General features: G+C 37.2%; 1 pseudogene across 1 annotated transcript; it reads left to right on the top strand.

Moving 5' to 3' along the window:
- The first annotated feature begins 50,216 nt into the window (after positions 1-50,216).
- Positions 50,217-110,943, top strand: LOC149840284 (ribonuclease TUDOR 1-like; annotated as a pseudogene). Its single transcript, XR_016431390.1, has 17 exons — positions 50,217-50,274; positions 50,342-50,505; positions 50,858-50,932; positions 51,063-51,176; positions 51,268-51,372; positions 51,501-51,707; positions 51,795-52,010; positions 52,097-52,204; positions 107,216-107,386; positions 107,481-107,681; positions 107,771-108,145; positions 108,232-108,459; positions 108,540-108,728; positions 108,808-108,885; positions 108,981-109,174; positions 109,409-109,786; positions 110,452-110,943. The product of XR_016431390.1 is annotated as a ribonuclease TUDOR 1-like (transcript).
- The last annotated feature ends 33,236 nt before the right edge of the window (positions 110,944-144,179 follow it).

Below are 144,179 nucleotides of genomic sequence, written 5' to 3'. Positions count from 1 at the left end.
AAAGTTCATAAAACCCTATAATCGTATGCCAAAATACTTGTATCTCTTTATATTTATGAAAACAAGGTCTCAGCATCTCGAAACCGGTGAAAAACTGAAAAGAACCGGTCAAAAACGGCTCCGAACCGGTTCTGGAAGGGGGCGGATCAGGTTCCTGATCTGATTCAGTCTTAATAGTGTCTGAATCCTGCTTAATCATGGATCCAACCCGATTCAAATGGAATTCGGGTCTCACCCGACCCATACTTGATACGGGTCGGACCCAGTTCGAACAGAACTCGGGTTAGACCCAGTCCAAAACGGACCCGGGTTAGACCCGGTCCAAAACGGACCCGGGTTAGACCCGGTCCAAAACAGACCCGGATCGGACCCGACTTATAATGGATTTGGGTCAGACCCTGTCCTAAATGGACCCGGGTCTAACCCGATCCGAGAGAGAGACCCAATTCTTTCCGGATCAGGCCCAGACCCGGAACCATCATGGGTCCGGGTCAGATCCAAGAATAAACCGCAGACCCGATCCACCCAAAATGGGTTTGGATCGGGTCTGTCATCGGATCACCACGTCGGACCCGATCCGGTCCACTGTTAAAATGAAATAGAAACCCGATTTCTGTTTTCATTTTAACAGGGAAACCGAAAGGGTTTCCACACTTTTCGGTTCCACGACGACCCACGTCGCCGAACGACGACCGACGTCGGTTGTCGGCGACCTGCGTCACCCCATGGTGACTCCAATCTGGCAGCATCCCCCCAGCTCCGATAGTTCCAGACGGTGACGGCTGCCATTTTTGGATGCCCTAAAATCCCTCGGCGACCCACGTCGCCTGCTCATCGGTGACCGACGCCGGTGTCCAGTCGGCGACGCTCATCACCTCAGGCGATGTATCTACGCCGACGACCATCGGCAAACGGCGTCGTCCCACAACGACATTCGATTCTCTGCAGTTGAAGGGGCAGAGGAAGAAGGGCACGGCACCAACAGCAGCGCCGGCAAGGTCGTCGACGACCGACGGTCGATCCAACCGGCACATCGCCCCACGGCGATCGTCCGATCTGGCGACAATCTCTCGGCACCGGCTGATCCTGATGTTGTTTACGGATGCCCAAAAATCCTCCAGCGACCCACATCACCCTCCCACCGGCGAACGATGTCGCCCCACGACAGTGCGCGATTGCCGGCACCGGCTATCGGCTGGAATCGCTCGCAGACGCCCTGGTGACGGCGACTCTACTGGCAGCCTGATGAAACCCCGGGCAGAGAAAATGGGGTTTTTAAACCCCAGACGCCGGCCATCCGACGTTCTCAACCCCGGCAAGACCTCTGGCATATGCCGACCACCCTACAACCCGATGGTGCAGGGGATCTCAGGCGACGGCTCCAACGACGATCCCGACAACGGCAGATCCTCCCTGCAGCCCGATGGCCACAGGTATACATCAATCGTTTTTTTTTTTAAATGGAGGTTTGGGTCGCCTGAGCTGACCGCTGTCGGGAAAAAGATGTCGCCCCTACGGTGATAGTTGTCGATGAAGGTTGTCGCCCCACGACGACAGTCTGCCAGAAAAAAAATTCATCCTATGTCGCAAATAGTGATGTTTGTGACAGTCTACCAGGATGTCACCCCACGGTGACATGCTATCGCAGAATTCAGAATTCAGACAACGGGGCAAAACGCCGAAAGGGCCTACACGGCCACGCGCAGCGGAAATGAGTGGAAGAGTGGGCCAATAACCCAATGTTGGTGAATCCTGTAAAACAAACAGTGACAGGAAGTGTACCTGAATTCGCCATAGTGTGCGTAGAAAATTCGGCGTTCTCATCAGTCGGTCGACGCCCACAATGAGCCCAGGCCTTAGGTCGACGGTGAGCAGGACCCTGTTCCGCTGTATCTGAATGCGGAACTAAATTTGGTAGGGTAAATGCTATGAATGTCTCATCATCCTCACAGCCCCTAACCCCTTACGTAATGAGAGATTAGGCAGTTACGTGAATGTGGTTTTCTTCACATTCACGTAACTCTCACCCACTATCCCCATTACGTGGCCACTAACATGACCCACTAATGGGTGTCAAATAGGGTCACACTTGTGGGTTGGACCCATAACCGATAATGTGCAAGACTGATCTGATTCCAAAAATCATAGGCTCAAGTTAAAATAAGCAATCATTGCTAAAGAATTGTCGGATACTTCTAAGGCTTGTTTGCGACTGTCCGTCTTTCTTTCTGAAAGAGTCCACTTCGTTCCATTGCATCAAATCCCACGTATCCAAGCACCCGAGCAGCGGAAATTGAGGAGTTTCCTTTCCGATCGCTCATGGTTGCGTCACTCTCACTCCTGCCGGCGTTTGGATATAATCCGAGGAGAGGATGTGGACGATCTTTCTTCAAGAACTATTCATCTTGAGGATCCTTTTTTCAATTGACATCTCTAAACTTACGGTTGGGTATCTTGAGAATGATGAAATGGAGGTGAAGATTATAGTCTCTGTTTGTAGATATTTAATTATCATTTTGTTTTGCTTCTTTAGCCACCATGATAATAGAAAACAATGTCTAAGTTAAAAGTATCGGTGCAAGGGGATCACAGAATCCACCAGTCAATATTATCCACTATTTTCATGCCCTCGCTTTCCAAAAAAATGAAAGGAATGGGTGAGAGATGGTTCTGTGACCAGATTTGGTGAACCTTGATGTTGGCAAGGACAAAGATTATCTCCGTCAAACTCGGGCATGCTGGAATATGCCTGCCTTTTGTTCCTTTTATTATTCGTAACAAAAATCTATTACCATAGAATGTATCTCTACGAGTTAACCTACCTGGGTGATGGTGCCAATCTGAACATTAATAAACCATTTGATGTTGCCAATTTGAAAATTATATCCAACCAAAGACCACAGACTTTTTTCCCGTTGTACGTCATACCGGCAAAGACCCCACCAATGGCTATTCTCCTCTAGTACCCGGTCCATCCAGCTCTCTGGGCCATGGATCTTCAAATGAGACATCCATTGTACTCAGACCTAGGACCTATGAAGGTCTAGGTCACGAGCATTCGACTGCTCTGCAATAATTACTGAAATACTAGCAGGTGAACTCTGTTGTTATGTGATTATTTTACACAATGCCTACCTTATATTTTCTACCAAGTGATTCTCCATTCATATTTTCTTCTCCACTCTTAAGTTGCTTCGATGTCTATATCTGCTGCTTTCATCTTAATGGCTTGTGCAAATGCATGTGGTTCATGCTCTTGCTTCAAAAGGTGTCACTGTAGTTCCTTTTAAGCTAAATTACGCGGTGGAGTCTGTGCAGTCCATCCTGAATATCACTAGATATGTTTAAGTCACTTTTTTTGTTTTAATCTTACAGGTTAGACATCTAGAGTGTTCACTGTTTAATTGAATAATGTGATATGTATACAGGCACAATGAGCACGTGGTCGGTTGATTCGGGAGGTTCAGAAGAGCTTTACAGTTTATGCATTCATAGGAAATGCTACAGACTGGGAGAAAGTTTGTCTGGGCAACCTTGTGGGACTGCCAGTGGTGGTTGTCCCAACTGGATTCAAGAATATTTCTGACCAGTGGTACTCGAAGCCGAACTACAATCACAACTGGCATCTATGCACCACCTAATCATGATTATGTCGTAAGCTTTCAATCCAAAGTCTAAACGATTGATTGGTTTTGCCATAAGCTCTGGTTGGTATGTTGGCATATTGGCAAAATCAAAACCTAAATGCAAATTCGTACAAGTAGATGTTATGGATGCAAAGTACGGGTGCTCGACATTCTTCTCAGCCTACCGATGCCCACTAGCCCATACCTTAGGTCAGTGGTGAGTAAGACCCTGAACCTTGTATATAAAAGAAGAGGACCTTATGATTGTTCTTATCATGCAACCAAACCCTTCTTATAGCCTTCTAAAGAAGCCTTTTTTTATATTTTCTTAATGACTTCTAGAGAGGAGGTGGCATCCCCTCTAAAGGTCTCCTGTTTGAGTAGAGTTTTACTAAATGTACTCTGCCTTCTTATCTTTTAAATTTTTAAATATTTATTTTAATTAATATTTCTAAACAATATTTCAGGGGAACGCCCCTTCTAGAAATTCCTCATGAGGTATAGTTCTACTCTTGGTAGAATTCTACCTCATCCTTAGTTTATTTTAAAGTTGTTTTTAAAACTTTAAATTCAAATAAATTTTAAAATTGTCATGGATGGATTTCGAATCCAGATTAGATCCAAAATCTAAATTCATATCCAAATCCAATTAGATTTCAACCTGGACCAGATCTTAATCATTATGGGTTCTAAACTGGGTCTAGATCCAACTAACTTTGATCAAACGGAGTGGATCCAGTTCGATCCAACCCAAAAAAAGTTCAAAAATAAAGGTCGGTCATTCTTTTAAAATGCATTTTTTAGGCCAATCGTAATCCGATTTCGAGAAAATAGATCCTCTACGAGATCTATATTCTGAGGCAGATCTAACGGTGGTCTTACCTAAATTTTGCTTCCCAATTTTACTTGAATTTAACATCAATTTTGCTTGACTTTAAAGGTTAAAAACTAAAAAATTCTCAAATTATAATTAACTCAATTAGCTCTAGCTCTTGTCAGTGGGCTTTAGGCTACGCCCAGACTTAGCTGATGTCACCTTTATTTAATTATATTTTTCATGTTTTATTAATTAAATATAAATATATAATTTAAAAATTATATTTTTGACTTTTAAAAATCATGAAAAATTATGAGATATTACAGTAAGCTACGATTGATAGGAGACTTGGGCCGGTCATGACCTCTTGCATGAACGTGTTCTGTAGAGAAGAAATATGACTCCCAATTTCAGGGTGGAGGTCATTAGCTCACCTGGGTGTGGCACTTAGAAATCTGTTGTGAGGCCGATATTCAGTGTGAGTGGCTGAGGGAGAGAGATGCTGCTTGTGGTGGGTTTTTGGTGACACCAGCTGGTATAAAAAAGAGAAGCGAGGTTCATCGTACCATGACAGCAGCAGAAAGAATCCAACCTGTGTCTGCCGTTTGGTGCGTAAGAAGAAGCTTTCGGTGTTTTGTTGTTTGATATTTCAACTTCTTGTTCGTATGGTTGATGTTGTCTGCTTTCAAATGCAGTTACATGAATGGTGTGTGCGGATAGAAAAGGAATTATTGGTTGAGCTGGCGAATTTTTGCTCTTTTTTTGTTTTTGGATAGCTAAATTTATATGCTTGTATGTACAAGAGTATGATAGGCTGCCTGTTGTAAAAAAGAAGTGAATGATAGGCAGCCGGAAAAAACTGATAAATATTTGTTAATTTTCTTTGTTTTGTGAGAACTGATGCATCAGAAGGGCTTTAAATTGTAGAAAACATTGTCATTAGAAATCTCCGCACTCTGCAGATATAGTTAGCCAAGGATGCCATGTAATTAGAGACAATGGTTGGCTTGTTTTGAAAGACTGGCAATATGATTAGGAAAAGAACTCGACAAACTAGAAGCGACATAAAGCGGGAAAAAAAAAACACCGATTGGAAACTGAGCATACATGTTGGGATTTAAGTTTGTCTACGTGGTAATTGTGAGGATGTGTGGTTCAAATTAATGATCCTGTGTGAGGTGACACATTGTGTGCGGTTCATGTGCCTGGTGAGATGGCCGGAGATGAGCAAACATTCTAACACGGTTTAAGGCTTGTGTTCTTGTGTATGCACTTCAGAGTATTGAGTGAGTCTTTAATTTTCACAGCTTGAATGATTGGAAAATGGTCGTGGGTATTGAGTAATAATACTTTTTTTTACCGAAGCAAAGGAAAACCCGGTGGGGCCCCACGACCAATGAGTAATAATACTTAAGAATGAGAATTATAAGATTGAAATTATGTAGTGCGCTTGAATATTAGGTGCTTGCAATACGTGTTTGATGGGTTTTTCAGGGGGGTTTTGTTTTATTTTTAAATTATGACCATACATATGTGATATATATGTTCTTGAACATTAGGTGCTTGCGATACTTATTTGATGGGTTTTCTAGGTCTTTTTTGTTTTATTTTTAAATTCTAACCATACAAATGTGATCTATGTACTTGATTTTATAGGGATCAGCTCATGGGTGAGTTTTTATAAGGTTATAAAAATCAATGGTCCAACATTTTTATAAAGTTTTGAGGCTCCAAATATCATTTTTTGCATTGAAAACACATGATTCAAGTATGGATTCTTCATAAATCAACCATGCCCAACATAATATGGGGTTGGAACTAGGAAAAAAACACTAAAAAGAGAAGAAAAAACCCATCAAGCACATATCACAAGGACCTAATGTTCAAGCACCTACTCTCTCTCTCTCTCTCTCTCTCTCTCTCTCTCTCTCTCTCTCTCTCTATATATATATATATATATATATATATATATATATATATATATATATATATATACTTGCATGCGTAGTTGTATGAAGAATTATATGATTTATTATGGTTAAGATGGACTCAGATCATGTTCATGCAATTAGGGATGGCAGTGGATCGGGGCAGGGGTGGGGAACAAGTGTTGGATTTTGAATCCACCAAAAAAACAAAAAGGATCAACAATCTTGTCTTCGCTAAATTATTCAAATAAAAAACAGAAATCAAATCTTAATGAAGAAGCATACCAGAATCTATTGGTGCTCCCGCAGATCTTTGACAGGTATGATCTTGTAGAACTTGTATATGTGTTTTTTTTTCTTTCTCTAAACCTTAAGAGAGGGATTGATTTCTCTTGATGTTGACGAAGAGCCTAAAAAGAGGGCTACTATATAAGGTTTGGGGACCATAACATAATTGTAACCACCTGAGAGTCTATTTCCAATTCAGCTCATCATGGAATTGAAAATTGACACAAAAGGGCATAAGATATTTCTTCACATAAAAATACCACACCATATGAGATACCAGATGGCCCAACCAAATTAGATCACATAAAGAGGGCCTAAACCTAAGACAACATATAACGTGTGACACATCATATGTAGGCCCACACGATTTTTCTCAACAATCTCCCGCTTGGGCCACATATATAACCTTATAATCACACATTATAACCTTGTGAGCTCAAAAACACTGTCTTATCAATTGATATATCTATCAATCTGGTCCATTGATCAATTCAACATAGAACCAAAGCAATTTTCATTACAAATAACGTAATTGGACCCATCAATGATCATGTATATTGACATAACCAAATAACAAGGATCAAGTATGGATGTAAAGTATGAAAATTACATGTAATGTGATGAAACATGCCTATTTTCAACTGGTCTTTTCTTAAACTTGAGTGAGATCACAACATATGAGTACAGAATGAAATTGAAACTTTAACTTTATTCTGAAGTGGTAAAAGGGACTTTATTATATCATAAAACATCCAAATACAAACTCCTACCAAACCTGCATATCATAAAATGATAAAACACACATTCGAGCAGTATGCTCGTGAAAGACCTTGGGTGGCAAACCTTTGGTAAGCGGATCCGCAATCATGGAGTTTGTGCCAATATGTTCTATCGATATCTGACTATCCTGCACTCTTTCTTTAACAACAAGGAACTTAATGTCAATATGCTTTTACTTTGATGAGCTCCTTTTCTTATTGGAATATAGCATTGTTGAATTATTGTCACAAAATAACTTAAATGGTCTCTCAAAATTATCCAAAATTCATAACCTTATGACAAAATTATGTAACTATATTTCATGATTTGATGCCTCATAACATGCTACGAATTCTGCTGCCAAGGTAAAAGAAGCAATGAGTGTATGCTTGGCAGTCCTCCAGAAAATAGCTCCTTCAGCCAACAGAAAAATATAACCTGACGTGGATCTGCGACTGTCTTTGCATCCAGCAAAGTCAGAATCAAAATACCCAATAATCTCCAACTGATCTGAATTTCTGTATGTGAGCATGTAACCTTTTGTTCTCTGCAAATATCACATAACCCTTTTGACTGCTTCCCAATTATCCATACCTAGGTTACTAAAATATATGCCTAACATCCCAACAATGTATGTCAAATCCAGACACGTACATACTTGAGCATACATAAGACTACCCACAAGAGACACATGGTTTTATACTATGTATCTGAATCCATGTTGGTGTGATTCGAGCTATAATTAAAAATCGAGAACATGCCCTGGCTTTACCTTTTCCTTGGACAAAGGACGGTAAGAGCTTGCAAACGGTGTCCCCACATCTTTTAAAAAAGACATTTGAAGGATTTCACAAAATTTGGGCAAGTCAATCTTTCTCTTCAAAAAATTTTATCAATAGGTGGTGAGCCCTCCAACCTCCCTTTTCAAACCCTAGGAGGAAGGGTTCCCTCTAGCCTCCCTTTTCGAACACCAAATAGTTGGTAGCCAGTAGGCCAGAGGCAACCTCCTCTCCTGCCTGAATATGATGAGAGATTACAGGGGGAGGACCGGTGATGCGTTCATCATTTCCTTCAATAACCTAAGTGGGGTAGGCAATGTCCTTCTCGTTTCTCTTCGATCATATGTGTTGGCAAGGAGTCGGTGACATTGAATTTGATGTGCAGTCTTGTCTAGGGTGACAATTATAGTTGAATGCTACCAAGGGTTGACCCTGTTGACTCACCCTCATTGATGGGATTCTTGACATGGATCTTTCAAACACAATCGATCTCACATTTTTTATTATTTGAGCGTTATATGAATGCCTCAAACATTTATTCTAGCTTTGAAAATCTTTGATCAGCTTCTTGTTATCGCTCTTTGCATTCTTGAACCATTTGGTTAAGCATCTTCACTATTGAATCGAGCTCCCGTGCTATGTTGTGCATATCCTTGTTTATGTCATGCAAAACAATTCTCACAAAACTCATGTTTGCTTTTTGGGCTTCCTTCAAGTTGCTCTATGAACTTTGTAGCATTGTAGGCAAGATTAAAATCTAGTTCTGATACCAATTTAACTCAATTTCAATATTGGATTTGCAAAGAAATAATTAAGTTAAGTTGCTCTTGCAAATTATGCTACTAAAGCAAGAATAATAAAAAATTGATAATTAGTTAAATCATAAAATTAAAAAAAATAACAAGTCGCAATCCAATCAACCTCCTAAAAAATGCCCATAATGAGTATTTGTAAGGAAACACGAGAAAACCTAATTCTAAATTAGTTATAAGATAGATCCATTACATAAAAAATATCCAAAACTAAATAAAAATTCAAATAACTTTAAACTAAATTGGATTTAAATGGATCTCTTACAAACTCAGATTGCACGCTGCCCTGCTCCTGTCTTATTTTTTAAAATAGTTTTTTCTCAAATTTGTCTACATTCTTCTTAGACTAGACATCTCTAATGCATAAGACTTGTTGTGATTGACCTTGCATTCTCACATGAACATTTGTTTGTTGGTCAATCAAGTACAGATCAATATGATCTCATTTTGAGAGATGGCAATTGAGTGAATTTTATGGAATTGATAATAAATGGATTTTAAAAGAATTAGAGGAATCCATCTTGTTCGACAACACCTTTAATTCTTTCAAAAAAGTTTTCTGTTGATAAAAAACTGAGAAGGCGTGAGGGAGCAAATGAAAAGTCAAAGAAGTTCTTTGTTGAAATGGTGTCATCCACACTGGATGGCCTAACAGTAGTTGAGCACCAAGTAGCTAAGTTCATAGAAGAAGACATGGGCTCGGCCATGCAGTACCAGCAGGGCAAGAGTCTCTGCCTAATGCCCATTTTGCTCACCTCGAACTATCTTTACTGCTACTTGCCATTTCAAGAACCATTTTCATAGCAATAACAACAATAACAACAACAATAAGAGCGATTCAAGCATGTAACCTTTTGTTCTCTGCAAATACTGCATAACCCGTTTGACTACTTTCCAATTATCTATACCTGGATTACTAAGATATCTGCCTAACATTCCAACAATATACGTCAAATCCTGATGCGTACACACCTGAGCATATATAAGACTACCCACAGCAAACGCATAGGAAATTTGTTCCATATCCTTAATTTTAGACTGGTGTTTGGGGCACTAAGCGAGACTAAACTTGTCTCCTTTAACAATAGGAGTATCACCTGGTTTGCAGAACTTCATGCTAAATCTATCTAAAATTCTTTCGATATAGTTTTTCTGCAATAATCCAAGAATACCTCGAGAACGGTCTCAATATATTTGGATCCCTAATACAAAATAGACATCACCAAGATCTTTCATTTCAAATTTCTTTGTCAGAAATCTTTTAGTTTCGTTTAGTATGCCTATATCAATATACGTCAAATCCTGATGCGTACACACCTGAGCATATATAAGACTACCCACAGCATACGCATAGGGAATTTGTTCCATATCCTTAATTTTAGACTGGTGTTTGGGGCACTAAGCGAGACTAAACTTGTCTCCTTTAACAATAGGAGTATCACCTGGTTTGCAGAACTTCATGCTAAATCTATCTAAAATTCTTTCGATATAGTTTTTCTGCAATAATCCAAGAATACCTCGAGAACGGTCTCAATATATTTGGATCCCTAATACAAAATAGACATCACCAAGATCTTTCATTTCAAATTTCTTTGTCAGAAATCTTTTAGTTTCGTTTAGTATGCCTATATCATTACTGGCAAGCAATATGTCATCAACATATAAAACCAGAAAATATATTTACTTCCACTTAACTTATGGTATATGCATTCATCAACCACATTAATCTTAAATCCAAATGAGATGTCAACTTGATGAAATTTATGATACCACTGACGGGAAGCATGCTTAAGTCTATAGATGGATTTCTTTAATTTGCAAATAATTTTATTTGCATCGCTTGAGACAAAATATTCTGGTTGAATCATGTATATTGTCTCATCAATGTTACCATTAAAGAATGTAGTCTTAACATTCATATGATGCAGCTCTAAATCATAATGAGCTACTAGTGCCATCATAATCTTAAAAGAGTCTTTTATAGAAACTAGAGAGAAAGTTTTTGTGTAATCAATGTCTTCCCTTTGAGTAAACCCTTTTGCAACAAGACAAGCCTTATATCTTTCCACATTATCCTTTGAATCTCTTTTAGTTTTAAATATCCATTTGCAACCAATGGGTTTCACTTCTTCAGGTAATGGGACACGGTCTTACACGTCATTGTCCCTCGTGGATTTAATCTCCTTATGCATTGTATCAATCCACTTTTGAGAGTTGGAACTTTGTGTGGTTTGATGGAAGTTGATTGGATCATCTTCTCTTAAGCCAATATCACCTTCATGTTCTTGTAGAAAGATAATATAATCATCTGAAATTGTCTTTCTTCTCTCTCTAGTGGATTTCCTTAATGACACTTGTTCTTAAGGTATTTCTTGAGGTTGTTGAGTTTATACTCTAAGAGTAAAAGCGTGATTTTGGACAGAGAGATTTAAAATATTGCCTTGATCTAAATTTATGAGAACAATGTCAGGAATAGAAATTTGATCTTTGTCAACCATGACTGTAGGAAAAGAAAGAATTTTTTTTTCAAAAGCAATGTCTTTTACCTTATCATTCCCCTCAAACTCAGCACCCTCAAAGAAACAAATATTTTTCATTTCAAAAAAGGACTTATTCACACGTTCATAAAACTTATAGCCCATGGACCTTTCAGAATACTCAACAAAATAGCAGCTAACCGTTCTTGAATCCAGTTTTTTTCATGTGGCCTGTAGGGCTTAGCCTCAGTTAGACATCCCCAAATATGAAAATGCTTTATACTAGGTTTTTTATCTGTCCATATTTCATATAGGGTCTTGGTTACTGCTTTAGATGGTACCATGTTCAATACATAAGTTGTAGTCTTTAATGCCTCTCTCTAGAAGAACTCTGGTAAGGTAGAATGAGAAATCATACTCCTTACCATATCTTTAAGGGTCTTGTTTCGTCTCTAAGCAACATCATTCATGCTAGAAGTGCTTGACATGTTATACGGAGGGACGATCCCACATTCCTCTAAGAATTTGGCAAAGGGCTCTGGACGTTGTTCACTTGATCCATCATATCTACCATAGTACTCACCACCAGAGTCAGATCTAGCGACCTTAATTTTTTTGTCAAGTTGGTTTTCTACTTCAGCCTTAAAAGATTTGAACACATCTAGGGACTGAGACTTTTTATGAATTAAATATAGGTACCCATAATGAGAATAGTCGTCTATGAACGTAATAAAATATTATTGACTGTTCCAAGAAGTCGTAGAGAAGGGCCCATAAATATCTGTATGAATTAGTTCTAAGATGTTTGTTCTCCTTTCGGCATCCAATTTTCTTATGTTTGTTCATTTTCCTTTTATGCACTCAACACAAACCTGAAAGTCGGTAAAATCAAGAGAATCAAGAATCTCACTCGATACAAGCCTTTTAATTTTTTGTTTAGAAATATGACCTAAGCGCTTATGCTATAATATAGCAAAATTCACATTTATTAATTTTTGTTTTGTACCACGAGAACTTAAATGCAAGGTTTCATTATATGAGGCAACAGTATTAAACAAATAAAGATTATCAACCGTAGATAAAAAACTTATCCCAATAAGATTTGAATCAAGAAACAATTTAAATTCATTATTTTTAAATAAACAAGAATAACCATATTTGTCTAAAGTGAAAATAGAAACCAAATTGCACCTAAATGATGGTATAATAAATGTTTCTTTCAAATCTAAATAATTCTCAGTCTTTAAAAGTAACCTAATGTTTCTATTGCCTCAACTTGAACTGGTTTGCCATCACCTATATAGATGAATCTTTCAACATTAATTAGCGGTCGACAACTTAGGCAAACCTGCATAGACACATTTATGTGAGTAGTATCAATAGAATCCATCCACCAAGTGTGTTTGGGCGCAAAAGTTAAATTAACCTCAAAATAAACCAAAGCAAGGAGCGTACCTTTCTTTTTACGCCAAGCATGATACTTGGTACAGTCCTTCATGTGACACTTTTCTTTGCAAAAGAAATAACTAGACTTTGGCTCTTGATGTCTTTTATGTTTCTTCTGTGATTGAGGGTCTATTGTAGCTTTCTTAGCCCTTTTCTTTTTCTTAAACTTGTCCTTAGAGGCTACTGTCAGATAAGCACTTTTTATCTTCTCTTTCTTCATCATATCATCTTCTTGCACATAGTGTGAAATGAGCTTATTAAGAATCTATTTGTCCCTCTGGTAGTTATAACCTACCTTAAACTAGTTGTATTGTGAAGGAAGGGATATAAAAACTAAGTGCATGAGTAAATCCTCAAATAACTCTAACTTTAGTACCTTTAGTTTCAAACCAAGATGAGACATTTTCATAATGTACTCCCTAATATTCCATTTACCTTTATACCTCATTGAAATAAGACTAGAAAGAAGAGTATTTGTTTCAATCTTTTCATTTTTAGCAAAACGCTTTTCTATTTCTTTAAGGAACCTCTTGGCATTTACCTCTTCGGACATAGTGCCCCTAAAAGATTCAGGAATTGCACGTTTTATGATCATGAGACTCATGCGATTGGATCGATCCCACTTCTCGAAGTTCCTTTTATCCTCGACAGAACTCGTATCCGTAAGAGCATGTGGTTGATCCTCTCGTAGTGCAAGATCCAAATCCACGCATCCGAGAATAATCATAATGTTCTCTTTCTAGTTTTTAAAATTAGAACCACTCAAAATAGTGATGGAATTAATGTTTGCAGATATCGAAGAAGCAAAAGTATTAACTAAATCAAGAACAAACAAATGCACAATTAACATATATTTTTGCATGCATTAATATAAAATGACATATTTAAACTATGGTGAACCCCATCACAAGATAGCTAGCACGACATTGACATTTAGTCTTTAAACATAAATGTCAATTTGTAAGTGAGATTCTCAAAACAGTAATCAAACATAAATAATTAGTCTTGTCAAACAACAAGTCTTTCTTTAGACCGACTCGTTGTTCATATGCGAAACCTGATAATCATCCCATATTTATTACTAAAAAAAGATATATGTTTGAGCTCGGCGAAATAGTAATCTTCATTTGGGTTGATCACTATTCGCATAAACATCAAACATATAAACATGACAATATTTCAAACGAGTTAATCTATACAATAGAAGTTACTTTAGCAACATATTGATTCAATCAACTCAATTTAGAATATTAGACTCTAAATCAAAAAAATACCAAGGTTCAAATACGTTGATCTATGCATATGAACATAAAGAGAATGCAATTATAATATGCATTGAGGCCCAAACAATAATCGAAAATAGCCTACCAAAATAACCCATAAAGCACACCAAATAGCCTTTGAAAATAATAAAATCCTCATATTTTTTTTTTTACTTCAAGGCTTATGCACGGGTCCGACCAGTTAGATCAGGCCGGATCCACTTGTGGGTCACATGAGGTCTGACTCAGCATGGGTCAGCACCAAAGCTGAGTACAGGCCTGCACCATTGGGTTGAGTCCAACCAGGCTTGACTCACACAATGGCGCAACCTGGCTCGGTTCCGCCCTCAAATCCAAATGGGGACTGAACCAGTCAATAGCCCCCATCTTCAAATGGGACATGAGTCAGTTCGGCCTCAACTGGTTCCCAAACTCAGTTCGGGTCACCTGAGAGGCTCATACCTAGCAATACACAGGACAGAACTGGTCCCATGTACATATGTCAAATCGCCTCTGGCTCGATTGAAGAGGGCGTCGAACCTCCCCGGCTTGGCTGAGCCGGTTAAAGAGGGTGTTGAACCGCCCTGGCCTAGGTGAGTCAGATGAAGAGGTGCCAAATCGGCCCTGGCCTAGCTGAGTCGGCTGAAGAGGGTGCCAAACATCCCTGGCCTAACTGAGTTGGCTGAAGAGGGCGACGAACCGCTCTGGTCCGACTGAGCCAAATGATGAGGTGCTGAATCGGCCCAACCGATAATCGAATCACCCGGCCTGTCTAAGTTGGCTAATAGGCGTTGTGAAAGTTGTTTCTCCAGACTCGACTCGTCTGACTCATCCCGGGTTGATTGAAGTGTGATCCGACTGAGTTGCTATAATGTATAAGGCTTGAACGAATTGCTAGAAACCCAAAATAGCCATCGAATCTTGCCGACGGAGGGCTGAATCTGACCGCAATAGTCGTTGACCTGTGAAGATCACTGGCGATGGCCGAATTTGGCCCGGATGCCGGCAGACCCAAAACTGGAATGGTGTATGTCCTCCATTGTCCAGTGAGCAGAAGAAAGAGGAACCTTCGTCGCCCATCGCCCGATGATCTGAAGGAAGAGGATGGCCCTCCTGTCCTTTGACGGTCATATCAGCAAGGGCACTCTACCGTCGGACATTCTGATGAGGGCAACCGTTTGCTACTAGATGAATCGAGCGGCCGACGACCCCTCCTGTTGTCTGGTGACCGTATCAGCAAGGGCACTCCACCGTCAAACATTCTGATGAGGGCAACCATCTGTTGCTCGATGAATCGAGCAACCGACGACCTCTCCTATCGTCCGATGACCAAAAGAAAAATGGGGGAAGGCCAAATGACCTTCCTGTATGCCCTCCTGAATGGAAAAGGGCCTATCAGCTCTTTCTGACTGGTCCTCTGAAGAGGGAAGGGCTTGTCAGTCCTTCCCATCTAGCTAACCGAAAGAGGAAGGGCTTGTTGGCCCTTCCTGCCTGTCAAACCAAATAGGGGTAAACCCTTATTCCGGTCGACAACAATCCGGTATCATGAAGAGAGAGGGTCGATCGGCCCTCCCTACATATGGGCACATCTGAACGATGAGAAAAAAGGTTGATCGACCCTTCTCCACCCATGCTCTCACACCGATCATAATGGACTGTCACCACCAACGAAACAATATGAAATACATATTAAAATTTAATAGTTCAAATATTCAACGGAAACAAGTTGCTCTGATACCAATTGTTGGATTTTGTATCTACCAAAAAAACTAAAAGGATCAGCAATCTTGTCCTCGCTAAATCGTTAAAATAAAAAACAGAAACCAAATCTTAATGCAGAAGTGTACCTGAATCCATTGGTGCTTCGCCAGATCTTTGATGAGTTTGATCTTACAAAACCTGTATATGCGGCCCTTTTCCATTCTCTAAATCTTATGAGAGAGTGACTGATTTCTCTTGATGTTGATGGGGAGCCTGAAGAGAGGGTCACTATGTAAAGTTTGAAGACCATAACCTAATTGTAACTACCTAAGAGTCTATTTTCAATTCAGCTCATCATAGAATTGAAAATTGATACAAAAGGGCATAAGAGGTCTCTTCACATAATAATACCACACCATATGAGATACCAGATGGCCCAACTGAATTAGATCACATAAAGAAGGCCTAAACCTAAAACAACCTATAACGTGTGACATATGTAGGCCCACATGATTTTGTCCAACAACAAGATCTCCACCCTCGTCCCATCTCAAAATTTGGACCTCTATCCCCACCTCCATCCTGCATGGGTTTTGATTTTAACGTCTATCCTTGTTTTATGATGTAACGACCCAAACTCATACCCTTTGAAAATGCAGATTTTTTTTTAACCATTGTAGAAATTTTTCGAGAGTGGGACCTTTACAGTTCCACTCACAGTTGGATAAACAAACAAACCACTAGGGATCTTACATTTATCATCCATACCATAACAAGAAAAATTTTATTAATTGAAAAATAATAGTCTCGAGACAATTGCATAAGAAAAATCATAGTGCATTAACAATTGAATGTAAAAGAAAATAAAAAGGAAAGCAAAGTCACGTTGTCCATCTGTGAAGTTATCTAGCAAATGTGTAGCACTCGTAGCTCTTTCAGAAGCGAGTCACTTCATAGATCTCCTGTGGCTGCAAAAACCATAAAAGTAACAGTGTCAGAAATCTGAAGAATTTTGTGTATGAATCCCTCCAATGAAACAAATAAGCATAAAGAATACAGATAAAAATTTATGCAATATTTTAGAGGAATACTATTATAATAAATTCATGATTCAATTAAGCATTTGTGCAATAGGAAATAATTATTAATCCTTAGAGAATATTTAATAAATAACAGAGATCACAAATTAAGCAATACAATCATTTAACATGTATCAGGGAACAACATCATGCATTCATCAACATGTAACAATTGAGGAAATAAATAATTATGCAAGATCTAATGCTTAGCAGGATTATGCATGTTTTTTATGCATATGCATGAATAACTTATTATGTTTTATTAGGGTATTCTTTCATACGCATGTTCCTATTAAATGCACACAATTTAAGTTTTACTTTTCAATTACCGTTGCCCGCGGATACAACAAACGAGTAAAATTTTCTTAGGTCAAGTAGGGTTTCCAGGATAACTTAGCACACAAGTTGTATTTTATTACTGTGTTCCAAATTTAGCCCTCGACTGAATCATCTTCAGAACATTAGACCTCCATATCTAATGTCATGATAATAAGGACCTCCACGTCTATAAGTGTCACTTTCTTGGTATACCATAATAACAGTTATATCTACACACTACCCTCAGGTAAAGTGATGAACTCTCCCCAAAATTGTGGCCAGGAAAAAGAACCTCAATATCGGGTTCAGAAGTAATCAATAAAGCACACTAAGTTTTTGTATCCTTGTGGTTTCTCAAAATCGAAACTCTAAGATTCTCATTCTAACGACTGGAGATCTCATAACATATATTAACTGTGTTTTTTTTTCTTTATCTTGTTATTAATGGATAATTATTAAATTTGTAATTCAGCATGCAAAAGCAAAGGCACAAGCTCGCCTATTCTCCTGCGAGAACCATCATGGGACCACCGCCCGCAGAAAAGTATAGAATAGTGTAATACAGTGCAACAACATTAATATGATTTTTGTGATGTATTTGAAATAAATAAAGAATGAGCAAATCAAAGCTTGAAGCTCACTAGACCTACGATGATTCATTCGATCATCGATGCACCATATGCAAAAATCATAACAATGTGCAATATATGCAATGATGTCAACATGCCTCCAAATGCACATTCATATATATCAATTTAACCAATTAACAATGTGCATGAAATATAACATTCATATACATGTGTTCACCATTTAAGTACATGTGCTTTTATGAAACCATTCCATAAACATGCTTTCCTTCATGAATCACCTAAATTTAGAAAAGTGAAGAATCATGCATTTGGGTACAATACGCAACACACATCAATTTCATGTATGCACATGCACTTGAAATAAATTTCATAAAGCATAATAACTAAGCATGTCACACCAGTTTAAGTATATAAAACTTTTCATTCATAATAACATCAACATATATGTACATAACCCAAATCTGAAAATTTAATTACATGGCTGCACATATTCATATCATGTAAATTTTCACTATACGCATGAAACAAGGATATTCACAAGCATGTTTTTATTCAATTCATATGCTAATGACAAGTGCATGCTTTCATTTAATGCACACATTCAAGTCAATTGCATGCTTTTCTTGGAGTGTTCATATTCATGTCAATGCATGTTTTCTTTGAGTGTACATATTTGTTGCATGCTTTTACTCAATACCCAAATTCATGTCAATGCATGATTCCATTTAATGCATGTATTCACGTCAAATGCATGCTTTGATTCATGAATCTACCTTACTTGGAACATATGAACATGCATGACATTATGTATGTGCAAAACCTGTCTATCTCACGTATGCATATATGCACATGAAAACCACCTTGCATTAATACTTTAATTCAGCACGATGCCTTAATGTGCAGGCATACTAAATTTCATTCTTTATCTCGCATAAAGCCTCACCCAAAGCTGAAATAAAAACCTAGAAATTAACATGTCGATTTAATATGCCATTTTCAGATTCCTTGAAGCATGTGAAATGAGCATCAAAAGAAATCACATATACCCATCTAAATCCCAAACATGCCAAGCAATAAAAAAATATATATATGATTCTTTTCCTTTGCAAGAAATAACCCAGTGTGCCCAGCCAACCCAGTCGGTTGGGGTTTGGTTCAGGCCCAGCTGAACTCAACCAGTTGCGTCTGACCCGGGGTAGACCTGGCACTGCCTGGTGCCAAGCCTGCATCGGTTCAGCCGCTGGCTGGACTGGGCCTGACCCGGCCTGGCATGCCCAGTTGAGCCACTCGGCTGGGCTGCTAGGTGCCCAGCCAGCATCATGCTGGGTCTGGTTCAGCCCAACCAGATCCCAGCCACACCTGGCAGGGCTTGGCATGTCAGGCCAGATTCGACTGACCTCACAGCCAGCCAGCCCACCAGGGAACTACAAGGTCCCTATACGTATATAAAAAAAAATTGTTTGTGTAACTTCGAGAACAAACAAGAGCATATACATAGTTTTTTTTTGAAACGGAAGATTAACATAATATATATATATATATGTATGTATGTATGTGTGTGTGACTTGCAAAAAAATCCACATGCTTGGATTCGATGAAACACGCATACACACATTCAACTTAGGTTGCAGGTATATAGAAATTTCATCACTCAAGCATGCTTATAAAGGCATAATCCCACTCAGTTTACATGCTTGCACAGATTCATAAATCGAGTATGCATGAACATGAATATATCTATTTGGTTATGCATGATTTACGATAGGTGAACACCCGATTTTACAAATTTTCAAATTTAGCATGCAGTTTCAACAAATTAAATTGCAAGGATACAAGAAACTACTTATTCTCGCACCCTGTTACAAAGAGTACACATGCATTAAACCTGAACTAGATTTGCCCATGTCATAAACATAGCAAATTTGTCCCATTTTGGGAATCCATAAATACAAGTACGTAAATATAAATTTTTTCCATAAATAAACTTAAAAAAAGATAGAAATCAAACTCTTATTGGAGTAAATCTCTTGATTTACTCTTTACCCATGTATTTTTACCAAAACATTGCATGGAATACAAATCCTTGCTCTTTTTCTCATTCGAAACAAGAGAAAAACTCAAACATTTACCATAGATCGAAAAAGGAATAAGATCAATGGTGGAAAACAATGAATAAATGAAGAAGAAAACCCTCTTCTTCTTCTTCTTCTTCTTCTTCTTCTTCTTCTTCTTCTTCTTCTTCTTCTTCTTCTTCTTCTTCTTCTTCTTCCTCTCATTTTCCCTTTTTTCTCTCTCTTCCTCTCTTTTCCTTTTTTCTTTCTTTTTCTTTCTTTTTCTCTTCCTTTTTTTTATCTATTTATAAGGCATTAGGTGAGCTGGAGAAGACAGTGTAGCCTCAGCTGGAACTCTCTTCTCTCATAGAGTTCTGAAAATTTCGAAACTCTCCAAGTGTTACTTTTTAATTTTGAGTATTTTTTTTAAAAAAAATCTTTCTTAAAGCTTCTAACGCATGAACAAGGGCTCTATAAAGAGTTCTAAACTCTCTAAAAATAAATCTCAGAATTAATTAAAATTAATTAATTAATATTATTAATAAATAAATACATAAAAACTTTCAAAAATTGTATTATTGAACTAGAGTACTTCTAAAATGATTTTATATGGGTTTAAGGGCTCTACTTAGAGTCCTAAACAATTGTCAAATTAAATTTTCAGAATTACATTAATTTAATTAATTAATTAATTAATTAATTAATACTAAATAATAAATAAGATTCTAGAAGCTTCCAAAAATTACCAAATTAACTTGGGAGGCTTCTTAACAATAATTAACTCTAATTTGAAGGTTTCTAATGAATTTAAAGTTAGAAAAAACCATTGGGCAAGGATTTGGATCTAGATCCAAGATCCAAATCTATCTCAAAAATCTAAATGGGTCTTGAGCTAGATCCAATCCAGATTAATATGGGTCTTGGATAAAGTCCAAATCCATATTAATTTGGATCAAATTCATTAGATCCGGTCTTATCCAAATCCAAATCTGAACCGACAAACTGCTCAATTTTTGAAAAAATGTGATTTTTGACCTAACCGTAGCCTAAATCAAAGAAAATAAAATATTGTTATGATCAAAATTTTGAGACGCATCCAACAATATATTACACAAATATCAAATTCCAAATTTCGCCTAAAAATAACCTAAATTTTGCTTGAATTTAAAGGTAAAAAATAAAACTCTTTCTTACGCTTTGATTGGCTCGCCTCGACCTAGTCGATAAGACCTGAGCCAAGCCCAAACTCAAAAATATTGGTCAAAAATTGAGTTTCAAACGATTTTTCTTCTAGACTTAGCTAAATTTTCGAAAATCTTAAATTTAACTAAGTGTGAAAATGCGCGACATTACATCCCTACCCCCTTAAAGGAATTTTGTCCTCAAAATTAGAATGTATCAAACAAATGTAGGTACTAACAAAATCAAATATCACACGAGCTTAATGATCGACAACTAAGATGATACCTTTGATTAGATCAGTCTGGTCTCCCTACGTGGTTGTTGTAACGGCATAAACTCTCTCATTGGTCCTTCGTTGACCCTGTTGCTTCTGATGTCTTTGTTGTTGTTGTTGTTGTTGTTGTTGTTGTTGTTGTTGTTGTTGTTGTTGTTGTTGTTGTTGTTGTTGTTGTTGTTGTTGTGGTTGTTGTTGTTGTCCTCCCTGAGCCACTGGCTTGTTCAGACAGTAGGGAGCAATATGGTGAGGCTGCTGGCACTGAAAGCAAACTCCCTTGAACATCGGACAAAAGCTCAGATGATGGCTCTTGTCCCACTTGCGACATACTGACTAGGCCTTTCCCCTGTTGTTGCTCCTCACAGGTCTGCTGCCTCTTGTCACCTTGCATCTTTTCACCTGCAGGTGGGATCTTCCTCGTTCTACCCAAAAAACCACCTTTGTTGTCGCCTTCCTTCTGTGATGCATTTCTAGACCTCTCCCAGTCCTCTGTCAGGACTGTAGCTGATTCAATCGCATCAACCAAGGTAGTAGGTCAGCTCATCAACACTTGAGTCTGCAGCTCGGCCTTTAGCCCACGCACAAACTTAGTCGCCCTCGCCTTATCGTCAGTGAAAAGGTTCAGACAGTATCGCTCCAGCTTTCTAAATTTGGTGGCATAGTCCACCAAACTCATGTTTTCGTGAGTAAGCTCAAGAAACCGTTGTTGCATTTGCTCCCGAGCGTAGGAAGGGGAGTAGGTGTCCAGAAACTTTTCCATAAACACCTCCTAGAAAATCACATCTAAATCAGCATATTTTACCCTTCGTAGGGTGTCACACCATTTTTTGGCATCGCCCTTCAGAGGGTATGTGCCAAACGGGGTCTTCCTGTCCTCGGAGACAGGTAGGACGTCGAACACCTTCTCAATCTCCTCAACCCAACTTTCGGCTGCCTCTGGGTCAACCTTCTCTGAAAAAATTGGTAGGTCCAACTTCAAGAACCTCTCGAAGGAAACATTGCCTGTGTTCAGAATGACCTCGGCGGGGTGGACACAGGTAACTGCCTACGCAGCCTGCTCCGCCTGAGCCTCTTGTGTCGTCCGCACCATCATTGTCTCGGTTAGAGTATTGAGAGCATTCATCATAAAATCCCTCTGCTCCTGCCAATCCGTGGGAGCACCAGTGAAAGTCGAAGCAGGCTCGCGGTGATATATCTAAAACATGAAAATTGTAAAGTTATACCCGATCGATCTTACCTCCTTAGGATTGATCCAGAATAATTATATTCATACAGTCACACCAAGATTTTAATTCACACCAGAAGACAATTAAACTATAAATGTCGTCAAGCATAAAAAATTTACATGCTTAAATAAAAGTATTAAATAGTCTTACCAGTGAAGGAGACTGCTCTGGAGCACGACGCATGACTTGCTAACACTTCAAGATAGGGCTCATTTCCCCAAAACAAAAAAAACTTAATGTTAAAAAGATGATAAAAGTATAATATTTTATTGTGGCTCTGATACTAAATCTGTAATGACCCCAACTCATACCCTTTGAAAATACAGATTTTTTTTTTAAACCATTATAACGTCTTTACGGTTCTACTAACAGTTGGATAACCAAACAAACCATAAGGGATTTTACATTTATCATCCACATCATAGCAAGCCAAATTTTATTAATTGAGAAATAATGGTCCCAAGACAATTGCATAAAAAAATCACACTGCATTAACAATTGAATGTAAAGGAAAATGAAAATGAAAGTAAAGTCACGTTATCCATCTGTGAAGCTGTCTAGCAAACATGTAGCACTCGTAGCTCTCTTAGAAGTGAGTCACTTCAATGAACTCCTACGGTTGCAAAAACCATAAAAGTAGGGGTATTAGAAATCTGAAAAATTTTGTGTATGAATCCCTCTAATAAAATAAATAAGCATAAATAATATAGATAAGAATTCATTCAATATTTTAGAGAAATACTATTATGACAAATTCATGATTCAATTAAGCATTCATGCAATAGAGAACAATTATTAAGCATGAAAAAATATTTAATAAATAACAGGGATCATAAATTAAGCAATACAATCAATTAATATGTATTAGGAAACAACATTATGCATTCACCAATATGTAACAATTAAGAGAATAAGTAATTATGCATGATCTAATGCTTAGCAGAATTATGCATGTTTTCTATGCATATGCATGAATAACTTATTATCTTTTATTAGGGTGTTTTTTCATATGCATGTTCCTATTAAATGCACACAATTTAAGTTCCTCTTTTTAATTACCATTACCCGCGAATACACTAAACATGTAAAAATTTTTGAGGTCAAGTAGGGTTTTCAGGATAACTTAGCACACAAGTTATATTTTATTACTGAGTTTCAAACTTAACCCTCAATCGAATCACCTTCAGAACATTAGACCTCCACATCTAATATCGGGACACAACGGATCTCCATGTTCATAAATGCTACTTTCTTGGTATATCAAAAGAACAGTTGTTTCTACACACCACCCTCAAGTAAAGTGGCAGACTCTCCCTAAAATCGTGATCAGGAAAAAGAACCTTGATGATGCATTAATCACTTATAATTATAATATATTTTTATTGCAAAAATACATTATTTATAGGTTTAGTACCCTCACTTAGATGCATTTAGAGGTCATTGAGCTACAATTCAAATTTCATTTGAATCAAACTTAAAATGAGAGAGATATCGCATTTTTAGTGTAGTGGGGCGGACCTCAGGGTGAAATGGGTCAAATTGGATCCAAACGGCCATTTGAGACTAGGATTTGGGCAAAAAGTACCCAATCCAACCCACATCATCCTAGCCACATTTTTTAAAATGTTTTGCTGAAAACCCTCCATCAAAGAGGCGCCTAGCCAATAAAATCATTTTAATCCTCTTTCTGGAATTTCCAGAAAAGAGGTTTTTAGCTATAAAAACATTAGAGAGACCCTAATGAACGGTTATTGCTTTGGGATTTGTGCCATCCATCAGCCGTGCCCTCTCTCCTTCATGCCTCACTCCTCTTCCCCTTCAACTCCTTCTTCTCTCCTTGTGTTTTGCTTGAGCTCCATCCCTTCTTCTCCCTATCGCCCCTCCTACTCCATCATCATTCCTCTTCTTCCTTCTCAACTTCCATTTCTTCTTCTTCATGATGAGTGCTAACCTTATTCATTGTGATTTGCAGATACAACAAGCCGTGGAGGGAGCTAGTCCTAGCCGGAGTGTCATCTGCTCCGCTAGGATTGACCGTCCTCTCTAGCCGGTCATTCTCCCCACTCGAGCTTGGCTCGATCCCCATTCCGCTGCTCGGTTCACCTCTTCCCTGTTTACTGCAGCAAAGAGCAGCAGAAGGGTGTGGCAGCACCTTAGGAGGTGTCTCTTCAAGCTGTGTGACGCCCACTCTGCTGGAAGGCCAGCCCTCTAACTGGCTTCTTTTCCACCCAAGCCAAACTTGGATCACATTCCATCATTCTGGCACACTTCGAGGCTACAACACCAGGTAGTGGCAGCATTCATGGCAGATTCTTGGTTGTAGCATCTCTCAAGCCTGGACCACCTCTCTTTGTGCCCCTTCACTCCTCGGACTGCCGAAATAGGCCACATTATGTCTCTCATCCCATCTCTTGTAGCGTAGAGCTGAATGTGTGTGATTGAAATTTTGGTTGTTTGCGTTGTTCTTTGTTTTTTTTTTCACCCTTAGGATTAGCTAGTTCGTGCATAAACCAGCATGATAGACTGAGTTTAGATTTGTATTTCTGTTACTTTTGGTGTTGTTTGCATTTTTATTATTTGAACTTGCAGATATTTCCCTCTTAACGTTTGAACCGACTAGATTTACTCTAGCCGGCTGAAGTGATACAGTTTAGGCGTTTATTTCTGTAGCTTAGTGTAATTTAGAATAGATATTAGCTACTTAGAATTTGTATATAATTGCTTCTTGTTTGGGTTTTTCCATGCAAAAAATTATCTCTGCCCAATCGCCAAAATCGGGTAGACTTCCTCCACCCAATTTAGGCATTTTCATTTATGAAGCTTGTAATCGGTGTTTTTCTATATTAACAGTAGGAGTAGCTGTTTTAATGGTTCTTTAGAAGAGTATTTTACTGTGTTTTATTAAGGTAATTAGTTTTGCTTGTTTTAGAACTAATTAGACTTAATTTCATATTAGTTGTTTATCGTTTTATGCACGTAGGATTTACGCAGCATTTCTTGTTATAGCAACAACGTGTGAGGATTTTGATTATTAATTAGTAGATGATGAAGTTTTATATGAGGTTAGTTACTGAGTTTTGTCATTAATTTAGCTAATGCTTAGGTTAGCATTGTTTTGATGCAAGTTTAGTTTAGTTAATCTTAGCATTATGTGGGTGTTAAGTTAGATATGTTAGTAGCAATTACATGAATGTTTTCAGCATGTGTTATCTAGTTAGTTAAGTAGGATGAACTGTAATTGATTAGTGCAGTTGATTGGAGATTAGTTATGTTATCATTTCAATGTGGCTTTGAGAGTCAATTAGCTTAAAGACCTAGAGCCGACTAGATTATGTCTACTCGGTTTAGGTGGGTTCATAGGAATAAGCAAGTAGTTAGTTGTTGTGTCAATTAGTATTTCTTTTTTGTTTTGCTGAGTTATATTAAGGTAGGTAGTATTAATTAGTCGTATATTAGATCTAGTAGCTATCTCATTAGTAGCATTGCTTAAAATAGTCCATTCTAATTAGTTTTTAAATTGTGTAGCAAATTAGAATAGAAAATAGTTGTGAATACATTTGTACTCGGCATGTCCTTCTTAGTTATCAGTAGTATTCGTTATGTTCATTAGTAGAGGTAACTCAAATTAGCTTGGATTAGTGATTACTTGTATTTTAAGAGTTAGGTTTGTTCAAACCCCTTAAATCGACTAGAATTAATCTAGTCGATTGAGGGTGCTTTCTAAATTTTTGTATAGTTATTAGATCAGTGTTTTCAGCTTGTTTCTACTTGTAATTAGGTAGCAAGTAGGTTGATATAGGTGGTAGTTAGCATAATTAAGATTTTCATTGCATTCTAGGACTTTGTCACAATGAATCTCGACTCCTCCATCAAAACCAGCTAGAATCGCATGTCTAGCCGAGTTCATCGGCTTGTGAGCTTAGAATTCGTTGTTGTAATTAGTAATTTCGATAGGATAATAGTTTACTTAGGTTTAGAATTAGTGAGTATACGTTTTAGTTTGATAATTAGTGTTTTAGAACTTATTTTTGCGTAGTTTTGCCCTTCGCATCATTTGATTTTCTAAATAGGCGTATCGCGTATTTTTATCTGAATTTGTGACACTTATATCCAGAGTTCCTGGAGTGATTTTCAGGATCTGAAAGCTTCGTTGAATTCCTGATTCTGTCAGAAACTCAACGCAATAAAAATCACTCCAATCAGACTTCATTTAGGCCATCTACAAATCATTTTCCGACCGCCTATCAGAAATCAGGGTTTCGCATAGTGCGGGGGCAAAATAGTTATTTTTTATTTTACGTAGTTTTTCTAATTTCATTTTTAAGTGTTTTATTAGATTTCTAATATTAATCCAGAGTTAACTGTAGTGTCAGGATAAATAGTTTAGGAAGTTAGCTCTGGTAATTTTTCATTTTACGTATGAATTAGATTAGCGATTAATTTTAGAATTAATTTAGAAATAGTCATTTTGATTTCTTTAAATAGTTTTACTAACTTCGTTTTTGCCGTGCAGATGATATTAAGTTATGGATAAAGAGCTTCTCGTCCAAGCGGTATCGTACTTCAGTAGTCAAATAACGAAAATGCCCTTGTGTTTGCGGGCTTAAGTCACTCCGTGGCTTCTTTTTGTTCTTGTTCAATTTACTTTTCATTGTAATACTTTCTATAATTGAATAAGTTCATTATCAATAAAGTGCAAATTTTTAGTTTTAATTTGAGTATATATATTGTTCCCTATGGATCGATCTGACTCACCACTTACGTGAAAAATCGATATTATTACTTGGTTGGCGATTTTTTAAACAATTTCAATGATAAAATAATGTTTTAAAAATATCATTGCTAAAAGAACCACCAAACCTCAATATGAGGTTCAAGGGTAATCAATAAAGCACATAAAGTTTTTGTATCCTCATGGTCCCCCAAAACCGAAACTCTAAGATTCTCATTCTAACGACGGGAGATCTAAGAACGTATATTACATTGTTCTTTTTTTTATCTTATTATTAATGGACAATTATTAAATTTGCAATTCAGCATGCAAAAGCAAAGGCACAATCTCACATATTTTCCTATGAAAACTGATGTATTCTTTTAAATCATTGTAATTTTGAAAAGATTTTTATATGAAAAACATGTGAAAACCAGACATCAAATAATAAAAACCGGTTCTCACTAGTGGATGAGACCGGGTCGAACTCAGGGAACGGGAATATTTTGTATTCAAGCACACAATTCTAAACTATTCTTTATTGCTGAATTATTGAAATGTAAAATGTTTTAAGAAAAGTAAAAACAACTAGCTATTACAATAAATGAATACCCTTCGCAGAGGGCGTAAAGTGCAATATTTACAAACCCAATTAAAATTCTAAGTCTAAACTGAAAAGTAAAAATCTTCTATCTTCGTACTTCGTGTCACGTAGTCTCTTCTGCTCTAATCTCGTGCAATCCTGCACAAGTCAAAAGGACACGAGCAGTACAAGAGAAATATAGAAACTAAAACTATACTAAAACTAGATAAATGCTAATTACAAAAACAATTATGCAAGAAGAACGAAATATCTACTAATTCTAACACTAATTAAATCTTCTAATTATAATGCACATCACCACTAACTAACTATTGAGCTAATATTTAACAGCTTATTTAACTAATAGCATTACTCCAATTTCAGTGTTACCAGGGTTGATTAAACTGTTACACAAATTTGGTAGACAATGAATCAATTTCAGACAGCATATTCAACAACATTGAAATCCTCTGGAGCTTCATCAAATCAATCTCTTGTATTAGGTAAATCAACACTTAACTTATCAGAAGATTTAATATCCAGCAACCGTGTAGCAATTCATTCAGAAAATTTTTACATTTCAACAGCAGATCACTGCTTAAACAGAAGAGCTTCAACAGAAAATTTCAACAGAAAATTTTTTATCAGAAAGCAGTAGATCAATGCTTTAACAGTCAATTGCTATCAATATTCATATTGAATTCAGACATCCGATCGACTATAAAAAAAAAATTCAAGAATACTTGCTGGAATTTCAAATAACCAAAAAAATTACACTGGAAACTTCCAACAGCCACCAGAGTTATTGGAACTAAAAAAAATCTAAAGAAACAATAAACCGTGAACCGAATTCACGGTGATTCAAAAAATGAAATTCCTGTTTCTTCTTTGTGTGTGCAGTGAATCAGAAGATTTCAATCGGCTGGACTGTATCCATCTCTCTGATTGCTACAGAAAATTACTCCAGTCGATGATTGCTGCAGAAAATTAATCCAGCCGATGAACTTTAGACAAAACAATCTCCGGATGTTCAATTGGTTCAAATCATTGCCGGAAAACATTAATCAACAGTGGATCAACATTCATATAGTTGATTATTGGAAATTAATCACTCTAAATTTTTTCCAGCAGATTCCGATCAAATTTTTAATCAAAAATTGATGCAAGCAGTTATCAAGAATTATTCATTAGAAATAATCTTCCGGTAGATCCCTGTCCATCGCCGGGATTTCCCTTCCGACATTGTTTTTTTTTTCTTTTTATGTTTTCTTGTTTTTTTTTTTATTCTCAACATCAAGATTCAAACCGTAGATTGAAGTTCAGAAAGAAGATGAAGAAGAAGAAGAAGAAGAACTTACCAGGAAATGAAGGAAGAGGTGGCTTCCACCTCGTGCGCTGCCATCGATTGAAGAAACTCCTTGCCACCGGATGAAGAATATCTGCTGCTGGAAGAAGAAGAAGAAGAAGAAGAAGAAGAATCCGGCAACTGGGAAAAGGGAACAAAGGGAGAAAATCAGAGGGGGAAGAGACAAATTTTTGGCGCACAAAAATGAAGCCCCGATCGATTCTGTTTTGGGGTTTTTAAAAGGGTTCAAACCGGTTGGAACCGGTTTGTAACAAAAATTATTCGGTTTCAACCGGTTTGGTTTTCAATTTTCTTCTTTTTAGAAATACAAACTGGTTCCAACCGGTTTGTATTATTATTTATATATATATTTTTTTTCTTTTTTTCAGTTTTCCATTAATTTCAAAAATTACAAACCACAAAATGGTTTGTTTTTATTATTATTATTTTTTATTTATTTTTTTCAAAAGTAAAGAAAACCGTATGAATCGGTTAATTATGAAAATTTTCAAAAACAAAATTATTTATAAAAGAAACTTCAAAACACTAATCTACTATATTTTTTTTCTTTTCTAAAAAAAACACAAACACTTAAAATGAATATAAAACTATTTTTCTCCAATTTTTTTATTTTTTTCTTTTAATAAAAACTAAAACCAACTACAAAAACTAAAATAGGCATAAGAATGTAAAATAAAACTATTTTCATGCATTTTCTAATTTTAAATCATTTAAGCACATTTACTCAAAAACTAACATAAAATTGGGTTTTTGAAACATTATTTTATAAAATCATGCATATTTAAATGTTAATAAACCCTGAATTATATGCATGATCAAAATACCCCCATGCTTATGTTTTGCTAGTCCTCGAGCAAACTAGAAAAATGCAAGAAATCAAACTATCACCTAACTCACTTTCGTAGGAATCACAGTTGCATTTAGCTCATGCAACAAGCCCTTTCAACCCCTGGGTTACGCCAGTGGACGAGTAAGGTCTCGTGAGGGTTTGCAGTGATGCTACCCACAAACATCTCTGTCATGTATGCATAATATTATACATCCTCATAAGCAGTAGGTAATTAAAGACTTTGTTTTCACAAATATTTCATATTATTTCAAAATCGAAATATAATTAGAGTCTTTTATGCACTACCACAGAAAAAGAATTTCTTTCACTTTTCTAAATATCACAATTATTTATGTTTTATTCTTAGAAAATCCAATAAAAACATATTATTATTTACTTATCCTCACTCATATGTTTTCTGCACAGGTTTTCTCAATCACACTTCTAAGCATTGAACTTTTCTTTCTTTTTAAGCTCTTTTCTCTCTTTTTTTTTTTCTTTTCATGCTTTTTCTTTTTGCGCACTTATTTTTCTCATATAGCTTGCGTGTGGTCTGCTTTTATGCCTTGTGCAATGTCAATATCTTCTATACTTTTTCAATGCATACCAAAAGATATCAACTAAGACATAAAAGTGACTTCCTTCATTCACCCTTATAACATGAGAGTCAAACATTTCAACTTGTATCTGTTCTCAGTTACTTAGGATCACAAAGTTTTCCACTCTCATTTTCGAAAATGGAATTAAAAGTTTCAACTTACATCTAAGTTCCATCTACTAAGGATTGTGAAATTATCCAAACAACCTAACGCATGCTTTTTCTCACTTTTTTGAGCTCATTTTTATGCTTTTGTTCATTTGCTTAGTTTTTCAAAAATACAACTGTGCATATTCATATTTATGATTCAAAATAAATTCTAACATGTATCTATCATCATTTCTTTGAAATTCGCATAAACAACCATAATTTTTAGATCTATGTCAGAAAAAATTTTCGTGGGGCTTAAAAATCCTCTAAAAACATTAGATTTGAAATAACATTCATATAAGTTCAAACTCTTTCTTTAAAAATCTACTTTTCATGAGAGATGTGTAAACATGTGCAAGAACGTAGACAAAAATATTCTGGTGAGCTACTACACTCCCCCATGCTTGAATTACACTGTCCCAGTGGCATTCTCCCATGCTTATGTGAAACTAAGTGAATGCAAATGAGATGAAATCAATGAGGGAAAGAAAGTAAACTCAATGAAATCTAAAATGTGAAAATATGCCTACCCTGATCATGGTCTATGAATTATGCACATGAACTATATGAAAGTACTCTTAAAAAATTTGTTTTTCTATGAATATTTACAAAATTTTAAAATATATACAAACATGTGTGAGTCCTAAACTTCTAAAAGATCAACATCCTCAATGTCTTGTCCTGTCACTATATCTGAGATATAAGGCTTCAGCCGTTGCCCATTTACTTTAAAAATAGCACCCGTACGAGGGTCAAAAAGATCTATCGCTCCATATGGAAACACCCTATGCACAACAAATGGACCATTCCATCTTGACTTCAACTTGCCTGGAAAAAGATGAAGACGCGAATGATAAAGCCATACCTTTTGCCCAAGCTCAAACTGTTTCCTAACAATATATCGATCATGAAAATGCTTAGTTCGAGCTTTGTAAATCTTTGCACTCTCATAGGCCTCATTACGCAATTCCTCTAACTCACTCAACTGTAATTTTCTCTCGACTCCAGCTTGGGTCATATTGAAATTGATTTTTTTATAGCCCAATATGCTCTATGTTCTAACTCAACAGGAAGATTGCAAGGTTTTCCGAAAACTAATCGAAATGGTGACATACCAATCGGGGTCTTAAAAGCAGTCCTATAAGCCCACAAAGCATCATCAAGGCGCTGAGACCAATCCTTGCGATCAGGTCTGACTGTCTTTTCAAGAATCCTCTTTATCTCCCTGTTAGAGACTTCAACTTGGCCACTGGTCTGCGGGTGGTAAGGTGTAGCAATCCGATGATGCACAGAATATTTCTTAAGTAAATAAGCTACCTGCACATTACGAAAATGCGTACCACCATCACTGATGATCGCTCTAGGAACTCCGAACCGACTAAAAATGTTGTGCTTGCTAAATCGAAGCACCTCTTTATGATCATTGGTCCGGGTGGCCACAGCCTCGACCCATTTTGAAACATAATCAACCGCCACTAAAATATATGTAAATCCAAATGATGGCGAAAAAGGACCCATGAAATCAATGCCCCAAACATCAAAAATCTCCACAATCAGAATAGGTAAAAGAGGCATCATGTCGCGCTTGGTAATGTGACCTGTTTGCTGACATCGCAAACACTTCCTACAGAATTTGTGAGCATCTCTATGAAGTGTGGGCCACCAAAATCCAGACTGAAGGACCTTTGCAGCGGTCTTCCGACTAGAAAAATGACCTCCACAAGCTAAAGAATGACAAAAGGATAAAATGGAATGATACTCTTCTTCGGGCACATATCTCCGAATCATCTGGTCCGGGCATGATCTAAATAATTCTGGTTCCTCCCAAAAATAATGTTTCACTTGCGCAAAAAATCTATCTTTCTCATTCCGGTTCCAGTGCGCAGGATACTCTCTAGTAACCAAAAAATTTACGATATCCGCGAACCAGGGTAAACGCTTGACATGAAATAACTGCTCATCCGGAAAAGAATCAACAATCTGTCCTTGATCAATAGATGAATCTATAGTCAGTCTAGACAGATGATCTGCTACAAGATTCTTACATTCACTCTTATCTCGAATCTCAATATCAAATTCTTGTAACAGAAGAATCCAACGAATGAGACGCGGTTTAGCATCCTTTTTACTCATCAAATATCTCAATGCAGCATGATCTGAGTAAATGATAACTTTGGAGCCTAACAAATAAGATCGAAACTTCTCAAGTGCAAATACAACGGCTAGTAACTCCTTTTTTGTGGTGGTATAATGCATTTGTGTGTCAGAAAGAGTCCTACTACCATAGTGAATAACATGAGATCGTTTCTCAATCTTCTGTCCTAAAATTGCTCCAACCGCATAATCTGAAGCGTCACACATAATCTCAAAGGGCATTGACCACTCAGGAGATCTGAGAATAGGAGCAGTGGTCAGTGCTTCCTTTAGGGCTAAGAATGCCTTCAAACAGGCATCATCAAACACAAACGACTGATCTTTCGACAACAGGTTACACAACGGTCTAGAAATCAGACTAAAATCCTTAATGAACCGTCTATAGAAACCTGCATGCCCTAAAAATGAGCGCACTTGCCTCACAGAAGTCGGTGGAGCTAATTTGACAATGGTCTCCACTTTGGCCTTATCGACCTCAATACCTTTCTCAGACACAATATGTCCAAGAACAATCCCCTGTTGTACCATGAAATGACTCTTTTCCTAACTCAACACTAGATTTGTCTCCCTACAGTGCTGAAGTACACGTGATAACTTTTGGAGACAATCGTCAAAAGAAGAGCCATAAACCGAGAAATCGTTCATGAAAATCTCAAGGACATCATCCATCATGTTAGAGAAAATCGCCATCATACATCTCTGAAATGTAGCCGGGGCATTACAAAGCCCAAACGGCATCCTCCTATACGCAAATGTACCATAGGGACAGGTAAATGTCATCTTATCCTAATCCTCGGGATGAACGACCACCTGGTTATATCCGGAATATCCATCTAAAAAGCAATAATATTGCTGGCCTGCAAGTCTTTCTAAAATCTGGTCGATGAACGGTAACGGGAAATGATCTTTCCTAGTTGCACTGTTCAACTTCCTATAGTCAATATATACTCGCCATCCCGTAGTAATCCTCATGGGAATGCTCTCTCCTTTCTCATTCTTCTCCACAGTGAGCCCAGACTTTTTAGGAACAACCTGGGTAGGACTCACCCACTGACTATCGGAGATGGGATAAATAATCCCAGCATCTAACAATTTAACTATTTCCTTCTTCACCACTTCTTTCATGTGAGGATTTAATCTCCTTTGTGATTCTCTTGAGGGTTTAGCTCCCTCATCCATAATGATCTGATGCATACAAAATGAGGGGTCAATCCCCTTTAAATCCGCAACAGACCATCCAATAGCTTCCTTGTGCTCATGCAAAACCTGTAACAACTGATGCTCCTGTGAATCTGTCAGGTTTGCAGAAATAATAACTGGGAGAGTCTGCTCTTTTCCTAAAAAGACATACTTGAGTGAAGCTGGTAAAGGCTTCAACTCCAACTCTGGGGGACTCTCTATCGATGGCTTTGTGGGCTTCTCAGCTAACTCTGGAAGTGGTTCGGAATGCCAAATCCCACTGACATTATCTGCCTCACTATCTATCATATCAAGGCGATTCTCTTTGAATGATTCATCAACCTCCTCTTGAGGTGGATCACTCAACAACCAATCATGTTCAGCTTCTATAATATCCTGAATGATATCAACCTCAAAAGAAGCTTCTTCAGTATCAGACTCCATCGATGCACAAAAAATGTTCATCCTCATTTTCCTATTTCCAAATGAAACATCCATCTCACCAGTGCGGCAATTAATACACGCATTTGCAGTAGCTAGGAAAGGGCGACCAAGAATAATAGGAGTTTGTCTGATGCTATCAACTCCCTCCATATCTAATATCACGAAGTCGACAGGGAAATAACAATCCTCCACCTTGACTAAAACATCTTCAAGTATCCCTCTCGGGACCTTAATCGATCTATCCGCTAATTGAAGCGTCATAGGTGTAGATTTCATCTCTTTCAATCCAAATTTGTCATAGAAGAAACCCTGCAAAATGTTAACACTTGCCCCAAGGTCAAGCAAAGCACGCTCAACAGTGATGTTTCCTATGACACATGAGATGATAGGGGTCTCTGGGTCCTTAAGTTTGGGTGGAGTCTGGTGTTGCAATACTGCACTTATCTGCTCAGTCAAATATATTTTCTTCTGCGCATGGGACCTCAACTTCCTTTTCTGCGTACAAAGCTCTTTGAGGAACTTTGCATATGCAGAGACTTGCTGGATGGCATCTAGTAAGGGACAGTTTATATGGACGTGCTTGAATATCTCAAGCATCTCTTGCATGTTTACTCCCGACTTACCTAATGCTCTCGGTTTCTCTAACGCCTCAGGAAAGGGGGCTTTAGGAATATGGGTTGTGGAAGGCTCAAATGGAAGAACCCTCTCGCTTTCCTGAGGTAAAACATTAGGGACAGGCTGCTTCTTACTTATCTTCTCTCTTTCTTCTGCAGCCTCCCTCGAATGGTACTGCTTCCCACTTCTAAGGGTTACTACTGCCTGAGCTTGCTCTTGATGTGTATCTGTCATATGCAAACTCTGCAGAGGTTCTTTACCCCTAAGGTTAACTATAGGCTGACTAGGCAATGCTCCCTCACTTCTCCTGCTAAGTGCTTCAGCGAGCTGCCCCATTTGAGTTTCTAATTTTGAAATCGACTGGGTATGTGAGCTCAAATTCGCCTTAATATCTGAAAATGCTTGTAGCATTTTGTCCTCGAAGGACTGACTATGCGAAGGCTTCTGAAAATGGGTTTGATTATAAGCAGGTTGGGTTGGAGGATCATTGGATCTGTGAAATCCAGGTGTATAACCACCTTGCCTGGATTGATTCTGGGAAGAGTTAGGGGCTTGGGCCTGTGAGTTACGCCATGAGAAATTTGGATGGTTTCGCCAGCCCGGGTTGTAAGTATTGGCAAATGGATTGGGTGCATGCCTAGCAAAGTTTTGAGCCATCTGAGCTTGCTCTTGGACAAACTCAAGATACTGTGACGCAGCTGGACACTGGAGAACATGGTGTGCAGGACTCGCACACAACGCACACACCTGCATGGCAGGAGAGGGACCCAACAACAATTGATCTAATTTCTGGGACAGTTGGTCTACCTTGTTGCTCAACTCAAGGTTCATCCCTATCTCGAAAATACCTGCCTTCTTAGCGCTATCCTATACAGGTGCAACTCTATCAGACCGTGAAGTTGTTGCATGGTGCATCGAATTCTCGCTTAATGTCTCAAAGAGCAACCACGCTTCATCCTCACTCTTGAGCATGAAAGTGCCCCCACATGCGGCATCAACCATTTGACGATTCTTCTCAGTAAGACCGTCATAGAAATATTGCACCAGTTGCCATCGAGGCACCTGGTGGTGGGGACACTTGCGGAGAAGATCCTTCATCCTCTCCCAAGTCTCATGGAACAGTTCCCCCTCTATTTGCGAAAAATTGGTGATGGCCTTTCGATACTGATTCGTCTTACCGATTGGGAAATATTTTTTTAAAAATTCTCTTTGCATATGTTCCCACGTGGTAATTCGAACTGTATCTAACGCCTTCAGCCAGTGTTTGGCTTTATCCTTCAGAGATAAGGGAAACAAGGTCAACCTCATAGCATCATCTCCAAAGTTGTTGATTCTCACTGTCGAACAAATCTCTAAGAATTCGTCGAGATGACGATATGGGTCTTCATTGCTAAGGCCATAAAATGAGGGTAGCATTTGGATTACACTGGCCTTAATCTCAAACTGATTCGCTTCTACATCAGGTCTTGTGATGCAGGAGGCGGGAGTATAGGTGTTAGGCATGAAGTACTCCCTAAGGGGACGAGTAATCTGCTGATTCTCAGCCATGGTTGCAGATCTTTGGGCTCTCCTAATAAGGGACTCGGGGTCCTCAATCGGCTCTACTAGCTCAGGGTCAAGTAGCGTCGCCCTTGCATACACCTCGTAGTAGACCGGTGTAGCTCACGTCCTAACTTTGGGTTTTCTACCTAACTAACACACTAAGCGGCCAAACCACGCAAACCACAAAGCGGGTAAACTAAAAACAACAAAAACTAAACAAACACCACGCAGTTACACATAACAGAGATTATGCAAAGAAATATAAAATCTATGTGTACGGTACCAATCGTACACAGTCACCTCTAAGGGGATCCTATTAGGTGGGCTGTGCAGAAAAGTAAGCTCGTCTCTAAGATATGCACATACGTGGTTCTAAACCTAAATGCACACAAACACTAGGCAATAAAGCGAATACTAATATTACGCCGTTCCCCGGCAACAGCGCCAAAAATTTGATGTCTTCTTTTAAATCGTTGTAATTTTGAAAAGATTTTTATATGAAAAACATGTGAAAACCAGACATCAAATAATAAAAACCGGTTCTCACTAGTGGATGAGACCGGGTCGAACTCAGGGAACGGGAATATTTTGTATTCAAGCACACAATTCTAAACTATTCTTTATTGCTGAATTATTGAAATGTAAAATGTTTTAAGAAAAGTAAAAACAACTAGCTATTACAACAAATGAATACCCTTCGCAGAGGGCGTAAAGTGCAATATTTACAAACCCAATTAAAATTCTAAGTCTAAACTGAAAAGTAAAAATCTTCTATCTTCGTACTTCGTGTCACGTAGTCTCTTCTGCTCCAATCTCGTGCAATCCTGCACAAGTCAAAAGGACACGAGCAGTACAAGAGAAATATAGAAACTAAAACTATACTAAAACTAGATAAATGCTAATTACAAAAACAATTATGCAAGAAGAACGAAATATCTACTAATGTAACACTAATTAAATCTTCTAATTATAATGCACATCACCACTAACTAACTATTGAGCTAATATTTAACAGCTTATTTAACTAATAGCATTACTCCAATTTCAGTGTTACCAGGGTTGATTAAACTGTTACACAAATTTGGTAGACAATGAATCAATTTCAGACAGCATATTCAACAACATTGAAATCCTCTAGAGCTTCATCAAATCAATCTCTTGTATTAGGTAAATCAACACTTAACTGATCAGAAGATTTAATATCCAGCAACCGTGTAGCAATTCATTCAGAAAATTTTTACATTTCAACAGCAGATCACTGCTTAAACAGAAGAGCTTCAACAGAAAATTTCAACAGAAATTTTTTTATCAGAAAGCAGTAGATCAATGCTTTAACAGTCAATTGCTATCAATATTCATATTGGATTCAGATATCCGATCGACTATAAAAAAAAAATTCAAGAATACTTGCTGGAATTTCAAATAACCAAAAAAATTACACTGGAAACTTCCAACAGCCACCAGAGTTATTGGAACTAAAAAAAATCTAAAGAAACAATAAACCGTGAACTGAATTCACGGTGATTCAAAAAATGAAATTCCTGTTTCTTCTTTGTGTGTGCAGTGAATCAGAAGATTTCAATCGGCTGGACTGTATCCATCTCTCTGATTGCTACAGAAAATTACTCCAGCCGATGATTGCTGCAGAAAATTAATCCAGCCGATGAACTTTAGACAAAACAATCTCTGGATGTTCAATTGGTTCAAATCATTGCCGGAAAACATTAATCAACAGTGGATCAACATTCATATAGTTGATTATTGGAAATTAATCACTCTAAAATTTTTCCAGCAGATTCTGATCAAATTTTTAATCAAAAATTGATGCAAGCAGTTATCAAGAATTATTCATTAGAAATAATCTTCCGGTAGATCCCTGTCCATCGCCGGGATTTCCCTTTCGACATTGTTTTTTTTTTCTTTTTATGTTTTCTTGTTTTTTTTTTATTCTCAACATCAAGATTCAAACCGTAGATTGAAGTTCAGAAAGAAGATGATGAAGAAGAAGAAGAAGAACTTACCAGGAAATGAAGGAAGAGGTGGCTTCCACCTCGTGCGCTGCCATCGATTGAAGAAACTCCTTGCCACCAGATGAAGAATATCTGCTGCTGGAAGAAGAAGAAGAAGAAGAATCCGGCAACTGGGAAAAGGGAACAAAGGGAGAAAATCAGAAGGGGAAGAGAAAAATTTTTGGCGCACAAAAATGAAGCCCCGATCGATTCTGTTTTTGGGTTTTTAAAAGGGTTCAAACCGGTTGGAACCGGTTTGTAACAAAAATTATTCGGTTTCAAAACTTCCAAACCGGTTCCAGCCGGTTTGGTTTTCAATTTTCTTCTTTTTAGAAATACAAACCGGCTCCAACCGGTTTGTATTATTATTTATATATATTTTTTTTCTTTTTTTCAGTTTTCCATTAATTTCAAAAATTACAAACCACAAAATGGTTTGTTTTTATTATTATTTTTTTTATTTTTTTTTTCAAAAGTAAAGAAAACCGTATGAATCGGTTAATTATGAAAATTTTCAAAAACAAAATTATTTATAAAAGAAAATTCAAAAAACTAATCTACTATATTTTTTTTCTTTTCTAAAAAAAACACAAACACTTAAAATGAATATAAAACTATTTTTCTCCAATTTTTTTTATTTTTTTCTTTTAATAAAAACTAAAACCAACTACAAAAACTAAAATAGGCATAAGAATGTAAAATAAAACTATTTTTCATGCATTTTCTAATTTTAAATCATTTAAGCACATTTACTCAAAAACTAACATAAAATTGGGTTTTTGAAACATTATTTTATAAAATCATGCATATTTAAATGTTAATAAACCCTGAATTATATGCATGATCAAAAACCATCACGGGACCACCGCTCGCGGAAAAGCATAGAGCAGTGCAATACAGTGTAACAACATTAATATGATTTTTGCGATACATTTAAAATAAATAAAAAATGAGCAAACCAAAGCTCGAGGCTCACCAAGCCTACGATGATTCATTCGATCATCGATGCACCATATACAAAAATCATAACAACGTGCAATATATGCAATCATGTCAACATGCCTCCAAATGCACATTCATATATATCAATTTAACCAATTAACAATGTGCATGAAATATAACATTCATCTACATGTGTTCACCATTTAAGTACATGTGCTTTTATGAAACCATTCCATAAACATGTTTTCCTTCATGAATCTCCTAAATTTAGAAAAGTGAAGAATCATGCATTTGGGTACAATGCTCAACACACGTCAATTTCATGTATGCACATGCACTTGAAACAAACTTCATAAAGCATAATAATTAAGCATGTCACACCAGTTTAAGTATATAAAACTTTTTATTCAAAATAACATCAACATACATGTACATAACCCAAATCTGGAAATTTAATTACATGGCTGCACACATTCATATCATGTAAACTTTTACTATGCGCATGAAACAAGGATATTCACAAGCATGTTTTTATTTAATTCATATGCTAATGACAAGTGCACGCTTTCATTTAATGCATATATTCAAGTCAATTGCATGTTTTTCTTGAAGTGTTCATATTCATGTCAATGCATGTTTTCTTTGAGTGTACATATTCGTTGCATGCTTTCACTCAATACTCAAATTCATGTCAATGCATGATTCCATTTAATGCATGTATTCATGTCAGATGCATGCTTTGATTCATGAATCCACCTTACTTGGAACATATGAACATGCATGTCATTATGTATGTGCAAAACCTGTCTATCTCACGTATGCATATGCACATGAAAACCACCTTGCATTAACACTTCAATTAAGCACGATGCACTAATGTGCGTGCATGCTAAATTTCATTCTTTATCTTGCATAAAGCCTCACCCAAACCTAAAATAAAAACCTAGAAATTAGCATGCCGATTTAATATGCCATTTTCATATTCATTGATGCATGTCAGATGAGCATCAAAAGAAATCACATATACCCATCTGAATCCTGGACATGCCAAGCAATAAAAAGAAATATATATGATTCTTTTCCTTTGCAAGAAATAACTCAGTGTGCCCAGCCGACCCAGTTAGCTGGGGTTCGGTTCAGGCCCAGCTGAACCCAACCAGCTTGGTCTGACCCGGGATAGACCTAGCACGGCCTGGTGGCAGGCCTGCACTGATTCAGCCGCAGGCTGGACTGGGCTCGGCCTAGCATGCCCAGCCGAGCCACTCGATTGGGCTGCCAGGTGCCCAGCCAGCATCGTGTTGGGTATGGTTCAGCCCGACCATACCCCAGCCATGCTTGGCAGAGCTTGGCGTGTCAGGCCAGATTCGACTGGCCAGACAGCCAGCCCACCAGAGAACTACAAGGTCCCTATATATATATAAAAAAAATTTGTTTGTGTAACTTCAAGAACAAACAAGAGCACATACATAATTTGTTTTTATATGTGTGTGTGACTTGCAAAAAAACCCACATGCTTGAATTCGATGAAACACACATACACATATTCAACTTAGGCTGCAGGTATATAGATGTTTCATCACTCAAGCATGCTTATAAACACATAATTACACTCAGTTTACATGCTTGCACAGATTCATAAATCGAGTATGCATGAACATGCATATATCTATTTGGTTATGCATGATTTGTGACAAACGAACACTCGATTTTACAGATTTTCAGATTTAGCATACAGTTTCAACAAATTAAATTGCAAGGATACAAGAAACTACCTATTCTCGCACCCCGTTACAAAGAGTACACGTGCATTAAACCAAGACCAGATTTGCGCATGTCATAAACATGACAAATCTGTCCCGTTTTGGGAATCCACAAATACGAGTACGTAAATATAAATTTTTTGCATAAATAAACTTCAAAAAAAATAAAAATCAAAGTCTTATTGGAGTAAATATTTTAATTTACTCTTTACTCATGTATTTTTACAAAAATATTGCATGAAATGCATATCCATGTTCTTTTTCATTAAGATATTCTTTCATATGCATGTCTCTATTAAATGCATAAAATTTAAGTTCTTTTTTTTATTACCGTTGCCCGCGGATACACTAAACAGGTAAAAATTCTCGAGGTCAAGTAGGGTTTTCAGGGTAACTTAGTACATAAGTTGTATTTTAATACTGGGTTCTAAACTTAACCCTCTACCGAATCACCTTTGGAACATTAGACATTCATATCTAATGTCGGGGCATTAAAGACCTCTACATCCAATAGTGTCACTTTCTTGGTATACCAAAACAATCACTCTGTCTATACACCACCCACAGGTAAAGTAGGAGACTCTTCCTAAAACCATGGACAAGAAAAAGAATCTTAATATCAGGTTTAGGGGTAATCAAATAATGCACACAGAGTTTAGTTATCCACGTGGTCCCCTAAAACCGAAACTCTAAGATTTCTATTCTAATGACGAGAGATCTCAGAACGTATATTACACTATTCTTTTCTTTATCTTGCTATTAAAGGTCAATTATTTAGTTTGCAATTCAGCATGCAAAAGCAAAGGTACAAGCTCACATATTTCTCTGCGAGAACCATCATGGGACCACTGCCCATGGAAAAGCATAGAACAGTGCAATACCGTTCAACAACATTAATATGATTTTTGTGATGCATTTGAAATAAGTAAAAGAGAAGTAAAACCAAAGCTCAAGGCTCCTCAGGCCTACGATGATTCATTTTGATCACCAATGCACCATAAGCAAAAATTATAACAACATACCATATATGCAATGATGTCAACATGCTTTCAATGCACATTCATGTATGCCAACGTAACAATGTACATAAAATACAACATCCATATGCATGTGTTCACTATTCATGTGCATGTGCTTTCATGTGACAATTCCACAAACATGCTTTCATTCATGAATCAACTTAATTTGAACAAATGAACATTCATGCATTCGTGTACATACGAAACACTTATCAATTTCATGTATGCACATGCACTTGAACAAAAATTCTATATAGTATAATACTCAAGCGTGTCACATCAATTCAAACACAAGGTAATTCCTCATTCATAGCGTGTATCATAACATAAATCTGAAAATTTATATGCCTACAAAAATCTCAAATTCTAAATTTACAAAAACACAAGTGTTTAATCTTTAAATATAAAATTTCATTCTTTTGTAAAATAGGCCCGCAAAACATACATTCACCCCTTTCTTTTCTTTTGAATATATGCAAAGGCTAATGCCCAACCCACCCAGTCGACTAAGCCTTACATGGGTGCCACACGGTCTTGCTAGGCCTGTGCACCCCCTTGCCATGCAGCCAAGGTATGGCAACACAAAGCTTTGATTTTTAAAATAACATTTCTTTGTTTAAAACTTTGTTTTTTTTGAATGACAGCGTGCAGCTCCACTCGGCTGGGCCCCATGGGCACTATTCAGGCCTGTCAAAAACAAGCCTGACGAGTCCTGGTTGCACCTGAACAAGTCTGTTCAGGCATGGCCAGTCGAGCTGAGCCTGGCTGGCCAGACGGCCAGACCTTAAGTCCAGCAACAAAAACTTTTTTTTTTAATACCCTGCTGCCCAACAGGTCTGGCAGAACTGACCAGCTGGACTCGGTTCTGCCAGCTTGGTAGGGCCCAGCAAGAGCCGAGACATCAAGGCTCAGTCTGGCCCAAGCTGGCCAAACTGCAGTCTAACAAAAAAAGTTCTTTTTTTTTTAAAACAAGATGTAGCCTCAACCGAGCCCACTCGGTTGGGACCTGCGGGCCCAAGTCAGGACATGGTCAAGTCTGGCCAGGATTGGCCAGCCGAGTTGGACTCCACTAGTCTGTCGACCATACCATAACAACCTCATCTACCTGCATACGCCTCATAAAATATAGGCTGCATAGATGAACAAAATATTGATTTTAAAACATGTAAGCATTCATTTGCCAAAATTACACATGATATGCAGCCATGTGTATCATCAAAACCAACTATACGTGGACAAATTTAATAGTTCAATCTCAGTTCTACAAGACATCAAATATGTTTGGTGTACCAACTGGAGGCATATCCCAAAAAGAAACGCTAAGCACGCATGAACAAGTTATCCATCCAAGTATGTTGAAATCCACAACATGATTATGCAAGCACCATTTAACAAACAAGAAAAAACATGCTGAAAACAGAAATAAACTTCATGTATCCACATTTTTTACATGAATATTGAACTATCTTAAACAAGCATTCTCTGTGCTCTTTTTGTCAAGATAAAAATCTATTTTTATCATAAAACAATATGTATAGAAATTTATATTTTGAAAGGCTTGAAAGAATCACAAAATACTTTCAATGATATCTACCAAAAGAAACATCTAAATAAGCATGTCTACTACCAATAAAAATTCTGTTTTGGCATATATAAATTTTTTATTGCATGAAAATAAATAAGGGTACAACCATGGAGGAAGATTCATGGATCATCCTCCATGTGTTTTTGAGAAAACATTCATATAAACATATTTTTCATGGATTTTCATCAAAATATTGCATGAAAATCGAATCCATGCTCTTTTTCTTATTCAAAACAAGAGAATTACTCGTACATTTACCGTAGATCGAAAAAGGAATAAGATCAATAGTGAAAAACAATGGATAATCGAAGAAGAAAACCTTCTTCTTCCTCTCTTTTTCTCTCCTTTTCCCTCTTTCTCTCTTTTCCTCTCTCTTTCCTTTTTCTTTCTCTTTCTCTCCCTTTTTTCGATCTATTTATAGGGCTCTAGGTGGGCTGGAGAAGAGAGTGCAGCCCCAGCTGGAACTCTCTTCTCTCATAGAGTTACGAAAATTTCGAAACTCTCCAAATGTTTCTTAAAGATTTTAAGGAATGAACAAGGGCTCTATAAAGAGTACTAAATTCTCTAAAAATAAATCTCAGAATTAATTAAAATTAATCAAATAATTAATTAATTATTAATAAATAAATGCCTAAAAGCTTCCAAAAATCATATTATTAAACTAGAACACTTCTAAAGTGATTTTATATGGGTTTAAGGGCTCTACTTAGAGTCCTAAACAATTTTTAAATTAAATTTTCAAAATTATATTAATTTATTAATTAATTTATTTAATTATTTAATATTAAATAATAAATAAATTTTTAGAAGCTTTAAAAAATTATCAAATTAACTTGGGAGGCTTCTTAACATTAATTAACTCTAATTTAAAGGTTTCTAATACATTTAAAGTTGGAAGAAACCATTAGACATGGATTTGGATATGGATTTAGATCCAAGATCTAAATTCATCTAAAAAATTCAAATGGGTCTTGGGTAGAGTCCAAATCCATATTAATTTGGATCAAATCTATCAGATTCGGTCCGATCTAAATCTGAATCCGAACCGACAAACTGCTCAATTTTTGAAAAAATGTGATTACACGAAAATAAAATATAAAATAAAATTCTAAATTTTAAGAAAATAAAATATCGTTATGCTCAGAATTTTGAGACGCATCCAACGATATATTACACAAATATCAAATTCTAAATTTTGCTAAAAAATAACCTAAATTTCACTTGAATTTAAAGGTAAAAAATAAAACTCTTTCTTATGCTTCGATTGGCTCGCCTCGACCTAATCGATAAGACCTGGGTCAAGCCCAAACTTAAAAACATCGGTCAAAAATTGAGTTTCAAACAATTTTTCTCCTAGACTTAGCCAAATTTTCGAAAATCTCAAATTTAACTATGTGTGAAAATACGCGACATTACACATGACCTCCATCTCAAGTCCAAACGGGGCGAGGCAGGGCAAGGCTCTGTTTCCTCTTGGTTCACTGCCATCCCTACCTGCAATGACTGGTTGGTTGAATATTACCTTTGAATGACTTATTAGAAAAAGAAAAAAAACCTTTGAAAGGATGTCTGCAAGGTAGTTATGCCTTCATATTCCTCTTAGGTAAAAATAAGATAGATACATATATCTTAAACGAAGATATCGTATGATAACACATTCTCATGTTCTCCTATGAATGTGGATGCAAAATGTTAAAATTAAATTTAAAAACATTGTTGTTTTTGCAATTTCTATTGAGACTTGTTATGAGTAGAGATTAGGTCATGCCCGCAAGTTGACACACATTGGCTGCTACATTATCCAAATGGAAATGGCAAAAGGAAGAACTGCATCATTCCTCCATGTAGTAAGTATGCCATATAGATTCTAAAAAAAAAGGTTGAAAATGCCCATATTTTTAGTTCTTATATTTTAGTGACTATATATAGAGAGAAATAAAGAGGGGCAATACATTTGCTAATTCTTTCCTAGCATACATCTTAACCGTGCAACAAGCATCAATATCATCACATGGCTTGTTTGCAACATGCAACTCCATCCTACTCCACATAACCCATATCTAATAACAAAAAACACTAAAACTAAACTTTTGAGATGGATTTTCTCCTATCCATAGTTTCGAGATTTTAGTGTGAACGAATTTATATTTTATATTTAACGTTTGAACAAATTATCTGACTTCATTAATATGTCAAAAAAATTGTTACAAGATACTATAGATCCTCTCTTGTCAAGATATGTGTATTGGTCAACCTCGTGGGAAGCCAAATACGCATTTTTTTTTACAGAAAGCTGGGTTTGTCCCACCCTTACCAGTTATACAATCGTATCATTGGGATTTGAACTTGCAACGTCCCAAAACAAGGTGACGTGCACTAACTGCTCCTGCCAGACAAGCAAAGGTGCCCGTTGGTAAAACTCAAACACACGTTGAGCACTAGTTGCAAGTTATCTTTGTTATTAATCATAGTTTCCACCAAACCAACAGTGCGTACAAGTCTATGGAGAGGGTGTTGTGTGTTCTCCCCCGAAGATGCAATGTTTGCTACAGTGCGTGTTCGGAGGTCTGAATGAGCGCCACGTATATAAGCACATGGGGCTTGCATTCCCGTGTGTGTTGGCATCACTTAGCATCAGAGTCAGGTGCGGTTGCAAAGACTTAAGTACCCTTTTTTGCTATTCTCGCCATGAAATGACGGTTCGAGAAAATGACAAAAATGTTCTTTATTAAAAAAAAAAAAACGATGGTTCGAAAAAAGGACAAAAATATCCTCCATCCAGAAAGTTGAGGATGATGTTAACTCTTCAAAGTCCAAACAATGAAACAAACCTGAAACACTCTCTCTTTTTTTTTCATTTGAACTTTTCATCATCATCTTCTTCTTCTTCCTTCTCCGTGAAACACTATAAAACTCTCTCTCTCTCTCTCTCTCTCTCTTTCTCACTAGAGAAGAAATTAAGGGAAGCAAAGAGCCAACGATTTGATGGTGATCGTCGTCCTCTTTCTGCTAGTAGTGGTCGGAATGCTGCCCTCATCCAGCGAGCAACCGACTGCGATGACCCCTCCACCGTTTTCAAGGGACACCTACAACGGAATCTTCCTCCAGTACACCTACAACAAAGTCTTTCAAAGTACAATCAGTCTACCCCTACGTCGGCAATACTTCTGATCAAGGCTATGCCTTCCACGCCACCCTGATGCTTCTCAACAGGGGCGTTCGCACCCTCGAGTCTTGGCGGGCATTCGTCAGGTTCTGGCACCACGAGGTCCTCATCTCAACCTTCGGCGCCATGCTCTCCGACATTACCCACCTCCCCGCCAACGTCCGGAATGACACGTTTCTCTCCAGCTTCCCCATCACAGACCTCAAGACTGCCATTGGGACGGCTGTCGACTACACCCTGATCACGACGAAGATCATGCTCAAGGGGGCGGAGTTCGACATCACGATTTATAATTTACACACAATAGCGATTTACGAAAATCGCGTAGTGAAAAAAATGGCAAATCTCTAAATCGAGTAGCGAAAAAAATGGCAATCGCTAAATCGAATAGTGATTTACGAAAATCGTGTAGAGAAAAAAAAATGAAAAACCGCTAAATCGAGTAGCGATTTATGAAAATCGCGTAGCGAAAAAAAATTTAGAAAATCATGGGAAAGGGTGTTAAGAAAACCACGAGCAAAAAACAACCGAAAGAAACCATAAACAAGAACGATCAAACAAAATATTTTATTGCTCTTTTTCGACAGTTACAAGAGGAAAACAAAAGAAAGAATTTATATAAGGCCCAAAAAAAAATCGTTGGAGGGAGCCCCCAGACTCCTCTTCCTGTAAGGGCAAAAACTCTGAATCAGGCTCCACAATTCATCAAGTTGAACCATGCTACAGTCAGTGTGCAGGTCAGTCAATGCTTGATGGAGCAGTGTAAGATCGTCTGTTGGATATGCACAGAGGCAAAAAGAGAAGGCAGAGAGAGAGAGAGGGTTAATGTTCATGGCCTTCTTCAGGGGGATTCCTTTATCGAATAATCCTGCATTGCAGGGATCGACTCTTAAATAATCATCTCGGGGGTACTTAAGTCTTTGCAGCCGCTCCTTTTCTAGAATCGTCGTTTTATGATACCAATGGCGGAAAGAGTACTTAAGTCTTTGCAACCACACCAGACTCCAACGCTAATTGATGCTGATGAACATGGGGATACGAGCCCCATGAGTTTATATACTTGGTGCTCATTGGGACCCCGAACATGCATTGTGGCTAACGACAGTCTTTGGGGGAGAACATATAACCTGTCTATGGGATGAGTCAAAATAGAGTTGGCTTCCACCTCAGCTGAGCCTCATTTTCTCATAGTAGTAGGTCAACGATGTACCCATTTCGGGACTGGAAGCATCAGGGTCCGGAATCCCTTGACCTAAACCCAATAAAGAGGGACAGAGAGATGCGGCGCTCGTGTGAAAGAAATGGCGCTCATGTTGGTGGCCGGATTCGGGTACGGAAGCAACTCTTATCCTATTCAATAAAAGAGTGTCTGTGTGTGACAGATGCCTACTGGACACGTTTCCATAATTGTAAAAGACTCCCTGTGCCCCTCAATCGGGAATACACTGAGGGCCGTTCCGTAAATAAAGACCGAAGTGATGGACTTTCTTAAAAGTTATAGAGCAGACAAGGGGCATATTGGAGATTTTCATTGGATTGTTTCCTTTTCTGGTAATTTTTCAAATAGCCACCAAATTTTTTAGATAATTAAGCATGCGTGATTTTTTTTATTTTATTTTATGGTTGGGCAATTTAAACCCATGTAATAGTTATTCGCTACCATTAAATTTATGTATCAAAATAATCAATTTACTGACACAAAAATAGACCCTTACCAACATACTTGCAAGAAAACTTCTCATAAGAAAAGAAAATGTTGCTTACGAGAAGTTTTGATATGATAATTTTTTAAAATGATTTTTTTTTTACTTGTTTGTGGGCATGAATGCTTTGAACCTCACCGAGGACATGGCATGGGATAAAAATGATTGGAGGAGAAGGATTCATGTGGAAGACCCAGAATGATTTTTTTTGTTGGTTCATATCGCCGACCCCAATTGTTTTGGGATGAAGGAGTAGTAGTTGTGGTTGTTGTTGTTTGTGGGCATGAGAAAAATAAAATGAACAATTAAAAAAAACAAGAGAGGACGGTACTCCACCATGGCTCCTGCCCACTCGCTTCCAAACATGTAAAAAACGTGACATTTTTTCAGTTAAGAAAAAGCATAAAAATTTTATTTTATTTTATTTTTATCATTTTTCATTACAATATATGTTTTTTAGGATAGTTTAAAAGAAAACCCATCACCAAGTGCACATTGGATGGCCTCCGGTTGGTAAAATCTTTGAAGTCTCTGACCTTTCGCCCACGCTCACTTGGGAATACACCGAGCTTGGCAAGGGATGTCACCCGTGGGTTCCAAACTTACAACGTCCCGTCAACTGGGTGACGTTCACAGGTTGCTCCTAACAGATGCCGATATAAGAAAATTACAAAAGATATTAATTTCTCATATAATAGAAAAAAAAGTTGCCGTTTCAACTTTGATCGTTAAGGATGAAACCGATCAAACAAATATTTGCTTAAAAGTGGAAAAGTTTGAGAATCGATTAAAAAGTGAGAGCGTTGATGGGGGTATATTGATTTTTGATAAAAAGTTTGGTGGTATATAAAAGTTTTCTTTTTTTTTTTCCTCTCTCCTCTCTGAAGCAAATCTGCGAGCCGGCACCAGGCTTTCTTCGGAAGCCCATCATTTCTCTCTCTATCTCTCTCTCGTCATCGTCGTCTTCCTTGTTTCTGAGAGATTTGAAGAACAGATCGGCGTTTCCTTCTTTCGATTTCGATCTATTTTTCTTCGGTCTCGAGTTCTTTTTGGACGAGATTGAGGTACTCTCTTTTTCTGTCGCATGGAACTTATGAGAGGGACTTATGAAAATCCTTTTTTGATTTGCTTTTGTACTGATCCTTGAAGAACTTGATCTTTTTGGAAATGCAGAGTCCTCGATCCAGTTTGTTTTACCTATCGGATTGAGCTTCTAGGCATAAAAAGTCGAGTCTTTTTGGGTGCTCTTTTTTATTTTTCACTCGTTTCTTTCGAGAGTTGGAGATTTTTTTGGTGGTTTTGAGGTTTGTTTCTTGGGCGATCGATGGATTCGTGTTTTCGTTTCTGAAAAACGGTTGTTTTGTTGCGCAGATCACCGGAGTTCCGGCATGGCGACTGCGGGGGGCACGGGATGGTTGAGAGGGAGGGTGAAGGCCGTCCCTTCGGGCGATTGCCTGGTTATCATGGGGAGCACAAGGGCGGAGACCCCCCCGGAGAAGACTATCACGCTCTCGTCGCTCATCTCTCCGAGATTGGTATGTCTGGACGATATGGACGATAGTTTTCGTCGTGTTTCTGTTGATTATTTGGAAGATTTGGTTTGATGTGTTTCAATTCGTATTACAAATCGTCGTCCCGCAATCCCAAATCTTTATCTTGTGCATGAACTCTGCGTTGACGTTCTCGTTTTGTGGATAAATTTAGTTGATTTCTGGTTCCCATCTTGATGTCGTAGCTTAATTTGTAAAGGAATGAAAGAGAACAAGCTCCGTATGATTAGACTTTGTTGATGCTATTTTGAGAATCCTAGATCTGCCATGCTTTTGATCGATACCATATAAGATTTGTCTTTATGAATTTATGTATCGAATGCTGCTTCATGCATAGGCTCGGAGAGGTGGCGTTGATGAACCGTTTGCGTGGGATAGTAGAGAATATTTGAGGAAGTTCTGCATTGGAAAGGTGCTCTTTTTGCGTTTTTTTACTGCGTACCTTTAGTTCTATCTATATCCGGTCGAGCATAATTCTGTTAACAGGGTTATGCATAGTTTTGATGATGGTGTCATATTGGTTTTCTTTCTTTTTTGAGTAGGAAGTTACCTTCAAAGTTGATTACACTGTGCCATCCATTGGCCGGGAATTTGGTTCTGTTTTTATTGGTGATAAGAATATTGCCTTCGTCGTGGTTTCAGAAGGCTGGGCAAAGGTTAGATATGATCCCGTTCACCTGCATTGTAGTTGGGAAGTGACATGGACTTGTGGATTATCATTCTTTTTATCACACTCGGTGGCTGCAGGTAAGGGATCAGGGTCAGCAGAAAGGAGAAGCGAGTCCCTTCCTTAGTGAGCTTTTGAGTCTTGAGGAGCAGGCAAAGCAGCAAGGCCTAGGCCGTTGGAGCAAGGCTAGTACGCATACTTTAGCTGCGTTATTATCTGATAAGAAGCCAAAATAAATTTTTTCTTGGGCACTCTTGTGGAAAAGGTAAATGTTGGATTTGTGTAGGTTGTTTACTCTTGCTCAATCGTGCAGGAACCTGGTGCTTCAGAGGCATCAATCAGGAATTTGCCTCCTTCTGCAATCGGAGATCCTAGTAACTTGGATGCAATGGGTCTCTTGGCTGCCAACAAAGGTAGACCTATGCAGGGAATTGTTGAGCAGGTCCGTGATGGAAGTACCCTGAGGGTCTACTTGCTCCCTGGGTTTCAGTTTGTCCAAGTCTTTGTCGCTGGTATCCAGGTAAGATTTCATTTGTTCATCTCGTTGATTAGGCTCTAGGTTGTGCTTTTGAGTGTGTCATTGAGAAATTTCACCATTTTACATTAGGCTCCTTCAATGGGGAGACGATCCTCAGTTGAAGCATCAGCAGAAGCTGAGGTTACTTCCACGGAGATAAATGGAGATGTTTCTACAGAAACTCGACCGCCGCTAACATCTGCGCAGAAGCTTGCTGCATCTACAACAGCAGCTGGGGAAGTACAACCAGACCCGTTTGGAAGGGAAGCAAAGCATTTCACCGAGATACGTGTCTTGAGCAGAGATGTGGGTTTCTTTCTTTCCAAAAAAGTCATTCCCCATAGATTTCATTCATCTGATACTAATTATTCTAATTCTTGGTTATATGGCAGGTACGGATTGTGCTGGAGGGGGTAGACAAATTCAGTAATTTGATTGGTTCAGTTTATTGCCCAGATGGAGATTCAGCAAAGGATCTGGGCCTGGAGCTTGTAGAAAATGTGAGTTTCTTTATTTTTGATATGCATGAAGGTAGTTGTAATGAAAATCTTAGAATGCCAGCAATTTGGTCTTAGGATCTGATGTTCTCCTGAAAGTTTTCCATATTTATTGTGTCCTAGACTGTGTCACATAGGTGCGGGTGTGGGTGCGGGTGCGGGTGCGGCGATGTGGCACTTTAAAAAAACTTGGGTGCAGGAGGGTATATATATATATATAATTTTTAACAGTTAACAGCAGTAACACTAATTTTTAACAGTTAACAGCTGTAACACTAATTTTTAACAGTATTTTTTTTTCGAGTCCAGATTTGGACATTTATGATCTTGGGTGCATTGGCCGTACCCAGGGTTGGCTTGACCGCACAGGGTGCCGCACCCGCACCTGCACCCAAGTTACGTCGCGGCGACGCGGGTGCGACACCCTGTTGGCCGAATCCCTGTGACATATGTCCTAGGTGTGTTTGTGGTCATTGGATTCTTTACATTCTTGTAACCAATGTCATCAAGAGATTAAATGTTTAGCAACATTTTCAATGATTCATTAATTTCATTCACATAAAATAAATGTGGAATTCACATGTCGAACCTAGGCTATCTGTCAGGTTATTCTCCTGGAGTCCTTAACAAGCTTTCACAAAATTTTGATAAAGAGGAAGATCTTGAATTATTTGTATTCTTACACTGAATCCTCTTCTAACCTTTTTCTAGTTTATTGAGATATTCTTAAAAAAAGATAAATTTGTAATATCTCCCAAGACATGCCTTAAAGGAATCTCCTCAAAACCAAAATGTTACTATGACTCTATGTACATAAACAACGAAATATTTCTTCTTTCTTTGGTAAACTATGTCACATAGGTGCGAATGCGGGTATGGGTGCACATGCGGTGATGCGGCACTTTAAAAAAACTTGGGTGCGAGGGGTTGTGATCATTGCAAAAATTTTCCTTTCTTTTTAGAAAGGGAAAACTTTCGCAAGGTCCACTTGACCTTTTGAAAAGATTTTGAAAAATTACTCGCCTCCGTTTTTAGAAAATACGGGAAAAATGGGGCGACGAGGCTCGCTTGTCCGTATGAGGTTCAACCGTTCATCGCGTCTTTACCAGGGGTAATTAAACCAAGGATCGAATTTATGCCTTTACTTTGCCTAAATTTGTCTAAGAAATTATTCTAAGTCCTAGAAATGCACATAGAATCATGCTTGTGCTATGATTTTTGAACTTGAAAGTATGTATGCTTTTAGAAATACTTCAGAAATTTGGATTTTTCAAGTGTTTTTGAAATGGATTTGAAGATTATATTTGGAAAAGTTATTTGGAAATGACTCGAAATAAAAAAGAAAATTGATCTAAAATCACTAAGAATTATTCTGAAATTACAACTTGAAATTGATTTTGAAATCGAAATTGAAAGTTTTTGAAATTGTGAATGAAGTGGAAAGTTGAATTTGAAATTGAATTTGAATTTTGAACTTGGAACTGAAATGAATTTGAGTTTGAATTGAAAAAGTTCGAGTTTGAACTTTGAAATTGAAGCTGAAATCGAAATTGGAGTTCGAAAATTAAGTTTGATTCTGAAATGGAATTTGAAATTGACTTTTAAAATGAAAATCAGAGTTTGAAATTAAAATTTTGAATTGATTTGAAATTGGAATTGATTTTTGAAATCAGAATTGAACCTAAAAATCGATTTTTGAAATTCAATTTGGAATTTAAATTGGAAATTGAAAATCAGAATTTAGAATTGAAATTGAAATTGAAATTGAAATTGAAATTGAAATTGAAATTGAAATTGAAATTGAAATTGAAATTGAAATTGAAATTGAAATTGAAATTGAAATTGAAATTGAAATTGAAATTGAAATTTTAAAATGAAACTGGAATTTAGAATTGGAAATTCAAATGAAATTTGAATTTTGGTTTGGAATTAAAATTGAAATTTGAAATTACAATTGAATTTTGAATGGAATTTAAAAGGGAAAATTTAAGATTGAAAACTTGGAATCGAAATGAAATGTGAAATTAAAATTAGAATTTGAAAATAGAAAATAAGAATTGATATAAAAATCGAAATTTGGAAATTGAAAAAAAATTTGAAATAAGATTTAAAATTGAATGAAATCGAAAAATGAAATTGGAAAATAACTTTGAAATGGAAATCGAAAATGACTTTGAATTTTGAAATGAAAATGGTTTTTGAAAATTATTTCGAAAATCACTTGGAAATTTGAAAATAACTTGAATGATTTGAAAAAATGATGCAATTCTATCTTAAATGATGAATATGTTACTTTTTGAAAAATTATTTGAATTTTAAAGAAAAGAATTTGATACTTTTATTGAATTAAAACAAGATTAATTTCCATATATTCATGACTATGGCCACAAATATACTTTAAATTAATCTTTATTAAAATTTTAATAAAGAAAAGAGATTTTATGCCTTTATAGAATTAAAATAAGATTAATTTTTATATATTCATGACTATGGCCACAAATATATTTTAAATTAATCTTTATTTAGATTCTAATAAAAAAAGAGAAATTAATTTTTGAAAAGAAATGATGATTTTTGAAATTGACCTAAGAGTGTAGGTAAAATTTTTATTTAATAAAGAATAATAATTTTAAGTATTATTTGTATTTCGACTATGGCCGTAAATACAAACTTTACTTAGTTTTATTTATCCTTTATTAAATGGTGCACGTGCCATTCATGTTTTCATAGTGTATTTAAGAAAAAAAATAGAAAAATACAACAAGTTAATATGAAATTAAAATTAAACTAATATGTTCATTCATTCTAAATTAAGCATAAAGTAAAATTTTATTAATGAAATTATTACAATCTTTGAATTAATTACAACAATTGAAAAGGAAATAAAATGTAAATTCCTGCAAAATTAGCAAACATATTAGAAATAAATGTAGGCATTTATGGATTTTCTTCAATTATTGAAAAATTGAAGAAAATAGCCAAATTAGCCTTTTATGCCCTAAAAAAATAAGGAAAAAATTAGAAATAAATGCATATGATACATGAATTTTGCAAAAGTATTTTGGAAATATGTTTTGAAGTTTTAAATTTTCAAAATTGGGGTTTAAAACATCTAAACTCATTTTAAAACTTGAGTTTAAAAGGAATTTAACTTTGAAATTTTGAGAATTTTGTGAAAATGTATTGAAACGTGATTGAAATAAAAGGCAAATAAACTTCAAAATTTTGTTTAAAATGAAATTAATGCATTCTAAATTGATAAAAGATATTTTTAATTCATGAAATACACGAATTATGTTTGAAAATTGAATTTAAAAGTGTTAAAATAACCAATTTCACTTCATTTTAACAAAACAATGCCTTTTACAGAATTAGTTTTGAAAAATACAATGGATGAATGATCAAATGACCATAGAAATTTATAAAATTTGATATGGATAAATTAGACTCAAAATAGAAGAAAACCCTTTTTACAGATTTCGAAAATGAGTTTTCATTATAGAAAGCTAATCTAAAACAAAATTTAAGTAATGATTAATGAGGCTAAATGACAGAGTTCTGATTTTTGATCAAAATCAAATATGAAAAATCTATAGAAATTGCTGAAAATTTACATAGATAAACTAGACATGCAAAGGAGAAAAATCCAATTTACAGATCTAGAAAATGATCTCCCATTGGGAAGATCCGATCCAAACAAGTTGGCTTAAAACCTGTGAAAGAAAATCGACAAGGTTCTGGTTTTTTATTCGAACGACAGATGAAAAGGAAATAAAAGTTTATGAAAATTGGCATGAATAAACTAGACATTTTAAGGAAGAAACTCCTGTTTACAGATCTGGAAAATGATCTTCTATTGGGGAGATATGAATGCAACAAGTCGATCTTGGGCCTGAGCAATGCCTGAGATTGCAAACAGATAGAGTCTCAACTTAAAATGTAAAAGAAATAGAAATCCTCCATAGAAATTGATGAAAATTTACAGAGATGAACTAGACATCCAGATGAAGAAAAACCCTTTTACAGATCTAAAAATGATCTCCCATAATAGAGATATGACTGACAAAACGGGCTAAAAACCAGACCATAAAAATAATACAATATAACAGGGTTGCGGTTTTTAACCAAAATCGGGTATGAAAACATCATAGAAATTGATAAAAATTGGCATGGACAAACTAGATTCAATGTTGGAGATATCTTTTTTTACAGATTGGAGAGATCATCTCTGGTTAGGGAGAAATCAATCCAACAAGTTGGTCCAATTTCGAGTCAAATCCGAACAAGGCCAAATGACAGAGTTCAAATCCCGATTTTTTTAGGGATCAAACCAACTCAGAATGATCTGATTTTTGGTGGAGATAAAAAAAAAACACATGAATGAAAATGCAGTAAAAAAAATCAAATCAAAATGAGGCTTAATTATATGCGAATTGATGAAATAAAAAACGGACCAGAATAGAAAATAACATCTAAACATGATTGAGTGGAATAAAACCTTATTAATGAATTGATCCAAGGATCAAATATGAGATCTATCATTTCAAACCATGGATGATGATGAAAACGATGCAAAAATAAAATTAAATCATCTAAAAATAAAATTGAAAGCATTGGGACATAAATTGAAATCGATTTTGCCCATTGAATATGAGATTTGATCTATTTATGATCAAATCTTATAATTTAAATGGCTAGAATGAAAATGCACAAAGTAAATAGCAAATTGAATGGATCAAAAGCATAAAATGGAAATTAGCATGGAACTAAGATAGTTCTACATTGCTATCTTTTGAAATTAGAAAGAAATTGAGAAAAGATCTAATTTACAAAAATTGAAATTTGCAAAAGAAAAGAAAGAGAAAAAAAAATCAAAAGAGGGAAGAAGGGACTTACCTTTGGGCCGAAGAGGGGATCTTTTTCTCCTCAATTGGCACCAATCCCAAGGAAGAAGGGAGGAGAGAGAGAGTAGAAGAGAAGAGAAGAGAAGAGAAGAGAAGAAAAGAGAAGAGAAGAGAAGATAAAGAGAGAATTCTTTTGATTATCTCAATTTTTTAATTTTTCAACTTATAGAAAACAGACCCCCAAGGGGTCTATTTATAGCCTAACTTGGGGGCATTTTTGTAACGCCCCAAAATCCAGGACTAATAACTTTTTATGAAAAGTCCGAAAGCTTTGAAATCTTTCATTTATCGGAGTTCTTAAATAAAAAATCAGCAGAAAAATAGTGTTTGAAATAACAAGTCAATGGATCTTGGGTGCATTACAACACAAACTTTCTTTCGCAACAGATTTGAAACTCCGTACATTTAATAAACCAAATAGATTTTGAAATGCATTTTATAATAATTTAAGACTTGTACAAAGGAGTTTTCTAAAAAGCCTTTATGCAAAATTACTAAATTGTCTTTAGGAGCGAAACGTCAGGGAAATAGTCTCATATTGATTTCATCACGCCATCGTGCCATCGCAGTCCGTACAAACCTAATCATGACCTATGCTCATAAAATGAGTCAGTTTCACGAAAAACTGATAGGTGCACAAGTGAGACAATGTAGAACAGAATTAAGTTCTTACATTTAATTCTATTATGCTTAGCAGTTTAAACAAATGAAAAACTACTACTAGCATCAACAATTAATCAACACAAGAGAACTGCTAAAACTAGTATTTAACAATTAATCAGTGCAGGAGAAAAGCTACAACTAGCATTAGCGGTTTAATCACCACAGATAAATGATACAACTAACATTAACAGTTAATCAACACACACGAAATGCTACAACTAGCATTAACAGTAAATCAGCGCACATGAAATGCTACAACTAGCATTAATAATTAATCAGCGCACAATGCGCAACCAACAAGTAACGTGAACCGTATAACTTTTGTTTCGATATTAGCTGGCCTGTTAATACACGCAAGGCACGAATCGTAGAAACAACCAAGACTAGTTCGGGAGTCTATTATGCCATGTATTTTCAATACCCCGAATAACTAGCTGAGTCCATTCATAAGGGGACGGTCAGTGACCGAGAGAGGATTCCCCAAAGACCACTTGTTCTAAAGGATGCATCCAACTTCTGCAGAAGTGTTGAGCTAACTATTGTAGCCCCTTTCCCCTAACTCCGATGACTGGAGAAGCCGAATTTTTGCCCGTGGGGTGGTTGTTAACAACCTGTCCATTGGAGTTTTTTGTATCGATTCATCCTCTCCCTTGACATAAACAAAAAGTAAATGGGTGCATCAGGCGTTGCTTAACTAACGACTCATTGCACATGCTCTGGTCTTTCAACCATTCGAGCATCTTGCCTGTGAAGGCGATCTAACACCATTTTGTGATTTCAAACACGTGCCATTGCACGTTCGAGGTAAACATAGACCTCTCATCCTACTCATCGCAATACACAACGTACTTGTTTAAAAGTACAACCACAATGAGAGGGGTCAACTTATTGTGAGTGTGAAAGCATCACCATTGTGATTTTAGACACGTGCCATTGTACGTTCGAGGTAAATATAGACCTCTTATCCTACTCATCGCAGTACGCAAAGTACATGTTCAAAAGTACAACCACGATGAGAGGGGTCAACGAGGGTGAAAACACCACCATTATGTAATTTCAATATTATGCTAGCAGCACGATTTGAGAACGCATGATCGTCTCATCCAATCATCGTAGTACTAACATGTCGTACATGTCAAAAAGTACCCCTATGATGAGAGGGGTACAAGTTTCTCATAAAGAAACCGATGAAATCATTTTAATTTACATTTAACATCTCTGGTTCTTTAAACCAACACGAGCATCTTGCCTGTAACGGCAAAACATCACTATGTAACTGATTTCTACAAAGTGCCCTTTGTATGCTTCGAGGTTACACGAACCTCTCATCCAATCATCGTAGTATAAACATGTCACAAATATTTAGTTTGACTTGACATGCTCAAGTCCTTTAAACCACTTGAACAACATTGTGCACTTTGCATGGTACGAGATCGCCACAGATCTCTTATCTAATTTATCGCAATATCAGCATGCTGCGTATGTCTTGCGATATTGTTTAAATATACAAGTTTCTCGTCAGAAACCCCGCCCAACTCGTACCCATGCCCCTAATCGGGGTTATTCGAGTTGCATCGGAAACATAAAGAGAGTTAGCAAAAACACTACTCCCAAATATGTCGATTTGGGAGACTTGGATACTATTTCTCAGTGTTATTAAAAACGCGCCTCAAGGCGCAAAAAGCGCGCCTCGCCTCAAGGCGAGGGCCTTTGTGCCTTGAGGCGCTTGTATAAAGCGTAAAGGCCTTGAGGCGTACGCCTCACAGGCCTTGAGGCGTACGCCTCAGGGCGAAATGCGCCTCAATGTGAGGCGTATGCGCCTCTTTTTATTGGTCAAATGGGGTTAAAGCCCCCATTTGACCAAAAAATAAATGCTATTAAATTAGGGCCCCGACCCTGCCCTAATTTCTTATTCTGTTTCACAGTCTCTCTCTCGTCTCTTGCCATTTCTCTCTCGTCTCTCTCGCATGCAGTCCCTCACTCGTCTCTCGTAGTGCCTCACTCGCCTCTCTCTCACAGTCCCTCACTCGTCTCTGTGTCTCCCACGGTGGAGCCCACGATCCCATTTTCGATGCCGCTTATGACCTGATGATGCTCAAGGATGCCATGGATTTTCCGGCGAGGCGAAGCCGAACAGCAGAGCTCCAGGAAGAAAATGGGTCGGATTCCAAGCCTTCAAAGAAGAAGAGGAAGAAGAAGATCAGGGCTCGTCGGTGTTCTCTTCCCACCAAGCTCTTGAGGGCCACAGAGCCAGCCACAGGAAGACCAAAGAAGAGCTGCTCAATGCAGAAGCTGCGGAGAAGGAGGTCGTTGAACCTCTCTATGAGCTCCCCTCGCCGGAATTCAACACCGACGAGCTGCCGGCCCATCAGTGTAAGATCTGTCACAAGTCCTTGTCATCTGGACAGGAGCTCGGTGGGCACAAGCGGTGCCATTGGAACAAAGACAGGGCTGCCGCAACCATCATGTTGGAGGCTGCTGAGAGTCGATGCTGCGACTGACAATGCCGTGTTTCTAATTCATGATCCATCTGCTTGAGTTTTTACAGTGTTTCTGGTGCACAAATCTACTGAATATGAATCGGTCCAGACCTGGGGAGCTCGGATTTTGGTGTCTGGTTTCTTTCTTCTAACAGAGTAAAGCAATTTTGGGGTGCCTGGAGATGGCTTGAGCTTGAAGCAGGAGAAAACAGAGGAAATGTTGGTGTTTCCCTCACTGTATTTTTTTTCCTCATTTTTTCTTTTCTTTTACTGTTTAGTTCTTTTCATTTTCTCTGCTGCAGCAAAGCACATGTATGAAGGATAACTATTTGTTTTCTGATCCTGAAAGTCACTGTAAACACCTTTTTTTCTGTACAGTTGTTAGTTCTTATTCCCAGGACTGGCAAGCTTTATTGGTAAATACTGTTAAGTCTTCAGTATTGAATTTCATGGGCCTACCAATGTTAGTTTTCGGGTTTTTACTTTTCTTTTGAAGTGCTACTTTTCCTTGTTGATTGATGCACTTATTTGTCATGTTCTGCATTGCAGTTATAAGTCTCTCCCTTCTCGGCCTCCTCCTTTTCGCCGGAAGAAGCCGCGACGCCGGCAGCCCTTGCCAGACCCCAGGTAACCCCAACCCCCTTCATTCTTTTTTCTTCATGTCTGCCTCCCTCTCTTCAATCTCTCCGTACGGCAAGTATCAAGGATTAAAGTTGTTTCTGACTGTTACCTTATATGCAATCAAGTTTCTAGGGAATCATTTTTTTTTGTCATTTTTGTGCATGTCCTCTTACAGTTCTGTATTGATGATTTTTTTGTATGCTGCTGCTGTCTATCTAGAAGAGCAGATGGGCGTTAGATGCAATCTGAATACTTGGCTGTGGTTGACATTGCTTTGTTATGCTTTGATTATAGACACTCTTATTTTTTGGCTGTTTGTTTTTAAGTGCAACTATGTTATTTTTGTTGATACATTCTTTTGATCTCATATATTTGGTTACTTATAATGGATGTGACTTGTAGGAGCAGAAAATGCATCAAATTTTGTGTAGTGTGTAGCTTTTACTCAATAAAGAAGCTTAAAGATGTGCAGGGGGCTGGCTTTATGCCACTGACTTGCACCATTTCAATTATAGCGTGACTAAACTGTTTAATATTCTCATTTTACAATAGTTTCCTGATATTCCTTTCTGTGCAGATGATGGTGGTGGCATGGATCCGGATAAAATGAGGCAATGCATGCCACTTGGATATTCAGTAAAGAGCAGGTTAGCAAATACAATTGGGCAATGTGAGCTATTATTTTTTCTGTATTACTCATACTATGCATACTGTTAAAAGAGAAATGTTCTTAGACAACATTTCTGGATGTAGACTACTTATCTATCTGTTATCCATAGGGCATATAGCATTGACTATCGAGTGATGAACTATTTTCATTTGATGAATGCTCATATAGAGAGATACGTTTTTTAATATGCATTTTGTTGTTAGTGTTAATTTTTTATTGAATAAATGCTCATATTTTATTTCTTAGATACTTACATAGATCCAGTTGTTGCATTAATGTTACTTTTACATGTTAATCTCATATTTTTTCCGTATTTATTTGAGATTTTTTATTTTTTGTTGGTTGTTGCTTCATCAATAAAGCATTTCTTATTTATTTATAATTTTAGATAATTTTTATAATTTTTTTAAGTTAAATTTTTTTTTGAGGCTTACGCTTTGCGCCTCGAGGCTTACGCCTCGCCTCAGATTTTGGTGGAGCGCCTCGCTACGCCTCAACGCTTTTCACAACACTGCTATTTCTCAAAAGAGGCTCTCAAACTTTACTTTGCAAAACTGTATATTTGGAAATATTGAACTCACGAATAGCGATCCTTTTATTAAGAAGTTTAGCACTCACGCACAAACCCGCGTCTTTTGAATATGAGCATAATTAGAGTATGTTGAACAACATATCTTATTTTGAACATGATTTATCTTTCAAACCGTGAGTACAACACTTTGCAACTCGAACGAGGCGAGATCGCCATGGATCTCTAATTCGTTTATCACAGTATCCGTATGCTGCACATACCTCGCGATACTGGTCTCGATAAACAAGGATAAGGGTTTTTCAAAAGAACCATCCCAAAACAAGTTCGTGCCCCTCATCGGGGTCATCCAAGTTATATCGGATACACGAAACCGAAGTTATAAAGCATATCTCCCAAATACTCTGATTCAGGAGATTGGGTTGCAATCTTGCAACGACTTTCAAAACCTGCTTAACAAGGCCATGAATTTGGAAACACATATTCACTTTAGGAATTCTTTTTTGAAACAAAAATACATAAGTGTTACTCGTCGTTTTTAAACAAACAAGCAAAATAGGTTACACTCTAGACTATACTTAAGCAAGTGCAAGTGCTAGTCAGGAGGGAAAAATGCGACTGTGCACAATGCAGTGCGACAGCAGGATGCAAGAAATCCTTAAAGTGCGAAGATGCACATTGAGTGCAAGAGTGCGTAACCTTGCTCAAATAGATGTATCAAGAATTGAAAACGTAAGCAAGGCTTATTACCGACCTTGATGAACGGGATACGGGTCTCTTAACAGAAACCTGAAATGAAATGGGGATCTTCGAAATACGAGCTTAGATTCACAAGGGCAAGTGTCAAGAATGACACTAAAGCATAACCCTTAAAAAGGGTATAACTGTAAACAAAATAAAAATAAAAATGTATTCTTTATTGATATGAAAAACCAATTGCTTAAGAAGCATTGGAATTAAAATACAAGGGGGGCTGCACCCCTTTATATACACAACTGAAAGAGGACTCAATGGAGTTGTTGGACACAGTCCAACAGCTGTTGGGCTGTGTCAGTCCAACAACTCTATTGCTAGTCAAGTCTGGACATGACTTGACTAGCAACAGTCATTCTAGTTCAAACTGAACTAGATGACATAAAGACAAAATAAAAATAAAGGAAAAAATTACAGAAAAGAAAGAAATGAAAAAAAAAAAAATATATATATATATATATATATATATATCTATATATACAATTTTACATTTTAACACTCCCCCTCAAACTTACGGTACAATGAACAGAAGTTTGTCTAAGAGAAAGTGAAATCGGGGAGCAACGAGAGGCTTTGTAACGAAGTCTGCTAACTGATATTCTGAAGTGACATATGGCAGATCAATTATCCCGTGTAGATATTCCTCTCTGATGTAGTGACAATCCATTTCGATGTGTTTGGTGCGTTTGGGGAATGTTCTGTTATTGACAATGTAGATCGCACTTTTGTTGTCACAACACATTTGTGAAGCCTTTGTTGCTTCAGCTCCCATGTCAGCAAACAGTCGTTAGAGTCAAACTACTTCCATGGTCATGCTTGCCATGACTCTATACTCAGCTTCGGTGGATGAGAGAGATACCTTTTGCTGCTTTTTACAACTCCACGAGATCAATGATTCTCCTAAAAAAAAATAAAAGCCAGTGGTTGAGTGTCTGTTATTGGGATCACCTCCCCAATCAGCATCAGTATATGCAATTAAATTAAGAGAAGATGAGGAAGATAAGAAGTCCTCGTGAAAGAGAGGACTTGATGTATCTGATAATACGCATGACTGCTCCCATGTGAACTGAAGTAGGAGCATGTTGAAATTGACTTGCTGTGTGAACAACATATGCTATATCTGGTCTGGTAATGGATAGATAGGAAAGTGCCCCGACAAGCTGTCTGTAAGGAGTAGGGTTTGCAAGAAGTTCTCCATCCTCAATCTTCATTTTAACATTAACAACTTCTGGAGTGTCAACTTTCTTATCATCAGTAATACCAGACCTGAAAACAATATCAAAAGCAAATTTAGTCTGAGATAATAAATATCATCTAGGAGAATAAGCAACTTCAATGCCTAAAAAATATCTCAACAAGCCCAAATCAGTCATTTCAAAATGAGATTTAAGAAGTGTTTTGATTGTTTCAACTCCCTGTTTATCGCTTCCGGTGATGATCATATCATCCACGTAGAGAAGAAGCACAATGATCCCTGCATCAAAATTCTTAATAAACAAAGCACTGTCAGTTAAACAGAATTGAAAACTAATATCAATAATAACATGACTAAACCTATCATACCAAGCTTTTGGTGCTTGTTTAAGTCCATAAAGAGTTTTTTCTAAGCGAAGGACTTTACCCTTAGGAATACTTAGACCAGGAGGGAGTTCCATATATACTTCTTCAACTAATTTTTCATTTAAAAAAGCATTTTTGACATCCATTTAAAAAATAGACAATTTTTTGATAGAAGCTAAGGCAATTAAGGTTCAGACAGTTGTTATACGAGCCACCGGAGCAAAGGTTTCTTTATAATCAATCTCATATTCTTGGGCATAACCTTTGGCTACTAAACGGACTTTATATCTTTCAAGAGTACCATCACTCTTGGTTTTAATTTTATAAACCCATCGACATCCTATAGTTTTCTTCCCTGGAGGAAGATCTTGAATATTCCATGTAGAAGCCTTTTCAAGTGCATCTAATTCAGCTTTCATGGCTTCTATCCATTTGATATCATTTTTTGCTTGAAAATATGTGGATGGTTTTTCATATGAGTGAATTAATGCAATAACTCCCCTATATGTGGGTGAAAAATACTCGTATGATACAAACTTTCTTGGAGGCCTCGAGACTCGGGATGATTGTCTAGTTGGAATGTTAGAATATTTTTCAAGTGCACATGGAGGATTAGACTCTTGTCGCCTGAAATATTGAATACTAGTATCTCTATGAACTTTTTCATTTTCAATATTAAGATCAATAATTCTTCGATCATCATCAAAGTTACAGTCAATGTCATATTCATCAGACGTTGATATTAGATCTAGCAAAAAGGAGTACTCAGTGACGTCTTTTAATTTTCTAAAATCAAAGAAGCTCTCCTTTTCAAGAAAGGAAACATTTCTAGACACATATAGTCTATTATTTTTGAAGTCAAAACATCTATAACCTTTCTGTTTTTCAGCATATCCTAAAAAGGCACAGGGAATCGCATGAGGAGAAAGTTTATCATTTTTGTCAGTAAATATGAAACATTTGCACCTAAATATTCTTAGTCTAGAGTAGTATGGAGAAATGTTCATAAGTTTTTCAATGAGAGTGATATTTTGTAACGAAGAAGATGACATCCTATTAATGAGATAGGTGGCAGTTAAGGCAGCTTCTGCCCAAAAGTCTTTCGGGACTTGATTTGCTATTAATAAAGTCCTAGTGGTTTCTATAATATGGCGACGTTTTCGTTCTGCCAATCCATTTTGTTGAGGTGTATAAGGACACGATCTTTGATGTATGATGCCATGCAATTTAAGATAATTTTGAAAATCTGTGGATAAAAACTCTCTTCCTGAATCTGTGCGAAAAATAATAATATTATTTTGAAACTTGTTTTTAACCATATTATGAAAAGTTTGAAAGTATGAAAATACTTCATACTTATGTTTGAGAAAGTAAATCCACGTATGTCGGGAGAAATCATTGACAAAAATAACATAGTAAACAAATCCTTCTTTAGAAATTACTGGTGCAGGACCCCAAACATCCGAGTGTATTAATTCAAGTGGTCTTGAAGAGAAAAAGGTTCTGTTATGAAATGATAATCTTTTCATTTTGCCGATAATACAATCTTTACAATCAAATGATTCAGAGTTACAAAATTTTCCTAGATTTGGAAAATTTTGGATTTTGGCTATATGTGGGTGACCAAGTCTCTTATGCCACAGTTCCAACTCTATTTTTTGAATATTATAACAAAAAACTTTCTTACGCATTTCCAAAAAATCCATGTAATAGAGTCCTTCTTCTCTATGGCCTTCCCCAATCAGCTTGCCTGACTGGCGATCCTGTACCCAACAACCATGAGAAGAAAATGAAATATTACACCCACAATCAGAAATTTGAGATACAGATAAAAGATTTAAATTTAATTTGGGAACATGTCTAATTTCTGGAATAGAAAATTTCTTTGTTTTATAAATTTTTTCAAAATTTCCTATTCCTTCTATTTCAAGAGAAGTCCCATCAACAGTAAAGACCTTTGACCCACTTGTTTTATTTTTAACACATTTGGATAAACTTTGATTATTTGGGGTCATATGAAAAGATGCACTAGAGTCAAGAAGCCAAGAAATTTTACCTGGATCAGAAAATATGAGGCTGCTGTGCTGATTGAAGCTTTAGATGAGGAAGAGACACCTTTGATGAGAGGCTGAAGAATCTTCATTACTTCGGTCAGGGAAACTGGTGCATCCTGATTTTTAGGCTCTGATCAAGCAATTGCAGTTCTTTTTTCTCTCAGCTCCTTAAGTTTGGGACATTATGGCCTGTAGTGTCCCGGTTCATGACAGTGATGACAAATAACTTTCTTCTTATCATAGTCACCATTTTGTCGGTTAAAGTGAGGAGGCCTATATGATCGAACACGATTCTCTGGTCTAGACACGGCTAAAACGAAATCATCTTCAATTTTTGAAGAACCTTTTCGGAGACGATTTTCTTCCATTGTTAACTCTTCAATAGTTTCAACAATAGAAGGAATTTTTCCCGGTGAAGTAGGGTCGATTTAGTGGTTTCAAATTTCGGCCTTAATCTAGTGATAAACTGGTAAAAATGTTCAGCATCGAGTTGTTTCTGACGAAGCTCTATGTCTTCGACACAATGCCACTTTGGTTCTAAAAGGGAAAGTTCTTCCCAAAGTTCGGACCACCCATTGTAATATTCACGAATAGTTTTGTTTCCATGTGTCATTATTCGAACTTTTTTTTGGAGGTTGCACACGTGTGCAATATTTTTAAGGGAATACATATTCTTAAGGTATTCCCATGCCTTATCGGTATGATCAAATTTGGCAAGACTTGAGCATTTTTTAATTTCAACGCTATTGATAAGCCATGACATTATCTTCGCATGAGATATTCTCCATTCTTTCCATTTCTTCTTGTATGAGGCAATAGCCTTGATTTTCTCTTCTTCTGATAGAGGAACATCTTTATCTCCCTCCTTTTTAGTAAGAGATAGCTTAGGTTCCGAATCGGAACCATCCACAATCCCCCATAGGCTTTTTCCCTATATATGGTGCTTCATGGTTGAAGCCCATGTTACATAGTTCGTATCGCTTAGTTTCATAGGCATGATGGTGCCTTTATCATTGCCATCCATCGATTACAAGGAGAGAAAGAATAGAGATAGAAGAGAAACAAGAAAGAAAATGAAAAAGAAAGAAGAAAAAACAATACAACAAAATCTTCCCCAATGAAGTGATAAAACACTTCTCTTCAAGTGGCGAACACTTTTGCAAACGGGCAACGAAACCGAGGCAGCTTTTCCTCGAGATTTAGTACTTCCGCGGCTCTGATATCCATTAAATAAAATGGGGATCTTCGAAACACGAGCTTAGATTCACAAGGGCAAGTGTCAAGAATGACACTAAAGCATAACCCTTAAAAAGGGTATAACTGGAAACAAAATAAAAATAAAAATGTATTCTTTATTGATATGAAAAACCAATTGCTTAAGAAGCATTGTAATTAAAATACAAGAGGGGCTGCACCCCTTTATATACACAGCTGAAAGAGGACTTAATAGAGCTGTTGGACTGTGTCAGTCCAACATTTCTATTAAAATAAAAATGTATTCTTTATTGATATGAAAAACCAATTGCTTAAGAAGCATTGGAATTAAAATACAAGAGGGGCTGCACCCCTTTATATACACAGCTGAAAGAGGACTTAATAGAGCTGTTGGATTGTGTCAGTCCAACAACTCTATTGCTAGTCAAGTCTGGACAGGACTTGACTAGCGACAGTCATTCTAGTTCAAACTGAACTAGATGACATAAAGACAAAAAATAAAAATAAAGGAAAAAATTACAAAAAAGAAAGAAATGAAAAAAAATATATATATATATATATATATATAGTTTTACATTTTAACAAACCCCTGCTAAGAAGTTCGTTCGAGCCCCAATTCGAGGTTACCCGAGATGTGTCGGATGCACGAACTGAAATAGACAAGCACCCCCTTTTTAAATACGTAGATTTGGATTGTCTTTGATGTTTTAGCGTAACTCCCAAAAATCCTCAAGTCTATTTTGCAGGACTGCTCACTCGAAAAGCCGGGATCCTTGCTAGGGATCCCTTTCCTTATTTGAGGATGTATCGTTTAAGCCCCCGACTCATCTCTTATCGTAAGAGGGAGAGTGGTAAATGCCTATGCATACTCCACGAGGATGCATCTAATGGTGCATGCGATGAGCGAAATCATGAGCGTTATGTGCAATGGCATGGCAGTAACGACACATTTGCAAAAGCAGGAGCCTGAGCGCAAAGTGCGACGACAAAGTAAAGACTGAAAGCAAGAGTGCAAACGCAAAGCCTGTGCTCAAAGCGCGACGACAAAGGAAAGATCGAAAGCAGGAATGCGTAAGCAAAGCCTAAGCGTAATGCGCGACGACAATGGAAAGACCGAAAGCAGGAATGCGTAAGCAAAGCCTAGGCGCATTGCGCGGCGGCAAAGGAAAGACTGAAAGCAGGAGTGTGTAAACAAAGACTAGGCGCAATGCGCGGCGACAGAGGAAAGACTGAAAGCAAAAATGCGTGAGCAAAGCCTAGGCGTAATGCGCGACTACAAAGTAAAGATATGACAGGAAGTAAAGGACAAGGATCGGGAAACCGCATCCTTGAGTTAAAAAATATACTTCTATAATATATATATATATTTAATTGCTTTAATTTCCATTTTTAAATGTTTTAGCTTAGTTCAGTTCATCTGAAGTCCATTGCGCGACTTTTCCCTACCTTGAGGGTTTCGGGGTTTGTGCTTGCCTTCGTGCGTATGTAACGAAGGGCTCTGATCGCAGGGCGCAAGCGGGATCCACTGTGCAAACTGCGAAAAAGCAAAGCATGAATATTCTAACATAGAAAGAAGCATCGACCCTTGCTAGCGGTTGGCCTAAGGAAAAGAAAGAAAGGGGGGCAAGGAGTGCAGCCCCTGCTCGCTTGGCTGCCAGAAAAGGAAAAAGAGAAGGTAAGGGGGCTGCGCCCCTTTCTGTTTCTAACCGTCAACAAGGAAGGGGTGCATCACCTTCTCCGATGGTTGAAAAACAGAGGAAGCAAGGAGGTGGAGGCAGGGGCTTCGCCCCTGCCGGCCGAAAAAGCAAACACGCAGGGGAAAAGCCCCTGCCTGACATCAATGAAGAGGGAGGCAGTGGCTCTGCCCCTGCCTGATGGAATCTGCCGAAAAATACAAGTGGCAGGGGCATCCCCCCTGCCGGTTTGCTGAAAAAGAAGGGCAGGGGCAAAAAGCCCGGTCGACTGAATATGTACTGGCGGCAGGGGGCGTTGCCTCTGCCGACCTATCGAAAAATGGGAGGCAGGGGCCAAGGCCCCTGCTGACCTATGTCACAGGGATTCGGCTAGTAGGGTGCCGCACCCGCGTCGACGCAACTCGACGCGGGTGCGGTCAACCCGATCCTGGTTGCGTTGACCGCACCCAGGGTCATTTCAGTCCATTTTTGTTTGGATTTAAAAAAAAAAAAATTTGCCCTACGAAATGGGCTGCAGAATTTTAAAAAAAAAATTCTGGATAGTTGCTTGCTGCTGCTGCTCTTGTTTTATAAAAGGGGCCCTTGTGTCCACAACATCTGACCAGCTTTGTTGGCATCCCATGCTATTCCTGCTTCCAAACAATTAATTCACAGCGTTGAAAAACATACTGTTAACTTGGAAATGATGATCCATCTTCCTCAAAAATTAAAACCAAAATTCAAGAGCCTTTTGAAGTCTTTATGCTTCAACCAACCAGACCCTTTTTCATCAAGGATTTTCTCTCTTCATAATAAATGATAATTGATGATGCATAAATATCACATTTTTTTAACATGTTTTCATTGCATAAATGCATCATCTATAGGGTTAAGGCATACATTTAGATGCATATTGATGTTAGGGAGCTCTGGTTTGAATTTCATCGAAATCAGAGTTAATTTGAAGGAATTATGGCATTTACAGTGTAGCGGGTCAAATATCGGAGCCGATTTGAGAGATCTGGATCCAGACGCCCATTTGGATCCTGGATTTGGGTCAAGATACATTGAATCAACCCAGCTCTAACCCAATTAAGTTTTCATAAAATATTTTCCAAAAACCCCCTGCAGAAAGAGGCGCCCAATAAATATTTTCTTTTTAAACCTGTTTTTGTAAAATGCCTGAAATAGCCAAAATCGTGAAAAGGGAGAAAGGGACGCCCATTCCAGTTTGTCTTTGCTTTGGATTTCGTGCCCTAGGGGCACGATTCTAACTCCAGCCCCCTTCTCAACCCTCACCTCCTTCCATCTCCATTGAAGCCATAAATCAAAGCTTGAGATCCAAGCTTTCGTTCTTGACTCTCTTTCAAACCTTTTCAGTTCTTAATCTCTCTTATTGGTTAATCATTTTGTGGCTATGTTTTGCAGGTGCAGCAGAGGTGGGAAACATCTTTTCTTGTGTGGAAGTGCGAAACACTCCAACGAGAAGGGCCGACTCTACCTCCATCCGGTCTTCTATGCCTCCCTATCGAGAATCGGTTCACATTTCATCTTCGGTGGATTTCCAACGTGTTGCAGCTGTAGGACATGGTACCATGGTGTATTTTCAGCATCAACGAGGTCCCGAACGGTGTGAAGCCAAGCAAAGTCCGCTCTTTGCTCCCCCTCAGTCGTCGGATCGCCCTGGAGGTTGGTCTTCTCATCCCTTTCTTCTAGTTAAAACCTATCATGTGTGTGTGTGATGTTTGCTGTGTTTTTCTGTATTTTCGTCCAGCTTTAGCATAGATTTGTCGTGTATAGACCAGCACGTAGAGTGTTTAGGTTTTATTTTATTAAAAATAATCTTTTTAATCCAACGTGGGCATCTTGTGGGTGTGTGCGTGTGATAAAAAATTGCTGTTGTCATATGTCTGCGTGTTTATCATGTTATTCCATTAGTATTTAGGTTTGAATGTGTTCTTATTAGCATTAGATTATGTAGATCCTTCAATAGTCGATTTTGTTTTTAATGTCTTGGTCGTATGAGTGATTTTTATGAATAATGAATTATGAAGTGTGCATTAAGCGATTAGGTTTATTAGTTGCAGTATTTTCTGTTAGATCTTGAGTGTAGATATATTAGTTTAACATGTTTTAATTCCTGTGTAGATGTAAGGTGTTTTAATCGTGGAGTAGATTTAGTTTAAATATGATTTTCTGTTTTGTGTTTTAGGTGAACCGATTGAAATAGATTCATGTTATAGCGTTTTCTGTTTGGATTTAAGTTTCAGCATGGTAGTTGTTTAATTTGTGAGAGTTTAGTTTAATTAGTTATTCACAATAGTGTGTTAGCTTAGTGTAATTTTGTTTTGTAATTGGCGTTGTGTTGTGTTATTAGTTTAAATTAGATAGTTCGTGTTTCATGCAAGTGTAGTCGTCTTCTCCAAAGGTGGGGCGGCCATTAGAGGTTCAACAAGGTTGTATATTTCATTTAGTAAGTCATTAGGTTTTAGGCAATTAGAATTAAAATGTCTAGATTCATTGTACTAGCCTTAAGTATTTTAGAAGTAAATAGTTAAATTCGATTTTGGTGTAGTGTTTAATATAGTAGATAGTTCAATTCATGATTTCTTCTGTATGCCCTTTGTTTGATTTGTATGTGTATTAAGTTAGATTAATTTTATTTTAGCCTAGGTATGTAATTAGTGTAAATTTTAGTCAAGGGGCAACGTGGTCATTGTATTGAGAAAACGTTTTTGGTATGAGGCACTTCCTTCAATTTCGTGAATTTCAATTTGGGAAAGTTCAATAAATTTTCCAGCCAAGTCATAAATGACTTCTCCTTTCCAATGTGGAAACCCTTTGGAATTCCAAAGACTCTTTAAAGAGGTTTACACGATTTTTGGAAACCCTTTGGAATTCCAAAGGTCCTTCTAGAGGTATCTACACGAGTTTTGGGCAAGATTTGAAATTCCAAATGCTCATTTAAAGCCACCCAAAAACGTGTGGAGGTTTTGGGAAATGTTTTCAAAAGGGTTTACTGCTTTTAATGAAAAGAAGGAAAACGTGTGGTTCCCAATAGGCTGAACGGTTTTTGAAATTGAAAATTTTCCATATTTGCAATTAAGGTAATTAAGGAGTTAGCCCCCTACCAAATTCGTGGTCTATCATTGAAATCCCTATTTACTAATTTCGTTATAGGAGTTAGCATTAATTAGGTGTTAATGAATTAATTTAGTAAGGTTAGTATCAAATTAGAAATTGTGTATTCCATTTAGGTAGTATTCATTAGGTGTTAATTAGTTTAGTATGGTTTGTAAAATTCGTGTATCTCCTTTTAGGTAGGTATTAATCTTAGTGTATATTTAATGTAGGAGTTAATTTAGAGTATATTATTGGTTTAGAAAATAACAATTCCATATTAATATAAGTAGTAACTCTAGGTTGGCGTGGACCCTATTCAAGCATTATTCTAAAACCGCCCCTAGCTAATCCTAATTAACCATAGTTAGTCGACTAACCCTAGGCAGTTAGTTCCTAACTCTAGTTAACCCTAGTTAAGTAGTAGTACCCATAGCTAATCCTTGTAAGTCTATTAGTTAACCCTAGTTACTCTATTTAACCTTAGCCGACCCTAGTTAGTGACTTACATTAGTCAACTAACCATAGTTAGTTATTAGTTCTAGAGAGTTAACCCTAACCGACCTTAGTCAACCGAACCTTAGGTAGTTAGATTAACCATAGTTAAACCCTAGTTACATTAATTAACCCGAGCCCTAGTTAACCCCGACTAACCATAGTTAGCCATTAACCCTAGATATCTAACCCTAGTTCGTTATTAACCCAACCTTAGTTAGTGTTTAACTTAGTCGACCTAACCATAATTAGACTAACCTTAGGCATTAACTAACCCTATTTAGATATTAACCATAGTTTACCCTTAACTAACCATAGTTAGTAGCTAATTCTAGTTAGATTAACATTAGATTATTATTTGTTTTAATTAAGTTTTAGAATTAACTATAGTTTAGTTAGTTAACTAATAGTGAGGTTAGATAATATACATTAGGATTAGTAGAGTAGTTATTTATAGAGTCTAATTAGCATAGGATCTTAGTTATGTTAGATTAGAACTAACGTTTGTCTAGATTCGGGTTAACCTTAGTGATTTAGTCATTTTTATTAATTTTATTAATTAGTTTAATCGTAGCCATTTTCTGTAGTGTAGCAGTAGTTTAGGTTCAGTTAGGATTGTTTTTGCATGTGGTTTAATATGAAATGTCATTAGTGGATTCAAAGAGATGAATAGTGCACTGAACCAAAACCCTAATTTTTACCCGATCGTTCACTCGTCATCGTATGTGGATTTTTCTTGAATTTCCTGAAAATTATTTTTCTATTCACTTTATTGGTGTGTTAACTGTCTGCAGACCAAATTTCAGCTCGATTCGAGTTGATTTGATCTGGTTTTTAAGCGTATTATGAAAACAACTTTTTCAGATTTTGAAATTTCGGGTCTAGCGATTTCCCAGATTATCATGATTTTGAAACGCTTAGTTCTGGAGATCCAGAACGTATTTTTCACTTCTGTAAAATGTGTTATTTTCTTGGATCTGTCTTTTACAGAATAGAAGTGATTTGATGAATTTTGGAATTCGTTTGACCCCTCAAACAGTCGTTTTGCGAAAAGCTGTCAGAGTCCACATTTGCCTTCTTTAGGGACAAAACAGTCTTTTAACCATTTGTCTGATTTAGTGTAGTTTTCGGGTTTTCTAGCATTGTAGTCAGTAGATTAGTATTATTTAGAGTAATTAGAGTTGCTGTCCTTAATTAGTTCAGTTAGATAGTGTAATTTTAGTTTTATTTATTTGTTTAAGTTAATTAAATTCCTGACTCAGTTTAGAATTAGTTATAGATGTAATTTAGATTAATTCTTGATTTAGTTACTGACTTTGTGTTTTTATTATGTAGGTTGTTAAGTTAGAACAGGTTCACAGATGTAATTCAATTGTGATGTGCGACTGCACTTGTTATGAAAAGACAAAAATGCCCCTGGAGACCTGCAGAAGACTTAGCCTCCTATTGTAGTTTTATTTTCATAGTTTAGATTGTAATTTGATCTAAATTGTAATATTGACATAGATTGTAAACCTTGTTATACTAATAAAGTGTTATTTTAGAAGTATCCCGTTCCCTGTGGATTCGACCCGTACTCGCCACTTCTGTGGAAAGTCGGATTTTTATATCTTTGGTTGACGATTTTCCCAAGTATTTCATTGAAAAATATTGTTTTAAAAATATCTACTCCAAAAGTCAAACCAATAATGGTGGTGGTAGAGCCTGTGGCTATTAGTATTCACTTTTCTCCTGACGAGATGGGTGCTCTAGCCGTAGCCTTGTGTAGACCTCTCTTTTCCACATGTCAAATCCAATAAATTTCTTTTAGTTGTCATCTGTGTGCAACTGTATATAAAATGAAATTTGAAGAACCCTAGGCAGTGGCGTGGTAGTGGAGCCGTAGGCCTCGTGAAGACTCTCTCTCCAATAAACCATGTCAAACCTTTCGCTTATATTTTTTTTTCGTGAAGACTCGGGAGTTTCAGACATGATTGAATCATGACAGTCAGTAGAACGCAGCATTCTGGGTCGATCAGATTGCCAATCCTTTCGGTTCATCAATTTTGTCCCGTTGAGCTAAAGTACACAACAAGCAGAACGTTGGTAACAAGTCTTTAAACAAACACACCAGCAAAAAAAACTGAACCCCGACCCCCTTATATATATATACATTTTTGCCCCTGCCACACCCCCGCACCCGGGTTTTTTGGAAGTGTCGAATCCCCGCACCCACTCCCGCACCCACACCCATGTGACATAGCTGCTCACCTATAATATGCAGGTGGCAGGGGGCGTATGTTAAAATGTATCTCTCTTATGTAAATATTTACATATATATATATATATATATATATATATATATATATATATATATATATATAAAGAGAGATACATATACATATATACATCTATCTTTATATATATATGTAAATATATATGTTTCCTTTTTTTCTCGTAAAACCCGCAAGGGTATTTTAGTCATTTCCCTTCTTTTTGCGCATATTCATAATTATGAATATGTTGTAATATTTTTTGTATTTTTACTTTTTCTTCTTTTTCTTTTTTCTCTTCATTTTTTATTTTTTTCTTTTTGTTGACTCAAAGTCAACTTGGAGAGGCTCAACACTTGGAGGGGGCTCAACACTAGCTGTTGAGCCTCTCCAACGGTTAGAATTCTAACCGTTGGAGGGGCTCCAACAGCTAGTGGAGCCCCTCCAAGGCTCCTTGCTTCTTATAAACAGGGGAGTTCCCCCTTTGTAAAACTCACTTCTTGGAGCTTTTGTTCTCCATTCTTCTCAATAAAATTCTTTATATTTTGTATGCCTTTGTGCATTTGAGTTTCTTTATTGTACCTTCGTGTACATTTGTTCTAAGTGTTCTTGTGCATTTGTGCACATTGGTGGTGTTGTGCTCATCGCACACTTTATCTCTTTTTTGAGATATTTTCACATGGTATCAGAGTCAGGTTTAAAGGAAAAGAAGATCGTGCATTTTTCTCTCTTCGTTGGAGTACCTTGTAAAGCGTGCCATTAAGTTGTGGTGGTTGGAGTGAAGACTCGGTCCTTCATTCTATATTTTAGAAGCTTTCTACATCAAGAAGGGACTCATTTCGCATTGTGGTACGCATTTATTTCTCTTTGTATCGTCTCTAATGGGTGAAAAGGATTCACACTTCTCTCTTGGCTTCAAATTAAATGGAACGAATTATCATGTATGGGCCAGGAATATGGAGGCCCATATAAAAGGAAAGGGTCTTTGGGGATATGTTCATGGAACTATTCTCGAACCCGAACCTAAAATTACTATCCTTGAGAGAGGGGAGATCAAGGTTCTTGAGGGAGAAGAAAGAGAAAAGACTTTTGAAGATTACAATAAGAAGCATGAAGAGTGGGAAATGAAAAATTACAAAATACTCTCATGGTTCTTCTCTTCGGTTGAGACCAAAATTAATGCCAACATTCTAAAGTTCAAAAAGGCATATCAAGTATGAGAATATCTTGAAAGAATGTATACTTCAAGAGATTTGTCCCATAAATACTATCTCCAAAAGAAGGCTTTAACCCTTCAAGAAGGAGAAATGTCCGTTAGAGAGTATTTCGCCGAGTTATCCACTATTTGGGATGAGCTTGCTCTTCAAGAACCTAAATGGAGTGGTGAGGCTATTGAATTGAGGGCCAAACAATTAGAAGATGATCATTTCTTTAACTTTTTAAATGGGCTTAGACCCGAGTTTGAACAAACTAGATCCTTTCTCTTGTCTTCTTTCTCTTCTCCTCCATTGGAAGATGTGCTTACCAAATTAAGTGGAGAAGAAACTAGATTGGGAATGAATAAAACCAATCTAAGTGTGTTGGCCGTTCCCTGTAAAGATGAGGATGAGGGTGCTTATGCCGTCTCAAGACCGGGGAATAATGTTAAAACCTATAAACCCCCTCATTTTAACAAAAATCAAGGAGGAAGAGAAAATGGTGGGCATTATGGAAGAAGAGATTATAGTAAGATCATATGCCATTTTTGCAAAGAACCGAGTCACATTAAACCGGTTTGCCCTAAATGGAAGAAGATGGTGGCTATGTCTACTACTTTTCAATCAACCAAGGAGGAAGGTCCATCAACTTCCAACTATGCTACTTTGTCTCTCAATCAAATCATGGAAGCTCTTCAACCACTCCTCAAGGGATCCATTTCCGGAGCCGCCATGACCACCTTCTCTCCTCTCGGTAAGACTCTTTGGCTCTTAGACTCGGGTGCATCCTTTCATATGACTCCAAATGTTTTTGCACTTTCTAAATACTCAAAAAATTTGTCACCCTCTTTTGTCTCTACCGCGGATGGGGCTTCTCTTGAAATAAAAGGAATTGGTGATTTTGAAAAACAAGTTTTTTCTATTCCTAAAGTTAGATTTATACAAAAACTAAATTTAAATTTACTTTCCCTCTCTCAACTATCGGATCATGGGTGTGATATCAAATTCTCATCAAATAAATGTTGGATACACGATCGCCGGTCCGGAAAGTTGATTGGGGAAGGCTCTAGGAAGGAAGATCTTTATCTCATGGAATTTCTTCAAATTCCAAAAACCTCTTTTTGTAATGTTGCCCAACATAAAGATATAAATGTTTGGCATAAACGCCTTGGACATCCAAATATTGTCAAGCTTTCTTATTTACATTTTGCTAAAACTTTATATAAAGACAATTTCAATTGTAATGATTGTATTCTTGGTAAAATGAGAAGCTTACCTTTTGGACAAAGAACTATGTTTTCAACTAAGCCTTTTGAAATTGTGCATTCGGATGTTTGGGGACCGACACCCGTTGTGTCTAAGGGAGGTTTTTCGTATTATGTTATTTATGTGGATGATCTCTCAAGGTATAGTTGGATATACTTCCTCAAACATAAACATGAGGTTTTCTCTACTTTTAAGGTTTTTCACATGTTAATACAAAATCAATTCAATAGTAAATTACAAATTCTTAGAACCGATTCCGGGGGAGAATATCTCTCAAATGATTTCAAAAGTTATACTGAAAATAATGAGATTGTTCATCAAAGGTCTTATCCCAAAACTCCTCAACAAAATGGGTTGGCCGAATGAAAACATAAACACATAATTGAAACTACAAGAACTTTGCTCATTTCTCAAAAAATTCCAAAAAGATTTTGGGCCGAAGCGGCTCTTGCATGGGTTTATCTCATAAACCGACTTCCATCAAAAAACTTGAATCAAATATCTCCATATAAAATCTTGTATAAAAAAGAACCCGATTACAATAGGTTAAGAATTTTTGGTTGTAAATGTTTTGTTTTCACCGATAAGAATGATAAATTATCTTCCAAAGCTATTCCTTGTGCATTTTTGGGATATTCGGAAACACAAAAAGGTTTTAGGTGTTATGATATTAAAAATGATAAACTATATGTTTCAAGAAATATAACCTTTTTAGAAAACATAAGTGGTTTTGAAGAACACAAAACTCATGAAGATAATGCCGATTACTCTTTCTTGTTTGAACTATTATCTAGAAATGAAGATTTTTTTAGCGATGATGAATTGAATGAGAATGAGGATATAAGTGAAAGTATTCCTCAAACCATTCATGATGAAGAAGAAATGATAAATGAACCAATTACCTATACACATAGAGATAAAAGCACTTTTAGAAGTGCAATAGAGAAATATAGTGACCTTAGTGAATCCTCCAACCACTCTCGAAGAACTGAAAGATCTAGGAAAAATCCTTCTAGATTTATATCCTATGAGTCTTTTTCTCCAAAGCATAGGGCATGTCTTAGTGCCATTCACTCATATCAAGAACCTAGAAATTTTAAAGAAGCTAAGGAAATGATAGAGTGGAGTGATGCCATGGACAACGAACTTAGAGCCCTCAACAAAGCCAAAACGTGGGTTTTTCAATGTCTTCCAGAAGGAAAGAAAACAATAGGATGTAGATGGGTTTTTAAAGTCAAAACCAAGAGTGATGGCACTCTCGAAAGATATAAAGCTCGTCTTGTCGCAAAAGGATATAGTCAAGAATACAACATCGATTACGAAGAAACCTTTGCTCCTGTTGCACGAATGATTACTGTAAGGTGTTTGATCACCATTGCATCTATTAAAAAATAGAATATTTACCAAATGAATGTTAAAAATGCATTTCTAAATGGGGACCTTAATGAAGAAGTTTACATGGATGCTCCCCCTGGTATGAACGTACCAAAGGGGAAAGTCCTTCGTTTGCAAAAAGCGCTTTATGGTTTAAAACAAGCCCCTAAGGCTTGGTATGATCGGTTTAATGATGTGATGGTTCAAAATGGTTTTTCCTCATGCTACACTGACACTGCTCTGTTCGTCAAAAAGTCTGATGCAGTAATTGTGATTTTACTGTTGTATGTTGATGATATGTTTGTGAAAATATCTCAAAAAATGAGATAAAGTGTGCGATAAGCACAACACCACCAATGTGCACAAATGCACAAGAACACTTAGAACAAATGTACACAAAGGTACAATAAAGAAACTCAAATGCACAAAGGCATACAAAATATAAAGAATTTTATTGAGAAGAATGGAGAACAAAAGCTCCCAGAAGTGAAGTTTACAAAGGGGGAACTCCCCTATTTATAAGAGGGGAAAGGAGCCTTGGAGGGGCTCCACTAGCTGTTGGAGCCCCTCCAACGGTTAGAATTCTAACTGTTGGAGAGGCTCAACAGCTAGTGTTGAGCCCTCCAAGGTTGACTTTGAGTCAACAAAGAAATAAAGAAAAAAAGACAAAAAAGGGAAAAGAAAAAAGAAAAGAAGAAAAGTAAAAAAACGAAAAAGAATTACAGCATATTCATAATTATGAATATGCGCAAAATGGAGAGAAATGACTAAAATACCCTTTCGGGTTTTACAAGAAAAAAGAAACATATATATTTACATATATATATATATATATATAGATAGATACATATACATATATACGTGATGTATATATGTATATGTATCTCTCTTTATATATATATATGTAAATATTTACATAAAGAGAGATACATTTTAACACCCTCCCTCAAACTTAGGGCACAATGACCGAAAGTTTGCTAAGGAGAAAGTTGAATCTTGGAGAGCAAAGCGCCTTGGTGAAGAAATCTGCCAACTGATATTTTGACGTCACATAAAGAAGATCGATGACTTTTTGTAGATATGCCTCACGGACATAATGACAGTCCATCTCAATATGCTTTGTCCGCTTATGAAACGTGTGGTTCTTGGCAATATAGATTGCACTCTTATTATCACAACATAACTTTGTGGGTTCTTGAATTGGAATCCCCATGTCTTGCAGCAACTGATGAATCCAAACAATCTCCATAGTTGTAGATGCCATGGCTCGATATTCTGCTTTGGTGGACGATAGAGACACCTTCTGTTGTTTCTTACATCTCCATGAGATCAAGGATTCACCTAAAAAAATGCAAAAGCCTGTAGTGGAGTGACGATTATTTGGGTCACCTCCCCAATCAGAGTCAGTATATGCAATCAAATTTAACTCAGAAGATGAGGAAAGGAAAACTCCCTTGTTTAAAGTTCCCTTTATGTATCTGACAACTCGGAGAACGGCACTCATATGAACGGATGTAGGAGCATGCTGAAATTGGCTTGCAGTATGCACAACATGAGAGATGTCTGGTCTTGTGATGCTGAGATACATTAGAGATCCCACAAGTTGCCGGTAGGGGGTAGGATCCTCCAAAGGTTTCCCATCATCGATCTTCATTTTTGATCCCACAATTTCTGGGGTCTCACAGATTTTATCATCAGTAATACCTGATCTGTCAAGAATCTCACAGGCAAGTTTAGTTTGAGACAAAAAATAGCCTTTATGAGAGTAGGCTACCTCGATACCAAGAAAGTAAGTCAGATACCCCAGGTCTGACATTTGAAACCTTTCTTTTAAAGTGGTTTTAATGTTTCTGATGCCCTTTATGTCACTACCTGTCATCAACATATCATCAACATACAACAGTAAAATCACAATTCCTGCATCAGACTTTTTGACGAACAGAGCAGTGTCAGTGTAGCATGAGGAAAAACCATTTTGAACCATCACATCATTAAATCAATCATACCAAGCCTTAGGGGCTTGTTTTAAACCATAAAGCGCTTTTTGCAAACGAAGGACTTTCCCCTTTGGTACGTTTATACCAGGGGGAGCATCCATGTAAACTTCTTCATTAAGGTCCCCATTTAGAAATGCATTTTTAACATTCATTTGGTAAATATTCTATTTTTTAATAGATGCAATGCTGATCAAACACCTTACAGTAACCATTCGTGCAACAGGAGCAAAGGTTTCTTCGTAATCGATGCTGTATTCTTGACTATATCCTTTTGCGACAAGACGAGCTTTATATCTTTCGAGAGTGCCATCACTCTTGGTTTTGACTTTAAAAACCCATCTACATCCTATTGTTTTCTTTCCTTCTGGAAGATATTGAAAAACCCACGTTTTGGCTTTGTTGAGGGCTCTAAGTTCGTTGTCCATGGCATCCCTCCATTCTATCATTTCCTTAGCTTCTTTAAAATTTCTAGGTTCTTGATATGAGTGAATGGCACTAAGACATGCCCTATGCTTTGGAAAAAAAGACTCATATGATATAAATCTAGAAGGATTTTTCCTAGATCTTTCAGTTCTTCGAGAGTTGTTGGAAGATTCACTAAGATCACTATATTTCTCTATTGCACTTCTAAAAGTGTTTTTATCTCTATGAGTATAGGTAATTGGTTCATTTATCATTTCTTCTTCATCATGAATGGTTTGAGGAATACTTTCACTTATATCCTCATTCTCATTTAATTCATCATCGCTAAAAAAATCTTTATTTCTAGATAATAGTTCAAACAAAAAAGAATAATCGGCATTATCTTCATGGGTTTTGTGTTCTTTAAAACCACTTATGTTTTCTAAAAAGGTTACATTTCTTGAAACATATAGTTTATCATTCTTAATATCATAACACCTAAAACCTTTTTGGGTTTTCGAATATCCTAAAAACGCACAAGGAATAGCTTTGGGAGATAATTTATCATTCTTATCGGTGAGAACAAAACATTTACAACCAAAAATTCTTAACCTATTGTAATCGGGTTCTTTTTTATACAAGATTTCATATGGAGATATTTGATTCAAGTTTTTGGATGGAAGTCGGTTGATGAGATAAACCGATGCAAGAGCCGCTTCGACCCAAAATCTTTTTGGATTTTTTTGAGAAATTAGCAAAGTTCTTGTAGTTTCAATTATGTGTCTATGTTTTCGTTTGGCCAACCCATTTTGTTGGGGAGTTTTGGGACAAGACCTTTGATGAACAATCCCATTATTTTCAATATAACTTTTGAAATCATTTGAGAGATATTCTCCCCCGGAATCGGTTCTAAGAATTTGTAATTTGAAGGCGTTTATGCCAAACATTTATATCCTTATGTTGGGCAACATTACAAAAAGAGGTTTTTGGAATTTGAAGAAATTCCATGAGATAAAGATCTCCCTTCCTAGAGCCTTCCCCAATCAACTTCCCGGACCGGCGATCCGGGAGGAGAGAAAATGGTCATGGCGGCTCCGGAAACGGATCCCGTGAGGAGTGGTTGAAGAGCTTCCATGATTTGATTGAGAGCCAAAGTAGCATGGTTGGAAGTTGATGGACCTTCCTCCTTGATAGATTGAAAAGTAGTAGACATAGCCACCATCTTCTTCCATTTAGGACATACCGGTTTAATGTGACCCGGTTCTTTGCAAAAATGGCATATGATCTTACTATAATCTCTTCTTCCATAATGCCCACCATTTTCTCTTCCTCGATTTTTGTTAAAATGAGGGGGTTTATAGGTTTTAACATTATTCCCCGGTCTTGAGACGGCATAAGCACCCTCATCCTCATCTTTAGAGGGAACGGCCAACACACTTAGATTGGTTTTATTCATTCCCAATCTAGTTTCTTCTCCATTTAATTTGGTAAGCACATCTTCCAATGGAGGAGAAGAGAAAGAAGACAAGAGGGAGGATCTAGTTTGTTCAAACTCGGGTCTAAGCCCATTTAAAAAGTTAAAGAAATGATCCTCTTCTAATTGTTTGGCTCTCAATTCAATAGCCTCACCACTCCATTTAGGTTCTTGGAGGGCAAGTTCATCCCAAATAGTGGATAACTCGGCGAAATACTCTCTAACGGACATTTCTCCTTCTTGAAGGGTTAAAGCCTTCTTTTAGAGATAGTATTTATGGGACAAATCTCTTGAAGTATACATTCTTTCAAGATATTCCCATACTTGATATGCCTTTTTGAACTTTAGAATGTTGGCATTAATTTTGGTCTCAACCGAAGAGAAGAACCATGAGAGTATTTTGTAATTTTTCATTTCCCACTCTTCATGCTTCTTATTGTAATCTTCAAAAGCCTTTTCTCTTTCTTCTCCCTCAAGAACCTTGATCTCCCCTCTCTCAAGGGTAGTAATTTTTGGTTCGGGTTCGGGAATAGTTCCTTGAACATATCCCCAAAGACCCTTTCCTTTTATATGGGCCTCCATATTCCCGGCCCATACATGATAATTCATTCCATTCAATTTGAAGCCAAGAGAGAAGTGAGAATCCTTTTCGCCCATTAGAGATGATACAAAGAGAAATAAATGCGTACCACAATGCGAAATGAGTCCCTTCTTGATGTAGGAAGCTTCTAAAATATAGGATGAAGAGCCGAATCTTCACTCCAACCACCACAACTTAATGGCATGCTTAAAAAAAAGCACGATCTTCTTTTCCTTTAAGCCTAGCTCTGATAACATGTGAAAATATCTCAAAAAATGAGATAAAGTGTGCGATAAGCACAACACCACCAATGTGCACAAATGCACAAGAACACTTAGAACAAATGTACACAAAGGTACAATAAAGAAACTCAAATGCACAAAGGCATACAAAATATAAAGAATTTTATTGAGAAGAATGGAGAACAAAAGCTTCAAGAAGTGAAGTTTACAAAGGGGGAACTCCCCTATTTATAAGTGGGAAAAGGAGCCTTGGAGGGGCTCCACTAGCTGTTGGAGCCCCTCCAACGGTTAGAATTCTAACCGTTGGAGAGGCTCAACAGCTAGTGTTGAGCCCTCCAAGGTTGACTTTGAGTCAACAAAGAAATAAAGAAAAAAAGACAAAAAAGGGAAAAGAAAAAAGAAAAGAAGAAAAGTAAAAAAAGGAAAAAGAATTACAGCATATTCATAATTATGAATATGCGCAAAATGGAGAGAAATGACTAAAATACCCTTTCGGGTTTTACAAGAAAAAGAAACATATATATTTACATATATATATATAGATAGATACATATACATATATACGTGATTGATGTATATATGTATATGTATCTCTCTTTATATATATATATATATATGTAAATATTTACATAAAGAGAGATACATTTTAACAATGTTGATAACAGGTAGTGACATAAAGGGCATCAGAAACATTAAAACCACTTTAAAAGAAAGGTTTCAAATGTCAGACTTGGGGTATCTGACTTACTTTCTTGCTATCGAGGTAGCCTACTCTCATAGAGGCTATTTTTTGTCTCAAACTAAACTTGCTTGTGAGATTCTTGACAGATCAGGTATTATTGATGATAAAATCTGTGAGACCCCTGAAATTGTGGGATAAAAAATGAAGATCGATGATGGGAAACCTTTGGAGGATCCTACCCCCTACCGGCAACTTGTGGGATCTCTAATGTATCTTAGCATCACAAGGCCAGACATCTCTCATGCCGTGCATACTGCAAGCCAATTTCAGCATGCTCCTACATCCGTTCATATGAGTGTCGTTCTCCGAGTTGTCAGATACATAAAGGGAACTTTAAACAAGGGAGTTTTCCTTTCCTCATCTTCTGAGTTAAATTTAATTGCATATACTGACTCTGATTGGGGAGGTGACTAAAATAATCGTCACTCCACTACAGGCTTTTGCATTTTTTTAGGTGAATCCCTGATCTCATGGAGATGTAAGAAACAACAGAAGGTGTCTCTATCGTCCACCGAAGCAGAATATCGAGCCATGACTTCTACAACTATGGAGATTGTCTGGATTCATCAGTTGCTGCAAGACATGGGAATTCCAATTCAAGAACCCACAAAGTTGTGTTGTGATAATAAGAGTGCAATCTATATTGCTAAGAATCACACTTTTCATGAGCGGACAAAGCATATTGAGATGGACTGCCATTATGTCAGAGAGACATATCTACAAAAAGTCATCGATCTTCCTTATGTGACTTCAGAATATCAGTTGGCAGTTTTTTTCACCAAGGCGCTTTTCTTTCCAAGATTCAACTTTCTCCTTAGCAAACCTTCAGTCATTTTGCCCTAGGTTTGAGGGAGGGTGTTAAAATGTATCTCTCTTATGTAAATATTTACATATATATATATATATATAAAGAGAGATACATATACATATATATATATATGATGTATATATATCTATCTTTATATATATATATATATATGTAAATATATATGTTTCCTTTTTTCTCGTAAAACCCGTAAGGGTATTTTAGTCATTTCCCTTCCTTTTGTGCATATTCATAATTATGAATATGTTGTAATATTTTTTGTATTTTTATTTTTTCTTCTTTTTTCTCTTCATTTTATATTTTTTTCTTTTTGTTGACTCAAAGTCAACTTGGAGGGGGCTCAACACTAGCTGTTGAGCCTCTCCAACTGTTAGAATTCTAACTCTTGGAGGGGCTCCAAGAGCTAGTGGAGCCCCTCCAAGGCTCCTTGTTTCTTATAAATAGGGGAGTTCCCCCTTTGTAAAACTCACTTCTTGGAGCTTTTGTTCTCCATTCTTCTCAATAAAATTCTTTATATTTTGTATGCCTTTGTGCATTTGAGTTTCTTTATTGTACCTTCGTGTACATTTGTTCTAAGTGTTCTTGTGCATTTGTGCTTATCGCACACTTTATCTCTTTTTTGAGATATTTTCACAACGTCGCCCCTGCCGAGAAAAGACAGGCAGGGCCCCAACCCCTGCCGACCTGCCAGATAACGACAGACATGGATTTTAGCCCCTGTCGATCAAAAATTTCAGGCGGCAGGGGCATCGCCCCTGCCGGCTTGCCAAAAGATGACAGGTAGGGGCCAAAGCCCCTTCCGACCGGAGGCAAGAGTGAGGGAGAGAGTGAGAGGTAGGGGTTGGAAACCCCTGCCGACCGATCAAAACAGGCGGCAGGGGGCATCACCCCCCTGTCGTCCCTCTGAAAAGCGAGAGGCAGGGGCTTGCCCCTGCCAACCAATCGGACACATGCGGCAGGGGGCGTCGCCCCTGCCGGCCTGCCGAGAGAAAGGAGGAAGAGGACAAAAGAAGAAAGAGAGGGGAGTCGGGGGTTACCTGCAGGGGGCCGACGAGAGGGACCGAGGTCGTCGGCGTATGCAGACGAGAGAGGGAGCTGCGGGTGAGGGGGTTTGTCGAACAGGAGCTCACCGGAGGTCTGCCGGCCGAAAGGAAAGTGACAGAGGGAGAGAGGATCGGGCGAGGGTGAGAGAGGAGACTAGAGGGGGGTGAGAGGTTTGGGAGAGAGAGAAACTGAGAGAGAGTTGAGAGAGAGAGGGGGAGGGTTTCGAATGAGAAACTCTCCCCCTCTTCGTGCTTATTTATAGGCATGAGGGGGGAAAGGTATTAGGTTTGGATCCGGGTCGGATCTGGATCTGACCCGAGTCTAGAATTTTTTTTTTCAGGATTTTACATCCTACCCCCCTTAAAAGAATTTCGTCCGTGAAATTTTCTTTAAAGGTTAACTGTAGAGATCATAGTCTAAGTTAATCGATGTCAACGAGAATGCACATAATGTGTGTGTGATCTAAAAAATATACACTTTTAAAGTGATCAGGACAACTCATAATGAGTTTCTAAGAGAAGCTGTGAATCAAAAGTCGGTCTCAACAAGATTTATACGTGATTTCATTGACAAACTTTTGTTTTGGCCAAAATCCGTACTGAATTAAGACTACTAAAGTGTAAATTCACTATTCTCTACTTGTTTAATCCTGAAAGAATAGGGGTCTCTGTATCTTATCATTATCAGGTTATCGTTTGATGCACTCACTATTTCTAACAAACTCTTTGTCCTAAATAACCTACACTTATTTCCATTTCTCAAGGACTTGTGCGGCCGGTTGTCCCTTGTCGTGACTTCGCTTAAGGTGTCATTCTTTCACAGAATGACCCACCTTTCTAGAAAAGACCCAAGCATAACCTTATATCAAGATTTAAAATCAATAAGGATCTGATTCTCTAATCCTACTACAATAGAGAAGCCAAATCTATAGATTCATAACTGACTATCTCAATGAATCTCAACAGATTATCACAACTCATCATAACTCTTCATTTAATAAAAATTCACAAAATCCATGCTGGATCACCTGGTCTGGGAAATGTACGACCTCACAAGGAATTACCGCTCTAGATGATATACCTGATCTTGGACAATACACTTCCTCACAGGAGTTCACCGTCTTTGCGGCTACCCGCTCTTGGACAATGTACTTCTTTACAGAGATTTACCGCTCTAGCCGGATTACCTGATCTTGATCATACGTATCCTCACAGAGAATCCGTTGGGGACAGTTCCTCAACAGGTACTATATTCTGTGAAAACTATTGTGATACATGCATCAAAACAAATGACCGCTCTCAGGGTCGATAGCCACCAATATGGGCACAAGCATGTATACCATCAATACGCATCACATCACTTCACATGACACTTAAATCACAAGATCACACATTTATCCAACAAAGTTCCATGAACTATAGTTTACTATTGAATTTAAACATTTATCGCATGCATTAACAATTTCATATCTTATGGCATTTAAATCATATGATACGAAAGCATAATATCTTACGCCTCATATCATGGCCACAAGGAACATTGCATTTCACAAATTGAACCTCAAAGCATGCGTAAACAAAGCATAAGTTTTATGCACGCGTAAACATACATATTTCATAACACGAAGCAACTAAACCTCAACATACGTAACTTTTACGTAGTTCAAGTTATGCACACGGGATTCAAGTCATCTATGTATCTAAGACATTCAGAGCATTGCATAATTTTCATGTGCATTTCTAAATCAAATCACATTCGACCATTCTAGCGTGAAACACACGTACATACCTTCTAAGACATTTAGTCAAATATCCATAATACCCACATCAATCATGTTATACAGGTATGATGCATTCACTTAGGCAATCATAACGCAATCCTCTGCAATAAAACTATGTATGCGTGATGTATCATTCACCTAAATAGTCTAAATTAATCATTTGTCGACGTAATATGTTATCAACCTAATAAGTTAGAACTAATCCTTTATAGGCGTGACATGTTATCCACCTATATGCTAACATAAGCATCACAATCATAAGAGTCTCGAAGACACAAAATTCATACATAATTTCATCGATAAGCTTTTACTTGACAAAATACGTAAAAAAACACAAAAAAATTTAAACTAAGATTATCAAAGCATCTATTAGTTATTCTCTATGTGTTCTGTCATAGTGAAAAGGTTATGGGTTACTGCTTGAGTTGTTCTTTTTGTTGTTGCTGAGGAGGCTAGGGTGTGCCGCTCATCCGCTTAAGGTTGTTGGCCTTTTTCTTGCGGCAATCGCGGATAAAGTGGCCCATCTTGCCACAATATAAACAACCACCAGTGTCTCGGGGGCATGCTTGTCCACGATGAACATAGTTGCATCTCAGGTATTTCCGGTTTAATGGTGGTTGTAGCTTGTTTCCTTCACCAAGTTTATATTTTTAGCAGGTTGTCGCTTGTTATCACTACTATCTTCATCTGACTTTTTATCACGTCTTGGTTTAAGGTGGCATTCTTCAGCTTAATGGCCCATCTTTCTACATAAGATACAAACATCGGGGTCTCAGAGGCACATTTGACCCGGGAGAGCATGAGGGCTAACACCTCGCTCTAGGTTGGTGCTTTCACAAACCAACCTATCCACCTTATGATTCAGGTTCTGGACCATCACTTGGAGCTGTTCCACTGCTTCAGTTAGGGCATCTATTGACTCGATCAATTCATTGAACGACATCTAAGAAGAAACACATTTTTTGATTAAAATAAATGCAAAATAATTTAAATAATAATACTCATAGTGCGATGCAGATGCCGGATGATCAAGGATTCACTATTTTTTTTGTCGCTTTGATACCAAGTTGTAACGCCCCAAAATCTAGGACTTGTAACTTTTTATGAAAAGTCCGAAAGCTTCGAAATCTTTCGTTTATCAGAATTCTTAAATAGAAATTCAGCAAAAAAATAGTGTTTGAAATAGCAAGTCAATGGACCTTGGGCGCATTACGGTGCAAACTTTCTTTCGCAACAGATTTGAAACTCCGTACATTTAATAAACCAAATAGATTCTTAAATGCACTTTATAATAATTTAAGACTTGAGGAGTTTTCTAGAAAGCCTTTATGCAAAATTATCAAATTGTCCTCAGGAGCGAAACGTTAAGTAAAGAGTCTCATCTTGATTTCATCACGCCATCGTGCCATCGTAGTCCGTACAAACCTAATCATGACCTGTGCCTATAAAATGGGCCAGTTTCACGAAAAACTGATAGGTGCACAAGTGATACAATATAGAACATAATTAAGTACTTACATTTAATTCTATTATGCTTAGCGGTTTAAACAAATGAAAAAATACTACTAGCATCAACAATTAATCAACACAAGAGAAATGCTAAAACTAGTATTTAACAATTAATCAGTGCAGGAGAAAAGCTACAACTAGCATTAGCGGTTTAATCACCACAGACAAATGCTACAACTAGCATTAACAGTTAATCAACACACACAAAATACTACAACTAGCATTAACAGTAAATCAACGCACATGAAATGCTACAACTAGCATTAACAATTAATCAGTGCACAATGCGCAACCAACAAGTAACGTGAACCATATAACTTTTGTTTCGATATTAGTTGGCCTGTGGGTACGCGCAAGACACTAATCGTAGAAACAACCAAGACTAGTTCGGGGGTCTATTATGCCATGTATTTTCAATACCCCGAATAGCTAGCTAAGTCTATTAATGAGGGGACAGTCAGTGACCGAGAGAGGATTCCCCAAAGGCCACTTGTTCTAAAGGATGCATCCAACTTCTGCAGAAGTGTTGAGTTAACTATTGTAGCCTCTTTTTCCTAACTTCGATGACTGGGGAAACTGGATTTTTGCCCGTGGGGTGGTTATTAACAACCTGTCCATTGAAGTTTTTTGTATTGATCCATCCTCTTCCTTGACATAAACAAAAAGTGAATGGGTGCATCAGGCGTTGCTTAACTAACGACTCATTGTACATGCTCTGATCTTTCAATCATTCGAGCATCTTGCCTGTGAAGGCGATCTAACACCATTTTGTGATTTCAAACACGTGCCATTGCACGTTCGAGGTAAACATAGACCTCTCATCCTACTCATCGCAGTACGCAACGTACTTGTTTAAAAGTACAACCACAATGAGAGAGGTCAACTTATTGTGAGTGTGAAAGCTTCACCATTGTGATTTTAGACACGTGCCATTGCACGTTCGAGGTAAATATAGACCTCTTATCCTACTCATCGCAGTACGCAAAGTACATGTTCAAAAGTACAACCACGATGAGAGGGGTCAACTTACTGCGAGGGTGAAAACACCACCATTATGTAATTTCAATATTATGCTAGCAGCACGATTTGAGAACGCATGATCGTCTCATCCAATCATCGTAGTACTAACATGTCAAAAAGTACCCCTATGATGAGAGGGGTACATGTTTCTCATAAAGAAACCTCAGCTTTAACATGTTGTAAAAGAAACGATGAAATCATTTTAATTTACATTTAACATGCTCTGATTCTTTAAACCAACACGAGCATCTTGCCTGTAACGACAAAACATCACTATGTAACCGATTTCTACAAAGTGCCCTTTGTATGCTTCGAGGTTACACGAACCTCTCATCCAATCATCGTAGTATAAACATGTCAAATATTTAGTTTGACTTGACATGCTCAAGTCCTTTAAACCACTTGAACAACATTGTGCACTTTGCACGGTACGAGATCGCCACGGATCTCTTATCTAATTTATTGCAATATCAGCATGCTGCGTATGTCTTGCGATACTGTTTAAATATACAGGTTTCTCAACAGAAACCCCACCTAACTCATACCCATGCCCCTAATCGGGGTTATCCGAGTTGTGTCAGAAACGTAAAGAGAGTTAGTAAAAACACTACTCCCAAATACGTCGATTTGGGAGACTTGGATGCTATTTCTCAAAAGAGGTTCTCAAACTTTACTTTGCAAAACTATATATTGGGAAAATTGAACTCATGAATAGCGATCCTTTTATTAAGAATTTTAGCACTCACTCACAAACCCGCGTCTTTTGAATATGAGCATAATTAGAGTATGTTGAACCACATATCTTATTTTGAACATGATTTATCTTTCAAACCGTGAGTACAACACTGTGCAACTCGAACGAGGCGAGATCGCCTTGGATCTCTCATTCGTTTATCACAGTATTCGTATGCTGCGCATACCTCGCGATACTGGTCTCAATAAACAAGGATAAGGGTTTTTCAAAAGAACCATCCCAAAACAAGTTCGTGCCCCTCGTCAGGGTCATCTGAGTTATATCGGATACACGAAACCGAAGTTATAAAGCATATCTCCCAAATACTCTGATTCAGGAGATTGGGTTGCAATCTTGCAACGACGACTTTCAAAACCTGCTTAACAAGGCCACGCATTTGGAAACACGGATTCACTTTAGGAATTCATTTTTGAAACAAAAATGCATAAGTGTGACTTGTGTCGTTTTTAAACAAACGAGCGAAATAGGTTACGCTCCAGATTATACTTAAGCAAGTGCAAGTGCTAGTCAGCGGGGAAAAACACGACTGTGTACAATGCAGTGCGACAGCAGGATGCAAGAAATCCTTAAAGTGCGAAGACGCGCATTGAGCGCAAGAGTGCGTAACCTTGCTCAAATAGTTGTATCAGGAATTGAAAATATAAGCAAAGCTGGTTAACGGCCTTGATGAACGGGATACGGGTTTCTCAACAGAACCCCCTCCAAGAAGTTCGTTCGAGCACCAATTCGAGGTTACCCGAGATGTGTCAGATGCACAAACTGAAATAGACAAGCACCCCCTTTCCAAATACGTAGATTTGGGTAGTCTTTGATGTTTTAGCGTAACTCTAAAAAATCCTCAAGTCTATTTTGCAAGACTGCTCACTCGAAAAGCTGGGATCCTTGCTAGGGATCCCTCTCCTTAGTCGAGGATGTATCGTTTAAGCCCCCGACTCATCTCTTATCGGAAGAGGGAGAGTGGTAAATGCTTGTGCATACTCCACGAGGATGCATCTAATGGTGCATGCGATGAGCAAAATCATGAGCGTCATATGCAATGGCAAGGCAGTAACGACACATTTGCAAAAGCAGGAGCCTGGGCGCAAAGCGCAACGACAAAGTAAAGATTGAAAGCAGGAGTGCAAACGCAAAGCCTGTGCGCAAAGTGCGACGACAAAGGAAAGACTGAAAGCAGGAATGCGTAAGCAAAGCCTAGACGCAATGCACAGCGGCAAAGGAAAGACTGAAAGCAGGAGTTCGTAAACAAAGCCTAGGCGCAATGTGCGGCGGCAAAGGAAAGACTGAAAACAGAAATGCGTAAGCAAAGCTTAGGCGCAATGCGCGACGACAAAGTAAAGACATGACAGAAAGTAAAGGACAAGGAATGCGAAACCGCGTCCTTGAGTTAAAAAGCATACTTTTATAAATATATATCTATATTTAATTGCTTTAATTTCCATTTTTAAATGTTTTAGCTTAGTTGAGTTCATCTAAAGTCCATTGTGCGACTTTTCCCTACCTTGAGGGTTTCGAGGTTTGCGCTTGCCTTCGTGCGTATGTAACGAAGGGCTCCGGCCACAGGGCACAAGCGAGATCCGCTGTGCAAACTGCGAAAAAGCAAAGCATGAATATTCTAACATAGAAAGAAGCGTCAACCCTCGCTAGGGGTTGACCTAAGGGAAAAAAAGAAGGGGGGGGGGGCAAGGGGCGCAACCCTTGCCCGCCTGACTGCCAGAAAAGGAAAAAGAGAAGAGAAGGGGGCTGCGCCCCTTTCTGTTTCTAACCGTCAACAAGGGGCGCAACACCTTCCCCGATGGTTGAAAAACAAAGGAAGCAAGGAGGCGGAGGCAGGGGCTTCGCCCCTGCTGGCCGGAAAAGCAAAGAGGCAGGGGCAAAGCCCCTGCCTGACATCAGTGAAGAGGGAGGCAGTGGCTCCGCCCCTGCCTGATGGAAGTTGAAGAGGCAGGGGGTGAAGGGCCTGTCGAAATATACAAGCAGCAGGGGCATCGCCCCTGCCGGTTTGCTGAAAAAGAAGGGCAGGGGCAAAAAGCCCCGGTCGATCGAATATGTACTGGCGGCAGGGGGCGTTGCCCCCTGTTGGCCTACCGAAAAACGAGAGGCAGGGGATAAGGCCCCTGCCGACCTATAATATGCTGGTGGCAGGGCGCGTCTCCCCTACCGAGAAAAGACAGGCAAGGCCCCACCCCCAGCTGTCCTGCCAGATAACGACAGGCAGGGGCTTTAGCCCCTGCCGATGAAAATTTTCAGACGGTAAGGGCATCGCCCCTGCTGGGCTGCCAAAAGACGACAGACAGGGGCCAAAGCCCCTGCCGACTGAAGGCAAGAGAGAGGGAGAGAGTGAGAGGCAGGGGTTGGAAATCCCTCCCGACCGATCAAAACAGGCGGCAAGGGGGCATCGCGATGCCCCCTGCCGGCGCTCTGAAAAGCGAGAGGCAGGGGCAAAAGCTCCTGCCAACCAATCGAACACAGGCGGTAGGGGGAGTCACGCCTGCCGACAGAAAGGAGGAAGAGGACAAAAGAAGAAAGAGAGGGGAGTCAGGGGTTACTTGCAGGGGCCGACGAGAGGGACCGTGGTCGCCGGCGTCGGCGAGGGCAGACTAGAGAGGGAACTGTGGGTGAGGGGGTTCGTCGAACAAGAGCTCACCGGTGGTCTGCAGGCCAGAAGGAAAGTGAGAGAGGGAGAGAGGATCGGGCGAGGGTGAGAGAGGTGACTGTTAAAATGTATCTAATATATATATATATATATATATATATATATATATATATATATATATACTGTATATTACATCAATACCCGATAGGGGTATTTTTGTAATTTCACATAGTTGTTTTAGAAAACAACTATTTTGTTTAAATGTAAATTTCTTTATTTATTTTTTGTATTTTTTAGAACCAAAGAGGGGCTCCAACCAGAGTCGTTGGAGCCCTAACGGTCACAAATGTGACCGTTGGGGGCTCCCAACGACTCCATGGGAGCCCCCTTTTGGCTCTTCTTTTGAGGCCCTTTGCCCTTCCTTTTTCCTCCTCTCCCTCTTGTATAAATAGGGGTGAACCCCTTGTGTATTTTCATTCTTGAGAGCTTTCTCTGTTCTCAATAAGAGGTTTTTATATTGTTGCCTTCTTAAAGGCTTGTGCTTGTATTGTCCCTTTGTGGACTTGTGATATTGTCTCTTTTATTCATTGTTGTAAGTGCTTGTATGCACTCTTTATATTTCCGCAATATCTCATTACATGGTATCAGAGCCACTCGATTCTTGAAGGAAAGGTGTGGTTCGTGTATCTCATATTTAGTGGACATCTTCTCACTTCTTGGCTACATCATGGAGACAAAGATTGACCTATCTTTCAAGCTCAATGGAAAGAATTATATGATGTTGGCATCAGCAATGAAAAATAATCTCAAAGGAAAGAAGCTTTGGGGTTTTGTCATGGGTATCGTTCCGGAACCTAAGCTTATGCTTATGAAGGTAGAAGAAGGTCAAGAAAAGGCTCTTGAAGGAGATGCTCGCCTCAAGGCCATTGAAAGTCATCAAAAGGAAGTGGAAGATTGGGAAAGCAATCACGCAAAAATCCTTGCGTGGTTTATGAACAATGTGGAGCTTAAGGTATCTGCTAATATAGCTAAATTTCGTAGAGCCAATGAGGCTTGGTCCTTTATGAAGGGTATGTATACCCAAAAGGATCTTGCAAGAGCATACTTCTTGCAAGAAAAGATTAGAACCACCAAGCAAGGTGATTCTAGCATTCAAGACTATTATAGTGCCCTAAACCCACTATGGGATGAATTGGCTCTCTTGGAGCCAAAATGAGTTTCTATGGAAGATATTGATTTAAGGCAAAAACAAATGGAACAAGAGCGATTGTTTCAATTTCTTTTTGGGCTACGTCCTGAATTTGAGCAAGTGAGATCTTCACTTCTCCATAGATCTATTTTTCCTCCTATTGAGGATGCTATTGCCGAAATCACTCAAGAGGAGACAAGGCTTGGCATGAGTAAGCATGTTGATGAAGTCCTTGCCATATCAAAACCGGGTAACAATGTTAGAACCTATAAGCCTCCTCATTTTGGGAAACAAGGAAACTACAATGGAGGAAGAAAAATGATTGTTTATCATTATTGCAATGAGCCGGGTCACATTAGACCCGCTTGTCCAAAGCTTATTGGAACCTTCAAGCCTAAAGTGGCCTCTCTTGAAGAAACCACCACCAAAGAAGATGAAGGCAAGAACAATGACATTAAAGAAACTCTTGGACAAATATCTATGGCTCTCCAACAAATGCTAAAAGTTTCTTCCTCCACATCGGGTGCGGCTATTGCTTCAACATCATCACCCGGTACGTATTCTTGGATCCTTGACTCCGGAGCTTCTTTTCATCATGAAAATGCACTTAGTGATGGTTGCACCAATTCAAAGGACTCTTGTGTCTCTACGGCCGATGAAACCTTTTTAAAAATTTCAAGTATTGGCTCTTTTAAAGATTCACAAAATTTTTGTGTTCCAAAAGTAAGAGTTGTTCCCAAACTAAATTTAAACCTATTTTCGGTTTCTCAAATTGCCGACCATGGTTGCGAAATATCTTTCTCATCTAATGGTTGCTTTGTGCAGGATCTCCGGTCCGGGAAGCGGATTGGGCAAGGCCATAGAAAGAGAGACCTCTATTATATGGACCATCTTGATCTCCCTACAAACTTTTTTTGTTCTTATGTCCAAGAAAAAAACATGGAAACTTGGCATAAAAGACTTGGTCATCCAAGTTATTCCAAAATGTATCTCTTTCCTTTTGGAAACAAATTTTGTAAGGAAAAAGAAATTAATTGCAAAGATTGCATTTTTGGAAAAATGAAGTCTATTCCATTTCCAACTAGAACTTTTCTCTCATCAAGGCCTTTTGAATTGGTGCATTCAGATGTTTGGGGGCCTTCTCCGGTTATGTCTAAAGGGGGCTATTCATATTATGTTATGTTTATTGATGACTTTACTCGGTATGTTTGGATTTATTTTCTTAGTCATAAGTCAGAAGTATATACTTTCTTTAAAGATTTTCATAAAAAGGTTCAAAATCAATTTCAAAGTAACATATCTATTTTAAGATCCGATTCCGGTGGCGAATACTTATCTCACGAATTCCAAAACTATTTAACCCAAAAAAGCATTTGCCATCAAAAGTCATGTCCTAGGACTTCTCAACAAAATGGCCTAGCGGAAAGGAAACATAGGCACATTATAGAAACCGCTAAAACATTACTTGTTTCTAGGAATATTCCAAAGAAGTTTTGGGCCGAAGCCGTTCTAACCTCAACCTATCTAATCAATAGAATGCCCTCTTCTAAGTTAAAAAATGCTTCTCCCTATGAAAAACTCTTTAAATTTTCACCCGATTTCAATCGTCTTCGTATTTTTGGTTGCAAATGTTTTGTCCTACTACATAAAAGGGATAAGTTATCTCTAAAAAGCAATTGAATGTGTTTTTCTAGGATATGGTGAAAATAAAAAAGGGTATATATGTTATGATTTTAAGAATGATAAACTATATGTTTCAAAAGATGTAACATTTCTAGAAGAAGAAAACGGTTTTGATAAAATAGAAGAAACAAATGAAATTGATTATATATTCTTATATGATCTTATTGATGACATACAAAAAGATTTTCTTGAAAACATAGACGATACTCGTGAGGTATCCCCTCTTGACATAACACTCTCAAATGATAGTAATTCAAATATAAATGTTCATGATAGTGATACCAATATAAATGTTTACTCAAGAAGAAATCAAGAAAATCCTATTAGTGCCCTCGAAAAATACTCTCAAATTTCTGAATCCACTGAGGAACCACAAGTTAGGCATTCTTCTAGAATATCAATACCCCCAAATAGGTTTGTATCCTATGATTCCTTAACTCCCAACTATCGGGCATGTTTAATAACCCTACATTCTTATTTTGAACCGGCCCACTATAATAAAGCTAAATCTATACTTCATTGGGTTGAAGCAATGCAAGTTGAACTAAATGCTTTAAAAAAGGCCAATACTTGGGAAATAGTTAATCTACCCTCACACAAAAAACCTATTGGTTGTCGCTGGGTCTTCAAAGTTAAAACTAAAAGCGATGGCTCTTTAGAACGATATAAAGCTAGATTAGTTGCTAAGGGATACTCCCAAGAATATGACATTGATTACGAAGAAACATTCGCTCCCGTAGCTCGAATGACTAGTGTCAGGACCTTAATAGCTGTCGCATCAACCAAAAAATGGCCTATTTATCAACTTGACGTAAAAAATGCTTTTTTAAATGGAAGTTTAAGTGAAAAAGTTTATATGGATCCGCCACCCGCAATAAATATTAAGCAAGGTCAAACACTTCGGCTTTTGAAGGCATTGTATGGTCTTAAACAAGCTCCTAATGCTTGGTATGATCGTTTCAGTGATATCATGATAAAGTTAGGATTTCACTCTTGTTATACTGACACTGCTCTTTTTGTTAAACATGCAGGTTCTAGTATCATAATTTTGTTGCTTTATGTTGATGATATGATTATCACTGGGAATGATCAAAATAGTATTATTAATGTTAAAAATATGTTAAAAAATAATTTAGATATGTCTTACTTAGGTTTTCTCAGATATTTTCTTGGAATTGAAGTTGCATATTCTCCTAGAGGATATATTTTGTCACAGATGAAGCTTGCTGCAGATATATGTTATAAGTCTGGGATTTCTGATGATAAGAAAGTTGAGACTCCTGAGGTTATTAATGCCAAATTGCGGTTGGAGGATGGGGTTCTTCTGGAAGATCCCACACCTTACAAACAACTCATTGGGTCTCTTACCTATTTAACCATCACCAGACCCGATATCACTCATGCGGTTCACTCAGTTAGCCAATTTCAGCATGCTCCTACAACTGTGATATGAGTGCTGTTCTCCGAATCATTCGCTACATTCGGAATACCATCAATAAAGGGCTATTTCTATCCTCTTCTTCTTCTTTGAATCTTCTTGCTTATACTGATGCAGATTGGGGAGGTAATCCCAATGATCGAGTCTCAACTACTGGTTTTTGTGTCTTTTTAGGGGACTCTTTGATTGCCTGGCGATGCAAGAAGCAACAGAAAATTTCACTATCATCCACTGAAGCTGAGTACCGGGCTATGACAACCACGACAATGGAACTTGTATGGCTTCGCAGTCTGCTTAAAGACATGGGAGTTGATATTACCGAAGCCTCAAAACTATGTTGCGACAACAAGAGTGCCATCTATATTGCGAGCAATCATACTTTTCATGAGCGTACAAAACATATCGAAATGGATTGCCACTATGTTCGTGACGAATTCTTACGAGGAACTATTGCTCTTCCATATGTCACTTCTGAATATCAGTTGGCGGGCTTCTTCACTAAAGCTCTTCCGGCTCCTCACTTCATGTTTCTTCTTGGCAAACTTTTCGTCATTTCCCTGTAAAGTTTGAGGGGGGGGTGTTAAAATGTATCTAATATATATATATATATATATATATATACTGTATATTACATCAATACCCGATAGGGGTATTTTTATAATTTCACATAGTTGTTTTAAAAAACAACTATTTTGTTTAAATGTAAATTTCTTTATTTATTTTTTGTTTTAATTTTTTGTATTTTTTAGAACCAAAGAGGGGCTCCAACCATAGAGTCGTTGGAGCCCCCAACGGTCACAAATGTGACCGTTGGGGGCTCCCAACGACTCCATGGGAGCCCCCTTTTGGCTCTTCTTTTGAGGCCCTTTGGCCCTCCTTTTTCCTCCTCTCCCTCTTGTATAAATAGAGGTGAACCCCTTGTGTATTTTCATTCTTGAGAGCTTTCTCTCTTCTCAATAAGAGGTTTTTATATTGTTGCCTTCTTAAAGGCTTGTGCTTGTATTGTCCCTTTGTGGACTTGTGATATTGTCTCTTTTATTCATTGTTGTAAGTGCTTGTATGCACTCTTTATATTTCCGCAATATCTCATTACAGTGACGAGAGGGGGGTGAGAGGTCGGGGAGAGAGAGAAACTGAGAGAGAGCTGAGAGAGAGAGGGGGGGGGGGTTTCGAATGAGAAACCCTTCCCCTCTTCGTGCTTATTTATAGGCACGAAGGGGGAAAGGTATCAGGTTTGGATCCGGGTCGGATTCGGATCTGACCCGGGTCCAAAAAATTCTTTCCAGGATTTTACAATTTTGGGCATCAAAATATGAGAAAATATCTCCCCCAAGTTGGCGCCAACCCCACGTGGGTATTTTCATTTTTTTGAAATGGATAGTTTTGGTATTTTGTCAAAAATTGAACATGTGGCACCCCTTTTGCAAGTGGGTGCCCATGTGGGTCTTTTTGAAAATTCTCAAATGGGTAAAAGGGGTATTTTGGCAAAACTTTGACATATGGCATCGTTGTGCAAGTGATGCCCATGTGTGTTTTTTTAAATGTAAAAGGGTGTTTTTAAAAGTGGATTTAAAAAAAAATGATTTTGATTTTAACTTGAAAATGTCAAGTGGCGCCCCTTTTTTTTGAAAATTTATATTTTTTTTATTTTAAAAATGAGATGAAAGGTTTTTAAAATGCAAGTGAAATAAAAGGTGAAAAAAAATAAAAGGGGAATTTGAAAATGTCGGATTTTAATTGGATCCAAGATCCAATTTGATTTTCAAAATCAGAATTGAGTTAAAACCGGATCCAGATTGAATCTTGAAGAATTTTGCAAAAATATTGAATTTAGATTTGAAATTCAAAGATTACTTTTGAAATTGGGATAAAAATTGGATTTTGATTTTGAATTTGAAATCTCTAAATTGATTTTGAATAAAAATTGGATTTTGATTTTGAATTTGAAATCCCCAAATTGATTTTGAATAAAAATTGGATTTTGATTTTGAATTTGAGATCCTCAAATTGATTTTGAATAAAAATTGGATTTTGATTTTGAATTTGAAATCCTCACATTGATTTTGAATAAAAATTGGATTTTAAAACTGGATCTGGATCCATTTTGATATTTCAAAATCCAAATTTAATTATCAACTAGATCCAGGGTATTTTTCAAAGGATTTTTGCAAAATGATGGATTTGAATTTGAAATTCGAGAATTGATTTTGAAATTAGAATAAACATTGAATTTTGAAAAAGGATCTAGATCCGAGGTTTTGAAAAAGATTGGATCTGGATCTCGATTTGAAGGAAATTGGTTCGAAATGGGAATCAAACCCTAATATGGATTTCTGAAGAATTGAAAATGAAAAACCCCAAATTCCTAATAAAAATTGGGAGTTTTGGACTTGGATCCAACTCAGAGAATGAAATTGGATCTTGGATCAAAATCAGAATCCAAGAAGTGAAATTGAATCTCAAATGTTAGATTAATCTGAGTTTAGAAATTGATTCAATTAACCTTCTGAACGGATTAGAAGGTGGATCTAGACTGAAATGGATTTGAAATGGTTAAATTGGATCCTGAATATTTGATGGGATATTCCAGGTTTCAAAGAATAAATTGGACTCTGGATATGGATTATAGAATGAATCAGATGAAAAATCCAGGTCCAGGATGGAAATTGGATACCAGATCCAGTATTGGATCCACTATCCAAATGGAAATGGATTGGATCTCGGATATTGATGAAATATCAGATAAAAGAATTGATCCGAGTCCGAATTTGGGACTTGTCCCGGTTAAAAAATTGTTAGAAACGATGTTCTGAAGAAATTTTTATTTTTTGGTTTTCACTGGTTTGAACTGGACTGGATCAGAATGAACTGAATCAGAAGCCAATTATATTCAAGTGAACTAAATCCGGAGCTAAGACACTAGCTCAACCAGTTGGGGTTAACTCAATTTGGACTGAATTGAGCTCAATTGAGCTAAAATGCAGTGTTTTAAAACTCGCAGAGTCAACTCGTTGACTCGGCTCGGCTCGCCCCTCCAGCGAGTCAACCCGGCAAGGCAAACTCGGGCTTGACTCGGCCTGACTCGGGCGAGTTTTGGGATGTTTGAAATTTGTTTTTTGAGTTTCAAATTACAGTTTCGAAATATATAAGTACATATATTTTAACAAGGGTTACCCCCAGTTTTTGTATAAAAAAGAAAATAAAAATCATTTAAAGATAAAAAAGCATTTAAATCCATAGAATAAATTCGCCACAAACCAGTGTTTTAAAACTCGCCGAGTCAACTCGTTGACTCGGCTCGGCTCGCCCCTCCAGCGAGTCAACCCGGCAAGGCAAACTCGGTTTGCCAAAACTCGGGCTTGACTCGGCCTGACTCAGCCTGACTCGGGCGAGTTTTGGGATGTTTGAAATTTGTTTTTTGAGTTTCAAATTACAGTTTCGAAATATATAAGTACATATATTTTAACAAGGGTTACCCCCAATTTTTGTATAAAAAAGAAAATAAAAATCATTTAAAGATAAAAAAGCATTTAAATCCATAGAATAAAATCGCCATGTTGTTCGAACTACTGTTCACCCTTATCAACTTATTCTAGCAAAATATTTTAAAGAAATGATTCTCACTATCTATGGCGGGTCAACTGTGCCTATGGGAAGTCACATTTAGGTTTCATCATCCATTTGTTATGTGAACAAGCATTGTACATATTCAAATATTAGTAGTCTTTTTATAGTTGTGCCATTAATATATTTCTTGCATAGTTTTATACATGAGAGAAAATTGCTTATTTATGTTGATATTGGGCATTCTGTAAACTTTCAATATGCACATATATTCCTGTTTTACATTTATGGATTTGTTAGAGAGGGAATTAAAACTTTTAAAACAAGCTAGCATATATGATTGGCCATTTTAGGAACCTTAGGTAGTAGCATACTGAACTCATGGTGACCAAATCCTCTAATTCAAGTCATGAATTAGTCAAAGTGCTTGTATAGATATCAAATTCAATTATTCAAGCAAACCTCTATAGCTCTTTGCAGTTGTTTTTATATTCTTACAGACATTTGGAGACTATGTTTACTCAAAAACATGGTTTCAGACAAATTATATATTGTTTTTCTTTTAAAATCAAAAGTTAACAAAACCCGGTCCGAGTCACCGAGTTGACCCGCCGAGTCACGAGTCAATAAAGAACGAGTCGAGTTCCGAGTCACGGGTTTTAAAACCTTGCTAAAATGAGCTAAAACGAAGGTCCGAGTATGTGAAAAGTGACTTTGAACTGGAACTGAACCATTCAAACTCTTGATGAACTCAGATTAGACTCCTGGGGATAGGATCTACTGGATTTGGTTGACTCGGGGACAGTCTGACTAAAATTCGAGCTAAAAATGAGTTTATTTCGCGAGAAATGAACTAATCTTAGTTGAAATGGTAAAAAATGATTAGGATTCACTCATCGTGAGCTCAGGGGAGATAGAAATAAGACATTCTAACTGCTCTAAACTTAAAAATGAGCTTACCTAGGTCTAACTCACAAAAAGGCTAAGGGTGACTCAGGGGTAAAATGGTAATTTTATTGGCCAAACGAGGTAGACTGTCCTCTATACTGGGGTAAACCTAGAGATGAGGCTCTACGTCGCCCTGCAGGGTTTGACATCTGCGAAAAGGAATGTCAGGAATGGACTTGAAAAATTTGGAGTGTTTACAGGGGGTCCGGGGAGGATATATATATATATATGTATATATATATATATAAACAGTTTTAAGTTAACACTACGTGTATGTGTGTGCATTTATGTATTTATATTTATAATATAGATAAAAATGGACTTGATTAGGGTTAACTGAATCTACTTTTGGATAGAAATGGACCTCAGTGTGGTTGACTTCACCTAACACAAAGGAAGCTGTATACAAGTGTCGCACCTGCCTGGGTGCGGGTGCGATGCAGGTGTGGTGCCCTGTTATATGAGTCCGTGTGATATAGTTGGTAAACTACTTTCGTGCAAGTTATTATGGCTTGCTACCTCCTTGAAAATAAAGTTCTTTTGTTTGATACTGCTTCTATTGAAATTGTTATATGGTTCACGCAGAACTGTTTTGTTTGGTACTGAACTTTTTTTAAAAATTTTTAATTGTTAATATTGGAAATCAGAAGAGAAAACTGCCACCACGCATGCCAATTAAGATATGAAAATTAGTGTATACCCAAGTTTCTGCCATGTCAGTATTCTGGCTCGGAATCTACAGATTTGTTCTTTATCTTTAGTCGACCTCTGTTTGTTATTTTACATGATGAATAATAACATAGATAAAGCCTTTTCTAGTTATTAGTGCAATACATGTTACAGATTAGATTTTGGATAGCACTGAGATATCTTGAGTCAGTAGTTAGTCCAGACTCCCTACCTTTCCTAGAAATTGTAAACTGAAATGATGCCAAGTTTGCAAAAAAACCCTTCATCATGCTTCACATTGTTTTGAAGGCTTATGTAATTTGACACACCATGTATCGAATATTCATGCACTCATTTGAATTGATAAGATATGACATGCGGCATTTGTGAGTGTGAGATGTTTGTCAGGATGACTGATCTAATGGAGGCTTTCTTTTTCTTCTTTCACCAGTGTTATTATCTTTTCTTCTTCACCCATTTTCAGTTAAAAGCATGCTGACATAGATTTCCATCCATTGTGGTTGAAAGTAACGGAGCTCATGATTTTTTACTTTGAGAATAGCGAGATAAAGGCCTTCAGTTATTCGTGTTAATCATCTATCTTTTCTATCATAACCATAGATTATTTGGTTGTTTACTATCTTGCTCCAGCTGCTTTTTAGTATGAGCAATCACTCCATATGCTATTGCATATGAGCAATCTATGTGGCTGACCATCCTTGCTCAGAAACTTTATGCTCAAAATCCCACTACTGAAGACATGATCAACCACTTCTGAGCTCGGGAATCATATGCTAACTGGATTTGTTTGGAAGTTTTCTTCATCTGAAGACTCCCAAAAACTATCTAATTCTTCTATACTGTTCAGTAAATAAGGAGAGTCCATTGAGCAGATTCCTCATTTGTATGCACCATAAAATAGGACAATACATTTGCCTCCTCGATTATCTAGAAATTGCCAACCAAGTACTCCAAACACTAGCTTAAGCTCTTAACAAGAGGAGGAAACAACAAGCAAAGAAAAGGGAATGTGACTAATTGACTTATTTAATCCAAAAGATCACACTGTCATTCAATTTTAAGTCTGGAATTGTTCCTGAAATTGTCTATCGGAAGGTGTGCTTGATTACCTTAGATTTCACCTCATGTTTGGGGATTGGATTTCACCCTATGTCACAGGGATTCGGCTAGCAGGGTGCTGCATCCGCATCGACGCGACACGATGCTGGTGCGGCACCGGGTGCGGTCAACCTGATCCTGGGTGCGTTGACCGCACCCAGGATCATTTCGGTCCATTTTTTTTGGATTTAAAAAAAAAAAAAATTTGCCCTATGAAATGGGCTGCGGAATTTAAATTTTTTTTTCTGATGACAGCTGCTGCTCTTGTTTTATAAAGGGGCACTTGTGTCCACAACATATGACGAGCTTTGTTGGCATCCCATGCTATTGCTGCCTCCAAACAATTAATTCACAGCGTTGGAAAACATAATGTTAACTTGGAAATGATGATCCATCTTCCTCAAAAATTAAACCAAAATTCAAGAGCCTTTTGAAGTCTTTATCCTTCAACCATCCAGATCCTTCTTCGTCAAGGATTTTCTCTCTCCATAGTAAATAATAATGGTGGTGGTAGCCTTGGTGGCTATTAGTATTTACTTTTCTCCTGACGAGATGGGTGCTCTAGCCGTAGCCTTGTGTAGACCTCACTTTTCCACATGTCAAATCCAATAAATTTCTTTTAGCGGTCATCTGTGTGCATCTGTATATAAAATGAAATTTGAAGAACCCTAGGCAGTGGCGTGGCAGTGGAGCCGTAGGCCTTGTGAAGATTCTCTCTCCAACAAACCACATCAAACCTTTCGCTTATATTTTTTTTCGTGAAGACCAGGGAGTTTCAGACATGATTGAATCATGACAGTCAGCAGAACGCAGCAGGCTGGGTCGATCAGATTGCCAATCCTTTCGGTTCATCAATTTTGTCCCGTTGTGCCAAAGTACACAACAAGCAGAACGTGGGTAACAAGTCTTCAAACAAACACACCAGCAAAAAAAAACTGGACCCTCGACCCGCGCCGGGGGAACCCCCGGACCCCCTTCTATATATATATATTTACATTTTTGCCCCTGCCGCACCCCCGCACCCGGGTTTTTTGGAAGTGCCGAATCCCCGCACCCGCACCCGTACCCATGTGACATAGGATTTACCGTAAGGCCCCACACCAAATCAATATTTTTGCAAACACTGGATCAGATTCTGGGATCTGTGAGTACCCCAGATTCATGAATCTCTCGCCCATGGAGGGAGGGTCAAGCCTCAAGCAACATAGGTGCAGGAGTGGGTGCATTAAGTTGGGTTACTTGGGTATATGATATGTGAATTTCTAAAAGTATGAGTACAGGGTGCATGCTTACATATATGTGTACACACATATGTACCCATATACATGTTTGTATATGTCTGTTGGATGAAAGCAGCAATTTATGCATCTTAAAAGTGAATTAAAATGATCCCACATGATATGTGATGGGTCAGGTAAGATTTGAAAGTGGTCTGATCTGTACCCATGAAGTACCAGTACCAGTACCAGTATTGACTTGTCAACATGGGTATGACACCCTTCGGCATGTTTCTCTTTTTCTCTTTCTCATCAAACACTGGATTTCAGATCCAGTTTTAAATGATAGGTTCTAAGTTCTTCTAAATCATGACCTCTGATCTGATATCCAAGGTACTCAATTGCACCCTTAATTATTCCCCCTTGTTGCTATTTCTATTTATTAACATTGCCTGTTGAAGGTAGATATCTAGATGCCAATTTCTCCTATACAATGGTTAGAGATGGTACTTGATTCAGCCAATTAAACTCCTTTTTCATTGTCCAGTCCTATATACATGACCTTAGGATGTCTTCGAAATCCCTTAAATGGCTTTTCAGATTAGAAAGTATGGGATATCACTCAGTTTTTTTCCAGTCATCATGCTTGTTGATTGACTAAAAGTTCCTTTCTGGGTTGAAATTTTAAGAACTTGTGCAGGAAGCAGGCGAAGGAAGATCACTGTGTTCCTTGTAGTTGGTCTTGAATTTACAAACAGAAAACAGGAGAAACTCACAGAAAACAGGAGAAACTCAAAGAAAACTTTAACTTTAATAATCGATGGAAAAAAAAATTTGGTCACACCCTTGTGGCTATGTCACATAGGTGTGGGTGCGGATGCGGTGATACAGCACTTGAAAAAAACTTGGGTGCGGGGGTGTGGAGATGGTATATATATATTATTAACGGTTTTAAGTTAACACTACGTGTATGTGTGTGCATTTATGTATGTGTATATATATATATATATATATATATATATATATATATATATATATATATATATATATATATATATATATATATATATATAAAGCTGGACTTGGTTAGGCTAAACTGAATCTACTTTTTGACAGAAATGGACCTTAGTGTGGTTGACTTCACCTAGGAAGCCGGGTCCAATTGTCACACTTGCATGGGTGCGGGTGCGGTGCCTTGTTAGAAGAGTTGGTGTTGCATAGCTTTGTGGGCTCAAGGACCTAGCTAGATGATGATCCTTAGAAGACTTGCCCTTAACAAAAACTGCTGTTATCATTATCCAATTTTATCCCATTTCATTAGTCCAGCACACTCTTGTGGTTCAATATTGGCTAGAAGTTCACATGCAGTGTTTCTGAATACAACTGTTTTTCCCTTTAGGGTTTGGCTAAGTATGTGGAGTGGAGTGCAAACATGATGGAGGAGGATGCCAAGCGGCGGTTGAAGGCTGCTGAGCTTCAAGCAAAGAATGCCAGGTTGAGAATTTGGACAAACTATGTCCCCCCAGCCACAAATTCTAAGGCAATTCATGACCAAAATTTCACTGGAAAAGTATGGTTTCTCAATTATTAGTTTTCACACCAGAACCTTGATTTATGATCTTGATTTGTATTATCTAATCTCGTGTTCTTATAAATTCCCATAGGTGGTGGAGGTTGTGAGTGGGGATTGCGTCATTGTTGCTGCTGCTGCTGCTGCTGCATATGGCAGTCCTTCAGCTGAGCGGCGAGTCAATCTTTCTAGCATCAGGGCTCCTAAAATGGGAAATCCACATAGGGATGAAAAACCAGCTTCATATGCTCGGGAAGCCAAAGAATTTTTACGGACTCACCTGATTGGTCGGCAAGTATGCCCTTCAGCATGTGCATTCTACACGTCTGATTTAATTAGGAGGCTGTGGGAGCTTTTGAGATAATTTATGCTATGTCCTTTTAGATCAAGGTATACATGGAATACTCTAGAAAAGTTAGTGTGGCTGATGGGCCCAATCCAGTGCCTGCAGCTGGCTCAGCAGATTCCAGAATCATGGCTTTTGGTACCGTCATCCTGCTTTCTCCATCAAAAGCTGAAGGTGATGAAATTACAGCAGCTTCTCCAGCTGCTGGAGGTGGCCTCCCAGAGGGAATAAATGTTGCTGAATTGGTGGTAGCACGTGGTTTTGCAACAGTAATCAGACATCGTGATTTTGAGGAGCGATCAAGCTATTATGACTCTCTATTAGCTGCAGAGGCCCGCTCTATAAGTGGGAAAAAAGGGATTCATTCTGCTAAGGATCATCCTGTGATGCATATCACTGACCTTGTAACATTGGTAAGGGAAATCTTCACCTGTCAGGTACAAATTTTTGTATCTTTTTTTGAATCAGCTGCTCATTTTGTGCAAATATTTTGTTTTAGTCTGCCAAAAAAGCGAAAGATTTCTTGCCGTTTCTTCAACGAAGTAGAAGGCTTCCAGCTGTAGTTGAATATGTTCTGAGCGGTCATCAATTTAAATTGTTAATTCCAAAGGAAAGATGCAGCATTGCTTTCTCGTTTTCTGGTGTTAGATGTCCTGGTAGGGATGAGCCATTTGCAGATGAGGCTATTGCTTTCATGCGAAGAAAAATACTACAGAGGGATGTCGAGGTCTGTTTTTTCTCTAGGTTTTTTATGTCATTCATAATTACATTCACATACATCCTTTAATTATTCCTCTTATTACGCAGATCGAAGTAGAAATAGTTGATAGGGCTGGAACATTTTTGGGATTTTTATGGGAGTCAAAGACCAATATGGCTGTGACACTTCTGGAAGCTGGACTTGCCAAGTTCCAAACTGCTTTTGGCACTGATCGGATCCCAGATGCACACCTGCTCTCACAGGCTGAACGAAATGCAAAGAAACAACGGTTAAAAGTGTGTAGTGTGCTAAGGTGAATGATTCTCTCTTTCTCTTTCATCAGGTTTCTTAGTTCTTGCTGACCTTTCATTTCAGATATGGGAGAACTATGTTGAAGGACAGGAACCTTCTAATGGTACGGCAGCTGAGACAAAGCAAAAAGAAGTGCTAAAGGTTCTTTGTGATTGCTTGTTGAGAATTGATTTTCTTCTCTCTATCCACCTTTTTCTTCATTCAGTTATACTCCACCCAGTCTCTACATTTTGCAGGTTGTGGTTACTGAAGTACTTGGTGGTGGAAGGTTCTATATCCAATCTGTTGCTGACAAGAAACTAGTATCTATCCAGCAGCAGCTTGCTTCCTTGAACCTCCAAGCCCCTCCATCTTAGGAGTTTTCAGCCCAAAGAAGGGAGATACTGTACTTGCACGATATACGGTAGATAATTCCTGGAACAGGGCCATGGTACGAGCACTATCCATTGTGTACTTTCTGATGCTAAAACCTGCCTTCTATGAGACTAAAGTAGGAGATGCAATTATGTTTTATTGCACCAGCCATCTTTTACCGTTGTACGATAAAGACATCAAGTCCATGTGTATTTGCCGTTGGTGTTTACCATCCTCGTTCCTTTGGCTTTAACTACTAAAGATACAAAACTGTTCCTGTGAGCGCGGCTGATTGATGTCTCCTTTTCAGATTGTAAATGCTCCCCGAGGGGCAGTTGAATCACCAGAAGACATGTTTGAAGTCTTCTACATTGATTATGGGAACCAAGAGACAGTTCCTTACAGTTGTTTACGCCCTCTTGATCCATCTGTCTCTTCATCCCCAGGGCTTGCTCAGTTGTGTAGCTTTGCTTACATAAAAGTACCAACGTTAGATGAGGACTTTGGTCCTGAAGCAGCTCAGTATCTCAGTGAATGTACCCTGAATAGTTCCAAGGAACTCATGGCAATGGTGGAAGATAGAGACACCTCAGGAGGAAAAGTGAAGGGGCAAGGAACTGGTACTGTTCTGATAGTAACATTGGTTGATGTGGAAGCAGGTTCCAGTATTAATGCTGCTATGCTGCAGGTAATGTGTGTGTGTGTGCATCACCGCATTGTTTTGAAATGAAAGTAGATGCTTTTCTCAATGAGCCCGTAATCTTGTCACAACGTTACTTATTAGAAACATTTAAAGTACGTTTTGAAACCAGATGCCAGGAAAACCACTGTGACAGCTGGTTCAATTCAGAAGATATCCACCCGTTAACAGACCCAGATTGGACCTGGACTTGCTTGCAAAAAAAAATGCTTCTTATTGTTATGAGGTCTTCAATATTTAAGAATATAAACCGACCTGGTCATAGTTTAACTCCGTTTTGTCACACCTTCGTCTAGAGAGGTAAAAGCCTCTCCAGTCCAGCCATTACATGATTGCAACATTGTAGTGTTTTGCTTTTGCTCCCGTCCTACAATAGTTGGCCAAAAAACAAAAAGGAATAAGCGGAAGACCATATCTTTGCTTAAAAGGCTGTCATGCTTATATCTACAGCATATTTGATCTATTTTCTTGTCAAGTGATGCCCTCTTGATATTTGAACTTCCTAGTTGTCATCTCTTGCTAAAGGATCAATTGCCCCCTTTTCACAATATCAAAGTTCTGTGCATTCGTATTTCTTAGAGGCAAGAGTTTTTGATATTTTTTTCGGAATTGGATTAACATCTTCTTTCCCAACTTTTCTTGTAAAATAACAGGAAGGACTTGCTAGACTGGAGAGAAGGAAAAGGTGGGACACAAAAGCGAGACAGTCTGCCCTTGATAATCTCGAAGAGCATCAAGCAAAGGCAAAGCGTGAAAGGCTTAATGTATGGCAGTATGGTGATGTCCAGTCTGATGATGAGGAATCAGATATGCCGGCAAGGAGAGGTGGGCGCCGTTGAGCTATAGCTGCAATAGGCAAGTAATATTCAATAGGTATGAGTTGGCTTGGGATTAATGGTAGAGAGATTAAGGCAGCCAAATCCACTACGAGAATTACTCTTCCATCTTCCTCTCTTTATATGTTTTTTTTTTTCGAGGGTCTTGAATTTTTTTTTTTGAAGAAACATTGTTTTTAAAATTTTGAATAAGGGAATTTTAAAGTGCCCCTCCCTTATTGAGCTCGGCAGATGTTATCTAATTTATTGTTTCTGCGGAATTTTCAATTTTTATTTACATTTTGCAGATGAGGTTCAATTATATTAGAAGATTGCAGTGTCTTGTGAATTTTGTCCATTTAGTTTCTTGAAAGATGTATGCACATTTTGAGATTGCATATAAGATTACTTATGAGGCGCATCAAAATCCATTCATCTCTAAGACGGTCGATGCATGACGGCTAATGTGTTTTCGACTCCTGACTTCAGATCGTGATGGTCACGTAATCTTCTTTTTTTTGATAGGCAAAAAAAAAAAGGGTCCACGCAATCTTACTGTCATGTACGTTCGTACATCCGATTGAATCGACTGTTGCCAATTATCTCTTGGTTAAGAACATGAGAGGCTAAGCCTCGTTGCATCCTCCATGGACCTAGGCCCTCACATTGCAGCATCTCTAGTGCCACTGAGTAGTTGGGCCGAAGCGATATGCTCATCTTTTCCTCGGTTACCATATTTTAGCACCTTTCAGTCTAGGCGTTTGGCAGAGATTGCAGATTTGGAGATTAGGTTATCTTCTATATAAGTTGGATCGGTGCTATGGAACATGCACCAGACACGTCCTATATTGCGGTCTGCACACTATGGGAACGCTAAAGCCACCCGACACAAATGGTTGCGCTGGCTCATCCTGTCATACCTATAGTCATTGTGCTGGCGGAGAAAAACTGAGGCTAGGACCCCTGCCTCCGGGGGCTGTACTGGGCATCGGCTTGTGCAGAGGATAGACTCCTATGGGAATCAAAGTTTCTTGGTTCGGTTCTTTTGACAGCCATGCTGGGCCAGAGTTTTTATAGCATGCAATATGTGACCCACAAAAGGTTTGCCTAGCTATTTAGTTACCTGACGGTCTCTACAGGCATTTTAACGCTTCACCACAAGCAATTTTAGTGACACATTTGATGAGCTTAAACGATGTGCAAATTAAAGTGGATGGGATGCCTGCTAGATAGGTGATTGTACACTTAGCTGTTGTGTGGATGCACCCATTTGTCTACAAGATAAGATATAATATTCTATTGCGCAGCAAGGTGGAATTTCTCAGCATCTCCTGTTGATCTGAATTCTAAGCACCCTTTAACAGTTAGACTACTTGTAAACGCATTTGGCATCTCAGCCAGATATCAGCAAATTGAGCAATGGAAATGGTCTTTTCGGAAGTCATTGCTAAGAGCAATTTATTTGCTGAAAATAGGAAGGAAATTATTGAAAAAGAAAAAAGCATAAAAACTTGATTTTGAAACCCAATATCCATCCGATACTGAAGAATAAGAATGTGAAGGAACTCCAAAATCCAATTCTACCTTCTACACCCCAGAAACGCCAAAAACCTTCACAAGCCAAAGCAGAAGTTGGAAAGGAGTTGGATTCCCAACAGTGCTAAAAGTAGGGGTGTCAACGGGCCTGGTTTAACCGGACCCCACCTGAACCAAACCCTATAGGGTCAGGGTATGGTGATAAATAAGAAGACGTGATTAAGACCCAGATTTGGACCCGAAAGTCCGACTAATACATGGACCTGAGTATATTTTGTGAAATTTTATACCACACCAGGACCCGACCCGAGTTCTGATTAAGACCCGCAAATTTTCAATGTAAAAATGATAAAAAATATGGTTTTACTGGGTATGGTCCGAGTTTGATTCATGTAGTTCTCATCGGTTCCGGGTATGGTTTTTCTTATAGTGGACCCGATTATACCTGAGTCTAGACCCGATACCATACCCACAAATCTGGTCCAAGTCTGGTTCCACCTGGGTCCAAACCAAACCCGACCCATTGACACCCCTAGCTAAAAGCATCACAGCAAGTTTTTGTTGCATTAGGAAATGTTTAAATGTGCATCAAGATCATTGTTGGGGTTGGTGTGGAACTCCAAGAAGATGGCCATTGTCAATTGTAAACTGAAAATCATTCCAAAGTTGTGAATTGTGGAGAACAGAATTCTGAACACAGAGTTGATGGGTACATTTGGTTGGTTTTCTATGCCACCAATTCCGCAAGCATGGAATCTACTTTTTTCCCATTAAGATGCAGCAATGAAGACCCGCTGCAATTTCTAGTAAAATCTTCAAAGGTCACAGTTTTATTTGTTGAATTAGTGAAAATGCTATTGACTAGTGCTGCAGTATGCTGCTTAAATATGTGATTTGGAACTTGGAAGTACTAAAATTTCCCAGACTTAAAAAATTGTCATTTTAAAATCATAAGCTGCAGCCATCAAGACATACCCCTCAAAAGTCAACGTTCCAACTCTGACTGAGAGGGTTCATGGTCCATTTGAGTTCAGTATCAGCCTTGACCCAGCCTACTGTTGTTACATGTTTGAACTTTACTTTGGACTCGTTATAAAAACCATGGTCAAAGTTCACCCAACGTATGGTTGTGAGGACAAAGCCATTAGAAGCCAATGTATGGTACTTTATCCAATATAATTAGTCGAGCACATGATCTGGAAGATTGACCAATTCTCTTATCAAATAATTTTGATTTGCAGAGTATGGTGGTTGCCAAGTAGTTCATGGCAACTACAGTAAGACTATTAGCCTGTTAGGTAATTCACAGGAAGTCAAAAAGTTGGGCTACGTTTAACAACCAACCAAACATGATCCAATAGTCGATTCTCACTAAATCTATCATGCTAAACACATCTAATAGTTCAGATCCATCATAAAACACTTAAAACCTATAAAGAAGAACGGGCAGAACCAGAAATGGGGCCTAATATATATATAACCTTTTGAATTGTGGAGTAAAGGTTTTTGGCGTATGGCATATTGGTGGGCAAGGATCATATGATGCATTGATGCACAAGTGCCGGAGAAGATCATCCAGATTCTACAAGTTGCGCAGGACACTGCATTGCCCTCCTATCTCCAGCCAAAACACAAAAAGGGAACATCAAAATAGAAAGGATTGCTCTTAAGTCCAAACACTATTTAACAATTCAAGGATGTTTAACGCGCCATCTTATAGCTAGTCTATTGATTAGAATAAAACGAGAGAGAGAGAGATTATATAGTTCTTCTAGTTTAACATTAGCCATGTGTTACTCCAACTAATTTGGTGGTATTTTAATTCCATTAAGCCATAATGTTATTTAAGGAGTCTTCAAAAGGAAACACCATTCAAATTAATTTTAGTTCCAATCAATATCAGGTGGTTAAAATATATTGTCACGATTGGAAAGCCAAAGAGAGGTTTCTGAGCACTAAATGGTTGCTAAATACTGAAAATTCATGTAAATTTTGGCCAATTCCTAATGTTGTTGTGGAGATTGGAATTGGCACATTAAGATTGTAATCTTGCAATAAAAACTATCAAAATCACCGATAAACATTGCTCAAACACTAGAGGAAATTAATTAAAACAATATGGGCTCATGTATATAACTTATGGTGGCAGACTTGATTTAGATAGATTGCATATCCAAAAGCAAAAGATAAGCTTTGGATCATGTTTAGCATGTCAGATTTAATGTTTTCATATGTTGAAGTTGGCTCCAATGTGATGTCCAGGATACTTTTTAAACCATTCTTATCTTCATAAATTGCGAGTCATCTATGTTCTGTCATTTTTAAAATTAGACTCCTCAGGTATATTAGACATGATTAAACCAACTACTTCCTGCATCCTTATCCACATCTGAACCATTTTCAGCCTTTCTTTGTAAACATTGATGCAATTCTGAGATGGGTGGTAGGCAGAGCTAGCATGAATTGCAGATCGACGTGCACCAAGTGCTTGCAGCAGAAGTGGACGATGAGGAGCGTATTGACGGCCGAAGTCACTTTTGTAACCAAACTTTCTACAGCTAAAACGTGTCCAGCACACATGGGGAACGCTGCATTCATTAATATTGCATTTTTTGGTACAATACTGGCCTTTGAAATATCGTGATAGTTAAAATATTGGTGATGTTTTGTAAATTGAACTACGATATCATATGGTACTTCACTCATGCTTATATAATCTAGCCACCAAACGTGAGACTGACCATACATATGTATTCAGCATGATTTATTTGATAACCAAGTACCAATCAGCTCCAATCGACCATAAATTTCGACTTTCAAGATGGTCAATGGTTAAACAATTCACGAAGTCTAAGATGGTTTGCTGTCTTTGGGAGAGGATAGCTAGGATAAAAAATATGGAAACCATGAATTGGTAAAAGCAGCAGTTGGACTTTCAGAAGTCAGCGATTTCACTCGCTCGTTTGGGAGTAATACAGCATCAAAAAAAGAAAAAACAGTCGCCACTTCCTATGGTGGGTGTAGCTGTGGATTCTGTTAAGATGACAGATCCAGATCCGTATCCAAACTATCAACTCAACGTGAATCCAGATCAGGATTCCATCGTGATTATGAAGAATTCTCATAAAGTGAAACTCTTCAAGAGTCATATTGAGAGGTTCCTAATGAGAAGACTTGTCAGCAGAAATCCTAATGTAAATTGGTGTACCATCATAAGGACTCTTCCCAACCTGACTCTCAGCAGAAATCCTAATGTAAACTGGTGTACCATCATAAGGACTCTTCCCAACCTGACTCTCAGAGATGTATGGACTCCAAGGAGATTAGGAATTGTAGAGTCCTAAATCATGAATGTAACTCTCATGCATTTGGCTATTTAAATGAAGAGACTCACTTCTCCTCTTAATGTGAATCAGAGAGATAGAGAGAGTGTTCATTGTGGACATAGGTTAAGCTTGACCAAAACCACGCTATATTTTGTGTCTTTGTGAGTATGTGTGGATATATTCTGATCGTGTTTAGATCCTTTTTCATAGTATCAAAGCGAAACGGCCTGTATCATTCTTGTGTGTAAAGCACAGCCAGACTTAGTCATGATCCGCATGGCATCCAATTCAACATCGTCTTTGTCAAGTTTCTTTTCGCTCATGATAGTTCAACCATTCAATGGAACATATTCTTGTCATTGGTGTCAATCAAGCTCGATCGGCACAACTATCTTCTATGGAGGTGTAAGACCTGGATTTTTTGAGTAAAAATTCTGAATAAATTTATGAGATATTTTATGTAAAAATAGCATATGAACCCAAAATGAGAAACAAATAGATTTCAATGAACCAATTCTAGTTATGACATACGTATCATCGGAGAAATATGCTCAAGTAGTAAGGAAGCCATAACTTCCTCCCTGAGTAAAATTAAAAGATTTCAATGAACCAACTCATTTAGTTTCATCGATATGAAGAAAATTGTGTACTCATATTTTTTGGCAAAAAATATCGGTGAAACACCGAAAATACGTGGGACCCATAAAATTATTCAGTGAACTCCACAAAAATATCTCACCAAAAATATCATGTGAGCCCCATAAAAATATCTCATAGAGTTATTAGGTGGGCCCCACAAGAATGTAAAAGTCATTTTATTACTTTATCACCAAATTTGGGTCTTGGATCAAGTAAAGGATATGGACCAAACCCACACCATATGTAGATCCAAGATCCACTTGAAAAACTATAAATAGAGGTGCCCCTCTCTTAAAAATCGCCTCCCCGTCCTCTTTCCTCTTTCTCACTCTAACTCCTTTCTTCTCTCTCCTCTCTCTTGGTTCTAGTCTAGACCAAGCCCACTTGCAGTAACATTAGACATTCTTATCTCAGGCTGAGACCAGTTGGTCAAGACTCACTTGACCTACCAAGTTAGCTTTTCTCTCGCATCTTTTGTTTTGGTCTTAGTATAGGTCAAACCCACTTGACCTAGACTTAGCCTAGTTAAGGTGGGCTTGGACCCACTTAAACCAGTTCGAACCGAGTTGAGATATGACCCCTTGGTTCTAACAACTTGATCTTCTCTACCCTTTTCATGCCTAAAACCAAACCATCCGACTAAACCTAGCCTAGTTGAGGTAGGTTCGAACTTAGTTGGACCTAAGCTATGTCCAAACCGGTTTTTGGTCTAGACTTCATCGATTTGCTATTTAATCGAAAGCTGTAAGAGACACTCTTGGTTATGATCATACCGAATGTAAAGGACGTGCCAGCCATGACCTAAAAGTGCCTCAACCACCTTGTTGGAGCACTACCGTATAGCTTGGTAGGTTTGCACACTAATCAATGCTAAAGTTCTACTATTCTTGATATATATGTATTTGCTTATGCTTTTAAGATTATCGTCACATTGAACGATGCCAAGGCTCTTGTTTTTCGCATATTACATATATACGTATTTGCTTATACCTTTAAGATTGTCGTTGCGTCAAACGATGTCAAAGCTTTTGTTTTCTATAATTTGCTTATGTTTTTAAGATTATCGTCGCGTAGAACAATGCTAAGGCTCTTGCTTATATTACATAGAGTTGTGCATAAATAAACATTCAAATGAAAATCAATCATCCAATGTGATTTGACATGTTGCTTCTCGATCAAGGTTCTGTTTGATGAAAGCAACCCTTATTGGAAAGGCTTCTCTCTTGTGCAAAATCGCTTTTTCATAAAAATCTAAGTCACTTGCGTATGGCCTAGCTAAGGCCTAAGGTTCTAACGAGCCAGGATAGATGTGAACTATACACAATGGTGTGCATCTATCATCGAGTTAAGCATAGCGTTTCCTCCATCAAAGAAAGAAAGTGTTGATTTTTTTTTGAAAAGATGCACATTAAGCTTAAAAGATCGCAACACTTTCTCCGTCGAAGAGAGAAAGTACTGTCAAAATTTCTGAAAGAAGCTCAACAAGCTTAGAAAGATAGTAGCACGTACTCTGTTACATAGAGGAGGTGCTGCCAAAATTTTGATAAGTACTTTCTACAAAGTAGAAAGGGTCATCATGCTTCCTCTATCAAGCATAGGAAGTATTGTCGAAATATTTGGCAAATGACGTGCCTGAACTAGTTTGAATGACACGATGATACCTTTGTTGTCGGAACCCTGCCAGAATGACTCATTCCACCTTCTCTTGTAAGGGCACCCTACTCGTAAGGGCTAGTATGCCATTGTAGTTGTTACACTATGACTAGGCCTTATTGCAGCTACATACACCGAGCAGTCGATTCGATGTGATCGTGGTATATGCATGCTCATGTAGAATTCTATTATACAACTAGACTCATAAGGGCCAAAGTGCTTGAGTTCGTTGTCCACTCGAAAGAAGAGAAGCACTTGTGAAGAACATAGATGCCGAGAGCAGAGTCATGCATGCATATGAATAAAACTTAATGATAGTCCCTTGACCACACGGTTGTACCATGCTTTGGAGTACTAAATGGGGTTGCAGTACATATTCCCTTAGTGCAGAACATACTGGTTGCCTGAGTGGCATTCAAATGTCCTATAAAGAACAATTATGATGCCGAACCCCATCAAGACTATTGCTCACCATGGAAGACGGTGATGGTACAACCCACTAGTAACACATATTTATCATGAACCAAAGACTTCAAGGGACCTTTTGTCACTCAGAAGGTTTGGAGGTTAGGTTATTCTTAAGATCTAAGGATTAAACCCCACTACTGTAGTCGAGGATGCATTCAAGATGACCTATTGAGGTTATCCTGGTATGAGTTCTACTGTCCCATTATGGATAGGGTCACTCAGGCATTTGAGGTATCTAAAATACATAGAATAATAAAGCCCTAGATGACTTCATTTGACGTCGAAGATAAGTTCTCCTACATACCAAGGGGTGAACGAGTTAATACTGAAGCAATGCATTAGTTTTAGGTTCAATGATGTATAAATGTATGAACGAATGAGCATTGTTTTGATCAGTCTTGCATAACCTTATGAAAGGTGTTGAGATCGGTATATGTAAACACCCCAAATTTTCCACCTTGACTCACAAACCCTTTCTTCTTGCCACTGGGGACCCACTCTCTAAATCCTTCAGGGAATCAGTTGGTCGATATCTGAGCCAGGGGAATTCACAGCCCAAATTTTGCCCTAAATTCAAATATTCCAAAACATAATCTCCATTATGGCTCAATTTCAATCATCAATCTTTACCTCTGAACATAAATGTTCAACTCTTTGTTTCTGCCAGGGATCCGGGACTTCAAATCCCTCATCTAGGGTTTGCCTTTTGCATCTCATTCCATATCATCTCGCATCATTGTATGTCATTGCATGTCATTTCATTGCATTTCATTGCATTACATGGCATTGCATGGCATTGCATGTCATTTTCGAGATCTAACACTCTGATTTACCAAAATTCCAATCTAGATTCGAGTTTTAAAACCTTCTTTTCAAGATCAATTTCACAAACCTTGGTTTTGAATCAATATTTTTCATTTGTTAACCCCTAGGATCTTATTTTCTTTAGAAAAACAATTTGGATTTATTTTAAAATCAATTTTTAACTGATTTCGATCCTCAAATGAGTCCCAGCTAGGTGGTGTCTTTTCTGGATTTCTTCATTTATCAAATTTCTCAAAATTTCAGAGTCCTAGTTGGATCAGGACTCTGTCTTTTCATCTTTTTAAACCTTTTCAAAACTCTATTTTGATTTTAAACCAGATCTAGTCATATCCCTTGTCCACTTCTGTTATTTTGGTCAAAATTTCAGAGTCTCAGTCGGATTAGGGCTCTTTTTCAGAGTTTCAGTCAAATCAAGACTCTACTTTTTACTTCTATTTTTATCTCTTTTCGAGAAAACCTTTCAAAACCCTTTATTTTGTCCAAAATTTTAGAGTTTTAGTTGAACTAGGACTCTGTCCCAGAGTTTTAGTCGAACTAGGACTCTATTCCGATTTCATCCTTTACTCCTTTTTTCTCATATTTTCGAAAAACCTTCTCATCTGACTTTCAAAAAGACAAAAATCTTAGAGTTTTGGTTGAATCGGGACTCCTCTCTAGAGTCCCATTCGAATCAGAACACTATTTGATTTTATTTTCTTATTTCATTTTCACTTGTTTTCAAAAGTCTTTTTCAAATCTCACCATTTTCTCTTCGAAAAACAAAAAATTCTTAGAGTTTTAGTCGAATTAGGATTCTTCTTCAGAGTCCTAATCAGATCAGGACTCTGAACCTGACTTCAATTTCTATCTTATTTTCACCTGTTTTCTATAACACTTTCATTTGTTTTCTCAGAAAACCCAAAACATTAAGAGTTTTAGTCGAATTAGGACTCTCTCTCAGAGTTCCAGTTAGATCAGGACTCTAATTCTGATCTCAGTTTTCACCTTGTTTTCATCAATTTTTATGAAAAAGCTTCTAAAACCTCATTGTTTGTTCAAAATTCTGAGAGTTTTAGTCAAATTAGGACTCTGTCTTAGAGTCCCAGTTGGATCAAGACTCTAATTCTGATTTTAATTTTTATCTTGTTTTCACCTATTTTCGCGAAAAGTTCTAAAAATCTTCTTGTCTGTTTTCAGAAAAATCAAAATTTCGAGAGTTCTAGTCAAATTAGGACTCTGTCTCAGAGTCCTGATCGGATCAGGACTCTGTTCTGATTTCTGTTTTAACTCCCATGTTCACTTGTTTTTAAAACCTTTTCGCCTGTTTTTTTAAAAAAGTCTAATTTTGTAGAGTTTCAGACAACTTAGGACTCTATTTTAAGAGTTTTAATTGAACTAGGACTCTGATTCTAACTTCGTTTTTCAGCTCATTTTATCAAATTATGAGAAAACCTTTTAAAATTTCTTTATTTATCCTTCAAAAATGCCAAAAATCTAGAGTTTCAGTCCGATCAGGACTCTGTCTCAAAGTCCTAATCCAGTTAGGACTCTATTCTAAATTTCTGTTTCTACTTCTATTTTTATTCTCTTAACTTGTTTTTAAAAAATTAGTTCATTTTGTAGAGTCCCAGATGATTTTGGACTCTATTTCAGAGTTTTGGTTGAGTTGGGACGCTAACCCTGACTGCATTTTCTGAATTATTTTAACTAGTTTTGAGAAAATCCTTCAAAAACTTCTTTGTTTGGCTTTCAAAAATCTAAATTTTAGAGTTTCAGTTAGTTTAAGACTCTGGTCTTGAGTTTCAGTTCGCTTAGGACTCTATTTTCAAAACCTCTGATTTTCATTCAGTAATTTTAACTCTGTCTTAAAACCATTTTCGATCTTTATTCTAACTTTTGTAAAACCCTGATATGGGGCCCACATAGTTGGCGCCATATCTAGAGCAATCTTGATCCATTCAGAACTCTAATGGATTCAAAACTTTCAATTTCAAATCCAATTTCCTTTTAACGTCTTTTAAAATCTCTTATTTTCCAGTTTTTAAAATTGTTTTTCAAAATCAAGTAGGGCCCACTCTGGGTGGCACCACATTTGAGTGTCTTAGGGTTAGATTAGGGTTAGATAGTGTTCTAATTAGGTTAGGAGTTTGAAAAGGTCTAAATTGATTTTAAAACTTTATTTTACTTTAGTATTTTCAAAACATATTTTTAACTTTTAGATTTAAGCCTTTAAAAATCAAATGTGGGCCCACAATAGGTGGCGCCACATTTGGACTTTGTTTAGTCCAATTAAGATTCAATTAACTTAATTAGAATCTAATTAGGAGAGTTGAAAAGTCAACCAATTAGCCAAAACCGCCCCCCCTCCCCCCTAATCAACTTAATTGAAGAATTTCAAAACAATTAGGATTTTTCTTAATTAATGCTAACTAGAGCCTATAAAAGGGGACCAAGGGGGTAGACCCTTATGTGTTTTTTTCTCATTCTCTCCCTCTAAAAACCGTGGTGCTCTCCTCCTTCAAGCTCTCCTCCAGCAGCAGCCCCAAGGTAAGTCATCTTCCCCTCTTTCTTTTTGTGTTTTCTTTCTTTTCTTTTTTTTTTTTTTACTCTTCACCATTGTCGCCTCTTTATGCATGATCTTCTTATTTTTTTCATACAAACCCCATGATCCATGATTGAATAAGATGATCCACTGATCATCTAAGATGATTTATATCCATTAAAAATGTTTATATCATGTTTATTATGTTAAACGCCCAAAAAAAAATCAAGATTCGACCGTTCAATAGTCGAATCCCTCTTTTAATGGCTAAATCAAATTTCAACCGTGCTTTTCCTGATTTTTTTTGTTTATTTTATCATGTTAATACTTATTTTACATGTTCAAGCATCAAAATATGATTTGTTGCATATTTTATCTTTTTTTATGGTTTTTGCATGTTTAAATTAGGTTTATTCATGTGCTTTTTAGATAATATGCATTTTTGATTCTGGGCATGCAGAAATCCTGTTATTTCATGATTAAGTTTTCATCAAAAAAAAAATATTTTTTAGGGTTGGTTTATGGGTTTGTCAGTGACTTTCCATAAAAAAGTTGGATTGTTTTGGGTTCTAGAACTCTATCAAAAAAATAAAAAAACCAAACCATGATTTTTAACCAGTGAAATCGCTATTAGGATTTGGGAACAACTTGCAGAAGTGATATGTCCCTCGTCAGAGATTCAATTGATGATTTGTAAGTTGCAGTAGTTTTGTCTTGATGTCTAGTATTTACTTTATTTGTTTCATATTTTTTTGCATCTGTCTGCTATTTTTACTCTGTTAGAAGATAGAGTTGGTTTCTTAGAGCTTGTTATACCTTGTTTAAACCCTAGATCGACTTGTGTCGACCGTATCTCCTTAACTCAAGATTTGATCGACGATCCGTAAAAGGGAAAACCTTCCTCTATGTATCTGCTATTGACTGCTAAAATTTTGTAATTTTTTAAAGTGATTTGTTATGTTTCCTTGTACCCAAAATCAGATTCATGTATTTCAACTCATTATATATTCGTTAGAATTGATCGTATATTGTCGGAGCGATATCTCCCTAACCAGAGATCATTTTTCTAATCTATAAAAAGGAAATTCTTTGTTTTTATCTAGTATATCTTTGTAAAATTTTATGAATTTTAATGGTGTTTTGTACCTGATTCGGGTCTGACATTGAGACAGGTATGTGCCCGCAGGCAAAAATCATGTATTTTAGGGTTTTATACAATTTTTATGTTAAAATAATGTCAAAAACATATTTTTTTAATTGCAGTTTAATTTTAGGGTTATCAAAACCATCCATGCCGATTTTTATAGATTTTTGAGTTCATTTGATGTATTGTTTGATTAAATCATGAAAACAGAGTGTCCGCAGAGTCCCGATTCAAGTAAAACACTATTAACATTTTCTCTTTTTATGATATTTCAATTTTTTATGCATGTTTTTTATATTTTTAGGGTTTGATCATGTTTATAATCATGTTGGGGTACTTCATACCTGATTTGGCTTTGATTTAAATCCATTTGAGCCCTAAATCCAAAGTTTTACCAAAATATTTTCTGAAAACCCTGATTTCAAGGCCATAGTCTTATTTTCATGGGTATTTTTATCATTTTTCTCCAAATTTTGAATTTCAAAGTTGTTTTTTTTATTATTTCTTTAATTTTATATCATATCTTATTATGTTTATTTCAAGAAAACATGGAAAAAGACTTATATCCGGATAAATCCAGTAATTTTTAGATATTATTGGATAAATCCAGAAAAGTCAACATATTTTCACTAAAAAGTTTTCTAGTTTTGCAGGGATATTCAAGACTGTATTTATTTTTATTTTCTTTTATTTAAATTCAATTAGTGATGTAAAATAATTATAAATTTGGAATAACAGTTTAAATTCCTACTTAGCTTAGGCTGCATTGCATATAGTTCATTATTTCTTTAATTATGTCAATCTGTGATGGATGATGATTCATGCATATTTCAATTCCACCATGGTTTACACAAATGTCATTTGCACTAGTTTCTAAGGAGTTGATAAACTCGATTGAGTTCGTATTTATGGCCATAATCAGAATACCAACAAAATTTAGATTTATTATCTTCTTTTAAGCCACAACCAACCTACACTCTTAGACTATTTTAAAAAACATTGTATATTTGAAAGTTTTCTACACATTTTTTCTCCTTTTAGAATCAAATGGATTAGATTCAATCCATATCTGTGGCCATAGTCAGGGATATGAGGCGAATTTACTTCATTGAAGTTCTATAAGGCATATAAACTTTCTTTTTCAAATAATTTTCTCAAAAGTTCTTCAGAAAACGTTTTCTTCAAAATTGCATTCATTCATCTAAGTTAGACTGCATCATGAAAGGACTTTTATAGGGCCACACGCCCATCCTTTTGATATATTTTTCAAATTCATCTCAGAGAAATCAATTTTCTCAAAGTTATCTGAATTTTCTCAAAAAGATCTGACTTTTCTTTAGAAATTGATTTTTATTTTTTTCAAAAAGTACTTTTCAATGTGATTCATTATTTTCCAATCTTCCTCTTTTCCAAGTATTTTCAATTCTTTTAAGCAAACATCATGTTTTCAAATATGCATTTTCAGAATTTCATAGTACAAGCCTGATTCTTTGTGCATTTAGGAATAAAACATCAGTTTAGACAAGTTGAGCAAAGAAAAGTACCAGATTGATCCTTGGTTCGATTACCTCTGGTTATGGTGCCAGGAACGGTTGAACCTCGTACCGACAGACGAGTCCCATTCATCTGAATTATCCTGCATTTTAAAACGGAGGTGAGTTATTTTTAAAATCTTTTTCAAAGGCCAGTTTGACTTGCAAAAGTAAAATTTTGCAATGATAACAGGTTTGACGACCATGATGGGACCTGTCTTCACCTGATCAATCTACTGATTTGTTCTATTCAACTTGTCAAAATCGTGTTCTACAATGTCAGCTTTATATCTTGTGAACCAAGGAGCCTAGAATCAAACCCAGACGACATGGATTGCATATAGACTTAGGCATGGTTTGATAGGACTGATTGAGGAGGCATTATTCATGCTCACGTAGACTTAGGTCTAATACAATCCTCCTCAATCTAGGATTTGATTGAAAACAATGTTTGTTTCTCATAAAATTTTTAAAATTCTACTTCTTTAAGTCATTAGAGCCATCTGTTTTCTTGCATGTTGATCATATTTAAAAAACAACCCCACCTATTTTTACCTGGCCATCACGTTGCTGGGCTTTCTTCCAGAACCATGGTTCGGGACAAAGCCTCACAACTGGGCCACCTATTTGGGTTGATCTCCCATGCCACGTACCGAGGGCCATAGTCCAAAGTATATCGGCAGACGCTCAAGGATGTTGAAAAACATGAGCCTAGAACCGAAAAATTCTTTTTATGCCACGTACATCAGACTTCGGCTCGAGTATATCGGCATAACATGATTGAACACAGATGATCTAAGCCTTAGAGTTAGTATTAGGATCCTACAACTATTTCAAAATTTATGCATCTAGAGTCAGCCTTTAGGGAATGCTTTATGTGCATACTTATTTGTGCAGGATGTGATTGAGTGTACTTTGGTTATTTTCTTTTATCCTCTTTATTTTCTCATATTTTCCATATTTTTCTAAAAATACTAGACAATTTTCAAAATGTCTTATTTTTCATGAATTATCTAATATTTCCTTTTATTTTATTAAACCCTGGACGACTTTTCAAAAAACTCCTTTGTTCCTCAAAACCCCAGGTGATTTCCATCCTTCCATTCCTCTGGATCTCGAAATTACAGCCTCATTTTTATCCCGCCTATAATTTCTTCAAAAATCGTGTGGTTTTCCCCAAGTCCTATCCTTACTTCTTTTGTATTTTTTAGCCTATTCTGATGGCATCCAATCAGCTTGATTCAGTCTTTCCTGAGGGCCATATCTCCTATAAGGTATGACAAAGTCTCCCCCATCATCGAACTCTGAACACCGGACCTTTCATTCTCCGGTGGTACTATTCTTGGCTAAAAAACTTCTTCTGTATGTTCTCAGACCATCTGAGTGACTGCGAATTGGAACTGACATCGTGAGTGGGAGAGCAGATTATTAACGGTAATTTGATTCATGCATTAGCAGAGCGGTGGAATCTATGTACCCGTACCTTTTGGTTCCCGTGGGGAGAGATGACTATACTACTGGATGAATTCTCAGACATCATGGGTTTACCTGAGCCAGCTGGTCAGCCGGAGGATCCGATAGAGCAGCAATTCTTGATCAATGTCAAGGGATTGGACCCCCGAGATGCTTTAATCCGGATGACTGGATGCAGATTCTTGCCATTGATAGAGGCATATGAGAGCCAATATGTCGATTTGTTTGAACTATACCAACAATATGTGACATTTGCAAAAGTTGATTCTTTATCCCGAGCAGCCCGAGAGAGAGTACAACATGCGATGGTCTTGTGCACTGTGGGATTAGCCTTATTTCAGGATGGACAGAACTATGTTGATATCAGAACAATACAACTTTTGTGAAGATGGGGAAGTCGGCAGACTAGTCGTCTCTCGATTGCCATGTTCGCACTTGCCTTCTTATACCGTGGATTGACCCGTTTTGTACTTAAAGATTCTATCTTAGTAGAAGGGTATATCTACGCTCTACAGTCTTGGTTCCTTCGGCATGTGCAAACTTGAGCCAGTTTATTCAGATATAACAACAAGAAACCATTACCTACCTCTCGGTATAAATTTTTGAACGAGAACCTTCACGATGAAGAAATTGTGTGGGACTACTTCGACCGTCAGGAGTCATTTCCTCGACACATCTACGCATATGGCAAAAGATTCAAGTTACTCGGACCTTTCTTCTCCGTCTATTACCAGCCCAAGCGATGTGTCAGGCAGTTCTCATAGAGACAGAAGCACATTAAAGCTCGATTATTGTCAGACATTGTGCCAGAATTTGATCTAAAGTCTGCTCAGTGGTCCAGAATGTACCATTCTGCCAAGCACACCTAAGATTCTTTTGTTACCTTCACTATTTTTTCTAACCCTTGAGTGCCTTCTGATTATCATGAGTGGTGGCAAATTGTTTGTCTGCCCCCTCTCTGTCAAGTCTATTATTAATAAAATCATTTTTTTCAACAAATAATCTTTTTATCATGGTTTGACGACCTCGCCTAGGTAACAAGGTATATTCTAGTTGTTTACAAGAATAACAACTCAATTGTCGTGATTTCAACAATGACCCAATCCCTGGTAACGGGATATCCTTCAAATTATCAACCTAACTCTCATCAAATATTTTCTCCCTATTTGTTTTATCCTAAAACTACTCTTCAAATCTAAATTACCCATTTTATTATGTAGAGAGCATCCGTATTTCCAAGTGATTTAGATCAGATTTGGCAAGAAGACACCACCATATCAGCGCATCAGTGATCTCAGTAGTAAGCAAGAAGAGATGAATTATCTAAGATCTGCCAGAGGACAGAGTCAGACTAACAGGGATGACATCGATCCCACTGTATATCAATTGTTCAAGAAAATGATGATTAAGATGATGTCCATGCAAGCTAAAGACAGTCCTAGAAAGGCTCCCATCAAGAAGAAGACATCTGTCACCTTCTCCAAAAATGTCACTAGCAACATCAATAGTACGGGAGGTCCTAAGTCCGACAAAAGTAGCAATGAAGGCAAAAAGGGAAATACCTTCTAGCAAGACAACAAGCCTTTCTAGTCAAGTTCTTATAAAAAATCCCAGCAGAAAAAAAAGATAAAGCGGGACAGCTAAGGTTATGATCGGCAATTTACTCCCCTAGAGTAGTCGCTCGAAGAAGTCCTTGAATATATGCTGACCAAGGGACTAGTTAAGCTCCAAAGAGCTACAGACCCTCCCACAATCATGGGAAGATTCATGAGTCAGTTCTGCAAATTCCATCAAGCAATAGGGCACCATACCGACCACTGTTTTGTCTTCAAGAACATCGTCCAAGACTATATCCACAAGAATCTCTTCGTTGAGGATGAAAAAGAGGATCAATCGACTGTCCTGGCCAAGTCTTGGCAGAAATCAAGCACTCGGCAAAAGATACAGCGTGACAGTCGGAACCATGACCACAAGTTTACCCCATTAGATCAAACACTCGAGAGTATTCTTGCACACATGCTCATAAAAGATATGGTCAGACTTTCGAAGGCCGCTGATCCTTTGGTCACTATAGAAAAATGGAAAGATCAATTCCGCAAGTATCAAAGAGCATTGGGGCATGACATAGAACATTGCTCTGATTTCAAGAACATCGTGCAGGCTTGCATCAACAGAGGACTTCTTGAGGCAGTTAGAGAATCAATCAGCTATCCTGCCAACATCCTTTCGGGATGCGAAGAAGAAGAATGATGCCAATGCCATATCATTTCTTTCATTTTGCTTTTGTCATTTTTAAGGGGCAATGTAATCCCAGTTCTCTTATCGATTTGTTATTCCTCTTCTCTATTGCATCAATAAATTTTCCTCATAACTTGGCGTCATCTTTTGTATTTCTCCTTCTTTACAAAATATCTTTTTGCAAGGAGTAACCTCTTTCAGAGTCCCTCTCGTATCCATCAAGAAGCACATAGTCAATCTTTCCATTGTTATCTTCAGAGAGTGTTCTTCAAAATATCAATTATTTATTCTTTTATCCAATATCTTACTTCCGAGTTACACTGAGGCATTTTTTTTTTTGAAAATTTTTCTTTGCTTCAAAATGTCCTGCATGCAGGCAGGATCAAACAAAATCTTTCACCATTTATTTGCATTTATTTACATTCATTTGCATTCATCTGTATTCATTTGCATTCATCTGCATTCATTTACATCAATTTGCATCAAATGTATTTACTCATTCAGGATAAGGGATAAATCCTGAGACCTCGGCAGTTGTCCAAGTCATCGTGAGGGTAAAGATTGAAAATCTCTCATCATAAATCAATGAGCACTTTTTAAAACACTAGTCTTTTCCCAATCTGACCTTCGGGTTGAGTCTTTTATCGAAACCATTTTCGCCAATCTTGCCAAAATCCATCTTCGGATTAAGCCTTTTTCCTAAATCCAGTTTTCACTAGATGAACCCCTTAAATCCAGTTTTCACTGGTCAAACCTCTTAAATCTAGTTTTCACCGGTCGAACCCCTTAAATCTGGTTTTCATTGGTCAAACTTTCTAAATCCGATTTTTACTTGTCGAACCCTCTAAATCTAGTTTTCACTGGTCAAACCCCGTAAATCCAATTTTCACTGGTCGAACCCCTTAAATCCGGTTTTCACTAGTCGAACTTTTTAAATCCGTTTTTTACTGGTCGAACCCTCTAAATCCAGTTTTTACTAGTCGAACTCTCTAAATCTGGTTTTCACTGGTCGAACTTCCTAAATCCGGTTTTTACTGGTCAAACTTCCTAAATCTGTTTTTACTGGTCGAACCCTCTAAATCTGGTTTTTACTGGTCGAACTCTCTGAATCCATTTTCCATTGGTCGAACTTCTTAAATCCAGTTCTTACTGGTTGAACTCTCTAAACCTGATTTTTATTTTTCAATGTCTTCGAACCCAGTCCACACTGGTCTGATTTTCCTTCGAAGATTTGAGTTTCGACTCGAATTTTCCAGTTGCCTTCGGGATTCGATTTCTCACTCGAATTTTCTTTCCTTTAAAACCTAATTGGTTCAACTTTCCTTCGAGACTCGAGTTTTGACTCAAATTTTCTTTCCTTTAAATCTAAATTGGTTTTCTTTTGGGATTTGGGTTTCAACTTAAATCTTCTTTCCTTTAGAACCTAATTGGTTTAATCTTCTTTCGAGATTCAAGTTTTGACTCCAATCTTCTTTTCTTTAAAATGTAATTGGTCTAAATTTCCTTCGGGATTCAAGTTCTGACTCGAATCTTCTTTCCTTTAAAATCCGAATTAGTCTAATTTTTCCTTTAAAGATTTTAGTTCTGACTCAAATTTTCTTTCCTTCTTTTAAATTTCAGAATTGGTCTAAAAAATCTGAGTTCTGACTCGAACTTTCTTTCAAATCCAATTCATCTAGTTTTCCTATGAAAATTCGAGTCTCTACTCGAACCCTCTTTTAAATTCATGAATTGGTATAGAAGATCCAAGTTTCGACTGATATCTTCTTTTAAATCCAATTCATCTGATTCTATTTCCTTCAAATTTAAGAATTGGTCTAGAAAGTCTGAGTTTTGACTCAAACTTTCTTCCAAATCCAATTCGTCTAGTTTTGCTTTAAAAAATTGAATTTCTACTCGAACCTCCTTTTAAATTCAAGAATTGGTCTAGAAGATTCGAGTTCTGTCTGGAATCTTCTTTTAAATCCAATTTGTCTAGTTTTCTTTTGAAGACTCGAGTTTTGACTCAAACATTCCTTCCAAACCCAACTTTGCGTTGGTACTTTTTCAAAATCCAGTGTTTGTGCTGGTATATTTTTAAAATCCAGTGTTTGTGCTGGTACTTTTTCAAAATCCAGTGTTCATGTTGATAATTTTTCAAAATCCAGTGCACGTGATGGTACTTTTTTGAAATCCAGTGCTGGTACTTTTTTAAAACCCAGTGCTTATGCTGGTACTTTGTTTTCAAAACCCAATGCTCGTGCTGGTACTCTATTTTTAAAACCCAGTGTTCGTGCTAGTACTTTTCAAAAAATCCAATATTCGTGCTGGTACTTTTTCAAAACCCAGTGCTCCTGCTGGTACTTTGTTTTCAAAACCTAGTGCTCGTGCTGGTACTTTATTTTCAAAACCTAGTGCTCGTGCTGGTACTTTTTCAAAATCCAGTGTTCGTGTTGGTACTTTTTCAAAATCCAGTAATCGTGTTTGTACCCCTTTTTCAAAATCCAGTGTTTGTGTTGGTACTTTTTTAAAATCCAGTGTTCGTGCTGATACCCCTTTTTCAAAATCCAGTGCTCGTGCTGGTACTTTTTCAAAATCCAGTGTTCATGCTGGTACCCCTTTTTCAAAATCCAGTGCTCGTGCTGGTACTTTTTCAAAATCCTGTGTTTGTGCTAGTACCCCTTTTTTAAAATCTAGTGTTCATGCTGGTACTTTTCAAAATCCAGTGTTCGTGCTGGTACCCCTTTTTTAAAATTCAGTGCTTGTTCTGATACTTTTTCAAAATCTAGTGTTCGTAATGGTATTTTTCAAAACCCAGTGTACATGTTGACACTTTTTCAAAATTCAGTTTTCATATTGGTCGCTCTTTCAAAATTCAATCTAAACACTAGTCTCACATTAGGGTTTAGGATCAATGCCAATCTTCAGATCTGCGAGCCAATCAATCTTTTTCAGACCCTCGGGTTACTCAAATCTATCAAACCGACCTTCAGATCACCAATTTTATTAGTGAGACCTTTGGGTCAATCAATTTTTATCAATCAAACATCCAGGTCGACTATTCTTATCAAACCGACCTTCAGGTCAATCAATTTTTGTCCAATCGACCTTTGGGTCAACAATTTTTGTCAAGTGACCTTCGGGTTACCAATCTTGTCAAAATCAATCATTTCCATGGTTGTGAAGATGCTTATTGATAGAAACCGCACCATTCCTTCTCCAAGACAACCTCCATTTCTGAACTACATATGGTAATTCCTTTCCCTCCGCCTGGTGTACTTTCAGACTCCCACAAAATCTTCAGAAAATAGTATGATAATTACGATGCTTGATCCAAGATGAAGCATGTTGCTATTTGAAAATTTATGTACGATAGAACGCCCCACTTGAAATATTTTCCTCTCCGAAGATTTATGTATTGCAGGAATGTCATGTGCCTTTGTAACACCCTTTGTGGGCACCTCTTCTCAGAGGAAAATACCAAATCACCTTTTAATTTCAATAAACAAAGGAAAAAGAAGAGTTGTTCTACTGAAAGACAAGGCTACCTATGTCCTGAAGAAAGTTGACAATGTCTTGTCTATCAAGTCACCTAGAACTTACAATTGTAATACAACTCAGTAATAAATAAATTATAAGTAGAAATAAACTCAAATTACAACTGGAATCAGTTATAAGCTCCTAGTCTTATTTTAGTTTTCAATCATATATCACACACAAGTTTGTGGTTTTTAATTTTTCATAGTTTTTCACTCGATTACCATAAGTTAGTATAATCTTAATACTAACTATTATCTATTTCGGCTATATCATCTTAATACTAACTTTTATCAACCATTTTTTTTTCAATCAAATCTTATCAATCATACCTGTGGGTCACCTATTTCATCGATTTTGTCAGTCAGACCTCTGGACATCAATTTTTATCAACCAAACCTTCGGCTTATCAATTCTATTAAAGTCAATCATTTTTTTCCAACCTTCAGGTTGCATCCACCAATCATGGTCATCCAAGATTTGACCTTCGTGTCAAATTCATCTGCCAATTGGCTCAAAATCAATTAACAATCATTTCTCTTGCAAAGGACCCTTTCTTGTAGAGAGAGTTTCAAGGAGCTCGCTCTTTTCGCATGCAATTTTTGTTGGTTCATTGAACCCCTTTTTTGAGAGAGTTTAAAGAGACTCGTGTTTTGCGAACAATTTGCAAAGCAATTTATTATTATTATTATTGCACAAGGAACCCTTTTTCCAGGGTGAGTTTTAACGAAAGCTCGTTCTCCTTGTAACCCTTCAAATATTCTTGTTAGGCCATCCTGTCATTGGGGACCCTTTTTTCAGGGCGAGTGTGATGGACTCACTCCTCTATGACATTTTTCTCAACCTTTGTTATCGGCCACCTTTCCATAAGAGAAGCCTAGAGATAGGGAGTTTTGACGAAAACTTTATTTTTCTTCAAAAGTTCATTTTGCAAACACCTCCTCTTCAAGGAAGAGAAAAGTATTTTTTATTACCCGTTCAGGTAAGGGTCAAGCCTGAGTCTCTCCTTTGGAGAAAGGAGAAGAGAATTTAGTCACGAATATGTCAATTAGATGTCAAGTAATTTCTTTCACCAAGGATTTCAATAATATTTTGCCAATTTGCTATAAAAAATAGTTGTTGATCTCAAAATTTTATTACACAAAATTTTACCTCATATTACCTTCAGTATTTCTTCCAAAAGGACAAGAATTTTGCAAAGAAAGAAGAAAATTCAAGCTTTTCTGTTGGTCAACTAAAAGGATGAAGAAAAATCTTCGATATGACCACCAAAAGAAAATTTTAATGATATTGAAAAGCCATAAGTGAACTGATATTGATCCTAGCTATGGCACATTTTTAAAGACTATTCTTCTGGTAATAAGGCAGTGAAAATATCATGGGTAATATAAAAGAATTCACCCAATCTCAATTTCAATATTTCTTTAATCAATCAAGCTACAATCAACTATCTGCAAAAGGGATCTCTCAATCATTGTCAAGTTGAATACTGATAGATGAGTTCGACCCCCGGGGCCAAAGGAGACTCAAATCATCTCCAAGTTGAAGGAGTATGTGACGCGTCCTTCTGTTATCGTCGCAAAATTTTTCCCTTCCCTGCGGGAGAGAGGGGAAACCTTTCGCGAGTCAAACTTGACCGAAATTTGAAAATTGTTTTGAAATACTCACCTCCGTTTTGAAAATAGTGGGAAATATTCTCTGGAATGGGACTCGACCTATCAATACGAGGTTTGACCATTCTTGGCGCCTTTATCAGGGGTAACCGAACCAAGGACCAAATATGTGCTTGACTTAGTTAAGCTATCAAAATCGTGTTTTATCCTAAATGCACAAAGAATTCAGGCATGTGCTATGAAACTTTGTAAAATGTAGGTTGGAAAACATGATGTATGCTTAGAAAATGCTTTGGAGTTGGAAAATATTTCTAAGGAAATCAATTTATCAGGAAAACTCAGATAAAAGGCTTTGAAAATCATAAGAAAGTTTATGAGGATGTGAGAAAATCCTGGGAAAATAGAAAGAATTCTTGAGAAAAGATAAGCATTGAAAGAGAAAATGTTTGCCAAGAAAACTCCAGCTTTGAAAGTTTTCTTTGGAAAATGATTGGAATATCATGGGAAAACTCTTTGGAGAAGGAAAATCAAAATTCAGAAAACTGAAATTCTGAGAATCTTAGCCTTGAAGTATTTGAAAATCGATTTTGATTCTTGAGAATGATGAGAAACTCCTTTTGAAAATGAATCTTAAGAAAGAACATTTTCCAGGGAAAATCGTGGAAAACTTGACTTGGGAAATCCAACTTTGAAAATTTTCAGAGTTTTTTGAGTAATCAATTTCCTTAGAATGAAGTTTTCTTGAGAAAATCATGAGAAATGCAAGTGATTTCATGATGCAATGATATGACTGAATGTCTTTTTATGAAAACATCTTTTCAGAAAAATATGCAATTTTAAAATTAAACTAAGATAATATTACCACATATTCTGACTATGGCCGTAAATATGCTTGTAACTTACTTAGTTAATTCTAAAATGTTTTGTAAAATCAAAGATATGCAGTGAATTTTGGAAGATAGCCTAAGAGTGTAGGCTCGATGTGACTAGTAGAAAGATGCTGAATCTGGGTCTCATCCATATTCCGACTAGGGCCGTAAATATGGACTCCACCGAGTTCATCAACTCCCTAAGAGTTGGTGCATGTGCCATTTGTGTACATCTATAGTGATTTTTTTGAAATAAAATGCATGAATTACATAATCAGGATATTGCAGAAATTCAAACTATATGATATGCATCTTAATCTAAGCAGAAAAGTAAAGCTCTTATTCCAAAATTTCATTAAATTATTACATCACTAAATAAAACAAAAGAAATGGAAAATTTGCAAATTCCAGCTCTTTCCTTTGAATGTCCCTGCCAAACTTGAAATGGGGTTAGCTCAAATATGTGGGTTTTTTCAATATTTTTCAATAATATCCTGAGATTATTGGACTTAGTTGGATATAAACCCGATTTTAATACTTCCTTGATATTTAAAATGATGAAAATGCAAGAAAGTATAGTAACAAATAGTTTAAAATTCGGAATTGTCGTCAAAATGACCAAAATACCCCTAATATTGAAGTTATACCTTTAAAATCAGGGTTTTTTTAAAGGAATTTTGGTAAAATTTGAGAATTTTGAAATTTAAATTGAACCAAATGATGATGAAATGCATAATAAGACATGATGACATGCTGCTAAACATATTAGGACTGTAAAAATCAGAATTGACATTTGAAACTTGGCCAAAATAACGAATTTTGTTTGTTTTTCGCCCGGATCAGGGTCCTGCAGGGACCCTGTTTTGATGATACGGCTAAACCGATCATCAAACGATTTTCAAATCATGCAAAATTCGGTAGAGAGCACCCCTCTAACCTTAGAAGCAATATAAAATGATAAAATTTATGAAATGACATGGCCTAGATGCAAAATTTCAAAGAAAACCCTAAAATGAGCAAAATTTCGCATACGAATACAAACCAAACAGAGCATTTAACATAATAATGCAAAAATCCACCATAGAAATACTTTATATTTTTCATACTACTAAAGGACATGAAAATGAACATCTTTGGCTTTTACATCCCCAGGATTCGATCTACGGTGAGTTCGGTAGCATAGATTTGGTTCTGACGGGACTAAAATCAACATGATTTGATATGAAAATGGATAGAAAATAATAACTGACCATCAAAATTTCTGAAAATTAAATGGGAAACTACTGACATGAATATGAACAACTTTCATTTGTATGGATTTGGCATTTGATTAACTGGATGAGAAAAAAAAATATGACATTACACGCATAAACCAAAAGAGCAGATGTAAATGCCAAAACAAGAGACTTAAAAAAAATATGGAACTGGCATGAAGACTGTCCTAAAAATTAAAAAATTTCAGAATCAAATAGAGGACAATCAGAACATAAAGTTTACTTTTTACAGATCTAGATTTGGATCTATATCCAAAGAGAGCCAGTCGACTTAAGTCGATCCAGAGTCTCAGAGACTCAAATCAGGCTTTGACACGTGTTCCGAACTCTCAGATATTTGTCAGACAACAGAAAAAATCAGAAAAATCTGATAAAATATTAAATACTAGACTCAATCCTAAGTGCAGGGCAATTTTTGGATCGAAAATTGGATCTCACATGATGGAGATCTCGATTTTACAAGTCGAGACCAAATATTCAGAATGTTTCCTGGGTCATAAAACTCGACTTGAAATTTTGAACTTTGAACAGTAAATGAATTCAAATGCTTCCGATTTTTTTTCAGATTATCAGGGACAGCTATGGGCACGTAATATGATTTTTTTGGCATTTAAAAAAAAAATAAAAACATAAAATAACGACTGGACTGACTGACAAAAATAGAGAATTACAGAAACTAAACAGAATTAAAATAAATGCTAAAAAAGAACTAACTAATTCCTAAAATATGCTAAATTAACGAAATAAAATATGAATTGAATCTAACTAATGCATGAATGTTAAAAATCATCAAGGAAGCATGATCCTACTTAATATATGTTGTTTTATGAGAATGGTTCAATCCATCATTAAGACGAACCCTTTCTTCAAAATGAAAATTTAATATTGAAATCGAGACAAGAGCATTATTTCAATAGAACCAATTAGAATGGAAACTCACCTTATGTTCTTCCGGTATTTCTGGAGCTTCAAGAGTCAAGTTTCAAATGGGACCAAAGAGGGCGTGGACTCAGAGAAGAGAACGAGAATTAAAAACTCAAGTTGAAAATGCAGAACAAAAAAAGAGAGCTCTCTCTCACTGGGCATGGGCTAGGGTAGTTATAGATTTTCTGAAGAATTTTGAAATTTAAACAGAATGAATCTGGACCCTCCATGTGGCGCCATCTCAGAGGATGCTATTTTGGATTTTTAGAATAAAAATGCAATTTTTTGTAAATAAGACACCTCAACTGGATTTGAAAATATTCAAAATAAGGTTTGCTTGATTCTCTCTGCAAGAGCTTCCCATATGGCGCCACCTCAAAGAATGCCACCTTGGAGTTTGCTTTTATTTGAAATTCAAAGTCTTGTTTCTCTGGAAGAAGGAGAGACTGCCATGTGGCGCCACCTCAGAGTGGCTCCACACTGACATGTGTCAGAAGGAAAAATAGAGGAAGCATATGGCGCCACCTTAGTAGGGCATTTGAAATTTTGAACCTTTGCTTTTTCTGGAGGAAGCAGAGAGAGACATGTGTCATTTGCTTTTTCTGGAGGAAGCAGAGAGAGACATGTGTCATTTGCTTTTTCTGAGGAAAGTAGAGACAAACATGTGTCACTTGCTTTTTCTGGGGAAAGTAGAGCTTGACATGTGTCAGCTGCAGGAGAAAACACCTCAAAGGGCGACACCTCAGGGGGGGAACAATTCTACTTTTTCTAGAAAAAGCAGAACATGACATGTGGTGACTCAGGGTGCCCCAGAGTGCCATGTGGCAAAAGAGAGAGAAATAAAGGTGGTGGACATGTGGCGCTACTTTAGGGAAGCTCCACATTGACATGTGGCGCCACCTTGAAGAGGCCCCACACTGACACATGTCAGGAGATAAAAAGAGGAAGATGTAGGGAGGACAAGTGGCAATCAATGGAGGTGCAGGGAGGGAGACACATGGCGTCACCTCAGGGTGACCCCATACTGACACATGACAAAGAAATGGGAGGCGAGAGAAAATGACATGTGGTGCCACCTCTGGGTGAACCCCACGCTGACATATGGCAAAGGATGGAAGGAGAGAGAAAGAGCCCAGGGGCGCCAATTCAGAGACAAGGCTCCTATATTTTTGGGTTTTTCGAAATTCAAGTTTTACAAAAGGAAAGTCTGTGTGGCGCCCTCTCAGGGTGGACCCCACATCGTTTCTTTATTGAAATAAAAGGAAGATAGTAAAACCTCTTTTTGGAGTTTTCATAAAAACCTAGACTAACTGGCAAATAAGAAATACTTGGCCTAATTGCAGAAAATTTAAAAAGAGGTGGCCCCTGTAGGGCAATTTTGTAAAAGAATGATATTTGAAATTGCTGACAAAAGGGCAAGATCTGAGATAAAATTGCTAAGTTCAAAGCTAAAATCCATATTGAAAACTATCCAGATTGTTTTCCTGAGAAAATCTTTTGAAATTCAGAGTCCTGGGGGTAAAATGGGAAGAATTGACAATTTTGAAGACCCAGGGTTTTGAAATCAATTTTGAAAAGAGTTAAAAACTCGAATCTGGATTGAGAGTTTTGAAATCGAGAGTTCTGGATCTCGCAATGACATGCTGTGCAGTGCTGTGATATGAAATGCTCATGTAATGATATGCAATGACATGTCTCATGAAATGTAATCATGAATCAGGATTTGGAGATTCCCGTCTCTCGTCAGGAATAAAACTTTTATCATCTGAGCTAAAATAGAGAAATTTTGAGAGTTGCAAATGAAATTTGGGCTTTTGCAAGTTCCAGGCTCAGAAAATGACCATTTTGCCCTCCGACGATCTCAAGGGATGAATTGTGATGTTTGGGGAGGTGAGTGAAAATTTGGGGTGTTTACACCTTCTAGGAAAAAGTTTAAATCATCGTCAAGTTGAAGGTTGATGCGATGAACCTCCCGACAATCTCTTAAAGATATTTGAACACTGTTATCATAAAGAGATTTTCAATCCGATGAGACAATTTTATCAATATAATTCTTGGGCCTAAAGAAGACTTGAATCATCTCCAAGTTTAAGGAGTATGTGACGTGTCCTTCCAGGGAAAATCAGAGTATCACCAAGTTTAAGGTTGATGTGATGAAATTCTTGCCAAATCCCAAGAAAACTCACTTTTCATGTCTCAAAAAAGCGCAAAAGATCATCAAGAGATTTCAATTAAAGAAACAATATTATCAATATAATTTCTGGGACCAAATAAGACTCAGATCATCTTCAAGTTGAAAGAGCATGTGATGTGTCCTTCCAGGAAAAATCAGAACATCACCGAGTTGAAGGTTGGTGTGATAAAATTCTCACCAAACCCCAAGGAAAGCTCATTTTCTACATCTCAAAAGAGTGCAAAAAGATCACCATGGTAAACCCCATATATCAAACTGCCAAAACTGCCAAGAGTCATCTTTATTCATGTGAAATTCTTTCATTAATATCTTTTTCACAATCTGCTTTTATGATACTAAGAACAATTTCCTTTCTTTTCATATTAAGGAAATAAATAGCTTTCTTGAAGAAACCTAACAATAATAATTTGATTTTGATTCCGGATTCTACGGAGTTATCCCAGTTGAAGGTAATACTGTAGGTAGAAGATGGAATATCTTTCAAACAAATGTGCTTACATTTCAATCATTTTTGAATCAACTACAGTTTCTGTCTTATTGACAACATTTTTAAGTTATCTAGACATGAAGTGAGCATGATGTCTATTTTAATATATCCCGGCGTTGTTATTATCCCTCTTTAGGACTTGATAACGAGAGTTTTCAAGATCCTTCCCTTCAATTTTTAATTTGAGAGTCTGTGCTCTCAAAATCGCACACTTCCTTATGTACCCCACTGTCCCACCATAGACAGTTCCCGTTTAGGATATGGGTTAAACCTGAATCGTTTTTGCAAAAGGTCGTCCGTTTTAAAAGCCATTCAGTCTCAGCAATGAGATGCCCAAGATCAATCCCTTTTCAAGCTTTAGGGAACCCCATTTTCTTTCTTTTGCAAACCCCTCTCGGATTAATTATGCAAAATCCGAAGGTTCCAAGATGGTTTCTCCTTTCGAGAATTCCGTGTCCTTTTCAGATTAAGGGTCAAGCATAAACCTCGTTCTTCTATGAGGCATTTTTTGCCCTCTTCAGGTTAAGGGTCAAGCCTGAACCTCATTCTCCCATGAGGTATTTTTCGTCCCCTTCAGGTTAAGGGTCAAACTTGAATCTCGTTATTCCATGAGGTATTTTTTTTGTCCCATCTAGGTTAAGGGCTAAGCCTGAGCCTCATTTCAATGAGGAGAATTTTCTTCTTTATTCTCCATCCCATATCTATCACTGTCACCCGAACCAATACCCAGTCAGATTCTTCTAACTAGGGCATTTTTATAGCCTAAATTTGGTGTGTTTTTCTTTGCCACTAAGCTCGGTTTTCAACCAGCTTAGTAGCAAAGAGGGACATCTGTAAACAAACCAAATTTTCTACCTTTACTCATAAACCCTTTCTTCTTGCCACTAGGGACCCACTCTCTAAATCCTTCAGGGAACCAGTTGCTCGATATCTGAGCCAGGGCCAGTCAGAGCTCGAATTTTGCCCTAAATTCAAATATTTCAAAAGACAATCTCCATTATGGCTCAATTTCAATCATCAATCTTTACCTTCGAACAAAAATTTTCAACTCTTTGTTTCTGCCAAGGGTCCAGGACTTCAAATCCCTCATCCAGAGTTTTCCTTTTACATCTCATTCCATATCATCTCGCATCATTATATGTCATTGCATGTTATTTCATTGCATTTCATGACATTGCATGTTATTTTCGAGATCCAACACTCTGATTTGCCAAAATTTCCAATCCAGATTTGAGTTTTAAAACCTTTTTTTCAAGATCAATTTCACAAACCTGGGTTTTGAATCAATATTTTCCATTTGTTAACCCCCAGGATCTTATTTTCTTTAGAAAAACAATCTAGATTTGTTTTAAAATCAATTTTTAACTAATTTCGATCCTCAGATGAGACCCAACTAGGTGGTGTCGCTTCTGGATTCCTTCATTTATCAAATTTCTCAAAATTTCAGAGTCCTAGTTGGATCAGGACTCTGTCTTTTCATCTTTTTAAACATTTTCAAAACTCCATTTTGATTTTAAACAAGATATAGTCATATCATTTGTCCACTTCAGTCATTTTGGCCAAAATCTCAGAGTCCCAGTCGGATTAGGACTCTTTTTCAGAGTTTCAGTCGGATCAGGACTCTACTTTTCACTTCTATTTTTATCTCTTTTCGAGAAAACCTTTCAAAATCCTTTATTTTGGCCAAAATTTTAGAGTTTCAGTTGGACTAGGACTCTTTCCCAGAGTTTCAGTCGAACTAGGACTCTATTTCAATTTCATCCTTTATTCCTGTTTTTTACTTATTTTCAAAAACCTTCTTATCTGACTTTCAAAAAGACAAAAATCTTAGAGTTTCGGTTGAATCGGGACTCCTCACTAGAGTCCCATTCGAATCAGGACACTATCTGATTTTATTTTCTTATGTCATTTTCACTTGTTTTCAAAAGTCCTTTTCAAATCTCACCATTTGCTCTCCGAAAAACCAAAAATTCTCAGAGTTCTAGTCGAATTAGGATTCTTGTTTAGAGTTCTAATCAGATTACGACTCTGAACCTGACTTCAATTTCTATCTTATTTTCACCTGTTTTCTAAAACCCTCTCATTTGTTTTATCAGAAAACCCAAAACTTTAAGAGTTTTAGTCGAATTAAGACTCTGTCTTAAAGTTCCAGTTGGATCAGGACTCTAATTTTGATCTCAATTTTCACCTTGTTTTCATCTGTTTTTGCAAAAAAGCTTCTAAAACCTCATTGTTTGTTCAAAATTCTGAGAGTTTTAGTCAAATTAGGATTCTGTCTCAGAGTCCCAGTTGGATCAAGACTCTAATTCTGATTTTATTTTTCATCTTGTTTTCACCTATTTTCGCAAAAAGTTCTAAAAATCTTTTTGTCTGTTTTAAGAAAAATCAAAATTTCTAGAGTTCTAGTCAAATTAGGACTCTGTCTCAGAGTCCTGATCGGATCAGGACTCTGTTCTGATTTCTGTTTTAACTCCCCATGTTCACTTGTTTTTAAAACCTTTTAGCCTGTTTTTCGAAAAAAGTCCAATTTTATAGAGTTTCAGACAACTTAGGACTCTATTTCAAGAGTTTCAGTTGAACTAGGACTCTAACTCTAACTTCATTTTTCAGTTCATTTTATCAAATTCTGAGAAAACCTTTTAAAATTCCTTTATTTATCCTTCAAAAATACAAAAAATCTAGAGTTTCAGTCCGATCAGGACTCTGTCTCAGAGTCCTAATCCAGTTAGGACTGTATTCTGAATTTCTGTTTCTACTTCCATTTTCATTCTCTTAACTTGTTTTCCAAAAATTAGTTCATTTTGCAGAGTCCCAGTTGATTTTGGACTCTATTTTAGAGTTTCAGTTAAGTTAGGACTCTAACCCTGACTGTATTTTATGAATTATTTTCACTAGTTTTGAGAAAATCCTTCAAAAAATTCTTCGTTTGGCTTTTAAAAATCTAAATTTTAGAGTTTCAGGTTGTTTAGAACTCTGGTCTAGATTTTCAGATCGCTTAGGACTCTATTTTCAAAACCTCTGTTTTTCATTGAGTGATTTTAACTCTGTCTTAAAACTATTTTTGATCTTTATTCTAACTTTTTCAAAATCATGATGTGGGGCCCACACAGTTGGCGCCATATTTGGAGGAGTCTCGATCCATTCAGAACTCTAATGGATTCGAAACTTTCAATTTCAAATCCAATTTCCTTTTAACCTCTTTTGAAATCTCTTATTTTCCAGTTTTTAAAATGATTTTGGAAATCAAGTGGGTCCCACTTTGGGTGGTGCCACATTTGAGCGTGTCAGGGTTAGATTATGGTTAGCTAGTGTCCTAATTAGGTTAGGAGTTAGAAAATGTATAAATTGATTTTAAAACTTTATTTTACTTTAGTATTTTCAAAACATATTTTTAACTTTTAGATTTAAGCCTTTAAAAACCAAATGTGTTCCCACAATAAGTGGCACCACATTTGGACTTTATTTAGTCCAACTAGGATTCAATTAACTTAATTAGGATCTAATTAGGAGAGTTGAAAAGTCAACCCAATTAGCCAAAACCATCCCCCCCCCCTAATAAACTTAATTGAAGAATTTCAAAACAATTAGGAATTTTCTTAATTAATGCTAACTAGAGCCTATAAAAGGGGACCAAGGGGGTAACCCCTATGTGTTTTTTTATCCTTATCTCCCTCTAAACACCGTGGTGCTCTCCTCCAGCAGCAGCCCCAAGGTAAGTCGTCTTTCCCTCTTTCTTTTTGTGTTTTCTTTCTTTTTTTTTTACTCTTCACCATTGTCGCCCCTTTATGCATGATGTTCTTATTTTTTTTCATACAAACCCCATGATCCATGATTAAATAAGATGATCCACTGATAATCTAAAATGATTTACATGTTTTTGATCCATTAAAAATGTTGAAATCATGTTTATTATGTTAAATTCCCAAAATAAGATCGAGATTCGTCCGTTCAATGGTCGAATCCCTTTTTTAATGGCTAAATCAAATTTCAACCGTGCTTTCCCTAATTGTTTTTGTTTATTTTATCATGTTAATACTTATTTTACATGTTCAAGCATCAAAATATGATTCGTTGCATATTTTATCTTAATTTATGGTTTTTGCATGTTTAAATTAGGTTTATTCATGTGCTTTTTAGATAATACGCGTTTTTTATTCTAGGCTCGCAGAAATTTTGTTATTTTATGATTAAGTTTTTATAAAAAAAATACATTTTTTTTAGGGTTGGTTTAAGGTTTGTCAATGACTTCCCATAAAAAAATCGAATTGTTTTGGGTTCTAGAACCCTGTCAAAAAAATAGAAAACCAAACCATCATTTTTAACCTGTGAAATTGTTATTGGGATTTGAGAACAACTTGTAGAGGTGATATCTCCCTCGTCTGAGATTTGATTGATGATTCATAAGTTGTAGTGGTTTTGTATTGATGTCTAGTATTTACTGTATTTGTTTTATATTTTTCTGCATCTGTCTACTATTTATACTCTGTCAGAAGGTAGAGTCGGTTTCTCAAAGCTTGTTATACCTTGTTTAAACCTTAGATCAACTTGTGTCAATTGTATCTCCTAAACCAAAGATCCAATCGACAATCCATAAAAAGAAAAACCTTTCTCTGTGTGTCTGCTGTTCATTGCAAAAATGTTATAATTTTTTAATATGATTTGTTATGTTTTCCTATACCCGAAACCAGACGCATGTATTTCAACTCGTTATATATTTGTTAGAATTGATCATATATTGTCAGAGCAATATCTCCCTAACCAGAGATGATTTTTTTGATCTGTAAAAAAGAAAATCTCTGTTTTTCTATCTAGTATATCTCTGTAAATGTTTATGAATTTTCATGGTGATTTGATACCTGATTCAGGTCTGACACTGTGATAGGTATGTGTCCGCGGGAAAAAATTGCGTATTTTAGGGTTTTATGCAATTTTCATGTTAAAATAATGTCAAAAATATATATTTTTTAATTATAGTTTAATTTTAGGGTTATCAGAACCATCCATGTCAATTTTTACAGATTTTTTAGTACATTTAATGTATTGTTTGATTCAATCATGAAAGCAGGGTGTCCACGGAGTCTCGATTCAAGTAAAACACTATTAAAAATTTCTCTTTTTGTGATATTTTAATTTTTATGCATGTTTTTTATATTTTTAGGGTTTTATCATGTTTATAATCATGTTGGGGTACTTCATACCTGTTATCGTCGCAAAATTTTTCCCGTCTTCTCTTCCTTGCGAAAGAGAGAGAGGAAAACAATTTCGCGATTCAAACTTGACCGGATTTTGGAAATTGTTTTGAAATACTCGCCTCCATTTTGAAAATTGCGGGAA

Source organism: Nuphar pumila, chromosome 4 (genome assembly GCF_984573655.1).
Source record: "Nuphar pumila chromosome 4, dmNupPumi1.hap1.1, whole genome shotgun sequence".
Lineage (NCBI taxonomy): Eukaryota > Viridiplantae > Streptophyta > Magnoliopsida > Nymphaeales > Nymphaeaceae > Nuphar > Nuphar pumila.
This window is presented reverse-complemented; position numbering and strand designations above follow the sequence as displayed.